The following is a 144179-nucleotide window of genomic DNA, read 5'->3' on the forward strand; positions in this document are numbered from 1 at the left end:
ATGAACATTGGGGTGCATAGGTTCTTTGAAATTGAAGTTTTAGGATTTTTAGGATATAATCCTAGCAGTGGAATTGCTGGGTCAAAAGGCAGGTCAATTTTTATTTTTCTGAGAAAATTCCATACTGTTTTCCATAATGTTTGGAAAACAACCATTGCAGACTACAATACCAGTCTGCAATCCCACCAACAGTGAACTAAGGACCCCTTTTCCCCACAACCTCTCCAACATTTGTTGTTCGTTGCTTTGTTTATGATAGCCATCCTGACTGGTGTAAAGTGGTATCTCATTGTGGTTTTAATTTGCATCTCTCTGATAGCTAATGATATTGAGCATCTCTTCATGTGTCTCTGGATGTTCTGTATGACATAGGTTGTTCTAACATAAAGATCTAACATAAATGGTTAGTGCCTTCTGTGCCCTGCTGAAAAACTTTGCCTACCTCATGGTCATGTAGATAATTTCCTTTTTCTCTCGCTCTAGATTTGTGAACAATTTATTGTCAAGACTACCTCCTCTCCTCCTGGAAAACTGCACTGGTGCCTTAGTTGTAAACTGGGTGTTCAAATATGTGCAGATCTGTTTCTAAACTCTCTCCGCAGTGTTTCAATGTTATATTTGCCTATCCGTTTATTGATATCTCACCACCTCACTATGGTATCAAAGCAAGTCTTCATGATAGTGTAAGTTCTCTAACTTCATTCTTTTTTTGACATTGCCCTAGCCTTTCTAGGATTTTTGCTGCTCCATTTAAACTACAGAATCTGACTGTCAATTTCCACAAACACCCTGCCAGGATTTGACTAGGATAACATGGAATACAGATTAAGTTGGGAGTAATTGACATCTCTTCCATTTAACACAATAATAATGATGCTTTCAGTCCACTAACATAGTATATGTCTCCATTTAATGTGAATTTCTCTATTTCTCTTAGCAGTGTTTTCTAGTTTTGGTTTAGGCCTATACATCTTTCTTTGTGTTTATCCTAAGTATTTGATGATTTTTTTATGCTAACATAGCTAATGTATTTTAACTTTTATTTTCCAACTATTTGTCCCTGTTATATACAAGTACAATTTTTTTGTGTTTTATGGTACTGATTAACTTATTAATTTTTATAGTTTAATTATGTATGTTTAAAATTTAAAAATTACAGTAGAATGAACTGTATGGAGTTAGTCATTTGTAATGTTACAAGATTCAAAAATAGTTAATTTCTTTTCTTGCTGAGTAGTAAGTATATCCTGAGAGACATTTGGATTATGCCCAGTTTTTGTCTATTATGAATAAAGTGCTGTTCTTGGAAAAAAACATATATAGAATGATTAGAATTAAATATTCAGTGCAAGACCAGTCACTGAAAACTAGAAAGCACTATTAAGAGAAATTAAAGAATACATGTAAGTGGAGAGACACATGACAGGCATGTGTTGAAAAACTGTATGTTTGTAGCAATTTTAAGTGTGAAATTTCCTCCAAATTATTTACAGATTCAACAAAATACCAGTAAAAATTCCAGCAGGAATATCTGTAGTAATTGATAATAGCATTTGAAAATTTATATGGAAATTCCGAGGACACTACCTCATTTTAAGATTTATGAAGCTGCAATAATTATGACATCATAGCATTGGTGTCAAGGACGGTCAATAAATCAGTAGGTCAGTGAAACAGAATGGAGAGTCCAGAAATAAGTTATGCATATACGGACGACTGATGTTTGATACAATTGCAATTCAGTGGAGAAGAGACTTTCTTTGCAACAATGGTGCTGGCACACTGATTTTTGATATATATGCATTTTTTGACATAGACGTAATTCAGTGGAGAAATAACCTTCTTCCCAATAACAGTGCTAGGACATTTGAATATATACATATGTAAAGATGTACCTGATTCAAACCTTATACTATATACAAAAAACAACTAAAAGAGGATCCTAAATCTAAATTTAAAACTCAGCACTGTGAAAGTTATTTTTAAGAGGAAGAAAATTTTTGTGACCTTGGGATAGGCAAAGATTTCTTAGATACCAAATCAATAGCACAGTCCCATGACACACACAAAATTATTAATTGGAATTCATCAAAAGTAAAAACTTCTGCTATTTGAAGAACACTATTAAAATGAGAAGAGTAGTTACAAACTGGAAGAAATATTTCCAAATTATATATCAGATAAAGAAATTACATCCAGAATGTAAAAAAAGCTCTCGAAAATAAAAGTAAAAAGAAAACAAATGCCCCATTACAAAGATTCAGACACTGCACCAAAAAGATATAGAAATGTCAAATAAGCATAATATCTTTAGACCATAGTAAGCGATAGTGAGGTGAGAAAATGGAACTACACTGATAGTGAAAATATAAAATATCACTACTGCTTTGGAAAACAGTTTGGCAGTTTTTAAAAAGCTAAAAATAACCTATCACATCACCCAGCCATCCTGCACCTTGGTATTTACCCAGGATACATTAAAGCTATGTTCATACAAGGAGTTGTATGTGAATGATCACAGCAGCTTTGTTTATTGCAGCTAAAACTGAAAAACCAAATCTCTATATTCTTAAGCGAATGGAAAGACTAACTGTAGTATAGCAACAATTAGTGGCTATACAATGCAATTCCCCTCCGCAATAAGAAGGAATGAACTATTTTTTAAAGATTTTATTTATTTATCTTTTGAGGGGAAGGGAAGGAGATAGGGAGAGAAATAGCAATGTATGGTTGCCTCTTGTGTGTCCCCTGCTGGGAGCTGGCCTGCAACCCATGCATGTGCCCTGACTGGGAATGGAACCATGGTCGTGTGGTTCACAGGCCTGCGCTCAATCCACTGAGCTACACCAGCTAGGGTGGAACTATTGATTCATGTACCTACTTGAGTAAATATAAAAGTTATTATATCAAATGAATAAAGTCAGGTAGAAAAGAATACATGTTATATGATTTCCTCTACATCACATTTTAGAAAGTACAAATTGATCTATAGTGACAGAAAGGTGATCAGCTGCCAGAGGCCAGGGTGAAAAGACTGGGGGAGCAGAGAGAGAGATTAAAGGTACTTAAGGAAACTTTATGGAATCTGATTATCTTGATTGGATTAATGGTCTCACTCATGACAGCATGTGAGAACATATCAAATTGTATAATTTAAATATGTGCAGTTTATTGTTTGTGAAGGATTCCTCAATAAGATGTTAGAACTTTGCAGTAATGTAGTTGTGTTACTTTCATTTATAATTTTTTAACAAATTAATATAAAAATTATTTTTTAAAGATTTTATTTATTTATTTTTAGGGAGAGGGGAAAGGAAGGAGAGAGGGAAACATTAATGTGTGATTGCCTCTCACGCGCCCCCTAATGGGGACTTGGTCTGCAACCCAGTCATGTGTCCTGACTGGGAATCAAACTAGCAACCCTTTGGTTCACAGGTGGCGCTCAATCCACTGAGCCACATCAGCCAGGGATAAAGATTATTTGTGTAGTCATTTATAGCATTTGTTAAATATCTTATAGCCAGACACTATATTTATCTTTTTTTAATTCAGCAATTCATTCAGCAGACATTCAAAGTGCTAGACATTAGGGTGCTGAACAAACACAGGTGAAGCTTTCCGATTAGTGTGGTGGTGAAGTAGCATTTCTTGAGTACTGAAGGAGTTCTCCCCCCAATTTTGTATTGATTATTTTGAGCTGAAGGAACTTGAACACCAGCAGATGCAAGAAGGACTCTTTTACCTCCCCCTTTCTGTATAACACAGGCCACAGGAAAGGTGCTGTCCTTATACCAGGAAGAGAGCATCCTCCTCACCAGAGACGGGAAATTGATGCTGAAATGGATCTGTGCAAACTTACTGAAATAACCCTCATCTTCTACTGGTTTTGCCACACCCCCACCCGTGCCATATATCTTCTAGTTACTTTCCCATAATTTGTTACCCATAGCCCAAGCCCTATTGTCTTGTCAATTCTTCATAAATTATTGTGTCTTTGTCTAAGGGGTATAAGAACTTTCTGCTCTGGTTACTTCCTCAGGTCTTCATTCTCTTATGAAGGGGTCCCACATACCAGTAAAAATTTAAACTTGTATGCTTTTTCCTGTTAACTTGTCTTATGCCACTTTAGTTCTTAGACCCTCACTGGAGACCTAAAGTAGGTAGAGAATTTTTTGCTTTCTTAGAGTATCTATTATATAGCAGCTAATGTTATTGCATCCATCACTTTACTTACTTTTCACAAAATAAAAGCCATATCTTCTAATATTCATTTTACAGATGAAAAATTTGAGCCCATAGAAGTTACCATAAAAAAAGTGGCAGAACAGTACTGAAATCCAGGTTCGTGTGACTCCAAAGTCATGGTACTTTCCATCAAACCTCAATACGAAATTTACAAGCACATCTAAAGAAGTCTGGGGGCACATAATGAAATTCCTAAAACTTTTTGAGGAATACAGTGAAAGCTTTGCTACTAAACCCTTAATGCTTGAGATGCAGTCAAGGCTCTCAAGTACTCAGAATTTTAAGGGAGCATATTTTTGATGACTCAGAGGAAAATTATATAGTATCTTCAGGCAGAATTATATATTACTTTGGGCAGAAGTGATGTTTTCTTCTTTATTGCTCCTGTGGTTGTTTGTGTGGCCAACATTTAACTCTTCTACTTCATACTTCAGTAAGTTATACTGATGTTTGTAATTGACAGCAGCAGAGAGAAAGAAGGAGCTACTACCATTTGCAACAAATGATGGAACTGAAAGCATTATAAAATAGGCCAGTAAAAAATACCAATATCTCACCTAAAGAAGAAACAACAAAACAAACAAGAAGAGAAAAAAAAAAAAAAAGAAAAAGAGAAAAGGGGAAGACCAAGGGAGAAGAAGGGAAGGAAAGGGGAAGGAAAAAAAAAGGGGGTGGAAATGGAGGGAGGTCAGCAAGGGCGGGGGAGGCTGAAAAAATAAAAAAAAACTTACTTGAAAAATAACTAAATAAAATTTAAAAAAAGAAAACAAAAAACAAAACAAAATAAAAAAACAAATGGCTGGAAGGGCCATTTGTATTTTAATAACATCTGAAATTTTAAAGAACCTATGCGAAATCAACTTATGTAAATTTATTATTCACAACTTTATGAGTTTTACACTATTACTATCTCTATTTTACTAATAAATAGTCTGTAACATAAAAATTATCTACAAGTGTAAAATAAAATACTTAAGCCATATAAAATTAACAACTTTTGGGGGTAAAATTTTGTCTTTGAGCTATATTAAACAACAATAATAGTTCAGAACAAATTTTTGGTAGCAAGACACATTTGAGTAAATGTATAAATTACACTTCAAGCCACTTATGAATTGAATTTATATTTTTCTTTCTATTATGGATAATAATAAGCTGATTAAGTTTTCCTTTCATTTCTAGAATTTGAGAACTTATATTTTATGTAAAGTATTACAATTTCAGAAACACCGCTAAAACTGAAGGGTAGTTTGTTCAGTAAGATAATGAGATTGTTTTTTACATAGCTTGATTTACTTTGTGTTCAAAGAAATGAGGACATTTAACAGCAGGTTATAGATTAATTCGTCAACAACATTCATCATTTCCTTAAGTCACCTTACCTGTGCTATGTCTAAAAAGCTATATTTAATAGATTCTCTTGTTACACAGGATTCTATGTTAAATGAATGCTCAGTGAATCCTTTTTTTATGATGCAGGTAATCCTTTGGACAGCAAAGGCAGTTTACTAGAGGTATTAATGAAGGACTCATTTACATGAAACCATGAATCACATAAAAGCCTGGTGACTTATTGTAGTCAGAGTCTCAATTTAACCACATTTACGCACTTAAAAAGTGTATTTTTTTTCTTGTCTAAAGTTTGGACCAATTCGTTAAAAAATATACACAAGTTTGTTAGTAATTATTATATGGGCCTAAAGAGGCCTCAAAGGTGAAAATTGTAAAAGGAGGCTGGCTTTTATTCCGCACAGTCAGCATTTTCACTAGATTACCAGAAACCAAATGTGGAAAACGTGGAACGCGGGTGTATAGGTATGGGACAATGGCTTGTAACAGTTGGTGCAAATAAACAGATTGTGAGCAGTGGAAACCCGCCTCTTCAGTATCCCATCAGTCAACCTGCATGTAGGCGGGGCCACGCCAAATCTAAATCCCAATCCCGAGTGCGCATGCGTTCCCGGGCCCGCGGACGACCTTTGCGCTGTGCGCAGACTAGACGTCGGGCGTGCGCAGGCGCTCAGCGCTGAGGCTTGCCGGAAGCTAAAATGGCGTTTAGGTGTTCTCCAGGCTGCTGTTGGCGCGTTATCAGTTTCTGAGCTGGTGTTTCGTAAGGGGCTGTGGCGACCGCCCTCATCGCCGCCATGGCCCGACATCGGAATGTTCGAGGCTATAACTACGATGAAGGTAGGTGGCAGGCTTATGCCGGATGTCATTTTCTCCGTTCCAGCCGGGATCCCAGCTTATTGGCATTCTCTTCTCTCTGTGAGTGCCTGATCAGTTGTGTGTGCCTGGAAGTCAGAGCAAGTGAGACTTCAGTTGGAGAAAATAATAGGACATCTGCATGCCAGAGAATGACATTGTTTTTTGTCGGGATTTCTGCTTTATGGGATTGATCTTACTTAGGATGGGGGAGGTCCTGTACGGCGTCATATGGGAAGGACTTGGAGAGGTTGGGACCCGGTGGTATTTATTCACGTAAGCATTGACACCTCTTCCTCCCATTGTTTTCTCCCAGATCCAGAATACACTACCTACTTTTAGCTCCTTTCTTCGACCCCCTAATTGCCTTTCAAAAATGCCCATGAAACGTTGCTTGTTTTAAAACACAGATTGATTTAATGGTTACATATTCAGCTGTTTGCTGCTACTGTGTTAGATTTACATTGTAAATCTTTTTTGTTTTCATACATATTAAGTATCGAATCTGGCTCGAACCGAAACTGGTTTATTTTCTATGAATTTCAAGTTAAATTGGAAATTTAGGAGACGGTGGAAAAGATACATATTAAAAAGGCCCAAAGAATAAGTCTATTAGATGATATTATGTGTATACGTAATTCTTGGTTGATTATTCTGAATATAAACGTATTTTGGAATGGGAAAAAAAAGCAATAATAGAAGAAAGAAGGTTTTAAAGGACTAATTTAAAAAAATAAAGTAAAAGCAGATACATATTAACATTTTCTACGAGTTTAAAAGAAGTTAGAATTAGTTTAGAACAAGCACAACATCTCCTTGCAGTGAATGATTATGGGCCACGCTAAGTGTCATACAAACAAATGATGACATACGATCGAGGCATATACAGAAGAGGCATAAATACCTATTGCTTTGTAAAGTGCAAAGCATGTAATGTGCTTAATATGTTGGTGGTTATTACTGGCTCTCCCAGCAGGTTACTGTAGAACATCTGTTATGCTCTTAACCATAGTGGAGGATAGCTAACATGCTGAGCTACATTTGGAGGCTAACTCAGTCAGCCTGACATATATGTTAGTTAGGTTCCTGCTGTTCATTTCACAATGGAGGCTGTTTTAAGAATTACAGTGGGTGGTAGTATTGGATGTGGACCACTGTTAGCTGCAAATGACTTTAGCCTGGCATATATTTTTGCAGATAAGCTATAAAGACATGAAGAGGCCAAATTACTTTAATAAAGTAATTTATTTCTTTATTAAATACCATTTCCTTAACCAACATTAATTGAGTGCTTAGTCGTCATTAATTGAATGCTTAGAGTACTGTTCTAAGCTTTGGGGACCGATGATAAGAGTTTGAGGGAGTCTAACGCTAACGGCGGGGGCGGGGGGAGATACACAAGTAACAGATGATTAGAGTATGAGATGGTTCAAAAAGTACTCAGAAAGTTCCGTGGAAGCTAGGCAAGTGTGGGCACCTTGTTCACAGTGGGTTAGAGGAGTTTGAGTAGGAGTTCTCTGTGAGGAGGGCTTCCCGGAGAAGTGCTTGGCCTGAAGGAGTGTTAAGTATCCTCTTACCTTGGCAACCCCAGGCTAGGTTGTTAGGTTTCTTGGGAACAGTTGGTGACATCATACCCAAGCCATTCCTTAGCATAGGAGGGTCATCCCCTTTTCCTGCTTACAAAATTTCTGCTCATTTTATGAATTCAGTTTATTTCTCTTCTTCCAAGTTAAGCTTTCCCTTTTACTCTCTGAATAATATAAAATTTGCAAAACTAGTATAACTTCATTGGAGAGAGTTTGTGCTCCAAAACCTATTGGTTCCTCTGTTTAGCTCTCATTTTGTTCTCTGTAATTTGGATGGCACTTTACATGACTGCCTTAGCTACTAATTTAAAAGTGCAAGGAAGGCAAAGTTCATACTTGATATTTACTCTAGTAGCCTCCACTCTAATGGCATGAAGCAAATACTCCCAATTTTTTTTTGATAAAAAGAACTACTTTACAAAAATTCCAGGAAAGAATTCTCTATCTTTCTATTTTGTGTTACTTTTAGGCTCAATTTCAGTATTGAAAAACTGAGCTAGTAAAAAAGATTCTTGTTTTTTTATATCTCAAAATATTTTTGAGTGGCTCTTCATTTATTTACCAGTGAGTTATTATTAACTCAGGATTGTGATCTAATTTATTGAATTATACATTTTAATACCATAGTAGCATGTATCTAATTTTTCTTTGCCGTGGACATATGGTCTCAGTCTTTTAACATGTATTCTTGCGCCATGAATACTTCAGAAACTAGCTAACTATCCTTTGGAATTGGTTTAAATATCCCTGGGATCTTTCCCTAGCTACCCTACTTCCAATTCTATTTTTGTTGTTCATATGTGTGTTTCCCAATAGCTCTGTATTTTTCATGTCAAACACTTGACATATGGTTTTGTAATTGCCCATTTTCTTGACTGCTCCCTGTTAGATTTCATGTTTGTAGAGATCTGGGAATGTGCCTGTCACTCACTGTTTTACCCCAAATGTCTGTAATAGTCCCTGACACAGTGTCAGTGTGCTGTATACTTATTGAATAAATAAATACGTTATGCAAACATATTTGTTCTTTGTGAATTTTTAGTTTTAAATGGTTTGATTCATTAATTTATAATAAAACAAGTATTATTTTAGTGCCAAACATGTGCCAGGTAGTTGGCTAGACAGAGTCTTTCACTGAAGAAGCTTATGGTCTCATGGGGTGCAACAGGTGTAGAGGTTGGAAGACTTCCAGTTGGAGGAGTGCACTAGAGAGCGAAAATGGCAGGGGGCCTCTTGCTTTCTACCCAGACTGGTCAGGGAAGACATCTGCAGATAGTGGGAACCTTAACCAAGAAGAGGAAACAGCCTTAGGGATATTTGGTTAAAAACTTATTCTAGTCAGTAGGAAGAAAGGCCAATTAGTCAAAGCAGAATGACCTCAAGGGAGTGTGGAATAAATTGGTTTTTATAGAGATTATTTTGTTTTACATGAAGAAAAACTTCTTTCATGGTCCGATTATATACCCTGTACTAGTTATTTGTATGAAAAATAAAGGCTTTGGTTGTACAGCGCATTTGGTGAAAAAAATGGGTGGATTTTATGTTGGATGTTTGTCAACACTGCAGAGACAATTCTAAGTATGCAGTCTGTGGGATTATGTATTACTTTTTGATCACATGAGGTGAAAAATTGGAATAACTCAGTAAAACCCAATAAGCTTAGAAACTGAAGAACCACATATGTCTCTATAAATGTGTAAATATATGAAGTCAATAAATACCTATTGTGTAACTAAAATTTTTAGAATTATGTGGAAAAGTGTACATTCCAAGTTCCTTTAATTTTTTTGAAGATTTTATTTATTTAATTTTAAGAGAGAGGTGAAGATAGAGAGGAAGAGAGGGAAAGAAACATCAATCAATTGCCTGTTGTACATGCCCCAGCCAGGGACTGAACCAGCAACCCAGTCATGAGTCCTGACTGGGAATTGAACTGGCAACTTTTCACTTTGCAGAATGAAGCCCAACCAACTGAGCCTCAATGATCAGAGCCCAATTTCCTTTAATTTTGATGATCAATTTAATTTCTTTTGGAAAAAAATTCAGATGCTTTCTTGTTAATAACTAAGAATATAAAAAGAATTGTAAATGAATTTATGTCTTGTGGTTTTATTTTAGATTTTGAAGATGATGATCTTTATGGCCAGTCCGTAGAGGAGGATTATTGTATTTCACCATCAACAGGTAAGGAATAACTTGATTTTCATTACTGGGCTGTTTAAAAATGTTCAGTAAGTATTATTGTCATTCTAGTACTAGGGAATTCCATAAGACTGTAATACTATACAACATTTAAAAAGGTAATTGTATGTTTGCTTTTAAAGGTATATAAAATAATTTCTTGTTGGTAGAATTTAAAGTTTTGATTCCATCATTTAGCTTTAAACAATTTGAAGAAAACTCAGAAAACTGGTTTTTCCAGTATTCTTTGCAATATGCAATTAATCTAAATTGTACTTAAATGGTAATTTTATCTAAAACTAAAACTTCTGAAAGCAGACAGCAGTTAATTATATATTTTTCAGTAATCTCCTGAACATTAGAAACATTGAGGTATTGTGCACAGAATTTCTTTTGCATAATACTTTAGTCTATCTCTTGTTAAACAGTTGAGGATAAACCAGATACATGTAGTTCAGACTTCTTATGGAGCCAGAGTGATATAGAGTTCAAATTCCTTTTAGGATTCCACATCAGAGCTGCCACTTCTGTTGTTGAGTCTTCCAAAAGTTTTCTTCATTGCCACTGTATAAAGAAAACATTCATATATTCTTTCCAGCAAAGACTGAATCTTTGATTCAGACTTTTCTGTCACTAATATCTCTAACGATACATCTATCTTCAAATTTCAGTCTACTCTATAAACAGTTAAAACGCCTTATTAAATTTTACTATGTCATAAAAAGTGGATACAGTGAAATATAGATACAGCATAAATATAATTCATAAAACTAATTTTCCTCAATTTTAAAGGTTTAATGTAATTAACATTTTATTTTTCAGAGTCTTTTTTTAAAGATTTTTATTTATTAATTTTTTTAGAGAAGAAGGGAGGGAGAAAGAAAGAGAGGGAGAGAAACATTGACATGTGAGAGAAACAGCAGTTGCTTGCCTCTCACACACCCCAACTGGGGACCCGGCCTGCAACCCAGGGAACTGTGCCCTCACTGGGAATTGAACCAGCCACCTTTTGATTCATAGGCTGGTGCTCAATCCATTGAGCCACACCAGCCAGGGCTGTCGTTTCTTTAACATACTGTGGTCTGCTGAGTTGTCCTATAAACCTGTATCACTTTTAGACCAAATATGTCTCTTTGACTTTTTAGAATTCCCATTTTCTTTATAAAGCCACAGGTCCTCTAGAAGTTGTCTTAGTACATCTGCTCTTTCTGTCATTTTTTCTTATTACTGTGACATATGTACAGACCTTTGTAAATATTTTCCTCTTACAAGTCTAAGTAATCAGGGCCTTTTTTCTTTTCCTTCATTATTACACTTTTACCAGTCAGTATCCTGTTAGACAGGAATTGCATCAGTTATTTTGCCAGAGAGAATTTAATATAAAAAATTGTTAACTAGGTAGATATTAGAGAACAAAAAGTACAAAAAGGACAACCAAAGTACCAAGGAGGTAGTAACTTCAGGAAGCATTTATTGTCCTAGTTCCTAGTGGAACAAATGGATGAGGTTGAAACCAACCTCTTAGAAGCATGTGGGGGGGGGGCTCCTCAGAGCTGAGACTTTGACCTACATTGTGAGGGATCTGCTTTGTTGCTTTACCTTTGAAGTTCAGAAGAAGGGCTGTAGGGCTGGGACTCAGACCTCTCTGGGAAGGACTTGGCTGGTACTGGTGTCTCCGAGCTGGGATTCAGCCTTTAAAGAGGCAGTTCTAGACAACTGGCTGATTATCCTGTCTGAGGATTGGGTGGGGGGTGGGGCATGTTGAAGCTGGTTCTAGGAGTTCTGGAAAACTACACACTGATATTAATTACTATTACTAGAACCAACTCCTATAAGGTGAAGTGTTGCTAGGTTGACAGTCTCTGGATAAGAAGCGAAAAGGAGAGAAGCATTGTTCCCTCCTCTAGCCATCCAGTCTTCCTTCAGCATCAGCCTGATGGCCGGTCCTAAAAGGGAGCCAGCCCAAGAAGAAACTTGCTTTGCATACACTTCAGCCCTAGTGTCACAGAACAGTAAAGAAGGCTGGTTTGAAGCAGAGAGGTGGCTTAATCAGCATTTGTTTAAGCTCATTCAGGAGTTCAAAAGACCTCATTTTGTAGAGCTTGAGGATAACCCTTTTGGGTTCCTACAATTCATTATCACAGTTAATGTCTGATGGTACTGGTAAGTGACAATGATGTCTGATAGTACTGATATCACTTCATTGTAGGCTGTAGAGAGCATGGCATGTTCAGGGACTGAGGTGGTGTTGTAGCTGTGATAATTATGAGATTAAAAAAAAACTACATAGTAGAGTCTGGATTGAAGGTGATACGTGAGTAGAGGTATGTGGATTAGTTAGGAGATTTTTACACTGATTCGGAAAAGGTGAAGATGTTTTAGACAGTGTTCCTAAAATGTAGTCCATGTACCATTAGTATCACTTGATAATTTGTTAGAAAAGTAATTTTTGGCCCCACTTCAGAGTCAAAAACTCTGAGGGTGGGATATAGCTACTGTTTTAACATGCCCTCTGGGGTATTCTGAGACTTGCTTTGCGAACCATTTGTTTGGGACAACATTGATAGAGTTGGATTTGGGAATATGAGGTCTGTGCGGAAAAAATTCAGCCACTGTTAATATAACAAGAACAGTTTGCGTGACATTCATGTAACCTGGCAGCCAAGGAGAGGGGACCGGAATGTGCATGCGTGAACAGTGGTGACTTCACTGTCCTAGTCAGTGGTAGAGTGAGCATGTGTACTCTGTGACTGTCACATTCAAAATGATTGAATGAGTAGAGCAACAAATCTGCATCAGATTTTGCGTTAGGTTTGAACATTTGTCCGTGGAATGTTGATGATTCAGAAGGCTGCAACTATGGGCAACTGGTCGTTGACAACTTCATCATGACAATGCATCCGCTCATTCATCACATTTCTTGCAGAGTTTTTTGGTGAAACATCATGTCACCCAGGTGGCTCAGTCCCCCTAACAGCCCAGATTTGGCACTCTGCGACTCCGGCTTTTACCAAAACTAAAATCACCATAGAAAGGGAAGAGATTTCAGGCTGTCAGTGAAATTCAGGAAAGGACAGCAGGATAGCTGAAGGCAATTGGGAGAACTATGTGAGGTCCCAAGGTACCTACTTTGAAGGGAACTGAGGTGTCATTTTCCTGTGTACAGTGTTTCTTCTATCTTGTATTTTCTTCAGTAAATGTCTCTCTTTTTCATATTACATGTCTGGATACTTCAGGACAGCCCTTGTAGGTTCTAAGAGATAATTAAAGGCATTAAGGTCTACAGGACTTGGAAGTTGGTTGAGTATGGCTCTCACAAGGGTGAAAACCTGCACAGTGAGAGGGACTACTGAAAAACATCTTACTGTTTCAGCTTAACACATTTATCTAGTGTTATCTGGATAAATCATGCTTAATCTTGAGTATTGAGCTATGAGTATACAAGGTTAGGCATTCTGAGAGTAGTTTTCTGAGATTAGCATTTATGGCCTAGTTTTCTTGAGGTCAGAGTTTACCCTCGTCCCTGACAGCTCTTGATGTGTCTTGTGTGTGACTCATGTCCAGGACAGACTGTCTCTTGGAGAGTTACTTTTGTACACAGCAAGATGTCAACCAATTTTATCAAAGCAGGAAATAAATGGTTTTGAATTTCTTCTGTGACAAACTGGTATTTTTAACTAAAGCATGTGGTTTTGGTTTTTAATTTTTCAAAACACGTACAGTCGTGTACCACATAACAACATTTCAGTCAGTGACAGACCACATATATGGAGTTGGCATACTATGAAGCTTAGGTGTGTAGTTGGGTAGCCATACGCTCTGAGTTTGTGTAAGTACACTCGAGTGTTTGCATAAGGAAGGAATCTCCTAATGCTGCATTTCTCAGAGTGTATCCCTGTTGTAAAGCAATGCCTGAATATAAAATAGCAATATCAGAAATATCTCCTTTTTAGTGGCATATTTTTCAAGTGATTTTTAATGGAAAATGAATAGTTTTGGAAGGATACTTTCATACAGAAGCAGCTAATGTCATTGAAGAGATATTCTTGGTCTAATGAATTTTGATAATTGAGTGATTTTAGTTGGAATTTCTGTAATTCATCAGCAAATGTATTTTTTAAAACTCTACTAAGCACAATTTTCTTCATGAAAGGGTGATTTCTAAATGTTAAACTTTTTTCTCTTTTAGGGTGATTGAGTTTGATACTGGCTATTGAACATTACATCAAGGAGTTGGATATTGCTAAAAGAGCCTATATATAAAACTTTATTTGAGCAGTTCTGAATTGTTTCAACTAATACAGTTAAAAGTGTTAAAGATAAGCTGAGACATATTAAATTTTTCTTAAGAGTTTGAGCAGACAACAGTTTGAATCAGGCAGCTCCAAACTGCAAGTGGTCAGTAGTGCTCCACTATAGGAGGTAGAGGTCAAGGTCTTTATAGAGAAGACACACAGTAAAGCAAGGAAGTTAGTTTGCTTGTCTAGAGCTTAAGTGGTTGTATTATTTGGGAAAGCCTAGTTGGCTTTTTGTGGTTGGTCGTTTTTAATCCAGAGGCATTTATAGGAAGTAACTGTGGCTTAGTTTTCCACTTGCTAGCAAAGCCTTAGAGCCACCTCTGTGTAATGGCCTAGTTCTGTGGTTATTTTAACAGTCGTGATCCTTATTCAGTCCATTTAAACTCAAAACCAATTTTGAGCCTATTAACATGTAAGAAAAAGCCTGTTGTAAGAAATTTATAAATTAGTGTGGTATAAGGCAGCCAGTTAAAAATCCCATTCAAACAACATACATGCACAGCATACACAACAGTGTGGTGGGTAAAGAAATAGTCCTGCCTCAAGGAGTCTGGGGAGGCTTCTGGAGGGAGGCGGGGTTGGGACTGGAAACAGGGCTGTGAGAATGGCGTCCTAGATGGAGGAAGCAGCGCTTGAGCAGTGGCCGCTGAGTGAGGTGTGTTTGGGAAGACTCCGGCAGTAAGGGCACCTGCAGTAGGGAAGAGAACAGGAGCCACGTTGTGGGAGGCAAGTCCCGATTTTAGGCATGGAATGTCAGCTTATTAAAGGTTTTTGAGGAAGGGGGTAGTATTTTAGGAAAGTAACTGATGATGTGACAAAGTGGACTGTCTCCAGGTGAGACAGAGGAAAGGGGAGCCTTGTAGGTTAGTGCTTTCTAACGTTCCCTAAAGATACCAATGAGCCAGGAGTGATTTTGCATATACAGGGTCCCTGTGCTACTCCAGCGCCACTGAGTCCAACTGTCTCCAGGGAAAGAGACCTAGAAAACCACATATTTAGTGAGTGGTTTACATGATTTTTATTTTCAGGTGTTTAAGAAACAGCTTTAGCGCTGGCTGGTGCTAGCTCAGTGGTTTGAGCGTGGGCCTGCGAACCTAAGGATCGCAGTTTGATTCCCAGTCAGGGCACATGCCTGGGTTGCAGACTAGTACCTGGCAGGGGACCCACAAGAGGCCACCACACATTGGCGTTTCTCTCCCACTCTCCTTCCCTTCCCCTCTGAAGATGAATAAGTAAGTAATTTTTTTTAAAAAAAAAGATAAATAGTTTTAGGCAATTGCAGGAGTCAGGTTTCGAATTCTTTGAATTTTTTTGTTTGTCAAATTGCCTTAAATTTAAAGGTTACAATGAGGGTGTCCAGTTTTTTAGAAAGCATTTAAATTTTTAGAAGGGAATAGCATTTTCTATTTACTTTATTTATTTATTTTTTTTGCGATAGCTTTTCTCTTTTTAGTGTATTTGTTACCTTTTGGTCTGTCATTTCAACTTCATATACTTGGACATTTTTCCCCCCTCTGTCTGTCCACTCGCTGTTCCCACTCCCCTGGAAATTCATCTGTTACTACTTCTACAACAGTGGCCTCAGTGCAGGTTTCTGAGTTGATTTGTGTGTGGGTTTGGGGTAGAACATCCCCTCAGAAAGAACCAGCTCCTACGTTCAGCTTCAATAGTTCCTAAGTGACAGTTGTTGAGGGAAGTATCTAATTTCTTGCCTCACTTAATTTTTGTCTTAGGTTAAACGTAAGAAATCAGAACTATGAGAGGAAATTGGGGAAAGTATAATCATATTTGTTATTTTTAGGCTAAACTGAAGCATTTATTTTATATAGGAAAGTAATTTATAAGTTACCAACCACAAAATCACCCGGTTTACATTTGTTAGTACCACCACATTTTATTAAATTTAAGATGCCATGGATCATAAGACATACCATTATTTTATGGTACCACTACTTAAAAAAATCAGCCATCAGTCTTAACTATTTATTACATAATGCTCAAATGCCATGAGATTGCAACATTCCTTCCTTCTGATACTTTAATGTGAAAAAAGTGGTGATCTTAAACAGTATCTCTGAAGTAGGATGTTTCTTTTGCTGTTTAGCCAGTCTGACTGCATAATAGCAGCATTATATTCTCCTTGCACAAGTGGGGAAAATAGAAATATTTATATATATACCCCACATAATATACACATTCTTGAAAAGTGATCACCTTCTGGTCTTCAAAACTGTGTGCTAGAAAATAACAGAACTTCTGGGAAAACATAGGGTCATGACAGACCATTCAACCTATGAAGTACTAACAAAAACAGTAATCATCTTAATAGAAATTCTTGCTTATTTGAAAAGATACATTAACTTCCTAATAACTCTTCCAGTAAACATAGGACATGACAGTTGAAAAGTGAAATATGAGGTCTGTGTGAAAGATAGCCAGCCATTGTTAATATAGCGAGAATGATTTCTACAACATCAATGTCACCTGGCAACGAAGGAGAGTGGACTGGAAAGTGCATGTGTGAACAGTGATGACTTCACTGTACTAGTCAGTGGGGGCGGTAGATCCCGTTGAGTGAGCATGCGTACTGTGTGACTGTCACATTCCAAATGATTAGGCAAGTAGAACAACAAATCTGCATCAAATATTGCGTTAAACTAGAACATTTCTCCAAGGAAACTATTCTGATGATTCAGAAGGCCAAAGCTTCATCACAACAATATGCCCACTCAGGCATCACATCTCCTAGTATTCTGGTGGAATCAAGTCACCCAGGTGCCTCAGCCCCTCTGGTGCTCTGTGACTTCTGGCTTTTACCAAAACTGAAATCACCTTGGAAAGGGGCGAGATCTTAGGCTGTCAGTGAGATTCAAGAAAATACAATGTGTCAGCTGATGGCAATTGGGAGAACTATGAGGTCCCAAGGTACCTACTTCGAAGGGGACTGAGGTGTCATTGTCCTGTGTACAGTGTTTCTTGTATCTTCTTCAATAAATGTCTCTCTTTTTCACATTACATGTCTCGATACCTTCTGGACAGACCTTGTATGGTATAAGAAAGAGTTAAAATTCTTTCTAATATTAATGAGTAATGTTGCAAAGGCAAAAGGCTTACAGATCTTAGAGAGCCAGACAGTAAGCACACACATATACAAAACACATGGACAAACTGACCCAAAGAAAGAATATGGGGCTATTTGGTATTACAGTATAATTACAGTTATAGTATAATAGTCTGTGGTTGGTGTTATTAGACTTTGTGCCTGCTGCTGTTATGCAGTGATGCAAAACATTGAAGTATGGCTGGGGGAATCTTATAAACCAAAACATCTTAAATATTATACCTTTATTATTCCCTTGTTGGTCATTTGGCATGAGCTCATCTGATTAAGGAAATGTGCATTATAGTGGAATAGATTGAATTCTCTTACCTGATCTTTAGTTCTCTTATTTTGTTGTCTGAGATGTCTTCCATCTCTTCAGTTTTTCTGATAATCTTACTTCCTTGTTATAACTACTCCACTCTTCAACAATTACTTCGTCCTTTGTGCTCTTGTAGCACTTGTTATCTGTATAATTTATTTGGCTTTTAAAATAGGTCATTACTTTTTTTTGTGCCTTCCTGATAATCTGTAAGACCATCACTAATTTATATTACGAATGGATAGCAATTATGCCGTGGTGTTCAGAGTATAGGTTCTACACATAAGTTATAGTATTGAGTTGAGTGGGTGTTGAGTTGAGTGGGCATCGAGTTGAGGCAGAAGAGTTGATGCTTTGGGTATACCTGGTGATCTTCTTCTTTGCTCACTTGTGTTTGTATATGATACTTAGGCATACATTAATACTTTGATATTTTGTCTTTCCTCCTTTCAATGAACTATATAATACCCAAGTACATATTGAGTGATAGCACTGTACCAGTATGAGTGACTACACTGGTCCAGTAGTACAGAGTAGCAGAGTGATGTCTGAAAGTCAGAGTTAGGTATATGAGATTAGTATACAGTATCAGTGTATGATTGAAAGTATGAGATGTTCAAAAGTTAAGACCTATGATTTTGGTCAACTCTTGGGTTCAGGCAAATGAGCAATTTTTCGAAATTGGAAGCGTAGTCTGTTTTTAGTATTTTCTTTTTTGTTAATTACCCCAATAAGCAAGTTTGATATGAGATTTGGAATGTTTGTACCAAAGAAGAGAACATTTTAAGGAAAATAGAGTAGTAGACAAATAAGATATTAGGAAAGGTAGTTTTGAAACCTGTAGAAAAAGTAAGCTCAGAGGAATGGTTTTGGAAATAGGAGGAAAGAAGAAAGATGATTATAAGAGGCTAATAAATAGTTAGGACATTTGACTCCGATCGGAGTGTACAACCTTTTGGTGTCTCTGAACCAAACTGGAAGAAGAGTTATTTTGAGCTGCTCATTAAATACACAAACACTAACAAAAACTGATGAAGAAAAGGTTTTAAGTAAATTTACGATTTTGTGTAGAGCCGCTCTCACAGCCGTGCTGGGCCATGGAGTTGGACAGCCCCTAGGGTATGATGTGTTTTGTCTTTGTTTTGATCCATTGTTTTATAATGTAGATAAATGGCTGTAGGTGGTAGATCAGAATACCTAATTTTTTGTTAACTTGTTAAAAAGTTATTGAGAAATAGCTGTACAAAAGCATTCCTTGATCATTTTATATTTTATTTCATATTCTAGCTGCTCAGTTTATGTACTCACGTTAATTTACTTATATTTACTCATGTTTATTTACTTATTTACTCACCTTTATTTACTTATTTAGTCAGTTTATTTACTCATGTTTATTTACTTATATTCTAGCTGCTCAGTTTATTTACTCACGACGTGACAAACCTGTTGTTGAGCCTGTAGATGAATGTGATTATGAAGATCTGAAGGAATCCTCCAATTATCTTTTAAACCATCAGCTAAGTGGATTTGATCAAGGTAAGGTGAAAATAGTCTGTATTTCTTGTATAATGATTAATAATCAGTATACCAGAATTTACCAGTTTCATTGTGATTGTTCATGATAGTGATCGTGGTTAGTAAAGGCACAAATGCCTCTTATATTTTCAAAGAATATTTACATTTTATTAAGTACATTGCGTGCAGAATATATGATTAACTGTATATTTGAAAATTGGCCAGACTTCTGGCAAAGCTGGAGAGGTAGGTAGATTTTGCACAACTAAAAGCAGGACAACAACCAATTTAAAAACAAAAACAACTAAACTGCCAGAAAATCAAACTGTATGGAAGTCTGACCAACCAAGGAGTTAAAGAAGAAACATTCATCCAGACTGGTAGGAGAGGCAGAGATGGGCATCTGGGGTGGAAAGAATGTGTGGCAAAGCAGTGGCTGACAGACTGGGTGGTCCCACATTTTTATGTGGACAAACAGGGAGGAACAACTGGGGAGCAAGAAAGACTGTGCAACCTAGGGTTTTAGTACAGGAAAATAAAGCCTCAAAACCTCTGGCTATAAAAATCTGTGGGGATTGCTGTGGTGGGAGAAACTCCCAGTCTCACAGGAGAGTCCAGTGGAGGGACCCACAGGGTCTTAGAATGTATACAAACCCACGTGCCCAGGAATCAGTATCAGAAGGGCCCAGTTCACTTCAGGGTAACAGGGGAAGTGACTGAAATTGGGACATGAGCTGAGCAAGGAGGATTGTTCCCTTTCGGGCCCCTCCGCCACATATAACACCACAGCACAGTGAGGTAGGTTGCCCTGTCTTGGTAAATATGTAAGGTTCCTCCCCTTACAATATAACAGGCCCACTGAGACAAAGAAATATGGATCAAATGAAAGAACAGATCAAAGCTCCAGAAAAAATAGAACTAAGGAATGAAGAGATAGCCAACCTATCAGATGCAGAGTTCAAAACACTGGTAATCAGGATGCTTACAGAAATGGCTGAGTATGGTCGCAAAATAGAGGAAGAAGTGAAGGCTATGCAAAGTGAAATAAAGGAAAATATACAGAGAACCAACAGTGAAGGGAAGGAAACCAGGACTCAAATAAATGATTTGGAACAAAAGGAAGAAATAAACATTCAACCAGAAGAGAATGAAGAATGAGGAGAGGCTTAGGAACCTCCAGGACAACTTTAAATGTTCCAACATCTGAATCATAGGGATGCCAGAAGAAGAGGAAGAACAAGAAATGGGAAACTGATTTGAAAAAACAAGGAAGGAGAACTTTCCTAGTCTGGCAAAGAAATAGACTTCTAAGAGGTCCAGGAAGCTCAGAGAGTTCAAAGAAATTGGACCCAAGAAAGCACACACCTAAGTACATCATAATTACATTGCCCAAGATTAAAGATAAGGAGAAAATCTTAAAAGCAGCAAGAGAAAAGGAGACAGTTACCTACAAAGGAATTCCCATAAGGCTATCAGCTGATTTCTCAAAAGAAACCTTACAGGCAAGAAGAGGCTGGCAAGAAGTATTCAAAGTCATGGAAAGCAAGGACCCACATCCAAGATCACTCTTTCAGCAAAACTATCATTTAGAATGGAAGGGCAGATAAAGTGCTTTCCAGATAGGGTCAAGTTAAAGGAATTCATCTTCACCAAGCCCTTATTATGGGAAATGTTAAGGGGACTTACCCTTCTTAAGAAAAAAGATGAAAAATATGAAGTGTAAAATGACAACAAACTCACAACTATCAACAACCAAACCTAAAAAAAACAAAAACAAATGAACTAAGTGAACAATGAGAACAGAAACAGATTAATAGGAATGGAGATTTTAAGGAGGGGTTATCTGGGGGGGGTGGAGAATGGGGGAAAAGGTACAGGGAATAAAAAGCATAAATGGTAGGTACAAAATAGACAGGGGGAGGTTAAGAATAGTATGGGAAATGGAGAAACCAAAGAACTTACGTGTAGGATCCATGGACATGAACTAAGGGCAGGGGATGCTGGTGGGAGGAGGGGCTTACAGGGTGGAGGAGGGTAAAGGGGAGGCAAAAAATGGGTCAACTATAATAGCATAAGCAGTAAAATATACTTAAGAAAATTGATTGTATGGCTATTTAGTAGATGGAATTTTTTAATTGAAATCATCTGATCTTAGGAGACAAACTTTTGTTGTTTTTTAATCATATTTGTTTCGTACGCTCTATGTAGAGCTTATGGTTAGATTAGAGGAATTCATTTTCTTATAAAACATTAGATTCCAGAAGGCTGTTTTTTATTTTTTTTTCTCTTTTAAAATATTTTAGGTTCAAAGTAACACTATACAAGTACCCCGATGGGTCATATCCATATAAATTAAGTTTCAAGATAGAACTTGTGAATGGTAACAATACTGGTTTTGAGTTTGATCTTTTCAATTCTCCTAAACATTTTAACAGAGATACTTGTGTTTTGGCTTTGGTCTTTTACAAGTAAATTTCAAACATGACAGAGTTTCAAACATGCCACTCAGGCCTAGATAGACAGTGGAGCAGAGCCGAAATGGCCAGGCATCATACTGAGACCATCTCTTGGTAGTGAACAGGGTTGAGCTGATTTACCTTCTCTAGAGTATGACTTTGTTCTAAAATGTTGATAAATTGGAAATTGGTAACAATTATTTGGAAAATAAAAAGGAAATTTAAGGATCTGAGAGGTGATCATTGAATATATCAGTGAAATATGTATCAGTTGCTAACCAAACCAAGAAAAATGCAGAGAAAGCACAAATATATGAAATTAGAAAGGGAAGCATTATGATGGTGATGTCACAGTGATAGAATTAAAATTTTTTTATCAATCACAAATACATTTAACAATCTGGATACAAGTTTGTAGAGAAGCTGCTATATATACTCTTAGTAGTATTTGGTTGTATATTTGAAGAAAATGTTATAGTTGTAATTTTGGAGTGATAAGGTGGGAATAGACTAGAAGTCTTATACTTCTGCTATGCCTCAGAATGCTTGAGAAGGTATGAAACAAAATTATGTTTGAGAATGAAAGTTAATAATTCCCACCTGACATAATTAATTGCATGATAACAATAATAATGATGGTAGCTAGCTTTTACTAAATGCTTTCCTGGTACACTTTTAAGTGTTGTTCTGGTATTAATATGTTTAATCTTCACAGCAGCCTTATGAGGTAGTCCAGTTAATTGTCCCCATATTAGAGGTGAGGAAGATGAGACACATTGTACCAGCTAGTAAGTGGGAGTAGGTATGAATCAAGACAGTCTGAGTTCATATTTCTACTCCTTGTGTATATGTAGGAAGCAGTTGCTATGAAGAAGAGACCCTGATGCTAGCTGTACTAAGTATTCTGTTCCAGTTTCAATAATTAATGTATTTATGAAATAGATATGGTATAATTTTTTGAGTATATAAGTCTAAAATTAATGTTGGACTCAAGCAAAGGAAAATTACTCAAATATTTGAGGAATTTATTTTTAATACAGTTGTACCCCACTAAATAACAGGTTACGTTCTGAGAAACATGTCAGGTGATTTCATTGGTGTGTGAACATCATCGAGTACACTTACACAAACCTAGATAGTACAGCCTGCTATACCCTAGTCTGTATGTATGCCTGTTGCTCTTAGCCTACGAGCCTTTTAGCATGCTACTGTGTAAAACACGAGATGCAATGAAGACTTGGTAAATGAGGTACATGAGGCTGCTGCCTGTGTGACATGGCATACTGTTTTATAGCAAACTTTTCTTATAAGTAGGAGTATACTCTACAGCAGCAATTTCCAACCTTTTTTTATCTCATGGCACACATAAACTAATTACTAAAATTCTGTGACACAACAAAAATATGGATTTTGCCAATGGTTACTGTTGTGTTGTTTGTTGTCCTTTCTTTTATTTGACAGTCTAAGTGAAAAAAGTGCAGTGCCCTGATGAAATCATCAGGTGTTGCATGTTTGGCACAATGGTTGAAAATTTCTACTCTAAAGTAGTGATAAAACATATTAAATATGTAAGCCAGTAACAATCATTTATTATCACTACCAGTATCATGTACTACACTTCATGATTTGTGCTGTACTGTTATATGACTGGTAGCTCAGTAGGTTTTTTTACACCAGCATTACCACAAACAGGTGAGTTTGCGTTGCTCTCAGGGGTCCAACCTTTTGGCGTCTCTGGGCCACACTGGAAGAAGAAGAGTTGTCTTGGGCCATACATTAAATACATAATGATACAGAATCACACAAAAAGTCTCATAATGTTTTAAGTAAATTTACGATTTTGTGTTGTGCCACATTCACAGCCATCCTGGGCCACAGGTTGGACACCCTTGTGTAGGACATTAAAATGGCGATGTCACTAAATGATAGAAATTTTTCTGCTCCATTATATTCTCATGGGACCACCATGGTGTAATGATGGTTCGTTATTGACCAAAATGTCATCATGCGGTGCATACCTAATTAAAAAGAAAACAATGGAAAAAGTGTCAAGGACTCTTTATTTTTAACAAAGGTAGGGTATTTTCAGTAGATTCCTGTTCAACATATAAGCAAATAAAATGCAGTATAAGTTGCACTTCGTGAAATGGTTTTATGGAGTAGGGAGTCTGCACACCTCAGTTCTGTTTAGAACTTCTCAGTAGTGTTTGATTGAATTTTTAAAGAAAGTGGTTATTGTCATTGTAGGGTGTAATTCCATGATATTCAGTCATATTATGAATTATTAATTTGCCCGATATATCTAGGTTATATAGTTATTTTGAGGGCTGTAAAATGTATAAACTGTTTTGAAAACTGTCAAATGCTATACAAATGAAGTTAATATATTCGCCCATTTTTATTCAGTAGTGACCTCTACCAGGTCTTGTTTTAGGATCCAGGGATATAATTCTCATGGAGTTTACATCATTAATAAATATTATTAACAATTTTTAAAAGTAATGTGGTCATCAGAAAGTAAAATTTTTTAAAGATTAGACTTTCAGATTTAAAATATTTATTTTAAAAATGAATGTCCATTCTCTTAACCTATTGGACTTATTTATTTTTATGACAGTTTAATATTAGGTTATCTTGCCCATTTTTAAAGAGTTATTCAGGGTGATTTTAGTTGGCTGGGGAAAGCCTAAAGGAAAATTTAATAATAATTTAATAAATTTTAAGAAATATACTTAGTGATTAACTGAGTTCTATAACATCTAGAAATACTGTAACACCTACCCTTCTCTTTGTACACATGTACAAAGTCAGTACAGACATCATCATCATTGAAAATAGATACTAATATATGAGAGGGATACCCCCCAAAACCGGAATTATTTGTGGAGGGCGGGACCCTTGTAGTAAGCTATAAGGGCTTTCCCCTCTAGGTGAGTGTTCTGGGAACCTACCTGTATCAGCTGGTGTTTTTGCAGGAAGCTACATTCAGCTTCAGTGAATTTTTTTTGAAAGCTCAGCACATTTGCCCATTTCATGATGTGTAATTTACAAGCGCATCTGCCCGCAGTGCTCTGAGTGTTCAGCAGCAGTCTTTTGACCAAGGCTAGTTGGTCAACTACCCTCGCTTGCCACCCCGCCAGTTCACCTGGTCTTGCCCTGAGTGACTTTTGGATGAAAAAAGCCGTTAAAGGGAAAGGTTTTGCTGATGTGGAAGAGGTGAAACAAAAAATGGCAGAAGCACTAAAAGGCATCAAAACTGTGAAGTTCAAAAACTGTTCTGAGCAGTGGGAAAAAAGGTCTTAGTAGGTGTATTGCATCAAATGGAGAGCACTTTGAAGGTGACTGAAGTTTAAACATGTTAGAATAAATACACAACTTTTAATAAATAAATTCCATTTTTGGGGGGGGTTCCCCCTTGTATACAGTTTACAGTTTTTCCAAGCATTAGTGTTATTTAGGAGACATTTATTATAGTTATTTCTTGATTAATGAAATTACTCCTTTGGTAAAGGAAGATAGGTATGTTATGGATAAAAATATAAATAAGTTGGGGAGGAAAAAGGAGAGTTGAACATCCTATTATAGTTTCAAGTTTTTCTTTCAGTTTTGAAGATTCAGGTTTTTTTCATGACACCATTTGGTCTAGCTTTTCATTACTGTCTGTTCTAGCTCGTCTTTATTCATGCCTTGATCACATGAGAGAGGTATTTGGAGATGCTGTGCCAGATGACATACTGATTGAAGCAGTTCTGAAGAATGAGTTTGATGTGGAGAAGGCTTTGTCAATGGTTCTGGAACAAGATAAAATGCAGAAGTTGAAGGTCAACAGTGAGGGAACAGTACCTACAGGAAAGATAGCGAAAGGTATGCTTTTACTTGTTTTTTTAGTTGTTTTACAATAATGCTTTATAAGAGACTTTGATTTGCTTGAGCTGTTAAGGAAATGGGCAGAAAATTTTGCATGTTACAATAACTCTAGATTATCATCAATTGATTTTCTAGTTTGCAAAGTTTTAAGCTGAGTGCCATGTCCCCTCTCTCAAAGCCTGTTCCCCTTACACCCCCCCACCCTGACTTGTTTTTGTAACTAACAGGATATAGGGGAAATAAAATCCTATTAAAAACAAGACACGACACTTTTGCTTTTTGTTAGTAGCTTAGAGAGCTACTAAATTACTGTTGTTTTTTAACTCTGATGGGTCAGGTGATGGAAATTAATCCAACAATGTCAGAAAATCCCTTTATGCTTATAGTACTTATACATGTAATTTAGTTTTATTTACATATTATAAATATCATAATTGTATTACTCTTGCATTTTATAGCCAGATGTTTAATTTTAAGTTTGTAGAACTTGGGGTTAAAATTAGGATTTAGTTGACATTGGTATGAGATCTGTTAGTAGGAGCCTGAGGACTTGTTAGCTGGGTTGATACTTCCTGTAAGCTGAAGACTAGATTTTTGCCAAAAGTTTCATGCAGTCTGCTACCATGAAGTAAGGGTGGTTTTTATTTTCTATTATAATTTTCAAAAGTTTGAGGGGGTATACTTTTAACTGACCAATGTGAGAATGGGTTTGTAATATGTCATCTATATCAATAGTTTATCCCAGATCATTGTAGAAATCAAATTATAGGGTGGTGTTTGCTTGTTTTTAATACATTAAAAGTACAGGAATTAAACTTAGTTTTTTAGACATTTTGATTTTGAGACAGTCCTGACTATAAGTATGTTAAAACCTTACATTAAAAATTTTGTGGAAATTAGAACATTGATTAACTTGGTACTTACATTTGTATCAATGAACAAAGTAGCAAGGTCACTTCAGATGGTTAAAGGAAGGTAAAATTCTGTTATTATTGATTTTTACAGTATTCATTTCTTTAATGAAATAATGACTAAGTATCACTTTATTCATGTCATAATCAAAAGAAACATTTAGTAATTAAATGCCTCATTTCATGTTTCCTTTTGGTTGCTGTGACTGTCTTCTGCATGTGTATACCTATTCATCTGAAAATTAACGGCTCTTGTAAGGTAAGGAGTCTTATTATCTTACTCTGAAGTTTCAGCTGATAATGTTCAAAGCTCTTGTCCTCAGCCTGCAAACCATCTGGATTGCAGTAGCAAAGCATTTGATTTTTCTGGTCCAGTAGCAAAATATGGATTATATCATAATTCATCAATATTACCAAGTAACCTTTTACTTCATAAAAAAAAGAAACTTGATAGGCTCAAAAGTGAAAAGAAACTAGAATCATGTAAGTTAACAAAAGAGCTGTCACTAGCTGAACTAATTGATGATATGCCAAGAGATTCTTGTAAAAGTCAGCCATCGGTCAGATTATCATGCACAGATAATCTGGAATGTCCAGTTTCAAAGAGTCTAGATGCTGATTTGTTAAGTCCTCATGCATCTGAATGTGTTTCTAAAGATGACTCTGTGCTCAAAGGAGTACCAGATTTAAAATCCTTAATGATAAAAAACACAACACCAAATTACTCCTTATTTATTCAAAATGATTCACTACCTGATTTGCAAAACATTTCAGTACAAAGCAGTTTAGAAAGTTTAAATAATCCTTTGCTCTTAACCAGCTCACTGGAAAATATGGCTCTTGATAATTTAAATGATCACAAAATGACTGAAATTGGAAATGTTTCTTCAGTTGAACAAAGTGCGAAGAATGACATTTTAAAAAATGACAATTTTCAGTTTTCTCAGTGTGGAAGTCCATCTCTAGCTGAACTGTGTCAGGACCACAAAGAAAACAATTCAAATCAATGCTGTTCTTTATCTGATCTTTGTAACCAGCCATCTGCCAGTTTCTCTGATCTAAGTTTGGGATCCTTTCCCCTATCACAACTAGCAAATCGGTGTCAGTCTTCAACTGGAGTGTCAGAATTAACAGGATCTCTGTCTTCTTTGGCTTTTCACAAAACTTCTCCTACAAGAGACTTTGAGAATTTGTCACTTTCTGACTTGATTGCAGAAACGATTGATATAGACAACTCTCAGATTAAGAAAGACTCCTTTAAGCTCAGTTTATCTGAAATGAGGTCACCTGAAATAGATTCAAATATTGATCTTAGCATTCTTGTAAAAACCCCAGATTTTGTTCTAAAACCTGTAGTAGACCAATCAGTTGCTCCAACTCCAGGAACTCAAGTTCTGAGTTCGAAGCTAGGGAAAAATTCTATGTCTGTTAAGGATAATAAGAAAATCAATAAAGGCTCTCTGGCTAGGAAATCACCTTTTTCTTTGTCTTGGACCAAGGCCCTTGCTGCTAGACCCTCAGCTTTTGCTTCAACACTGTGTCTTCGTTACCCATTGAAAGGCTGCAAGCGACGGACCCTTGACCTTTATAAGACTTTCCTTTATAGTAGACAAGTCAAAGACATAAAAGACAAAGAAATAAGTCCTCTTATGGCAATAACACCATTTGACTTCAAATCAGCCTCTCCTGATGACATTGTAAAAGCTAATCAGAAGAAAGTTTTTACTAGAGAATAGTAACAAAAGGAAAACTTGATAACTGTTATAGAGCTTTTATTTTAAAGTGATTTAAAGTCTTTATAGGATGACTTTATATCATGGATTTAAGTTGTGATTTTTATATTAAAACCGTCTTAAATCAGTTAATAACTTTAGTTGATACGTATTTTTGCACTGAAATTTCGTTTTTACTCTATCTTTTTTAGTGATAACTGGCTTTATTTAAGTTGATATCCTGTAATGGGTGTATGTTTACAAAGTGCATATGAAAACTTGATATCGTGGAATCAAACTTCAGATACAGTATTTTTGTTTCAAGCATTGAAGTTTTTTACAATGAGACATTATTTTTTGTGCTTTATTTTTAAATGAAATGCTACCACTTAGATTATTATAGTTTAGTGATGAAGATTTTTTTAATCACTAAACATTAAGCATAGCTGAGACATAATTACATTTTAAAATATTGATAGCATCCCTAGTTTCATTAATTTTCTATAGGTGATTCCTAAAATTTTTGTATTGGAAAGATCTTTAAATTCCTGACTTTAAAGAATACTGTGGAGGTTGTTCAAATACATTTTTGATTAAAATAAAATTAAAATCCTTTAAGGGACCATGTAAATATTGAGATTGGAATAATACGGAAATTATTTTTATACATTTTCAAAAGCATTTTTCCTAAATGCGTACTTTAAAATAAATTTATAGAAAGTGTGTTCAAGTCTGGTTGCATGTTCTTTGGGTAGATAATTTTATCATACCTCTTTTTTACTGTAAGTGATGAAATGTGGAGTCTCCTCTTTGCTCCTGACAGCTGTGTGCACTAGTCAGTGTCAGCAGTGGCAGACTGAGTAAGAACTCTTCTGGTCTGTAGAACCAGTAGTCGCCCTGGGGATTTTTTGGATTCTGTGGCTTCCTCTGGGATGTGGTCACCCAGTCTTTGAGGGTGGCATTTGGGAATGTGTGTTTTCACAGTAGTCCCAATGGGATTTGGATGTGTTACTTCTACTGGAGAACTACTGCTTTAGAGAAAGAATTCCATAGAATGGAAGAAATTGCTAGATCTTATAATATTTAACCAACTTGAATTTATAATTCATATTTTCTAGTAATCAGGAAAACCAAAAAAGTTACTAAATAGAAATTATGGTCTTTATATAAGAGGAAGTTGATATTATAGTGTTTCTTGGAGGAAAAAAATAGTATCTAAAATATTATTTCTTAATGAAAAGAGAAATAGCAGGCCTTTTACCAGTAAAAAAATATATTTCTCTGGCAGCTACTTCACTGTACTTTCGAGAAACTTTTTTTGTATATCTATTTTGTGTTTATTTGCAGAATAACATTCCAGTCTTTTATGTTATATTCACTGTTTTGAGGGGAAAGCCTGAGCCAGCATTGTCTTTATTGTTCTAGACCAGATACTTTCTTTATGATATCTTCAGGATTTATTTCTAATTGAATATTTCATTGCACATCATACTGATGCCTAGGTCATATAGGTCACATATTTTATGATTGAGTTTAAAGTTTGAATTACTTCAGTTGTTGATTTTGTTTTTCCAGATGAAACATCTTAGTTATTTTGAACTTTTAGTATATGACCCGTACCAAGATTTATGCATAGGTAGTCTCCAACTTAGAAGGGAATTATGTTCTAAGAATTTGTTTGCAACTGACAATAATTTCTGATAGAGTAAGTGCTGCATGTGTGGTCCACTCTGCACGTGAACCCACAACTGCTCACCTAACTCGTACTGCAGTTGAGCTGTGTCATACCTTCCTTTAGACAAACCCATTTTCAAGTGGAAGCACAATACTTTTTAAGTCACATAGTAGATCTTGCAGCATGAGCTAAATCTCCCTTTGTTGGCTGATTAGGATTATAACTATCATTTATGAAATTATTTTAGGGGGAAAAGTCCTATATTACAGGATGATAGGGAAGGCAACGATTATTAAATGTCTCCCTATTTTTTTCCTGTCATGGCTACTGGTCTGTCAGGCATGTGTATGATATGCACTTGCCCTGTTGACTAAGGAAGTGTCTTGCGATTCAGAGGGCAGAATTAAGAGGAACTCCTGCCCCTTCCACCCATGGCCATTAGTCCTTGGAAAAGAGACAAATGGCTGCTTGTTCATGGATATACTCCTAGTGCTAGCGCTTGCTCTCAGTGTATATTCTGTACCAACTGCTGCCCCCTCCGCTGTCTTGGCAGCTCTGATATGCTAAGTGTTTTTGGTTTATTTTCCAGTGCAAATATCAAATTTGAGGTACAAACTTATTTTTATTTGCATTATGATTAAGTGCATTAATATTTTATCTTAGGAATAGAAATATTGTAATTAAGTTCTAAATGATATAAAATAAAAATTTAAAATTACCATTTTACTCTTAATTTTTTGTTGTTATTTTTTAAAAGATTTGATGTTCATAGATATTTTATGTTTTTGCATTCTAAAGTCTTTGGGTGGATTTTTTGGTTATGATTCTTACCATTGATTTCTAAGAACTAGTGTTTTACTTCTGTACGGAACACTTTGCTTAACTTGTCCTTTTTCATTTTACCTTTTTCTTATTTCTTAGTTGCTAAAGTGGCATTGTAAACCTTCTTTCTTGAACTTTTCCTTCACACTTTTTCTTACCATATAAGTGGCAATAACTTCTCAGTGTCTAATATATTTAATTTTTAGTATTCATTGGGAGGTTATGCAACTAATCATCACACAAAAGATAAAGATAACACAGTGCTTTTCTTTGTATGAAAAGGAAGTACTATTAGGATAAACAAGGAGAAAAACAATGGATTCTCATATGATTACATACCTTTTAAAATGACCCTGAATCTCTATGTAGACCACTGCGAATCAACAAGTACACAATTACATATTCAGGAAGAACTATGTATCAAGTTTTCTGTTTTGTGTTCACACAAATAAATGTTTGGTTATAAAATCAGTTTTGTAGTGGTATACAAAATGTTTTGTTACATATATAAACAAAGATAATGTTGACTAGACAGAGGTTGATTGAATATCTTTATTACATTTTTTTATAGTTATATAAGCCTCAGTTTGTGTATTACAATTTTTAGGGTATGGAAAGACTTGTCACTTTTTGAGTGTATGTGTACATTTTTATAAAAGCTGCAGTGTAAGAAATGATAATTTTAAGGTTTTCTTAAATCAAGTGTGAAAACATATCACAATTTATCCATTAGGATTTTTTATATAAGCTTAGTATTTCAGAATATTTTAATAATTTTTGCTGAAGGTACTTCTTTATCTTCCTGAAAACAAATTAAAAAACAAACTCCTTAGTTATGCAGAATTCTTGTAAGACATTTGTCATTTAGACTCTTTCTTTCAAAACATAAAATTACATACATTTTTACTTTCCAGGACTCACATAGAAACACTGTTATAGGTTATAGTGAATGTGAGATCTGTACTTGCAGAGATGGCAGTGGAAGTTACTAGAATTGATAAAGTGCATATGTCTGGTGTTGACATTTCTGGTTTATATTATATAACTTAAAGGAAAGCATCATTTAGTTGCAGAAGGTATAGCCAAGATGAACAGAGATAGGATTCTTAACTCTCAAAGGGCAGGGATTTGAGCACTTAAACAGATAATTATGTTTATTACAGTGTTGCAGACATCACATTATACTCTTCCAAGCTGATGTCTTTGGTTGATCCAAGTGACCACCACCTTTCTGTTTCCCATCTTTGTTAGTAGGACCACCCTCTTGCAGTTGCTTAAGCCAAGTCAACATAATCTTTGATTTTTCTTTCATTTACTTCTCATAACTCATTACCAGTCCTTTTTGCCTTACAGATAAGTAAATACATGTGTATACATATACAGTTGTTTGTTACTTGTGGTAGTTATATTTTATAAAGTCATATACTAGCTAACACTGAATGAAATGTGTGAATACTGAATCATAGCTCCTACAAGAAATAGAAGGCTCCGTTCTTGTGTTATTTTTGGTCATGATATTTTGGTCAACCAATTTAATACATTACCTTATTTAATATATTATTTATATATTATTGATTCATTAACACTGAACTCATGGCCAGCAGCACCACACCCGTTGCCCAAAGCTTATCTAACGCACCTTTTATTTGTAAGGCACATCACAAATAAACACTAAATGGCGCTGCAGCATTACTCTTTGGAGGCCATCTTCAACAGCAAAATTTCAGACTAAAATCACAATGCAAAAATGTGGCACTAAGCAGGACGTGAAAAGGACACTTCTGTACAGCACGAGAGGTGAAACGAGATGGGGGCTGCCTCATTCAGCCTCAGCTGGGAATGTCAAATATTTTGCTCCTCTGCACTGTCCGTGAGTGACTGTGCAAGTGCCGCAGGTGACTTGGGATTATAAATTTTAGCAAGTGGGTGAATTAGCTAATTGGGAATCTGTGAATAATGAATATTTACTGTACATTTTTTGACTTACTCCTCTGACTTTATTACTATGACTTCTCATAAAGCACCTTACCTTTGGACAAAGCTATTGAAATATCTAACTGTTTTTTTCTCAGTTTATTTCCTCCAGAACTCTTTTTATACTTCCTAAAATATAGCGATAATTTTCTGTTTCCATGTAGAAACCTCTTAAATTATTTTATAAGACCTTTTATGAACTGGTTTCTCTTCGTGTGCTGCTCTACCCACACCCACCCAAGAACACCTACCTGAATTTTCTCTGCTTTGCTCCACACCCACCCAAGAACACCTACCTGAATTTTCTCTGCTTTGCTCCACACCCACCCAAGAACACCTACCTGAATTTTCTCTGCTTTGCTCCACACCCACCCAAGAACACCTACCTGAATTTTCTCTGCTTTGCTCCACACCCACCCAAGAACACCTACCTGAATTTTCTCTGCTTTGCTCCACACCCACCCAAGAACACCTACCTGAATTTTCTCTGCTTTGCTCCTCCCTCCTCGAGCATCATCTCTTTCCTTGGCCAATCGCTGTTTAGATTGTAGTTTATTTACCACTTTACTCCCATTCATGTCACAGGGAAGCCTTCATATGCCTTGTATTTCACCTTATTCCTCTTAATACCACTCTACATAAAAATCATACCTCCCCCATACAGGTAGTCTCTTTCCCATTGTTCCATTATGGCACTTACATCATCTGCCATGGTGTGTGTGTTACGAAGTTGTTTTGCTTGTCTCCTCACTGCTTCCCGTTCCTTTAAAGTGATTTCTATAAAGGCAAGGATTTTATGTGTTTACTGCTGTGTCCCCAGCTTAGAATATGCCCACATAAATGTAGGAAAAGATTTAAAGTAAAAAGTGAGTCACTCCTAATACAGTTGCACAGTCTTGTTCCACACAGGAAGTTATAAATAAATTTGTAAGCATATTGTTTCTTTATTTTTCTAGAAACTTGCATATTGTACATATATAAATGTACATATATATCTTTACACAAATGGGAGGATACTAGACACTTCTGTATCTGCATCACTTAGAATATTTTGCAAGTCTTTTTTCACCAGCATGTGGAGATCAATCTCATTGTTTTTAGAAGCTGTGTAGAATTCCATAATGTTTGTATATTAAAAAGACACTGTTGATAAAGATTTTAAGTGTTCTTAGTTGCTATTGCTAATGACCCCAAGATAAATATCCTGCATTTCTAGAAATTGAGTTTCTAGGCCAAAAAGTATATACTTTGAAATTTTTGATAGCTACTGCATTACATTAATTGTCCTTAACAGAGGTAATAGTGACTTCCTAACCTCTTTCCCATGAGTTTATGAGTGTTTCTCTTCACATTCTCACAGGTATGGTTATTTTTTGGTATTATGCCAACATGATAATTAGAAATATTTTTTTCATTTACTTATGTCTCTTTAATGAGTGAGGCTGGCTGCTTTATTATATACTTAAATTCTTTTGTTTCTTTTTCTTGGAACTGTTCTTAATCTTTGCCCACTTTTTGGCTGGTTATATTTCATAATGACTTTTAGAATGTGTGTGTGTATTTAATACATTTATATTTGATTTATGTATTTAAATACTAAGTAAATTAGTGTTTTGTGATACACTTTTTCTGATTGTCATTTTTTAAAGTCATCAGAAGACAGATTGTTAATTTTAGTATATTTGTATTTATCAATCTTTCATGGGTTTTTCTTTCAAAGATCTGCTCCACTAAAAGATCATTTTTGAAAAATTATTTCTTCTAATATGGATGACAGGTTCATTTTTTTTATTTTTAAAATATTTGAGTATTTGATCCAGCTGCTATTAGTGGGTAAGATAGGAACTCAGACTCCTTCTAGTAACACCTTTCCTCTTTCAATAACTGGGTTTTTCACAGCACCTTTTGTTGGCTTACACATTCTCTTTTTTAACCTGCCATCTTTGATAGACTGAATTCCTGTCTGTTCTTCTGTTTGTCTATTTGGGGACTCTATTTCTTCATTTGGTTCTATGCCAATACCACATTTTTAATTACTGTAGTTTTTTATTACTGTTAGATTTTAAAATATTTTGTAGGCTATCTTGCTTTCTCTTTTTTAAATCATTTTTGCAAGCTATCTCATGTAGTTCTTTTATGCACTTGAGCTTTCAAAAGAGCTTGTTACTGAAAAATTTCCAGTTGTAATTTTTATTGAGATGTTTAATGTTTTTAAATATATTTTACTGATTATGCGATTACTGTCATCAATTTGTATCTCTTCTTTATCCCCCTCTGCCCTGTACTGCCACCACCAGCATTCCTCCACCTTAATTCATGTCCATGGGTCATACATACAAGTTCTTTGGCTTTTCCATTTCCCATACTATTCTTAACCTCTCCTGTCTATTTCATACCCACCATTTATGCTTCCTATTCCCTGTACCTTTTCCACCACTCTCCCCCCTCCCCCTCCCCACTGATAACCCCTCCTTGGGATCTCCGTTTCTGTGAATCCGTTTCTGTTCTCGTTGTTCACTTAGTTCGTGTTTGTTTTTAATTTTTTAGGTTTGGGTGTTGGTAGTTGTGGGTTGTCATTTTACTCTTCATATTTTTCATCTTTTTCTTAGATAAGTCCCTTTAACATTTCGTATAAGGGCTTGGTGAGGATGAATTCCTTTAACTTGACCTTATCTGGGAAATACTTTAATCTGCCCTTCCATTCTAAATGATAGTTTTTCTGGAAGAGTAATCTTGGATGTGGGTCCTTGCCTTCCATGACTTTGAATACTTCTTCCCAGCCCCTTCTTGCCTGTAATGTTTCTTTTGAGAAATCAGCTGATAGCCTCATGGGAATTCCTTTGTAGGTAACTGTCTCCTTTTCTCTTGCTGCTTTTGAGATTTTCTCCTTATCTTTAATCTCGGGTAATGTAATTATTACGTACCTAGGTGTGTACTTTCTTGGGTCCAACCCCTCTTGGGTCTCATCTCCTTCTGGCGTCCCTATGATTCAGATGTTGGAATGTTAGAAGTTGTCCTGGAGGTTCCTAAGCACCTCCAGGTGCTTGTTTTGAATTCTTGTTTCTTCATTCTCTTCAGGTTGAATGTTTATTTCTTCCTTTTGTTCCAAATCATTGATTTGAGTCCTGGTTTCCTCCCCTTCACTGTTGGTTCCCTGTATATTTTCCTTTATTTTACTTGTCATAGCCTTCATTTTTTTCCTGTATTTTGCAACCATATTCAACCATTTCTCTGAGCATCCTGATTACCATTGTTCTGTATTGCATCTGATACGTTGGCTCTTTCTCCATCACTTAGTTCTATTTTTCTCTGGAGCTTGTTCTGTTCTTTCATTTCGACCATATTTTTTTTTGTTTTTTCATCCCTGTTATGTAATAAGGGGTGGAACCTTATATATTCACTAGGGCAGGGCAACCTACCTCACTGCATTGTGGTGCCTCATGTGGGGGAGGGGTCTGAGAGGGAACAATGCCACTTGCTTAGTTCTCTGCAGGCTTTCAGTTACTTCCTCTCTACCCACAAGCAAATTGGGCCCTTCTTATGCTGATTCCTGAGTAGATGAATTTGTATATGTTCCGGGGTCCTGTGGGTATCTTCAGTGAACTCTTCTGTGAGGCTGGGAGTTTCTCCCTCTGACACAACCCCCACAGGTTTTTACAGCCAGAGGTTTTGAGACTTTGTTTCCCAATGCTGGAACCCTCGGTTGCACAGTTTGTCTCGCTCCCTAGTTGTTCCTCCCAGTTTATCCACATGCAAATGTGAGACCACGCAGTCTGCCAGCCACTGCCTTGCTGCATGCCCTCTCCACTCGGACTGCCTGTCTCCGCCCCTCCTACCAGTCCGGATGAATATTTCTTCTTTAACTTCTTGTTTGTCAGACATACAGTTCGATTTTCTGGCAGTTCTGGTTATTTTTTGTTTTTAAATTGGTGGTTGTCCCTCTTTTGGTTGTGCTAGGAGGCACAATTTATCTATCTATGCCTCCATCTTGGCCAGAAGTCTGAGATATTTATTTCTCCAAAATCAAAAGATTTTTAGAGAAAGAAATATAGTCTTCATAGATGCAAAAGGCTTTTAGGCATTATACTACTAAACATTGTTATTATTTTAGTAGATTTTCTAGTATTGATCTGGTCTTGTAACATTGGAACAATTCTCAACGGTCAGGATGGATAAGTCTTTTAATTTGATAGATTTTATTTGCTGTAAAACGAACAAAAAAACTTTTTTTTAACTTTCATAGCTGAATGTCTTTTTTATAAAAGTTTTATTAGACCCTTGCTGTCAAATAAAGAAGACTTGTCTTGGGGCATGGACTCTACATCACCAGCAGCTTGTCGAGGTGGGGAAGACAGTGTGTCCATCATCCCAGGGTTTTATAATGCTTTCAAACATGCAGTAGCTGGGGGAACAATGTAAATCATTTGGAGAGGATTTCCATTAGCTATAGACAAGGGGAATGGGAGATGATAAAGAGGTGCTAATGCTGGGATATGCCCAGCAAAATCCTCAAGGAAGAAGTGCCAACTTTCTGGGTGCTGGAATTTTAATTTAAAACATCTCAGGTTTGGTTTTTTTTTTCTTGCCATTGCTGATACTTTATTTAATACTATTTTTATTTATTCATAAAATGAATTTATAGGTATGTATATTTTTTTCTGGCTTTTCTTTTGTGATGTTTTTATTGAACATTTAGTTTTTCTTTTTCCTTAAATATTCTGAAGGGCATTGAAATTATTTGTTTCATGATAGGATTTATCATTCTCAGTGTTCTGTGGTCAGTTTTGAAATTTTTAATTTTCTTAGAAAACCATACATTTTATATAGGTTGACAGATGGGGGCTAAAAAAATTACTTTTTCTCTCACCTTCTTAAGTTCTAGCTGGGCTAATAATTCAAAGACATGCAGCAGATTAAAATTAAAAGGACAAAAATCAAACTTTAATATGTGTGCATGGGGAATTCACATAGCATGAAAATTTCCAAAGACAGTGAGGTAAAATTAGGTGTAGATGTTATCTTGGACAGAAGGCCTGAGCAGGGTTCTGAGATTCGGAGGAAATAGGCAATTTACAGGTTGCTGAAGAAGAGCAGAACACACACGGCAGGCACATTGCTACTTCAGTGTGACACACAGAGGGTCATCTCACTCACTGCCGAGGTCCTGTATGGAGCCCTCTCTCCATTCACACTCGGTTAGGCTAGTGTTAGGCTATGGTTAGCATCCTAAAGTGACCTTTTTGGGAATAGGCCGCATCATGGACTCTCTTAGGTAGGAAATTAGGGTGATCGGTTCTTTCTGAGTCTGGTTTCCTAGTAACCAGCTTAAAATCAGTATCCCAAAAGGCATAGTTTTGGAACAGAACAGCCTTATTATTCTTTTAAGATTTTTCTATATTGTGGTTAAATCTCCATTCTTATTTTAAATATTGTCTTTTTTCTACTTTTTTCCCCTTTTGCCAACCTTTTTTTTTTTTACCCCTCTTGATTTCTTACCTTGTAATTTATTTGTCCCCTCAAACATTGATTGGCTCCTAGACAGATAATTATTAGTTCTTCTGGTTTTAAATCATTAGTTAGGGAGTTCACCTATTATATATAACACCTAATCTGTTTTCTGTGTGGACTATTTAATTGAACTTAAATGTATTTTACATTATTCATTTTAAAGGTAATTTATGAAATTTTAAATAATATAACATATTTTATTCATTGACATTTTCTTTTGTTGTTCTTCCCTGCCCCCATCCCCCCACACACATTCTTTCTGTGTTTTGTTAGTAGAAAAATAGGATAGAAACATCTTTACTTTGTTTCTTTAATTGGATATTTTTTCCCTAATAGACTTCATGAGATTAAACCCCCTTTTCTCTGGTGACAGTAGATTGATTTGAGAGGCTTGTAGTTTTTACCTGTGCATGTGATATGGCAGACCTGGTCCCAGAGGGTTAGATGCTCAGGGATAATGATTCCACGACCCACAGCATGACATTTTACTGAACAATCTAGAAGGAAAATTTCTTTATTTATTCATTTAGAAAAGTTTTCAGTATTATTATAATTTTAGATTTTGAAATGAGAACTTAAATACTTACATAGAAATTAGCCTTTTGTCATGGTTATAAATTAGAACTGTAATTTCTAAAATAACATATTGTGTTAGTATGTCTCTTGAACTTAGATAAACATTTTGGTTCATTTTGTGAATAATATCAAAAGTTACCAATAGCAAATACAAGTAAACTTAGAATGGGTTATCATATAACTTTCTGATACATTTATATAAATGGACGCCTAAACAAATGAGTATTTAGGGAGTAAAACTGCAGGACAATCTTTCAGTTTTCTGATGGTATTTTCCTTTCCTTCTTAAAACATCCAAGAGGGAAAACACTCCCAAAACTATAAAACTGAGTAACATAGAGTGTTATTTGTTATTCCACAAAAACTGCAGAGCTTGAAAAACATATACAGTATTATTGTTTGAAAGGGACATCCATTGTAAAAAATTAAAAAGAAAAATATACTGTTTATGGTGTAAAATTTTGTAATTAGTCAACATAAGTTGAAAGAGAAGTAGTTTTGACAAAATGAATATTATTGTGAGAAGTGAGGTTTTATTTTTGATTGCTGTTGAGCCTTTTTGTAACCTTGGGTTTATTTTGATTTTTTTGAAAAGCAGTTGATTTAAAAAAAGTAAGCATTAAGAAAAAATGGTCTACAGATAAGTCAAAGGAATTGTGTAATTTAAATTTAACATTGTTTAAGGTTCTTAAAATTGGTATTTTCATTGCTCACAAAGTAGCCAATAAATGTTTATATTAATCAAATTATTAAGAGAATTGGTTGTTTATTTTAATGTTGAAGGCTTTGGAGAAATATATTTTAATACTGGACTGTACAATTGATCTGTTTTTGAAAAGATTTGTTGTAGTAATACTGGTTTGCTTTGTAATGTTTAGAAACCTATTGTGCATCATTTTCCTTTCCTTTTGAATTTCATCTGGTTTTCTCCTCAAGTAAAGTTTTATTCAGAAAATAAAGCCTAATCTTACAAAATGAAGATATAGCTATTTGTTAACATTGTTTTTCTGGTTTTGTAGTATCAATAGTCTACTAAACAAACTTCATGTAGTATATTTGTGTACTACTATTTGAATATATATGTAATATATTTGTACTTAGGTGTTGATTTTGAGTTTGGATGGCAGGTTGTTCTATAGAGAAGGTTCAAGAAACTAAAGATACAGCAGAACTGTAAACACTTCCAACAATATCATTTTTTTCTACTTAATTGTTCTCTTTCCTTGACATTATCTATTAACTGAATGGAAGAGCGAGTCACATTATATTTTTAGGAGGAGATGTAACTTCTTTCTCCTTTCTCAGGTCAAATGTATTATAAGATTTTATCCTTATTTTGGAAGTAAGTCCTGTGATTAATTTGGAAAGTCTGTATTATAAAAATATTATTAATATGGTTATAAATGCTTCTAAATCTATATGAACTTTTCAGTGATGTACTTCTACATTTCATTGTAGTAAATCCTTTTTTATAGGCATATTTAACAACATTTTTTTATGTTTCCTTTTATATGTTTTTCTTAGATAAATTGGTGAAAAAAATTTCACTAATTTTGTTCAAGCATTTAAAATAATTTTATACTTGTACAGAAAACTTCAGAATCAATTTGCTTGTGCTTTAAAATTATGTGGGCTTTTGAAAGGAAGTGGTTTATTTAAGTGAAAAAAACTAGTTCAGAATGTTCTCATATGTGTCTTAAGATTCTCTTTGTATATACACCTACACTGGAAAAATTGAAACACAAATTGCTTCATTTAAAAATAATTTGCTACAGACTCAAAACACCTTGTCTTCATGAATAGCCAGAACCATATAAGAAGTGCGTGAATGTTAACTGTAGAGTTTTCTTTTAATGTGTTTATCATACAAATTATAATCAGGTTAAACACTTTTCTATGTACTTTCTTATTTCATCCCAAGGCAATTATAAATAATTTTAATATTTTTTTGTGTTTGGTAAGTATTCTAGCAAGGGATAGAAAGGAGGGGTGGGACAAAATTCAGTTTAGCCAGCATTTATTGCATTTTCACTTTTTATCAGAAAAATGTGTTTGACACTGGGGACATAGATTTAAGTCCTAGACTTTCCCCTGGAGCCTTATAGTAGTAGTCCTTCAGGGGCGAAGTCTGATTTGAGAGCAGTGCCAAATATAGATAGATGGGTGTTTTCTCTCTGAACGTGTTACCTGTTTGTTTTTATTAGCTGTGTTTAAAGTATTCTGTTCTGGGAGCTGCTACCTTTCAAAGGAAAAAAGGGAAGTGTATTAATATGTTCAGTGGAAACTATGTTTTAGGCTTTGTAGATATCTCGTTTGGTCAATATGAGATGATTCTCACATTGAGGTGGATTAAAGAAACCGAAGCTCATAAATAATTTGTCTTATTCCATGTGACTACTGAGAGGCAAATTGTAACTCATACTGAGTTCTTTTGAACTTCAACCATATTACTTGATATTACTTGATATGTTTCATTGCATATTACTTATATTGTAAATAATTTTTCCTTGTTTGGTTTTTGTTGATAAGTATTTGTTAGGGAAACCAGCTTTATGATTAGTGAGGTATTTAAAACTTACTTTCAAGTGTATTTTTTCTATTAGTATTACTTAGGAGACTTTGTACATTCATATATAGAGAATGGGTATCAATTTCTAAATATTTGCAAATTAACAGTTCGAGGAAATGAAGTCCTTTTGTAGGTTATATTTAGTTTTAAATCAATTTTTGGTCTTTGATTTTTTTACTTCAGTAACAGTTCTGTTTGGTTTAAAATCCCAAGTAATGTATTTTTTAAAAGGTGGCTGTTGCGGTGCTATTTTTAGGCACAAGCTTCAGTAAGTAATGTTTTAATATTTTTGAGTTTATGTGTATTGAGTAGAAAACTCAAGTGAGCTAGCAGTAGAAAAAATATTGTACTAAACTTTTATATCTTATCTCATTTAATAGTAACAATAACCATTTAGAGTAAGGATTATTTTTATCCTAGTTTTAAAGCTGGGGGCTCCTAAGCTCAGAAATGGGTAAACATCTTGTCAAAGGCTTCAGAATAGTAAATGGAACCAACATTTAAAATAAGATGCTTCTAATATCAGAGCCCTGCTCTCTTTAATACTTTACATATGTTTTTCTACATATAGGGAATATAAGTTCTTCTTTAAAAATATGAGGGCACACTTTACTTTTTAAATCTCTTTGAACTTAATTACATGTTATAGGAGTACTTACAAATCTTTTTTAAGAACTTGGTTAAATTATATTTTTAATTGTAAAATACATAAAACATATTTTTTGCCATGTTAGCCATTTTTTAAGCATATAGTTTGGCAGTCTTTTATCATAGTTTGGAATATACATTTGGCAATGTATATTCACATTGTTGTGTAACCAGTCTCCAGAACCTTTTCATCTTGTCAAACTGAAACTGTAGTCATTCAACAATCTCCATTTACCCCTTCTCCGGTCCCTAGCAACCACCCATAGAGCTTTTCTTTTGTGTACGGATGACTGTAGCTTTCTCAGTACTTTATTCTGTTATTCCATTTAACCTCTTATTACAGGAATATAAGTTTTCAATTTATTATTATAAAATGTGCTTCAGCAGATATTTTTGTACATTTGTGCATTTTTTCAAAGTAGCAGTAATGTATACTTCAAAGTTTTTTATTTTTACTTCCAAGTTTATGGTGATTTTTCATTTAACCTATCATCTACCTTATAGTAGTCTCTTAAAACCATGTTAGTTTCCCTTTCCTTCATTTTACTAATTGCTTTGAAATTCATTGAATTTGTTATTATGGAGTTATTTCTGTAAATAAAATAATACTGGATATTACCAAGTTTTAAACTGTTCAGGAATGGCTCTTGGTCCCATATATATGAATTCGACATAATGTGTAGAGATAGTTTGTGACTTATTGTCTACCTTTTTGAAGCTTAAGTATGTTTAGGATCAGTCAAACACAGTAGCCTCTCCCTATATTTAAGGCCATGTTCTTGAAAGTCCCAAGGGCAGAATTTAGGAAGGAGGTTCATATCTAGGTTGGGATAAGGACTAGACTGAATCTGGGAGGCCTTTGTATGCGCGTGTGTGTATTTTATAGTCACTAAAATAACAGTGTAAATGACACCTAATTAAGGAGATAATGAAATGTAATACCTTTTAGATTTGATTAATACAGTTTAATTTTTATTGTTTGTTGGTAGTTGAACCCCTGTCTTAAATTTTTCAATGTTCTTGTAAACTTTTTTCTTCTTTTAGCTGATTTGCACACTATGAGACTTTTATTTCCCCTGTCCTTTTTCCTCTGTCGCAAGTATTCAGTGTTTTTCAGACTTTATGACTAGAAGTTACTGATTCTCACTGCTAGTTCCCACAGTGATTTAGAAGAGCAGTCATGCTTGTGTAGATTTCTGGGATTTATATTCCAGTTGAACCACTTAGCAAATTACTTAACACCTTGTGTCCCTGTTTCCTCATTTGTAAAATTAGGATAATAATAGTTCTTACTTTTGGGGGTAGTTGTGATGTTAAATGAAATATGCATTAAGCTAATTCCGCATTTCTTGACACATAGTAGGGGCTCATTGAATTTAGATTATTTTGTATTGTTGAGTAAGTTATTTCTCAAATACACATTCTTAGCTTTGCCCATAATCACATGCCTAAATTGAAGACATGAAGGGTTAACATGGTTTGTTAGGGAGATGCTTCATGGAAGATAATTCCAGGAATAGAGAGAATGGATATAGATGAGATCTCTCAGGGAGAATTTGTAGTGAGTGGAACAGAAGGTCAAAGGAAGCCTGCTAGGAACACTGATGTATTTGTGTAATATTTTTGAAGGGTATTGATTTATATAGTTTCATTTTGTAAAATAAAAAGGCTTTGTTTTGTAGGCTATCCTCTTTCTGGTCTAACAACATTTTTATCTCAGAATTAAATATTTACAAATAAGATGTAAAAAGATGTAAATGGTTTTTCTTTTTTTAAGAAAAATGATTAGTAACAATATTGCCTTTATTCTTTAACTCTTCAGGTAGCAAGAATTTCTGTTGACTTAGAATGGTCCTAATATCATAAATTCATTGTGTGTATTAGATTATAAATTGTGTATATGCTACCTGAGGTATATAATGCAATCTAATATACAGGTTGAAATCTTTTCATCCAAAGTTTATTAAAAAATTTGCTAGCTCAGTTATAGAAATTTGGGCCCTGATCCCCATGAATTATTTGGGGTAAAAAGTATTTTTCTTCTATGTGTGAGGAGATTAATGCTGCATGATGGATTTGATGAGGCAAGTTATACAATAAAGAATGTTTGAAAGTGAAAAAATAATTCATACTCAATTATAAATCACAGTGCGTCTGTATAATTGAAGGAAGTGGTTTATTCTCTGTAGCCTGTGGTGTACTTTCTGAATGTACACCTGATAACTAGAATTTAAATGTGTAGTCAGATTCAGTGAAAAGACTTCATATTTGAAGTAATTTTTCACTGAAAATTTAACAGTGATTTCTTTGAATCTTATTTTTCTATGCATGTACCAATATGTACTAGCATATTGAAACATTTATAGGAACAATATGGTTGATAAGTGAACTTAACTGTAAAACTTGTTTTTGTCTTTTTCTAAATAACTTAAAATGTTTTTTAAGCTCAAGGTGTTTTGATCTGAATGACTTTAAATTGTGAGTTTGTTTTACATTAAGAATTTATTGTGAATTTATGTTGAAAATTTCTCTTAACCATATACATATAAAAAATTACTTCCATCTTTGAAATCTTTCAAATCAGCTATTATCTTACTGTTTTCCTCAAAGTCAAGGTAATGCATTCTTAATGTAGAAAAAGGGGAAACGGTTGCTCACGATTTTCTTACCCAAAGACAACAGTCTTGTGTTTTGCCATATTTTCTTTCCTTTTTTTCTATGCATTTTTATTCTTTGTTGTTAAGGTTTTTACATGCAGTTATTATGCAGACAAATGTATATCCCATATATATATTTTTTATTTGTATCTGTGTATATTCCTCTGCCACTCTGCACACATTTTCAAATGTGGATTCATTTTTTTAGATCCCATTTTGATTCAGAGAATGCTTTTAAAACTTTGATTAAGAAATTACAGAAGGCATTTTTTATATATATTTTACTGATTATGCCATTACAGTTGTTCTATTCCCCCCTTCTTTCCCCTCCACCCTGCATTTTTAATTTAAAATTAAAACTATTTTTCTGAACTAGTATTTTCACATCTTTATTGGTATTGTTCAAATTTGAAGTTACTTAATGCTGTCAGATAAAAAAGCTTACCTTTAAAAATTGTCCTTAGTAATATCTCTTATGTTTATTTATAGGTTTTATATGAAAAAGCCCAAGCCTTGGTTGTTTTTTATTGGGTTTATGAATATTATTTCCTCAGCAACATTTTCATTAATTAATAACCTATTTGATATGGCTAATACTATTAAATTTTCAAAAAATTTTCAGTTGATGTCATTTGGTGATTAATGATGCATGCGTGTGTGTAGGGGGAAGAGATTCTCACTGAATAGGTTAAATAGTTATTTTTTAAAAATAAAATTATGAGAACAGGAACCTTAAAAGGTCATCCGAACTAATTTCCTGGTTTGTGGCAGATCTTTAAATGTCTTTTTAGTTATGAAGTTAACACCAGTCATCCAGTGCTAGGTAGTTGCAGTTTGTGAAGAATGTTCAGCTGGTTTGACAAGTTGTATAACTTACACAAACCTCACCTCTTCATCTGTAATACTAGTTTTATACCAACTAAGTCATTCACAATAGTTTTTTTCTCTCCCAGGACACTTGAGAGATATAACACCTTCTTGTTAACATTAGTATTTGCCAGTGACAATGGTTTTCAAAGGGACAGAGGCAAGGGTGTCTTTGTTTTATTTTTTGATCTCCCAAGCTGAGAATCACTGGCTTAGAGAATATATTACTTTTTTCATATATAAAATCATGTAATTTTTTACATAATTTTACAATATGTTATCAAATGTTTGAGTGACTAATATGTGTCTGGCACTGGATTATATATTGTGGAAAAGAAGAAAAGTGCCCTTCTGGTTTCATAGGTTAGTTGGAGAGGTAAGGCACATTCTTTATGTTGATGTTTTATAATACAGACAAAACACGCTACATGAGGATATGCAATAAAGGTTTTTGGTTTCAAGTTATACCATTTTTGGACTGGAGTTACCATTTTCAAGAATTGGAGATAATGTGTGACCAGAAATTGACAGAATTCATGGCAGGTGCTTTCCCCACCTAAAGTCGGCCTAAGGGACGGGATGAAGGCGGCATGCGGGCGCTGCTTAGGGACAGCAGTGTGGCTTCCTGGTTTCCTGTCAGAAGCCTCAATTAGAAATCTTATTAAGCAGAGAATGGTTTGACTGCTAGGCTGTAACTACGTATATTCTTAGGAGATTCTGAAATGAAAATATTAAACCAAATCAGAACTATTGATTTTATTATTCACTATTATCAGAAGTGTCTGAACTGATCATTATGAACCTCACCAAAATCACAAAATCATAATCAAGACAAAGCATTTTGTAGAGGAACTTGATCAAGTATTTTTTATATACATTTAATTTCAAAATAAACCTGGTTCAGTTGTCTTGGGAAAAATCAGTTCCATGAGGAGATAATACCAGAAACAAGTGGAAAGGGGGAGGTGGGTGCCTGGGAAACAGCCCGGAGAAAGCAAGAGCAGAACTTCCTAATTAGGCTTGTGATCTTTAGGAGTTTACTTAAATTTTCATCTGCAAGTAATGGGTTGAATGAAATGACCTCTTAAAAAATATAGTCCACAAAACTGTGTGATTGTATAAATCTAAATTCATGTAAGGACTTTACGAGGAATGTGACTACGTATCTTCTGCCTGCCTCTTAGAATCCTTCACTGGCCGGCTTCTCACCTTTCATTGTCTGTAGGCTTTCTCATCCATCCCCGGTTCTTCTGTTGCTTTATGTGTTTAATAGTACTCTCCCTTCAGTTCTGTACACTTGATTATCCAGGTTTCTGTCCTGCTTCTTTGTCTTCAAAGAATCTCAAATTCATTGTGTTTTATATTCATATCTAATTTAGAGTCCTAGGAATTTAGATCTCTTTTTTTTTTTGCTTTCCTAACGTTTATTACCACTATTAATGCCTGTCCCCCTTTCCTCCTTTCCTCATTTTCTGTGCCCTTGTCCTTGCTCAGCTGCAGTCATAGCACTGGTGGTCTCCTGCAAAATTCTCTTACTTCCCTGTCTGTTTCTTTCTGTCTTGTCTATCTACATGTCCACCACATCTAGAACGAAAGCTACCTGAAAAAAAATAGACGATTACTCATCATTGTGTTCTTAGTGCCAAGAACATGTTATAATTTAACTTGAAAATTTAAAGATCCAATATAGTATATCTAGGAAGCGTTTAAAAAAGTAAGTCTTTGGTGGCGATGTCCATTTATTTAGGGGAAAGCCTTTTCTCTGTGCTGTGCTGTAATTTTGCACTTAATGAGAGGACCATCCAAGAGGAGTTAGCTCCTGACAACAGACTTCTCTTAGTTCTCTTCATCCTCTGGAATTTGTATTCTCCATTTGGTGATTACATAACCACCTTCTTTGCTGGAAAACTCAGAACTGTCCTTTCTGGCACCTCCCTTCATATGTCACGGTGTCAAGTGTTCCGAATTTTACCTTATAATGTCTTTTAGCTACCCCTTTCTCCATTGTTCTTCGATCAGTCCATAGTGTTTTTATACATATTAGCACAACTTACTAACTGCCCGCCCTTCAGTCTTGCATCCACAATCCATTTTTCATGCTATGGTCAGAATAAGTTTTAAAATCACAGTATGATATTCCAATGATTAAATTATTTTAGTGGCTCTTACATTTCAAAATCAAGTGCCTAAAGGTTGTTAATGGCTCTGAGTGAGTTGCCTGATTTTCTGTCCATGATTTTGTCTCACCAGTTAATCTCTTTCCCTGTGCCTCAGCCACGCTGATGGTGGTGTGTTCCCTGATCCCCTTTTCCTAATTTTTTTTTGTTCCAAGATTCATTAGGAACCTTTTGAAGGAAACCTTGCCTAGTTTTTTCACTGTGAGTGGGTTAGTGCTTTTTATATGCGCTCTCACCGTGCCTGCATCTGGCAGTCCACATTGTAATACTATGCTTGTGTCGTAGCCCTGTTAGACTTAGTTTCTTCAGGGTAGGAATCACATCTGACTCTGTGATCTGTTTATCCCAGTACCTAGCATCATGGCACATAGTTGGCCTTTCCTTCTTTTCTATCATGAATTAATATGTGCCTGTAGATTCCCTGGTGTCAAATGAGGAAAAGAAAGTTGATATTTTGGTGATATCAGAGACCCACAGATTGTTTATGTCGAGGTATGAAGTGTTGAGTACTTAATATATATACTAGGTATTGCTCTAAGCACATTACATATAGTGACTTATTTAGTTTCTCTACATCACTATTAGGCAGGTTCTATAATTGTCATTTCATAGATGAGGAAGCTCAGTACAGAGGGAAGTTAACCGATTTGAATTCACGAGACTTGTAAGTGGCAGAGCCTGGATTCAGCCCAGGCTCTCTGGCAGTGGAGTGCGTGTCTTACCCACTTTCCCAAACACTAAGTAATGGACGGATTGGAAGGTTTTGACATGTAGTGGTTACGGGCGCTCTTCTGTGGGAGCATAAAAGTATGCAAGCAAATTTACATGTGCTTTATCAGTAGTTTTACCTCATCGGTTTGGTAAAACTTTGTGGAATGAATCCAAGAGTCTTTGTTCATACAGTGGTGGGGTTGACCTCTGTGATTCATGCATTATCAAGAAGCCTTGACTTCCCTTGTATTACTAATTTTCATGAAAGTAATGGCACTTGCATGAACATGGGAATAGCATGGACCAAGGCCACAGATGTGAGATAACAAAGTGATAAACACTTTGTTATCCATAATCCAGGATTCCCTGGAACAGTCAGATCCAGGGAATCCTGGTCTACTTATGGAAGTAGTAAGGAAGAGATGAGTCTCAAAAGGTAACTTGGGGTCATATTTCAAAGAACTATATGAGTAGATTTTTTGTTGTTTGTTGTGCAGGGCCACTGAGTATATTTTACCCGATGAGTGAGATGATGCGAACCCTAGTGACGGTGGTAGGATGGGGTTTCGTAAGTAAGGCAGGAAGCAGACAGAGCCCGTATCTAACCTGCAGGCCTGGACCCCGAGGGCCTGGCCCAGGGAGGTGATTTGGCCCCACAAAGGGACATTTGGCTGTGTCCAGAGACATATTTGGGGTGCTGCTAAACATCTTACAATGCAGAGGACAACTCCCTAAAATATAAAAATACCCTGCTCAGGATGTCGGTAGTTTCAAGGTTGAGAAGTTCTACTGAGAATCCCAGAAGGACAGAATGGATTTTACCATGATTTATTTTTACCCTAGTAAAAATGCATGTTCAAAGAAATCACACTTATAATTACCTTTTAGTTTTTACCTTCAGTTCTTCAGGAATTTATCCGAGCATTGGAAGACGTATCAGGAAATGGTTTTGTACGATATACCAAATACTCGGGTGCTGGAAATAGAGAAATCCAGAAGATGCAGTCCTGCTGTCCTGGAACCCCGGAGTCGGAACAGGGGGTTGGTTACTACTGACACAGAGGACGAAATTGTTCAGAGCACTACTTTCAACCTTACTAGAAGTCAGAATATAAAATTGTCATTGAATGATTGATCGGATGAACTTTGTAATGTTGTTTCAAAACATGAACATTCCAGTGGACGTTTCAGTATTATGTTGTGATCAGGGTCACTGAAGGAAAGTGTTTGGGTTTGGGTTGTGGTACACTGATTCTAAGTGTTACTGCTAAATAGGTTTTAACTTAGTCTAAGAAAAATCAAGACAGAACACATTTCCAGAAGTACACTGTACACAGTAATAAGTTTTGATTTTCTCCCATGTCTTCCTGCCAGAAGTGTACCGGATGGTACTCTAGCCAACAGTGTCAGCGCTCTTCCCCCACTTCCTTTGGCAACACTGGGTGCTAATAAAAACGTAAAAATACCTTTACTTGCTCCTCCCCACTTCTCTGTCCCTCCGTACCCCTCTTCCACTGCCTCCTCTTTTCAGTTGTCCCCCCTCCCCCTGCCCCTCCTGGTCCCCTCTCCTTTTTTTTCTGTCTTCTCTTTTTTCTGCCACACTTCTTTGAGTTGTGTATTTTGATCTGGTCCATTTATTGCTCACTTTTTCTGAGTATTTTTTAGTAGGTTTGTAGGAGATCTTTTATTATATGTATTAACCCCTTGTGTATATTTCCCTGTATACTTTATGTTAATTTGTAACCATAATCAGGGAGAAATTTAAAATTTTTTATATAAGATTCATCAGTCTTATCTGAATATTATAAAATATTTTCCATGTTAATATCATTAATAAACAAGAAATTTATATGATAACACCATGGACATGATAGAGCCCTTTATTCAAATGAATGGCCAGTATTCCCAACAAAGTATTGGTAACACATCTTTTTCCACTGATTTGAAACCTCTCTGCAAATATTGAATTCTGTTTATGAGTGTCTATAAGATATATTTTCTACATATTTTCCCATATACTGAAGTATTATTATTGTTGCATATTAACAAATACAAATATATTCCTATTCATTGGTCCATTTGTAGATACTCTATTCTAATTCATCAAGCTACTCTTGTGCCTTTACCACATACTAATTTACTTCAGCTTCATAGGAAGTCTTGATATCTGGTAGTTCTGCTCTCCTGTCATTCTTAATTTAAGATTTTATTGTACATCCTCTCACATTTACTCTTCCAGACGAACTTCAGCATTGGCTCAGTTTGTGTTCTTAGATAGTCCCATTGATTACATTTTGTACTAACAGGTCATTCATGGGTTTTTTTTCATGACATTTAAGTAAATTAAAAAATATTAATACTAAATTCACGCCAAGGTATGGCATACTTTTTGTGTTCCTGTCCATGACTAGGTGCATCTAGCATTTGTTCACCCTGTAATCATGTAAAGTCACTTGAAAAAGGGAGATTAATGGGTGCAGCAGTATTCAAACGAAAAAGAATTGCAGGAAACGTACTGACCACAAACTTCAGCAACTACTTTTGATTTAGTTTTCTGGCAAGGATTCTACATGAATAATGGTGAGATAATTCCATAGAAGGAAGGTTTTGTTTGAAAATATTTTAAAAAAATTAATAGTTGAGTGCTTTCACATATATAATATTTGTTACAGCATCTTTGTGAGATAGACGATGTAGGTGGTGATACTCTTATTTTGCAGTGGGATAAACTCACTCTCTGGAATATGTGATGACTAGATCAAGGCTTAAGTTCTGGAATTTTCTAGCCATACTAGACTAGCCATACTAGATTTCTAGCCATAGTAGACTAATTAGAATTGATTATTTCCGGGTAGACACTATCTGTTCAATTTAAATAGTACCCTAAGACTGAACCTTGGGGTGTCTCAGTGGCTTGAGAAAAGTAAAGTTATTGTAGAATGATGAGACATAGTAACTGAATTTATGAAGACATCACATATAAGTTTTTATGGGTTTTCTTTTACCTAATTTGAGTGTGGCCTTCCTCATTCATAAACAGTCTCAGTAGTTATCTTTCCTAATTTAGAATGTTTAATACTACTTCTCTTTTATACTTTTTTACTTATTAGATGAGAAAAACAGAATACTTAAAAACAAGTCTATAAAAGATATTTTTTCTTTAAAAAAAAGCCTTTCGCCTTGGATGGTATAGCTCAGTGGATTGAGCGTGGGCCTGTGGACCAAACAACCGCGGTTCGATTCCCAGTCAGGGCACATGCCTGGGTTGCAGGCCAGTTCCCAGCAGGGTACGCACGAGAAGTAACCACACATTGATATTTCTCTCCTTCTCCTTCTCTTCTCCTCTTTCTAGAAGTGAGTAAATAAAATCTTAAAAAAAAGAAGTATTGAAAAAAAGGCCTTTCATGCAAAGTCTCAATTATATAGTCTTACTATAAGTTTATTAATCATTGCTCTGTCTTTTTCAAAACTTTGCCCCATTTATTAAAATAAGTGCCTTTTCTCATGTTACTTGTGTCTCTTTATTTTTTAGAGTCAGGTTAAATCTCATTTCATTAAGTTCTTCCATAATCACTCAGGTACATACTTTGACTTATCTTGCTTACTGTCCCTATAACTCATCTCCACAACTTTTATACTAACTTTTACAACTTTTATCTCTCAGTAGTGTATGAGCTCGTTGGTAATAGCCATCATGTGATTCATACCTTTTAAAGAATCTGGCTAGGTCACAGTTTGGGTGGCCTTCGGCAACTCTAAAGTAGGAGTAAAAACCGTCCCTTATGGGGGTTCTGAAGGTGGAGAGCATGTGAAAAGCACCTGGTGGAAGAGCGCATGAAAGTGCCTGTGGCAGGCGCCAAGTTGGCTTTCTGGATTCCAGATCTCTAAACGTTAGGAGGCAGCTGGTATTAAGTGCAAGAAGTAGGCAGAGCTGGTAAACTGAGGAGGTTACTGTCCCAAGAAGAGATCTAAGATAACTTGCAAAAACAATAGAGATCAACTCATGGTTTCAAAATTTAAACCATTAGGGTTTAATCATTAAACTCCGTTTATTGAATGTTTGTCATCAGAGCACTGTCTCACGGTCTGTGGACTAGGGGGAACGTACCTGTGAGGCAGTTTCTACCCCCCAAAAGCTAGTAGTCAAATACTGAATGTGTTTAAAGACCAAAGGAGGGAGTCTGAAGAGGCTGAACTATGTCAGTGTGCAAGCAGAAGGTTTCACTGAAATTCACAATAGTCTGAAATAGAAGGTTTAAAACTCTTTAGTGGGTGGTATTCAGATCCATAATAGCAGACTTTTTCCCTCTAAAAAAATACTTGCACTTATGTAACCAAAAGTTTGAAATAACTACATCTTGAATTTGATGTCCTATAAATAATAATCACCAGGAATGGAAAATATATTTATTATATCCCTGGAAATATATAATCATATTATGATTTCTGTCTATGCTGAGAGACTTTTTATGTTAGGATCCACCTATTTTTTAAAGTCAGAATTACAATATTTCAATGTACATAAGTGGGTCAAGAAATTTTCCTCATGCAAAATGGTTGGAAGGTATTAAAATGAATCAAAGGGAAGTGGGAGTTGTATAGCCTGGATTGAGACATTTTTGTGCTTTATGGTTCTTCTCCCCTATTCTTTTAACAGAAGCCAAAACTCACCTTGCCTCTTTTTCTTGTCTTAATCACGGTATTCCGCCTCCACCCTCACCCTTGGAACACTCATACACAAACGTCAGGATAATGCTTTCTGCGTCCTCCTGCTTAACCCTCACTCATCTTTCACTTCGCTCTGCGTTTGCTATAACTCCAGGAACGACTTTTTTCATGAAAAGCAAATCATCTATTATTTTCAGTGTTTTCCTGGTATTTTTTTCCCACTTCCTTTCCTTCATTTATGTCCTCTGAAACCTCAGTACCTGGAAGGTGAACTTTGTTCTCTTTATTGACTTTTCCGACATTGCTATTGCTCCATCCTTTTAATTTTCTTTAAATCTCTGCTCCCTTAAAGTTCCTGCCTTTTTGCCTGAAGCAGCCTTAGGGTAGTCCTCACTGCTGTCATCTCCTGAACAACCTCATGGCCACTTTTTCATGTTGACTGGAGACTTCGCAAGCTGGCTTACAGTTTTCTTCTCCATCCTAAGGTATCATGACCATAGATTACTTGTGCATCGGTGGTGGGTAAACACCAGGTGAGACACCTTGGGCTTTCAGTTCCTCAACCACCTCATTTCTAGTGATCTTCACCTCTTATCAGCAATTTGCTAATGCCCCCTTATTCAAAGTTGTAAATTTACACACTTCATCCTGACCACAATCACCTGGTTGTGCTTCTCTTGCCGTGTGACCTTTTCTTGACCTATGGAGCTCTCTGCTTTCCCCCAGTGTATCAGTACTCATATTTTATTTTTTAAATCTAGTTTAGGGTTTATGGTTTGTAATTTCAAGTTTCTCCCTTTGTTACTACCATCAACCACCTTGTCTTTCTGCTTGCTTTTTGTCCATTTGGGTAAATGCCTGGATGAGGCGTTTAGTGTCTTCTCTGTGCCTCTTCCTGAATTGCTGAGCACTGCTAGAGAAAGTCACATAGAAGTGCAGGTTGATTTCATTATAAGCTCATTGTTACAGATCTTACCTTAAGTGGGCTCTCAATATTATCCAACGGTTCTCCTAACTTTTTTATGTTCAAATCATTTTCTTTTGTGCAGATTACTGACAACTTTTATTTGCTTCACCAGCTTTTTACTTTCCTCATTTATCCTTCGTCTCAGCAGGTAACTAGCTGCTTGCTATGTTACGGAGTGAATAGAAGCTAACCATTAGGAATTTTCATCTTCTAGCTCCTCAACATACCAATCTGCCTTCTGCCTTAGTTCAGTTTCTCCCTGTGCTTTGAATCCCATCTTTTTCTCCCTTTTCAGAAATTCCAAAATATCTAAAATGATCTTTTCTCTCCCTAGTACTTTTCTACGTCCCCTTTTATTGCCTTTTCCGTCAGCTGCTCCCACGTCCCCCTTTGGCTGCCATTTGACCACATTCCTCTCTTCCCAGCCACACTTTAAGAGTAGTTTATGCACATCTGTACTCTCTTGTGTAAAGCTTTTGAGACCTGGATTGATTCAGAATTCAGCATTTTCTGGATTTAGAAAAGCATTAATATGTACATCCCATCTCTGGTATGAGCCCTGTGGTCATCACATTGTTATCCTGCACTAAAATTGATAGGTTTTCACTATAAATGGGATAAATAAGGGCTATGAATAGCTTCATGTCATTCCAGGTCAGGTTTTGCTTCCAAAGAGTTATTAAATAAGACAAAACCCTTAATTTTTCAGAGATTTTGCCTTTCAAAATAATGGATAGGAGATCATGGGCATATATTGCAACCTCTGTTTTCTTCCTCATATTTTTTTAACCCATCCTGGCTTTTACTTTCATCACTTCCCTCAAATGATTCTTGCTAAAACTGTACAAATGACCTTTGTCTAAAAGGATCATGTCACACTAGGCGTTTGTATGTTTTACGCCCTCATTTCTCTTGAGTAAGGATACCAGCTCCATCAAGCACTCTCTGTTCTTAGCCTCCTTGGCACTGTCCTCCCCTGGCTCTCTGCTGGCACCTTTTTACAGGCTCATTGCCCTCTATTCTCGTTCATTTACAGGCCAGGTTATTCCGGAGCCTTGTTCTAAGACCACTCCTCCTCGTACTCTACATTCTGTCCCTTGGTGATCTCACTCATGTCTGTGCCTTCAGTTACTAATTGTGTGCATATAAGTCATAAACACATGCTTTAGCCCAGACCGCTCCCTTGAGCCTGACCCTTTATCCTGTCTTTCCTCCCATACTCATTTGTGACCATCATTCTGGTGACTTTCAGTTCTTTTTGAACAAACATTGGGATCTTTGGTATGGCCTTAAGGTCCTGCATTGCCTGGCCACCGCCTTTCCTGCCATTTAACTGTGCTCCCTCTGCCCTTCTCCTTTTCCTCCCTCTGAAGTGACATCAAGCTGCCTCCTACACCAGGGCCAGTATGCAAGCCATCCCCTCTACTTGGAATGCTCTTCTTCCTCTGCAGTTAATTCTTACTCACATTTTGCATCTTTGTTCAACTCTCATTTTTCTACAGAAGTGCTTTAATTCAGGTGCTCTGTCGCAAAATCTTATAATACCCTATGCAGATTGGAACACTAATAATAGTTTTGATTCTACTTTTATTTTTTTAGATAACTTAATACCTTTTCCCACTAGACTGTAAACTTTCTTAGCACAAGGATTATGTCTGCTTTTGTTCACTATTGTATTTCCAGCATAGTGCTTGGCATATAGTAGTTGAATAACAAACATTTTGAATGAACGCTGTACATTTATCTCTTCTAATTTTAAAGTTTTCTCTGTGTGTGTGTACATACACACGCACACACATACATATGTTTACCAGTGTAGCATATGCAGTTTCTGTAGTTTTATGTGGACCCAACCCTGATGGCATTCTTCTTGAAAATTATAATGACACATGCTAAAGAACTTCATGAATTACATGATTATTATATATTTAAAGGATCCAGTGCATTAAGTCTTACTTTGATCTAGCTCTTAATTTATTCTGTGTTCTTAATTCACTTTTTCTACGTTCCCTCTCCCCCCACATTTGTTATAGATAGCATCTAGCTTACTAATCTAGTGTTGTGTGCAAATAAAATACACTCAGTGTTCAGCACAATTCAGCAGACTCAACTTTCTCATCAGTTAATAGGTATCACAGGATTAAAAATAGTGTAGCCATCTGTTAACTGACCGAACAGTTTTAGTATTGTGGAAGGGTGTGGCGGGGGAGGGAGACGGAGGGTCTGTGTGTGCTGTCAGAACAAGGCTTAGTGCAGAAACCGGCCTGTGACCTCTTAATAATGAAACTTAAGAGTCAGTTCAAAATTAGGAAGGGATTTGGTGGGGGTTAAGCATAATTAAGATCTGATAGAGGGGGTTTTCCAGACTAGAGTGACTGAAGAATTTTTTCAGCTTTTTAATATTTCACTACAATTGTTTAGAGAAAAGATATGTTTATAAAGACATGAATTCTGTGAAATGTAATTATCATAATATTTATGTGACATATAATATGTAATGTATGTTTCTAGAAGTGAACTTTAATTGGACTTTTATATTTTCCTCTTTCATTAGGAAAATCAGTGCATATCCAGTCATCTCGAAGCGAATCTGAAATTGTGCCAAAAGTTGCTAAAATGACTGTATCTGGAAGGAAACAAACCATGGGATTTGAAGTGCCTGGGTAAGGTGTATAATCCCCACCGTTTTTTGAAATTAGTTTGTCTCCTATTAGACTGTAAGAAAATTCTATTATTAACATGGAACTATCATATAGTCTTCGATAGATCATGATACAAAGAAAAGGGGATGAGAAATTAGACTTAATTCCAGACTTACCTAATCTGTGTTACTTATTCTATCTTACTGCCCATTTCCTTATATAAATTAAATTATAGCTACTTTAACAAAACTATGATTTTGTGAAATCTAATGCCGTGAGATAGAGACTACGTGTGCCACTAGATGGCGTATATAAGCAGCATTTGGGAATTACATGTACTGTGCAAGTTGGTCAGTCAAGTAATCATTAGTTTTTTTTGGTAATTATTTTAACACTTTTAAATTTTCACATTAAAATGTATCAGTGTAACAAATTTATAGAATATAAAATGGAACATGCCTCGAATTTCAGATATCTAGTGAAAAATGGTAATAAGTCATGCCTTGGTAACACTAATTATTCGTTCCTTTTCCCCTGAGTTTTTATAGACACGGGAAGTGGATCGCTTGAGGCTTAACAGCGCAGCTCGAAAACACTAACTTTTAGCCTCTTTAAAATGCTTTAGATTTTTAAATTATTCTCTAAATTTTTACTTACTTACATTTTCTTTGCAACTTAGATGGATGAGAAGCACTAGTGTCAAATATAAACAGTAGAGGATTTTTTTTTAACTTCCAAGAAATATAAACTCTGAACTTTTTTTCTTCCTTACAACATTCTTGTAAGTCAGTGATGTAGCATGCCTCTTGGTTAGGAAGAATCAGTGATCACCCAGTTCACTTATTTGATTTTTAAAAGCAAGACTTTATAAGATTTCAGATTTAGTGAGGGAGAGAACTCACTATATCTAGGACATAGTAGGTGTTCGGTATGTGTGGGTTGAATTATTAGATGAATGAAAAAGTTAACTTTTACTTTGAATAATTTTAGACCGTGAAAAGAATTTTAAATCCTGATACAGTCACAGAAAGCTTTTACTGTATGTCTTTTCTCTCTGAATTGGGATTGGGCTGTCAGAATCATAAATGCCTTTTTTACCTTTATGTCTGCAGTACCATTTAATTCTATTATGGGGTTATTTACATTGAGAGATAAATCAGTCACACAATTTCTTGTTCTAAGGATTTTATAATCATCATGCAAAAGGTTTCAGAAGTCTTAGAAAGCAGTATGCAAATAAGCTTTCCAGCATCATTTAAACAAGAAGAAAGATTAAGCTTCTAGGCTCATATTTCCACTTTTGAAAAGATGGTGTAGAAACAAAACAAACATCATTTTATAATAATAATTAAAATTACAAAATTATATCAGAAAGCACCCAAATAAATAATCATTCAACCAAGTTACTCTTTTTTTCATATCAGTCAGTAATTAGAGCCTAAAATCCAGAATGGTCATTTTAAACTTATGTTAGAGATTTTTCAAGGTTGAAAAATATTAACTTTTATTTCATAATATGCAGAACATTTTTATTGAGTACACACCCAGAATGCTTTCCTAATTACTTTAGTCACTTCCCTCTAACTGTATATAATTTAGTGAATTAATTTTTAGTTTACCTTAGGTCTGCTTAAAAAAGAATATTATCATGAAAGTGAGAAAAAAGCAAACTTCATGTTACTGAATTGTAAGTGAAAATAATCAAGTCAGACCCATGTTTTGTGAAGTCCTCCCTATCCCGAGCAGCCCCTGCCTGGGTTGGCGGGTGAGCCGAGCCTCGGGCCTCCGCCTGCTCTGTCCACCGTAGCCGTTCCTCCCCCATCTGTTTTCCATGTGGGAGTCAGCGTGTGTGGGAGGTTTCTGTAACTAAAACCAGGAGGCTGGGCGGCCGGAGATTGTCATTTCCCCCAGTTCTGAGTAGATTCAAAGCCTTTGTATGACCAAGCATATCTCTCTGTATCATGTATGTAGTCATTCCAGTTGAGCTTTTTTTAACTCCTACATACAGAGTTGTCATGTTTTGGTATTAAAACTAGCTCTGGACATTCAGACAAATGTTATACTTCAGATAAAAGTATAATCTGAGTTTTATTTTACTTATTTTGGCCTGTTGGAATTGTTTAAAAGAATGGGAGTATTTTTTACATTAGTAAATTTTTTTCTCTGTAGTTCAAGATAAAGCTAGTCTGTTCAAGCATTTTTTTTAAAAAAATGAATACCAAAATTGGCTAGTGCAGATTTGCAAAGCTAAATAAAATAGAAATGGACATGAATTTTGTAACAAAGTTACAAGTGTAACTGATCTCTCTCTCCCTTTCCTGAGGCACAGGATTAAGGGTCAGTGCCCTGAGAGGGGAAACTGAATCTCTTTTTCGGTACAGCCGGTAAGAAGAAAGTATAAATTTACTATTCTTACACATTTCCATTATGCTTCAATCTTAAGTGATTTTTATAAACTACTTTTTATATGTAGTTCTTTGCCACCTCTACATTAAATTGGATAGAATTGGCTTTATTCTTAATAACTGCAGTTTAACCTGTTCTTTGTCCTAATTCTACTTATCTGTAGTCAGTGAGGGGAAGGGAAACCCTATCACAGTCTGGTGGGTCAGAGCTCGGTCTGCAGCTGTGCACAGGGCTCACGGCTGCAGCGCTGCAGCTCCTGTGCAGAGCGGTCAGAGCGCTGATGGAGAACCAGGACCAGTGTTTACTTCGGGAGGCGCCTGCGTTGTCAGGGCGCTGGCCAGGTGGTCCTGTTTCGGCTTTATGTATCTCGGCCCCTTCCTAGAGTGCAAGCTTTTGGGAGTAGTAGATAACTTTCTCATTTTTATATCATTGTTTCTTCTCAACATCAGTGTTTAGTATATGTTGTATGTTTTAGTAAATTAAATATTTTTTAAATTAATGAACTGAAACCCCTTTGCCAAAAGTATTAAGGATATGTGGACATTTAGTGACAGCTCCCTTAAAGATAGTGTTGGAGCAAATGAGATTGTAAAGCTCTCTTCTGGTAAAAGAATGTGTTAGGTATAAAACTATTTTTTAATACTAAATTTATCTCCAGGAACACATTCAGTGTCAATTTGTAAAAAATGTCTCCTTTCTGCTATCTGTTTTGATAGGATTATATGGCTAAGTCTATAGGCTTAGATTTTGAATTTCAGTTCTTTTACAGGATATTTTCTTCTTATCGTTGTTTTGGTGGAATGTTTTTCTCCTGGGATCTTGCAAGTCTGTATTTGTGTGGTTTGGGTCAAGCTACTCATCATTTCTACCTTAACAGACTCCTACTACTTAGCAGAGGTTGTGCAAGTATAAGGAATATGATGAGAGAACTTCTCTGCACTTTGACGTTATAGGACATCAATGGAGTTGGTTTAAACACTCTTTTCCTATCTCTGCTTTCTTTAGAGTAACTGCTGAAGAAAATGGTCATAGTTTCCACACACCTCAAAAAGGACACCCTAGTGAAGATACCAGCATGGCTGCTTCAGAAGTTCTTGAGACCATTTCTAAATCAGCTCTTCCATCCCATACCATTCAAGCATCAGAGGAGCAGAGTTCAACACAAATGCCAGTGAAAAAGTCTAGCAAGCTGAGGCAACAAATAGATATCAAAGCAGAGCTGGAGAAGCGGCAAGGAGGGAAGCAGCTCCTCAACTTAGTGGTCATTGGTAATGTCCTTTGTTCCTCTGGGCTCTCAGCTCTGCTACAGCCTGACAAGTTTCTGGCTGCAGCGTGGAGACTCTTGTTTCACTCTGAGTTCCTCTGTGGGTGTAATGGACAGAAAGCAAGGGGGCATTGCATCGTGCTGCTTTCTAGTCACCCTGGGTGAGATAATGCTAACTTGGTCATTAGGCTTTGTTGTGATATTTTCATTTCATGAACATTTTAAAAATGGCATGTCTTGTTGACAATTTTAATTTCCAAAAATCAGGGACATTCCCCTCCTCTCTAATAAGATACGCTCTTTTCCCTCCACTTAGATGTTTTAAATATCATTTAATTAAAAATTGGTATTTATTACTCTAAACACTGATGTGAACTACTGAATTATATATTCATGCAATGCCTCGATGTAAGCGACTTCTGGAAAATGTACCTAGTATTAATACTGAATCAATTTTCCTTAGGTCATGTTGATGCTGGGAAAAGTACTCTGATGGGCCATATGCTTTATCTCCTGGGTAATGTAAACAAAAGAACTATGCATAAGTATGAACAAGAGGCCAAAAAGGCTGGCAAAGCTTCGTTTGCATATGCATGGGTCTTGGATGAGACTGGAGAAGAAAGGGAAAGGTAGTCACTATATTTCAAAATTTTCAGTCTGAAATGATATGTAGTCTCTTAATTAAGTATGTAAAATGTGTTGAATATGTGTGAAACATACCATGAACTATTTTAGACTATTTTTAGAAAAGCACTTTCAACTATTTGGGAAGTATTTTTATTGTAGTTTTCATTACTACATACATAATGAATCTACATTTTTTTACTATTCCAACTTCTATGAAAATAAGGGAACATTTACTAAAAATTGTTTTTAAAAAAGCATTGAAAACACTTAGCTAATTATTCAGTGGGGGAAGTTTCTGTTGTTACTTCCCTAACTGTATGTCAAAGTGACTTGATTTTGAATTAAAATTATGAGTAAGACTCTTTAATTTTACATCAGGTTATAAAGGAAAGGTAACTTGTTGTAGTAAACTGTCTTCTGTCTGAAATCAAAATGACCAGTAAATGCAAATGACCAAACTTAATTCATTTTATAATTTTTGTACTATGTTTTTATGAGACAAAAGTCAACAAGTAATTACACCTGTTTCTTGCCATATAAATTTAATCCACACAGTCACTTCTGTATCTGATACTGTGTTCGGTGCTAATATCAGAGAGATTCTCGTGGGAGAGTGCAGCTCTGGCAAAAAAAATAGTACTTCTTTTGAGGTCTTTTTAGGGTGGTGGTATACCAGGCCTGTCTGGAAAAAGTCCCGCCATTGTTACTGTAATGAGAACTGTTTGTGCAACATCAGTGTAACCTGGCAGCCAAGGATTGTGGACTGGAGTGCCTGTGTGTGAACAATGGCAACCTCACTATAATAGTTAGTGGGGGCAGAAGATGCCATTGAGTGAGCATGTGCACTGTGTGACTGTCACATTCAAAATAACTGAGTGAGTAGAGCAACGAATCTGCATCAAATTTTGCCTTAGACTTGAACATTCCTCCACAGAAACTATTGTGATGATTCAGAAGGCTGCAGCTATGGGCAACTCGTGATGGGCAGCTTCATCACATTTCACTCATAGTATTTTGTGAAACATCAAATTGCACATGTGATTCCCTACTACAGCCCAGATTTGGCACCCTGAGACTTCTGTTTTTTCCCAAACTAAAATCACCTTTGAAAGGGAAGAGATTTCAGACTATTGATGGGATTCAGGAAAATATGATGGGCAGTCAATGGTGATTGAAAGAACTATGTGAGGTCTCCAGGTGCCTACTTTGAAGGGGATGGAGGTACCTGTGTACAGTGTTTCTTGTGTCTTGTATTTTCTTCAATAAATGTCTCTGTTTTTCATATTACATGGCTGGATACCTTCTAGACAGACCTCCTATATCACCTTAGAACTGTTAGGAATGGGGTAGGCAATAGCACCTATGTGAGGGAAGAAAGAGGACACCTTAATGAAGCGAAAAGGCAGATGTTTTAACTGTATCAAAATAATTAAAGACTGAAAGTCCTAACTCAGTCCTAACCTCAGAAGAGGTTATTCTCTGTTCCCTGATGTCTTAATTCTGAATGTGATTAGAGAATGTATTTGGATTTTCATGCTTTTTATAAGTATGTATTTTTACTGGAGTATTGGATAGTCTTATATAAGGTAATTCTTAATCAAGGAGATGACATTATTCCTTAGCTCTTCTGGTAAATAAGAATTTTCTTAAGTTGTCATCTTCAGTTTGTATATAGTATCACAAGCTTGTTTCCAACCTTGTAAGAAAAATTAGTAGGATAGTTGCAAATTTTTAGAAAACTTATAGGGAAAAATAGTAGAAGACCAAGTAATTTTCATCTGTCAGTTTACCACGCAGATTAAAATACGTAACTTTTCTTTGTGTCATCTGTTAAGTAGGTAAACAAATTGAGAACACTCTAAGTTAGAATGACTTGCTTGAATTTACTTAATATGTGAGTTGAGCTGGAAGGTAAGATAATAATCTTATTCCTAGAATAATCAATAATTTTAGTGTTTTTTCGAAATAATATACTTGCTGGTTATCTGCCATATTTTTGTTGCTGCTAGTTCTCCATTGTTCAGCATGGTGGAGTTTTTAGAATATTCCTTTATTCTGTGGAGGGGAGAAGGTTCCAGATACATAATGGGAGTTTTAACTTACTACTATATGTTCCTTAGTAACATTTCAAAGATATGTGTTGCTTATCCCAGCATGGTAAATATTTATAAATCCTCTGTTCTGCTTAAATGTTGAACAGAAATTAGTAAAATGAGTGACATATTCACATCCTTAGTCTTACAAATCCAGGCCAGAGCTGGGCCAAAGGAGTATGTTGTAGTTAAAGAAGTCTTGGGAGAAGCTTGGAATAAGTCTGGGATCATCACTAATCTAAAAGCAGTTATTGGGGGGAGGGTATTAAAGAGAATAAAGCATCATTTTCAGAAGCTCAAATAGCCCGTGGTTTCAGACTAAGCTGGAATGACTGGAGTAAAGAGACCCACAGTGAGCTTACTGCTAGGATGAACATGAAATGTATCCTTGTAATTGTTGGGATATTAGGTGGTTAAAGGAAGAGCTCATTCATTACTCCAGATTATTCTGGGCAAACCAGATGAATGATCACCTAGTCCATTGCCCACATGATTCTCATCCAAATTCCTGAAGTCTAGAATGACTTAGGACCTTCGTAGACCCTCCTTGGGCTTTCTTATCATTTGAATCTATTGTACATTTTGTGACTATGGTCTCCAAGAAGCATGAGATGGGATATGAAACAAATTACTGTTCATCTTTATTAATTTTTTTAAAAAGTGGGCATCTCTTTTGATATTTTTTGTTTTCTAAATGTGTAACATACTGAGCAGTCTTACAAATGAAAGTTTTATAAGTTTATTTCTGTAATTAGTGAAGCATAAACATAAGAACAGGAGGAAAAAACTACCTCCTGATAGTGGTCATTCCTCATTTTACTGTTTGTCATGTGCAGTGTTCACTGTTCCCTTTTTTGAAGATGCCCCCATATATCTTTTTTTTTGTTTGCAATCTACATTGCTTGCTCCCCTGCACAAAAAGGAAACGAGAAGTATCTATTAAGTTCTTGCTGTAGCCACAACTTTGTTTTAAAGCTGTATGGCTTTAGTACTGTTGCAGCAGAAATTCCACCCAAAAATGGTAGCTTATTTTCTCAAAGTGATAGACTATTTAATGAAATAAAATTTCTATTATTACTTAAGAATTTAGACTGTCAACTTATATTATGAAATAATTTAATCCATAACACTGACTATTTATATAGTACATTCTAACCACTTAATTTTTTTCTTTAAGGGGAGTAACAATGGATGTTGGTATGACAAAGTTTGAGACCACAACCAAAGTTATTACATTAATGGATGCTCCAGGCCATAAGGACTTCATTCCAAATATGATTACAGGAGCTGCCCAGGTACCAGATGTTCCCTTAACTATCGTGCAGTAATTGTACCTAAAATTTCCTGATGCTGAGGATAAATCCTAGAGTTCTAACTTCTAAAATATTAAAAAATTTTAACTTTAAATAAACTTTTAAAAATAGAGAAATATTTTTATAATTTCTTTATTAGTACTTTATAACACCTTTTCTAATTTATTATAAAGAAGAAATATGTAAAACTATGAATTTCTTTATAGTAAAAATAGTGGTAAAATGCTTACTGAGGTCTTTGTAGCCTTATATTTTATTTATTGGTGTAATTCATTTTGACATCTATCTTTTTACTGTATTTATATTGAAGTCCTAGATATTTATTAAGAGTTAATTTATATAGAAGTAATGAAGCTTGGGAGTTTCCCCTTGCAGTTTATTTTCTTTATAGTGTTAAAAAACAGTCACAGTTTGTAAACTGACATGATCCTTAATAAAAATACTGAAAAAAAAATCAAAGTAATGGGAACAATAAAAATAACGCTGTACTTATAGGACATTGGTTTCTTTTATGGTAAATGATTCCTGAAGAACAGGGAGGGTTCAGCAATTGACCTGTGTCACCTGGCAAAAGTGGGACATCAGCAATTGACCGTTTTCTTCTGCTCATTAAAAGGGAATGTTAATATGAGCATTTGTTAATCTAAAAAGGATGTTATTTGAATAAATTAAAATACATTTGAAGACAGATGAGAAAGTATTTTAGAAAGTTGATATATAATTCCAGGGTATTAAATTTAAAGTTCATGGACTGATGAGATTAATAAAGACTGGAAAATAAAAATCACTCTTGAGTTTAGTACCTAATATGGGCAAGCACTATACTACATTTTTGGTATGTATTAGTTTAATCTAATTCTTATAACAACTCTATGAAGTACAGATTATCCCCATTTTAAATCAGTATTTTTCTCATTGCATTTACCAAAAGATACAGTATATTTTTTTCTTTTTCTATATGTATGTATCTCTGTATGTGTATATATACATATGTAAGTATGTATGTGTATATTTTTTTCTTTGTTGAATAAATATTTATTGAATACCCACTGTATTCCAAACACTATGGTAGGAAGTATGGGGTAAGATAGACTACAAGGCACATTTTGATAGATTAATGGGAGTGGCAAACACCAGAACAAGTATTTCCAGTAAAATAGTTTTGAATTCTGGAACCAGAGCAATCTTAAAGGTCATTTATTCTACATTCCATGGAATTAGGGTAGGAAGGATTCTGGAGATTATCTTATTGAATGTCATCATGTGACAAGTGGAGAAGTAGACCTGAAGCTGTTGAGTCGTTTACCCAGTCTGCAGGGTACTGTGGTGGGCTTTGGGGAGACGAAGAACCGTGCGGGGCATGCCGCCTCCCCTCCAGGAAGTCCCCGTGTAGGAAGGTAAGCCGTGGAAGGACACAGAGTGACAGCACTGCACCGCAGGCAGGACGGATGCGGTGTCACTGATGAGGAGAGAGCTTTATACTGAGTAAAGAGGCTGTCCTAAAAGTGTGGAGCCAGTTGAGCTTTCAAAGATAAACGGTTGCACAGAAAGAATGGAGAGATTGACCAGTAATTTTTTGGAGAAGGTAATAGGAAAGACGGTTAAGAAGAATACTGTGACCTTAGTATTCTTAGTAGGTATCTTAGTAGGTATCTTAATACTAAGTCAATGAATTTCAGATTTAACCTCAGATAGTAAATGTAATTTGACAGTTGTCAGCAAAACCTGATGAGAGAGATTTACAATTTGGATATGGATTTGGAAGTCAGGGCTGGGTGTGTTATGTAAACTCTACTAACACTCTCCTCAGTATTTCTGTGAAGTGAGTAAATGATACCCAGAGAAATTACACAATTTGCTTGACGTGTGATACCTGCTAATGACATCAGTGAAAGGGCCAGCTTCCAAATTGGTTGCTCCATTTTGTGCTCTTAACTAATAGTCCCTGACCAAAGAACTGGGTCTCATTCAAGAAATTAGAGTCCACCATTGTAAGTTATGAAGAGTGGAAATGAACATTGCACTTTGGAAGTAAAACAGAAGGAATATTTAGGTAAGAATAAAAGGAAACAGAAATTGAAATAATAGTGTAAATTGCCCTACCAAAATATGTGCGTGATACTCTAAATGACTAAGTTGTGTTCACAGCAGTGTCTGATAAAGTCTTTACTTTAAAGATGACCATCTTATTTCCCACTGTGGTGAGGATTATATGATGATGTATGTGAAGTACTTTAAAAACTGGATAGCACAAACATAAGTGTCATTGAGGAAACAACAAAGACCAAAGCTATTGTGGACTCCATTCTGACCAAAAGGCCAGGCAACTTGTATGGATGGAATGTCAGATTGAGGTAGGGCAATGATCACGTACCATTCTGAGATAGTCAAAGAGGGAATGCCAGATTTAGTCACTGTATCCTGGATTACGGAAAAACAGAGAACAGGTATGCATGCAAGGCAAAAACTATGAAAAGGAAAAATGAAAGAGTTCTTTTAAAAGTGTCCTGACAGTGCATTGAGAAATAGTTGGTGGGAATGAACATGGAGAACATCTATGGTTGCGCAGACTTTGCTGCACATTTTCAGAGGCTGCATCCACTTGATGCAGGTGGGATCAGGTAAGGAAGCATCATCACACAGGAGAGCGGTGGGAAACCGTAAAACTAGTGTCTGTAAGGCTAGTGCAGAAAATGAGCTACAGCTAAGGTTTGCTTTTTTTCTTCTTTTGTGTAATCGTGTATGAGAAGAGAAGTCTCTTTCATTTGATTCTTCCAACGGTCCACAAAGGTTATTTGTTATTCAAGGTTCTTTTTCAGTGGCGGTGGAGGGTGAATGTGCTATTTTTTGATATTTATGTATTCAGTTTTTCATTAGTATAAGCAATGCTGTGACGTTATCTTTGTAGATCCATAACTACTTATTAGGGTAAGTTCCCTGTGGTTGAGCTGATGGGAGACAAAATATATATATATTTTAAGGCTCTTGGCACATCCTGTGACAATGCCCTCCAGAAGGTTGTACCCTCAGAGTCCCACAGGCACGGTTCTCTCTCCACCCTTATGGTGAAAATTTACTCTTTTCAGTCTTTGCCAGTGTGATCTGTAAAAGTGGAAAGAGGGAGGAATATGTTGTATTTTTAATGCCTTTTTTTGTTTCTTAATGAATTTGAATTTTTTCATGTTTTTGGTCATTTTGTTTCTTTAGCAAATTGTGTTCTTTAGCTCGTTTTTTACAGCTATGTCTTTTTTTCCTTTCTTTTGGTAAAGACTTATTTGATCGTAACCTTTACCTTATATATTACAGTTATTTGTCCCTGTTTACTTATGTTTTAATTTTGTTTATATTTTTTCTCCACCTAGATATTTTTATTGTTATTTAATCAAATACGGAATTTTTTTATTCATCTTTTTTTCTTCTGAATGCTAGTACTTTTATTTAATGTAAAAATTTTAATCCATCAGTGTAATTCTTTGATTTGCTTTGTGGTTTGGTGTCCGGTTAGAGTCTGTATTTCAAATCTGACCAACACAATTAATTAATTGAATAATCTGTCCTTTGAATTAAAATTCTGTAGCCCTGGCTGGTGTAGCTCAGTGGATTGAGCACGGGCCTGCGAACCAGACAATCGCAGTTCAATTCCCAGTCAGGGCACATGCCTGGGTTGCAGACCAGTTCCCTGCAGGCCACTTCCCAGCAGGGGACCCATGAAAGGCAACCATACATTAATGTTTCTCTCCCTCTCTCCTTCCCTTCCCCTCTAACCATAAATAAATAAAATCTTTAAAAAAAAAAATTCTGTGACATTATTTGCAGTTTTGATTGTTTTTTCTCCTTAGGCAGATGTAGCTGTTCTAGTTGTAGATGCCAGCAGAGGAGAGTTTGAAGCAGGCTTCGAGACGGGGGGACAGACTCGAGAGCACGGGCTGTTGGTCCGTTCTCTGGGAGTGACACAGCTGGCGGTTGCAGTCAACAAGATGGACCAGGTATTTAGAGGCTTTATGAGAATTCATTCTAGGTGCTAATTAAGATGCTATTCTGCCATATTTTGATGACTTAGAGGTGACTAGTGTATTTTATTAGTTCAGCTGCCATATTTTAAAAATTAAATTCACGATTCTGACATTAAATAAAGAAGATATGAGTAACTTTTAAGCAAAAAAAGTCTTATATTTAAAATGAATTAAATTATCTTAAAAGTATTTTCATTTTTAAAGTAGTGCACATTTATTTTAGTGTAAAGAGAACTTAAAATAACATATTTCTTTTAAAAAATTATATTTTATTGATTATACTATTACAGTTGTCCTGATTTTTCCCCCTTTGGCTCCTTTCAACCCAGCATCCCCCCTCCCTCAGGCAATCCCTCCACCATTGTTCGTGTCCATGGGTCATGTGTACAATTCTTCAGCTACTCCATTTCCTACACTGTACTTCACATCCCCATGGCTATTCTGTAACTACTCATTTGTACTTCTTAATCTCCTCATGTACTTCTTAATCTCCTCACCTCTTCACCCACTGTCCCCCCCTCCTCCCATCTGACAGCCTTCTGGTAACTAACTTCTTTTTTCTTGCTTTTAAGAGTCTCTCATTACCTTTAACTTTTGACCTTATAATAATGATGTGTCTTGGAGTGTGACTCTTTTTAGCTGTCATAATTGGGACTCTCTGCACTTCTTGGACTTGTTTGTCTATTTCTTTCACCAAATTAGGGAAGTTTTCTTTCATAATTTTTTCAGATTTCCAATTTCTTACTCTTTCTCCTCTCCTTCTGGTACCCCTGTGAGGCGAATGTTGGACCTCTTAAAGTTGTCCCAGAGGCTGTTTATAATATCTCCATTTGGGGGGATTCTTTTCTCGTCTTCTTGTTCTGCATGGTGGTTTTTTGCTTCTTCATGTTCCAAATCATTGATTTGACTCTTTGCTTCATCCACTCTACTGTTGTTTCCTTGTAAATTGTTTTTATTTCAATTAGTGTATCCTGCCCTGGCTGGTGTAGCTCAGTGGATTGAGCATGGGTTGCAAACCAAAGGGTCGCTGGTTCAATTCCCAGTCAGGGCACATGCCTGGGTTGTAGGCGAGGTCCCCAGTAGAGGCCAAATGGGAGGCAACCACGCATTGATGTTTCTCTCCCTCTTTTTCTCCCTCCCTTCCCCTCTTTCTAAAAAAGAAAAAAAAATTAGTGTATCCTTCATTTCTGACTGCTAGTACTTTTTTATAATGTTGAGGTCCTCACTGATTGTCTTGAATATCCTTATAAACAGTGTTTGGAACTCTGCATCTGATAGATTGCTTAACTCCATTTCATTTGGCTCTTTTTCTGGAATTTTTATTCATTCTTTCATTTGGGCCATGTTTGTCTGCTCATTCTGGCAGCCTCTCTTTGTTTCTATGTATTAGGTAGAGCTGCTGTGTGTCCCTGTCTTCATAGTGTGGCCTAATGTCAGTGTCCTTTAGGGTCCAGTGACACAGCCACCCCTATCACCCACGCTGGGTACTTGAGGTGTATCCTTCATGTGGGCTGTATATACCCTCCTCTTGTGGTTGAGCCTTGATTGTAGTTGACAGGTAAATAGGAGGGATTTATTCAGGCCAGTCAGCTGCCAGGATTGGCTGTGACCAGTGACCACCACCCTCCGCCATCTGTGGATGATCAGCTGTGCAGGGTCAGGATGGTAGTGCTCCGATGTAGTCTATAGTTATCCGCTGGGTACACTGGCCCTGGAGTTTCCTGTGTGTTGCAGGTCAAGGTCAGGCCCCACCTGTGTTTCACTCAGGACACTCTGCCTGAGCTACAAAGCAATCTGAGATGGCTGCTACTTTTGCTGGGCTTGGAGATTCCCAGGGGAAGCCAAGCTGACACTCTAATCTGGCTGCTGCTAGGGCTCACTGAAGTCAGCTGTTGCTTGTTTGATAGCATTTAGTAGCCAAGATGAACTATTCTTCTGCAAAAGCAGCTTGGGTGGTCCCTAAGTTGGGTGGGGTAGAGCCTCTGTGGATCTCCAAGGCAGATCAAACAGTGTTAGCCAGGTTGATGGAATCTCAGATATGGCACCAGCCTACTGGCTCTGTTGGGGTGGGTTCAGCAGAGGGACGGTGGCCTCTTCTTATCCCAATGCCTGCGAACCGCTGATACCCTTCGAACAGGGAGTGAGTCTAAATAGGTGAGTCTGTGTGTGGGTTCCCCAAGAGGAACTGCCTAGGGCTCCGGCAGCCTCCTCCACCAACTCAATCCCCAAAGGTTTTTGCAGCCAGAAGTTATCTTCCTGGCACTGGGACCCAGGGCTAGGGGACCTAGTGTGGGTTTGGGAGGCTTCAATTCCAAGATATCCCTCCTGAATATTTATCTGTGTGGGTGTGAGGCCAGCCTGTTCCCCATCTGTGCCCCTCCTATCAGTATGCATGGGTATAGCTTCTTCAGTTCCATAATTGTCAGACTTCCATTCAACTCAGTTTCATAGTTGTCAGACTTCCATTCAATTTGATTTCTGATGTTCCTGAGTAATGGTTGTTCTATATTTTAGTTGTAATTTTGATGTGGTTGTGCGAAGAGGCAAGCCATGACTGCCTATGTTGCCATCTTGAATGGAACTAAATAACCTATATTTCTAATGATCTTTTCCCCCTAAAAACTTTATGCTTTTCATTTTATATATCCATGTAGTTTATTTTTATAGGTTAGAATCTTTTTTATTATGACATTGGGATAGAAACTGTTTTATTATCTGCTTTTTCAAAACCATGACAATATTCTTGTGCATGTTTTCAAGTAATAATGTTTATATTGATACAAAGAGGTTTTTATAGCTTTATTCTAGTCTATATTAAAGATATAATTTATTCAGATAATACCCTACTTACAAATATTTCCAGTTTAGTGAGTATTTAGAAATAGTTTATTCTGTGGAAACTTCTGGGCCCAATGGCATATATATATATATATTTTTAGATTTTATATATTTATCTTTAGAAGGGAAGGGAAGGAGAGAGGGAGAGAAATGTCAATGTATGGTTGCCTCTCATGCGTCCCCTGCTGGGAACTGGCCTGCAACCCAGGCATGTGCCCTGACTGGGAATCGAACCACTGTACTCTGGTTTGCAGGCCCGTGCTCAATCCACTGAGCTACACCAGCCAGGTGGCATATATATTTTTTAAGGCTTGCTCTAAACTCCTTCCAGAAAAGTTGTAAATATTTCCTCTTGGCATATATGGTAGAGTTGCTTCCCCAAACTGTTGTCAACCCTGCTGTTACTAAAGGGTTGTTTTTTTAGTTTGATATATAAAACACGATATATATTTTTTAAATTTACTTTTTAATATTTACAATAATATGTAACTATACTTTGCATATTTATTGGCCATTTGTATTTTTCTTTTAGAATTATTTATAAAGTTGCTAATATTTGAAACTTTTTTTACGAGTTTACAAGCATTATTTATTGAAATCATTAATTTTTTACCTTGTCTTAGATATTTTTTACTAATTTATTATTTTAATTTTCATTTTATTTGTGGTATAGTTTTGACATATATTCAAATTTATAAAAATATACAGGGTCCAGCAGAAGTAATGCCTACTTGAGTGTGGTTGGTAGGGTAATAATATGGGTATAATAATTTATGGTTTTAATTTCAACATTTCACCTAAAATATCATGTGTGCTTGAGTGTGATATTGTTGTTACATAAAATTTAATATTAAAAAAAGAATTATATGCTTATGATTTTGTAATAAAAGATTTTGTAGTAAAAGAGGGACATTATTTATGCTCAGCCCTATATATTTTATACTTTTTTATGCTTAGGTATTTTCTTACCCTGGAATCAGATACATGTTGTCTTACATTTTTTACATAGCTCTTCTGTAATATTATTTTATGTGCAGACTCACCCCTTTTGTCTTTTCCCAGTATTGTAGTATGAAAATTTTCAAATATAAAAACTACTTAAGATTCTGCTACTTGCTTGATCGCAGTTTTGTCTGTCTCCCTCTGTATCTATCCATAATCCATTTAATTTGGATTTGAATTTTCAAGTAAGTCACAGACATTGCTCTACTTATAACAGCATGCATAATGTTACCTAGAGTTCATATTACATAAACGTTTTTACTCTATTTGGCCTCATTTTATTTCAGCAGTTGGCCCAAGCACAATTAATAAATTATTTATTTCTTTCCCAATTTCGAAAACAATTTTGGCATGTGTAAAAATTTCTGTATGTATTGGAGTTTGTTTCTAGGCTTTCTGTTGTAGAAGTTACTTTTAGGTCATATTGATAGTTAGGTCTTATATTCTGCATTTTAACTTAACAGGATTTTATATTTAATAGATTTTATTTCATATTTTATGGTCTTGATCATTTACATTTTATTGCATAAATTTAAATTTTATATATAGCATGGTCTGAAGCATAGTTTTAACAAATTGGACTTTTACCAGGTTAATTGGCAACAAGAAAGGTTTCAAGAGATTACTGGAAAACTCGGACACTTTCTTAAGCAAGCAGGTTTTAAGGTAAGATAATTTTAAATTTATTTGGTTACTTTTCTTAAGTCTCATTTTGTTGTTATGAGAGAAAAAACCAGTACTTTGGTGTTCTTGTTAAGTATCTTTAATTCTTTTTGTTTTTATTTCCCCAGTCTTATGTGTCTATTCTCTTAATTATTTGGATTACTTCACCTTAAATTGCATATATTTTGTTAATTGGCTTTGATTTAATATAAGTAAAAACCTTTTTTTCCCATCTATTAAACTTGGTATTTAGGCTTAGGGAGATCACAGAGAAAAGTGGAAACTAGTAGAGAGGAATTTCTCCAGCAAAAATGTGAAATATGCTTATGTTTTGGAACATACTTGTAAATTTCCCCCCAAATCAAAAAAGGAGATAACTTCAGGACTGTAATTTTTTGATTTCTATTAATTTCTTAAAAGTACGTTGTTGTTGCTTTGTCTTAGTGCATTTATGCTAATGATGAAACTTTTAACTTAAAAAATGTTGAAACTTTTAAATAAAAAATGTTGTATTTAGTTTCTTATATTTAATCTCTTTTAATAGGAAAGTGATGTTGCTTTTATCCCTACAAGTGGTCTCAGTGGTGAAAATCTAATTACAAGATCTCAGTTGAGCGAACTTACAAAATGGTATAAAGGACTCTGTTTATTAGAACAAATTGGTAAGAATACGGCCTCATTAATTTTTTTAAATATTGTATTTATTTTTTTTAGAGAGAGGGGGAGGGAGGGAGAAAGAGGGGCAGAGAAACATCGATGTGCAAGAAAAACCTCAGTTGGTTGCCTCTCATGCAGCTGGGGACCTGGTCCGTGAGCTTTTGGTTGGCAGGGTGATGCTCAACCCACTGAGCCGCACCAGTCAGGGCTGCCTCTAACTTCAGTGTATTATACACTCGATATTTAATGAGTTCTTTGTGCTGGACAGAGATATGTATTTAAAAGCACAGGATTTATAGTCAGACGAGCTAAGTTTCCAGTTTTGAAAACACGCATAATATTTAAATAGTTAATTCTCCTTATTTAATTAATGAGGCTCTTACTTACCCTACCCACTTAACACACTGTTACTGACATTAAATGACTGAACATGTGTAAAAATACTTTATAAACCACAAAGTATTGTATGAACGATAGAAAATTTGCTATTAATTTGTATATTTATAAAAAATATTTTCTAAGAGATATAGAGATTCAATGAGATCTTTGGGTATGAGTCAAAAGGTAACTTTTAATTTAAGCCTTGCTTTTTTTGCCCTTTTTTCCAGATTCCTTCAAGCCTCCTCAAAGATCTGTCGATAAGCCTTTTAGGTTATGTGTATCTGATGTTTTCAAAGGTAAGTGCTACCTCTACAGTACTTTTTCAGTGTGACCCCTGCCTTTTCATTCTCTCCTGACCTCTTTTCATGGACAGACTTAATATATAGCCCTTCAGACTCTCCCTTCTTTGTGTCAGTGTGAGGGCGGGCATAGTTTTAGTTAATTAACCCCCCTTCCCAGAAACATCTTCAGTTTACTCACCATTTCCCCATCTCCTACTTATCTTCCAGGTATGAAAATATCTTATCCTTTATCTTTGTTCCTCATAGGTTTTTTTCTCCCCCAAGGTCACCTTAGTTTCCCTGTGCTTCAACCAAACCGGATCATTCACTATTTCGTAACCACATAGAAGGGTCTTTGTTGCCACTGTGTCTACCCGTGATTTGCTCTTCTCTCTCTCTCTATTCGTTTCCTACCATCTGTAGGAGTCCGGGTTCAATCGGGATACAGATACCACACATGGGTAAAATGGGAAGTTTAATGTAAAGAATTATCAGTATGATAAGAGAGGGACTATAAGATACAGGGGAGCTGTGGTGCTCTGGGGCTGAGGAACGGTGCAGACCTAACTGGAGGCAGTGCCCTGTTAAACACCTAAGACTAAACCTCACCTACTGAGTGCAGGACACCACACAGAAAGCTGCAAAGTGGAGATGGAACAAAAGATCTCAGTAAGTAGAAGGATGTAGCACAGATACGTGTTAGAATAATTAGTGCAGTCAAGATGTCAGTTGTCCCCCAAATGCCCTTTATTCACAGAGCAGCTAGTAAACAGTGGACTTGGAACTGAGAAGCAATACGTTGATTACAGGCGAGTTTGCCAAACTCATACTTGAAGGTGTTCCTCTGTTCTGTGTATCCTGTCATTGCATTTTCTTGCCAAATTATAACTGTTCTAGTGCTTTCTGCTTCACAAAGATTGTAAACGCCCTTGAGAGCAAGTACCGTCTTTTCTGGATCTGCGGGACCTAGCTCAGTGCCCGGCACCCAGTGCGTGCTTAATAAATGTTTAATAAATGTAAGATTGAAGATGCCTCACAGAAATCACTTAAAAAAACTGAAAGTCATCGTTACTATTACTAGCTTCTAGCATTCTAGTAGTAGAGGAGATATGAAAATGTTTTCCAAATTACTGTTATCTATTTAAAATACAAAGCCCTGGCGGCTGTAGCTCAGTGGATTGAGCACGGGCCTGCGAACTAGAGGATCGCAGTTCAGTTCCCAGTCAGGGCACATGCCTGGGTTGCAGGCCAGTTCCCAGCAGGGGACACACAAGAGGCAACCGTACATTGATAATTCTCCCCTTCCCCTCTAAAGATAAATAAATAAATCAAATATTTTTAAAAAATAAAATACAAGAGGTGCTTAATTTTCTTTTGATTAGCTGTGTTTGCTAACTCTCCTCCGTCACCTTCCATTCCGTCTTTAGGCCACTTCCTGGGTTCTGCCTGTGCTGCCCCCCGCAGCGTGTGCCCGCGGAGGTTACCAGATGTCCTGTTGGTTGTCCACTGTTGAGTTCTATCTTACTTCCATCTTACTTGAATTTCATGTTACTTCTGAGGCCGGTAGTCTCATCTGCCTTAAAACTTTTCTCCCTTGGTTTCTGGACCCACTTTTCTCCTGCTCACCAGTCTGTGTCTTTGACCTCTCTCTGTCTTCCCTCTGGGCTCCTCTGTCTTTGTCTCTTAACTGGTGTTCTACTGCTTGGTCCTCTTATCTACTTGCTCCTTTTGTTCTCCCTCCTGTGTGGTGATGCTTCCCACAGCTGCATCTCCAGCCCAGGCCTTTCACGTTCTCCGGGTACCTGTGCTGACTGCCGCATCCCCACAGACAGTGCGCTCCCAGAGTCCCATTCTCCCGTGGTTTGGCCCGTTTGGTGCGATCGGTGTCCCTGGAATACCTCTTCCCCACCTGTAGGCCATGTCAACACTTCAGATTCACCAAGGCTGAAATGAGCCTTGTTTTTTCATTTTCTCTCTCACAGTTAATGCATTATATCAGTTCAGATTTCTCCGTTTTTGCCATGATCCCCCACTTACTCGATCACCCTTACACTGTTATACCTTCTTCCCAAATTCTTGACTTTACTCCCTTTCTGCAGTCAGCGTGTGCAGTGTAATCAAACTTTCTCCTTCTCTGATTTGAAAATGCCATCGTGTCCCTTCTCTGTTCACCATTTTTAACAGGCTCCCGTTACTCAGCTGAGGATGAAATTCAAGCCCTAAGCGTGGTTTACGAGCCCCTTTCTCATTAGTCCCTTGTTGAACTCTGTTTCCTCATGTCTTGGTTGCCCTCATCATCTCACGGAGTCCCATGTATATTCCTTATAAATGACATACGGGCCCAGCACATCCCGTGTGCGGTTGTAACCCTGTGACTTTGCACACGCAGTGTCCTGAGTCAGCAGTGTTCTTCTCCCTGCCCACACACGAGGCACCTGCTAGTCACCTGATCCTTCCCCTTCTAAGGGCCCAGCTAAAGTGTAATCATTCCCCCTCAACAGAGTCTTCTGTGCACCTTTTCTGTTTCTAGTGAACATCATAAATAACATTTGTCTCTAGACAGTGTAATTGTCTTCATCTTCTCTTCGCTAATATAAACTCCTTATGGGTAGGTGCTTATATTTTCATCTCTTTATCCCTAGAGTGCCTGTTAGTAAACAGTCAATAAATATTTGAAAAAGAAATGAATTCCCACTTTTTATAATATAAATATTTTATTTGCTAGAAAGTCGAGTAGACTGTGATATGCCATATTTAGTAGGATGTTAAAAATTCTAAGATGATCATTAATGTTCATTGAACTACAGTTGCACATAACTACTAGAGCACCAAATAGAGCTAATGGTATTAATCATCAGATAACATTGCTGCATGAGTCATTGTAAGATTTGGGCGTGTTTTTCAGATCAAGGATCTGGATTTTGTGTAACTGGTAAAATTGAAGCTGGTTATATCCAGACTGGTGACCGACTACTAGCAATGCCTCCCAATGAAACTTGTACTGCAAAAGGTAATCCTCTGCATTACTCTTGTGCTAAGCGACCCTCACACTGAGACAGCAGATTTTCAAAAGTAGTGTAGTTATTAAACTCCAGAGTAAATAATCTCTTAACTGAAATTGTAACTGACTGTCAAACTGATACTAACTGTTGAAGATAAAAATGCGAAAACATTAAACGATTTTCTCCTGTTGTGACTGTGTGTGTGTATGTGTACTTATAGCATTCTAACTGCGGTAGCACTTTTTTTTTTTTGACACGATTGAGAAGTCTGGTTAGGATTTCACCAGATGTATAGACATCTGACAGGTACATTGAAAACAGTATTCAGTAGCAGAAATTAAATCCAACCCCAGCAGGCACTGAATGGGCAGTGGCAAAGCAGACTGCTACAGTCTGTTGTTTTGAAATGTGTACTTCAGAATTACTATATGATAACAATTTTGATCATGTTTATGCTAAAAAGAAATGTATATATGTTACAGGAAGACCTAAGAAAATAAGATGTAAATGAAGAGAATCCTAATGTTGAAAAGAGAAATTGTGAGCTAGTTTAAAGTGCCACAATTATTGGTTTTACACATAATTTAATACATGACTTTTTATAATGGCTGATAACTATTTTCATCTCCTAATCATTTGATTTTACATATGTACATGTTTTTCTTTTCTGAATTCTGCCTGAAAGTTTATAATCTCATACTTGAAGATTAAGTTTTCCAACTAAGCCTCTGACTTCAACATAAAACTAAAGATCTGTTTTATACTGTAAAATAATATTTGTAATGCTTTTAAGCTTAAGTATAATCTACTAGGGATGTTAAAATTTTTTAAATTTCAGTACTTCTTTTTCTGTTACTCTTATTTATAATATATATCCAGAGTTGTACTGACTAGTTTATAAATTTGAATGTACACTTAAAAAATTCATTTGTTTTACTTTGAAAGCTGATTTCTTAAAGATTATAAGAAGTTAAGGAATATCTGTTGAGGTAACAGTTTAACTTAAATTTTGAGATGAATAAAGGGATGAAAGCCAAAATTATTTCCATTTTACCTTTTTCTTTCTGCATGCTTAGGAATCATGAAAATTCTGTTTAAATGAAAAGTAATACACACTTTTTAAAGAATCATTTTATATAGATGTATTACTTTCAAGTGCAGATCTGTTTTTGTTTTATAAAGTGATCAAGAACTGCAGTACTTTTGAAATACTAATTTATGCTAGCAAGCATTTTTGAGAATAGCTTTTGTAGTAATCAGGAGACATTAATTAAAACCATGGTTTTAAAATTCTCCATGGACCTTCCAGATTGACTCTTTTGTGACAGTTTGGTCACATCTGAAAGTCCCACGTCCTTCCCTCCCTCCTTTCTGTCACTTCACTTCCAGAAAAACCCTGTCCATTTATCTTGAGTCCCCTGACTCTGACCGGAGGCTGCAGCAGGAGCACCTGGAGAGCAGCCCCCTGCTCCTTGACAGCTCTGCCTGGAATCCAGCTCGGAGGCTCTCAGTTCTCAGTTTCTAACCCCGCTGCGTTGCTTCCTTTCCTTGGTTGTTAAATGCACACTGCTATCTAATCACTTAAGGAGCTACTGCAGCTCACTCACCAGTAGTGTCCTAAAAGGGAAGTGACTAAATCTGCGACCAGCAAATGGAAATTCTTAATTACGATTTTACTTTAACATATCATATTCATGGACTGTGGAAAAAGAAGTTTTTATGCATAAAGTCTGTCCACTGAGAAAGGTCCTTAAGAAGATAGATATCATGTAGGACAGTGTAACGTGTGGGGGGAGAAAATTGGATTACATTTTATTTTTAGATTTTTTATATAGTTATTTGAAGTTCTAGTATGAATGCTCTTCAACCCTAAATTAAGGCACTCTCAGTTAAATGTTAAGTAGCTAGCTCCTGTCTTTAATTTCATATTCCATAGCAAAATCAGATATGGTCATTTAAAATCTACATTCAAAAACTAAATTTCAGTAGTTGTAAATTTAACAGACATTCTTTAGTATCATACTTGTTAACAGTTTTGGAGTCAAGAGCCTCTTTTATACTTTGGGAAAAGTTAGGGCCCCTCTGCTTAGAGTGAGTAAGTCGGATATGCACATAAATTAAAATTTGAATATAACTGTAAATTGTCTCAGAGCCCTTAAAGCTCTCCTTCAGCTTTCAGAGAGTCTTATAGAAACTCACTTAAGTATATGCTCCATGGGAAAAATAAGTATTTTCAGAAATATGAGGGTAAATTATAATTTACTAGAAACATGTCATTCAAGGACTGTTCCACAGATGTTGGCCTACATACCATCTTCATAACAAGGCTAAAGTTCCAGTGGAAAGGAACTTACCCCGTAAACTTACCCTGTACAGTCATAACATATGAAATTCCTTTAAAGTCTTTGAATAAGGTAGCTGAATATTACTTTTGCAATTGTTCTCCAAGATTATCCCTATGTAATAAAAGTATATGTGTATAGCAAGCAGCACCTGGGATCATTTTTAAATTGAAAATATTTTACACTATTAATCTCTTTTTTTTCATATGACCAGTCATCTCGGTGCATTTCTCTCTCTCTCTCTCTCTCTCTCTCTCTCTCTCTCTCTCTCTGGGAAGCAGTCCTTTTGAGACAGGAATTCGTGGAAGGGCCTGCCAAGGGCGTATCTGACTGAACAGCGATGCCCTGTGGGTTGCTCAGGGAGCATAGTGATCTTTTAGGGGGTTGTCTATTTAAAAGTAAAACTGAAGACTAGACACCTTGCCTCATTCTATTTTTTATGTTATTAAAAATAGTTTGAACTGTATTGCTATACCTGCATCCGTTAATATAAGAGAGATACTTGAATGGGACCTGTTTAATGAATATACTCAGTCGTGTGAATGAGTTTAAAATTCTTGATTTAAAAAGCAGAAATCAACCTTTTATGGACAAAATACAAGTCACTTGATGCTCAGGGTGGTTTTCCAGAGGAGTCAAGTCTAGAGGAAGTGCGTTTTCCTCTTGTGTTCAGTTACCCTTCTCACTCTCAATCCATTCATATTGAAAATGATGAGTAGTGACTGATGAGGCACAACTCAGCCCAACTCTTGGTTGTTATGGTTCGATATTGAGGTGTTTTACTGTATTCTTTTTGGTTCTTACTCATTTCCAGGAATCACTCTGCATGATGAACCTGTTGACTGGGCAGCAGCAGGCGATCATGTTAGTCTTACGTTGGTTGGGATGGATATCATCAAAATCAAGTGAGTGAGAAAATGATTCGAAGCAACCATTGTTTTGGATATAGGACCTCAAAACATTTAACTTTGCAATTGACCAGTTCAAATGAAAGAATGAGTATTAATTCCAAACTCACTTGGCCAAAAATTGTCACTGATAGCAAAATCTACTTAAAATTGAAATTCGTACATGTCAGTGCACATACTTGTTCTCTGAGTGAAAGCTGTTACGTGTGAAAATGATGTAAGGTTAATGCTGATGTAAAGCCAAGCTTTAACCCAGAAGGAAATATTTAGAAAAAGTCCCTAATTTGCTTGATTGTTTTACTTTGTAAATGGTTTTAGAGGTATTCCTATTGGATGTGTATTTATTTGACCTGCAACTACTTTCTCTCCTCTTTCCTGTTACAGCGTTGGCTGCATATTTTGTGGCCCCAAAGAGCCCATTAAAGCTTGCACTCGTTTCAGAGCCCGAATCCTCATCTTTAATATTGAAATTCCAATCACTAAAGGATTTCCTGTAAGTTTTTAAATGTTTAATTATTACTGTTTTTATAAACAGTTTTCAAAGTCCTGTATGCTAAAAAGTAATATTTTTTAAATCAGTGAGGGTGTTATGGTTCTGTTCAGCTAACAGCTTACTACTCTAATTGAGGAAAACTTGAAATTAGGATTTAAAAATTATTTTTATTTTGACCCTTGAGTCTGAATATTTTTTTAATGAGGCATTGGGCAGAGATTTCGTAATCACAAACTGATGATAATAATAAAATTTATCATGGGAAATTGGTAGATAACTTTAGTTTTCTGATTAAAAAAGTGATATATAGTTATAGAAAATTTTGGAAAAAACAAGAAAATACAGTTGGTAAAAATGTTCTATAATAACGTAATCCATAAATGTATACTCTTTGCATTTGTGTATTTTTTCTGTGTCCATGTTGTCCACTCGTTGGTATTTATGGATATATTCTGGGGGTGTTTGCTGAAGGGTAAACTTAATTGTACTAAAGCAGCTGCTTCAGACCCTGCATGCCGTGAGGCTGGTTTGCAGGTTACCACTGGCCAGCATTTGAACATACACATTTAGGAGAAGAGGGCGATTTTATGTTGTAACATTTCTTATCCAGAAAAGATACTGCTACTTGTGCATAGCATAAATTTTTTTTTAGGTATAATTTTTTACAGGTATTTGGGGCCATACTCTGATCATAGGTTGGTACCTTGCTTTTGCCACTTCGCAAGTGAGTGTTTTTCCATTAACCTTTTTTTCCCCCCTCAGTTAGCTTATATAATAGTGCAGATTCTGCACAACAGAAAAAAATGTTTCTCTGTGGAATTCAGTGGCTTGCCTTTGAAAACACAAATGGGTCATTTCACCATTTGATGCATCTTTGCAATAAAAGTAAGACAGTATTAGTAACTGACCTTTAAACTTTATTTAAGTTAGTGATAGTGGAAATACATTGATTTTAGCTCATTTGAATTCATTTTATACTTACATGCTTTTATTTGGGGTAACCACGTGCTTTCCTTATTATTCTTTGTTACTCTGTGTAGATTTGATCATATAAAATTATGTTTATAAGATACTGTTTATGTATTTTAGTTTTATAATTGTATTCTTTCCGAAAAAACTGTTACAGTTGAAAACATTTCATTTTTAAGTATTCAGAATCCTTGTGTTGTTAGGCAAGAAGCTGCAGCAGAGCCGCTGTGGAGAAAGGGCGCTGGTTCTTAGACAGCAGTGTGTCCAGTGGAGAGAAGCTGGAGGGGCTGGTTGCGCCGTGTTTCACTCATGAAGCGTAGTTTTTGTCAATGGAGAGGCAGAGAGGTCAAGAGGTCACTAGTACTTTGAACAGTAATACTGTTTTCCTGTCTACTGTAATTTCTTAAAAATAGGTATGAATTGAAAGTATTTCAGGGCTGCTCTATGGGACCCCACTCGCCTATACTGACTCATGAACGCGGGAGGGGGTTTGTCTCAGAACACGTGGTCATGCTTCCTCACTGTCCAGTTCCGATGGGAGGAAACCTTCAAAAACACTTTTTTTCCCCATGGAAAGGCTTCCTAATAATTGAAGTTTCCTAAGTAATGAAAGATTTACGGTTTAGGAACTAATTCCTTAATGCTTCATAAATACAGGATGGGGTGAAAGTAGGTGTACAGTCGCAAGTATACAAAACAGTTTATTCTTGTGTTATCATTTATTAATTATTGTCTTATTTTCCATTCGAACAACTTAAACTTACTTTTTCTTCACCCAGAATATTTGTTTTCTTTGATTTATATAGTAAACTCTGTATATTTAAGAAGAAGAAGTAGAAGAACTTAATTAAATTCATGTTTGATTTTTTATTGGGGTAAAATACAACATAAAATTTACCGTTTTAACCATTTTTAAATGTACAGTTTAGTGGCATAAAGTACTGTATTTTACCATGTATAATGTACTCCAATGTATAATTGTATGCCCATGTTTTTGGCATGAAATTTCAGGAAAAAATCTCTCATTTTAATTTTTAATTCAATTATTTATTTATTTATTTATATTTAAACACTTGTTTTTTGTATTATAAAGGAATTTTAACATTTATTTTTGAACATATTATGGTACAAGAAACTTTATGTAACAAATCATTACAAAGCACAAAACAGATACAGGGTATTTTGGGTACTGCCCATGTATAATGCATATCCTTATTTTGCCCTCAAAAATTTGGGCAAAAAGGGTGGATTATACAGAGCAGAATATGGGTACATTCACATTTTTATGCGTTCATCAGCACCATCCATTTCCAGGACCTTTTCCTTGTCCCACCCTGAAACTCTGTACCCATTAAACAGTAGCTCTCCCCACCCCGTCTCCATCCCCTGGTAACCTGGAACTCTTCCACTTCCTGTCTTTGAACTTGACTGCTCTGGGTACCTCATATACGTAGAATCAAGTACTCTTTGCCCTTTTATGCCTCGCTTATTTTACTTAGCACCATATGTTTAAGATTCATTCATGTTGGAGCATGTAACAGAATTTCAATCATTTTTTAAGGCTGAGTAATATTCCATTGTATAGAAAAGCCACATGTTGATACTCCCCTGAACTCTTTAACTCCTTCTTTGAGAAATAGTCCTTTAATTTTCCTTTAAGAAACTATCTCTTCTCATTGACTTATTTTGCCACTGAACAGATTATGTAGCCCATTATAGTTTATAAGACACTAGATAATTCGATTCTTAGAACCCCCAGGAAGTACAGATTCCCAACCCTTATCTAAAACTCCTTAGGCTAGAGTGCTTCAGAATTCAGAAATGTTCAGATTTTAGAAAGGTGATATGATTACATACATGTTACATAAAACTCCTAACAAAGAATTGGCCGGCACCCTGTAATCGAACATTTTTGTACCCCAACATATTAATATTAATGCTAAGTGAAATAGATAAGGACTATACATTATATCACTTCAGTACAAATTCCGTTTTACTACTTAACAGGACAATCAGCCTTTCACTGTTTTGGGATTTTGAAATTGCAGGATTGTGGACTCGTACTAGTATTGTACCAGTTTACAGATGAAGAATTGGAGACTCGTGAGAGAGTGTGACTATCTGAATAATAGGTGATTGAACCATGACTCATGAGCTATACTTTTCACTTTGAAATTCACTACTTTTTCAATTTCTTTTACATTATGCTGTGGATTACTTTAAATTACAGATGACTTTGATTATATGTAATATGAAGTAAAGTGTTAAGATTGTACAGTCACACCTTGGTACTCATCGGCTTCAGAACTTGTCAAACCCTTTGTACTTTTCACATTTTGATTAGAAAAAATGTTTCAGTGCTTGGGGCTTGCTTGCCACTCGGTACCCCTCTCGCAATGAAACAACCTCATGGTCACTAGGGAACAGTTTGGTGCTCGTTGGTTTTGGCGTCGTTGGTTTTGATGCTCATCATGAGTTCTGGAATGAATGAACAACGAGTGCCAAGGTACCACTGTATATAATTACTTCCCATTTATTTACATGTAGATTTTTTCACTTGTGTTCAACAAGTATTTTGTTTGTGCTATTATCTGTAAGTCACTGTGGGGATAGACAAATGTAACCCCCTACTGCCAAAACCCACTCTTCCTCCACCCTCATTTTATCCTGTAACTCAGCAGTCCCCACCTTTTTGGCACCCGGGACTGATTTCATGGAAGACAGTGTCTCCATAGACTGGGGAGGCGGGGGGCGGGCTAGCTTTGTAGCCTGTCACCAGATGCAGCTTAATCATCACTTGCCCCACTCACTGATAGGGTTTTGATATGAGTCTGCAAGCAATTGATTTATTATGGTCTCTGTGCAGTCAAACCTCTCTGCTAATGATAATCTCTGTTTGCAGCCACTCCCCAGAGCTGGCATCACTGCCTCAGTGCCACCTCAGGTCATCGGACTTTAGATTCTCACAAGGAACAGGCACCCTAGATCTATTGCATGTGCAGTTCACAGTAGGGTTTGTGCTCCTGTGAGAATCTAAAGCCTCCACTGATCTGACAGGAGATGGAGCTCAGGCAGTAACAGAAGCCATGGGGAACAGCTGTAAATACAGATGAAGCTTTACCTCCTGCTGTGCATCCTGTTCCTAACAGGCCACCGAAGATTGTATCAGTCCTCGTGGCCACGGGGTTGGGTAACTCACATGTAGTTAACAAAGATTAGAAGGAATTGAAGTTTGTGTGCCTGTTTTTTCAAATTTGGCAAACCATGAAGACTAAGATGTACCAATTCTTAGTTACATCTGAGTGCAGGGAAGGAGAAAATCTTGCTTAATTTACCTGATTGTTACCAAAGAAATGCATGTTAGTTACGTTGACCAGCGTTTGGGTTACGTGGGTACTGTTTGATACCTGACTTGATAGAAGGTACAAACATGGCTCTCACCATGTTACTTAGCGTGCATTGTGGGAGTTTTTTTCCCCTTAAGAGTCAGTTGTTAATTGGGGGGGGGGATTTTTTCCAATTTATAGTGGTCAAATACCATTGGGAAAAAAAAAGCTATGCCTTTGTAGAATTACAGAGGTTCAGTTGTGCCTTTAAAAAAACAAACCAAAACCCACGTGATGGATTTTCTCTACGTGATTTAGGTGTTCTTTGTTCCTTCATTCTTACATTCATTGCATAAATATTTACTGAAGTCAATTAAATGTCTAGCTCCGGTGTGTGCACTTACTTTCTCACAGAGTTCATACTTGCATGGGAGGACAGGCATTCAAACTAGCAGTTGCAGTCAAGGTGAGATGTTGTTCCATAGTGTCGTACTGTATACAAGATTATAGGACCTAGAGGAAGGTTATCTAGCTCAGACTGTGCTTCGGGCTTCTTGCAGGAAGTGATGCACTGTTGGTGCCAGGATGAGTGGGAGTTTACTGAATGAAGCTGCAGGGATGGGGGACTGTGGCTTAACTGTTAGAAAGGGCTTGGTGCATGAAGGCCATGAAAGCTCTGTATCTCTGGAGCATAGACCCGAAGAGAGGATGGAGAAGGATGAGTCTGGTGAGGTTAGCAAGGGTCAGATTGAGAAGGGCCTTGATGCCCCGTAGTAGAATTAAAGTTTCCATGGCTTTAAATAGCAAGGACATATCATTACATTTGTATTTAAATGATCAGTCTCCTAAACATACGAAGAATGGGGTAAACAAGGACAGGAGTGATGGCAGAGAGACCAGCAAGGAGCCTGCTGTAATTCAGGTGAGAGATGCTTGTCCTGGACTGCTTTGTAACTGATGCAAGAGAGAGGCAGACAGAGCTAGTCAACAAAGGGCTGAGTGAGTGACTCAGCTTTTAGAAAGTTCCTAAATCCAAGAATGTGCATGCACAAGTTCCTTTCATACTTACTTCTGCTTTCTGAATGTGAAAACGATTTTAGCCAGGACGTTTCAGAGCAGAAATGTCAGTGTTTCTTGGGGAAAACAGCATAAAAGGCTATTTACAAACCAGTTATGTTGTTAGCCTTGCCACTTCCTGGGTATTTGACCTGCCCACTAACCCAAACTGCAGATGTAAGTGCACGCTGGATCCTTACTGTTTGAATGGAGGACAGCGGGCCTTACTCTGACTCCAGCTGGCCCCAGCAAAAATTTGTGACATGTTTCACCACAACCACATCACTACTTTGCTTTTTTGATATTAAATTTTCTTAAATACAAAACATAAACACTAATAGCTAATATATAAGGCCATCCATTAACTGAATGTTACCATTTTAAAGTTGCTAGGCACCACTTTAAAATGACACCCGATTTTCCTCATTTTAATAATGAGTATCCTGAGGCTGGGGCCACGGGTGGTAAAGGGTTGTTAAAAGGCTTGCCCCCAAACTGTAGAGCTGGAAAGTGTAGAGTCGGGATTTGAACTCAGGTCTGTCTGACTTCAAAGCCTGTCTAAACTCCCATGTGATACTTTATTCTCATTATCCAACAATGAATACACTAATTCCTGCTGAATATCATGATTTCCCTTCCCTCCTTTTTACGATGAAACAGTGCATATTTGTTGAACATCTTCTGTATCAGGCACTGTCTCTGACTCCAGTTAATTCCCATCCCCACCCCATGAGGAAGGTTACGCAGTCCACTAAAGTGTACACAGTACGTCAGGGAGGAGATACTTGAACTGCCCCCAGGACCTCTTCCCCGCCGGGTTGAGGAACAGCAACCCTGTTGCAGTGGCGAGCCGAGTGGTGGGACGCAGAGGAGGCAGTGGGGGCCCTGGAGAGTCCCGGCCGCAGTGCTGGGTCGTGGCAGTGAAGCGTGAGCATGCGTGTGGCAGGCCTGCGCAGCGGCGTCCCGCTCAGCCCCGCTCAGCCCGGCGGTTTTTGTTTCAGGTGCTGTTACACTACCAAACTGTCAGCGAGCCCGCTGTCATTAAACGATTGGTGAGCGTTTTAAACAAAAACACCGGCGAAGTCACCAAGAAGAAACCCAAGTAAGTGTTTTAGTGCATAAAGAACAAACACAAGTAATTGACACAAATTTCTTGCAGTTTAATGTATTTGTGTAATAATTTGGGGGGTAGTAGTAAGTGAAGTCTATTTCCACTTGCTCCAGAAACCATTTTTTAAGGGCTAGATTAGAACAGACACAAAACTAAAGATTCAAGGTCCTATATAGGTATGAATGCTAGATTCAATTTCTGTTCCATATGGTGGTGGTGCTGGGTGTGACTTGTAAATAAAATGGAAGTATAAATTTGTATGTACATATCAAGTGGTGTAAAAATAAAGGCACTTAAAAATCAGCTCTGTGTTTTAAAAGGTGAATTTAATTGTGCCCAGCACTGGTTCCAAATTCCAGCTGAGCGCTCCTGCCAACATTCTTGTCATCTCCTTAGTGAGAGCCATTCCCCATGCCCGGAACGGCCCAGGGAGAAAGCGAACTCCACACTCAGCAGCTCCTAGTTTCTCTACCTGCAAGGCGTCTCCCTTCTTCTCAGTGACTGCCAGGAACCTTAGAGCTAATCGCCACCATGTTGGTCCCCTCTGCTTACCATGAATATCTGGGCCTAGGTTTGGGCCATTCCCCTTTGGCTGGGACAAGGTGAGAATTTTTCAAAGGAAGTGCTTCCTGAGAAACTCGAGTTTCTTACCCTAGTTCAAGTAAAGGCTAACCACAGTTTGGCTTGGCTGCTTCAGCTTTGGGGTTTTCCTCACTTCAGCTCTGTGGGGAATCCCACCCAAAATCCCCTTTTTTCAGTCCTTGAGCGTTCATCCTCAGATGCACCTGTGTAAGAGGCCAAGGTGGTTAGTGGGTTAGTGGGTTGGCTGCAAGTGGAAGAGAGAATCTTCACAGCGCTCTAAATGCATGGCTGTTTCTTGGTTAATTATGAAGAAAGGGCTACTTAATCTCTTAAAGATAGTTACTTATTTTTAACCTCAGCCTTTAGCTTGTAGCATGAGTGTCTGCCATAGTGTTCTCAGATGTGATATCACTAATGGCTAACGGTGCTTGAGAACCACTGTATTCTAGGCTCTGTCATGAATGCTTCACCTGGTTTATGTTCTCAGGAACCATATGAAGCAGGGACTGTATAGGCTCAGAGAAGTTGTATGACATATTCATGGGCTCAGAGCTAGCAAGTAGCAGAGCCAGGGTTCTAGCAGAGTCAGTTGGTTCACAGAAACTATATGTTTTTTTGACCGGAGTCAGTTTGTTTGACCCAGGCAAGTGATTTGGAGAATTCTCAATATGAAATTGACATCAAATCAAATCCCGAGTTTTCTTCTTCCTGCTGTGAAGTCCTAGCTCAGTGATATTAGGTCTTAATATATTCTCGTGCTAGTTTTTCATGATATCTTACTTATAACACAGTCCTTTCCTCTTGTTTGGTAGCAGTGCCGTTTGGCCTTTTCTTTTCATGTCCACTAAAGGCATTTTATAGACTCAGTTGCTTTATATGGAGTAGAATCGACCTTTCCAGAAACTAAGTGCAAATCATAAATATATTAGATCCTTTCTTTCCTAGGGAATAAGGTTTCAGGCTGAAAATGTCGAAAACCAGTATTTGGAAATTTTGCAATGCTTTTTTCAGAAATTTGCTTGGCTTATTCTATCAGTCTGTCCTTGAACTAGTTTTTCAGTAGGTGAGTTTATGATTGCTGTGCTCTGACCTTCTAGAGCATGTCAAGACTAAATTAGAAAACAATTTCAAAATGTCCCCTTTAGCGTTCTGCTTCTTTCAGTAAGTACGGGCGTTGTGTCCATGCACAAGGGTGGGTGGTTGTTTGCTTCTCTCTCTAACCCGTTCACAGTCAGACCCATGCCCCACCGCCCTTCATGTCCTACACACACCATGTTGTGAGAAAATCTGATGTGATTTTGTGCTGAAGCTCTGTTAAAGCACCACTGTTTCTGTGTGAGAAAAGAGAAGAGGGAGGGAGGGAGATAGAGTCGTCTGCTCGCACTAGGAAATTATCCTCTTTATAGATAACTTCTGAACACACAACCCACCAGTCAGAATTTTACTGGGGAAGGCGGAGGGCATTGCATTCCTCCCTGAAAGGGAAAGCGCCTCTCCTCCAGTATGAGGTAATTGCACCTCTCAGTCTCATCGAGGGAAAGACGGGGGAGGCTCGGGTGGAAGGGCCTTGAGCATAGTTTAGGTTTACAGCATCCTTTCCGAGGAGAGAATTACATTGGACAGATTTCATCTTGGTTTAATGATTTTAGTGCATTGTATGTGTGTGTGATATATATTACATGTATATGTACATATGTGTATATGTGTGTATGTAATATATGTGTATATAGAGAGAAGAACTAGCTGATATTCCTTAAAATATGTATCTAAGTGAACTAGCTAGTATTTCTTAAATCTAGAATTTGATTTTTTTTTAACTAGCCCAGACAAATTCTAAGGACACGTTTTCATTTTAAGATGTATTTTTTCTTTTTAAATTTTTGAAAGACTGAGTTGCTTTGATCATTGTGCAATGTTTCTTTTTTGGATCATTACTACGTTTCTTCACCGCTGTTGGATACTCATTGGCTCCTTTCTGTTTTCTGGACAGATTGCTGACTAAAGGCCAGAACGCACTGGTAGAGCTGCAGACGCAGAGACCGGTCGCGCTCGAGCTGTACAAAGACTTCAAGGAGCTGGGGCGGTTCATGCTGCGCTACGGCGGCTGCACGGTAGCGGCGGGCGTGGTCACGGAGGTATTTCAGAGCGGCCGCTGGGCGGTCCTTGGCTGTGGCGTCTTTGTCCACTTTGTACAGTGGTTATTGGGATTTCATGGCCTAAGGGAAACACAGTTATGGTATTAGAACAACAAATTTTAAAATTTATATTTAAAACGTTGAAGAGAAAGATGGGAAGAAAACGTCTAGTCTTAGAACTTCTCACAGTGAGACTTGCAGACTGTTCCCTCTGCCAGTGGCTGCAAATGAAAGGGAATCCACTGAGCAGGCCGAGTGTGCAGTGCAGATTGTGAGGGTTCAGACTCTCACGGTCCACTGAATTGGGGGCAGTAGTTTCATTTAATAGAGGAGCACTTGTTAAAGGTTTTTCTTGAATTACTGGTTTTCAGGGCATCTGAAATGACTTGTTCAAAAAGTTCAGTTAACATATTAGTAATATTTCTCAAACAAACCTATTATGTGAGGTACAGCTAGCTTTTGGAGAAAATAATCAGAAATGGACCAGAAAATTTCAGAATTTAAATTTTTTCTGCATTATCATGATAACATAAACCTAATGAATATTATATTTTAAGGGTTTTTTTTCATTTATGTAATTATTTTTTGCATAAAACTTGTTGAAGCCATTTAACCGGATGTACACTTTGAATACAGGCCTTTAGTTTGTATCAAAATCCAGCCGTATGTGTGTGCATGGAAGGGGCTCCGGGGGCAGCCTGCCCCAGCGCCTCCCCTGGGGCACAAAAGCATCTCCCCTCCGATTTGCTCTTCTCTGAACGGGAGCAGTGGACTCTGCCTCCCAGGTTGTGAGTGTGAAGCACAGCGGTCAGCGTCAAGACTTGGCAGACCGATCGGCACACGTAAAGCGTAAACAGTGCTGTGTGGTATCGCTGTCACCACCATCACATGTAGTCTGCCAGAGCATTTTCTGTAAAAGGGCATTCTAAAAATAGGATACAGTTTCTTATGGAAGATAATGGAGCGATCATCACGAATCTCAGAAATAGTATGACTAAGGAAGGAAGAAGTGGCGAGAAAAATGTTCCATCTTGATATAATGATTTTACTGCCATTTGCCTTTTGTAGGTTGTTCTTTTAATGTGAAGCATTAAATTTTAGCAAATACATTTTTCTCCTTTACAGATAAAAGAATGATGGGTCAGAATTTCTACCGTGTTTCCAAGTGCAAGGAAATAACTCACCTCCGTTTTCAAAGAATCCAGTTATTCAATTAAGGAAAAAGGTGCAGTAATTTTTTTAAATGAGAGAAAATTAAAGCTATAATCAGCTGCAAAGAAGTATTAGTCATCACTACTGCAAGGATTTCTAGTTGCCAAAGTGGATTTAGAACCCAGCTTTCTTTTCGAATTGTTAGTAAATGGACTGACTTTGCTGAGATTGATGGAAACTATCGAGAATATGTATTAGAAGACGTTGGCTCATCATGAAATGAACTCTACTTCCAGCCAAACCACAGAATGTTTACAGTTTTCTCTTGGTTTCAACTCTACTGTATACATTTTAAGGAAAAATACTAAATCAGGTGGTTGAGGTAGATAATATTTGACCGGCGCAATTTTTTTTTTTGGTTAACCCTAAGATTTGCTGAAGATTATAATAAAGGTATTTTGTGTTGAGTATAAAAATGTTCTTCCTTCAACAAGGAAACTTTTGAAAGATTAGGTTGGAATTAGTGGAAACTCTTTGTTATTCAAGGTATTATTTAAGGTGTAAAACCAACTAATAAAACGTCTTTGTTTGAGCATAACAGCAGACTGTGTCCTGTTTCATAACCGTGTAGGAGATTCTCTGCACCATCACTACATGGGACTTCGGAGTTTTGTGGGATCTCCTTCACCTAAGAGTTTCCCAAGCGATTTCTAGCTTTTTGTCTTGATAGTGGATCAAATTCAGTCTCATTCATTTCCGATCATAACTTCACTTTGCCCATTCTCACTTTGAGAACGGCTTGCACGAGGATGCTGTCTCCACCTGGCGCACCTGTGAGGAGGAGTCGCATTTTTCTTAAAGCTCTAACGACCAGCTCCAAGACGTGTTTAGGCGGCGGACACCGTGAGGCCGCCCTGGGTGCCGGCCGCGGCTTCGGAGCAGGCGTTGCCCTCAGCGGAGCCCGGACTTCTGATCCGATGGACCGAAGGCCACATTTTTGCAGCTGGGAAGCGGTGCAACTTATGTGTTGATGGCTGCCATAGGCAGCAGCATTTTTTTTCTTCTTAATTGAAGAGTTATCTTCCATGGTAAAGTGCGCAGAGCGTAACCGTGCTGCTCGGTGAGCGATCACAAAGGGAACATACCCATATAATACATTTGCTAAGAAGTCCTTATGCAATTGTCACTTTAGAGTGAACTTGCTAAGGTAAAGTGTTTTCTTCCTGTTTTGTATTCATTGGGAATTTAATAGGAACCTAATTTGAAGTAACTTAAGCAACAAAGAAAGAGTAGCGGTGGTCTTGGCTTTGGGTCAAGTCTGGGCGGAGCCGCTCGTGGTGTCAGCCAGGCCTCCCTGGCGCTGTGCTGGCCTCCGTGTTGCCCCCGGGCTCCACACAGACCCTCCACAGACCCTTCTACATTGAGATCCTCAGACCCTCCTCCAGGGCCAGGACAGGCGAAAAGAGCATGTCTTTTCCCAAAAGCCTTAGAAACGTGTTATCATTGGCTACAATGGAGTTTAATTTACTTCCTTGGGGCGTTCCTGGGGTTCGATGTGAAGTGAGCACACAGCTGGCGATGGTGGGAGACCCGGGCAGGTCACAGCACAGCGAGGAGGGGAAGCGGGTCGTGGGGGTGGGGCAGAAACGGGAAACATCTACTCTACAAGGCCATGGTGTAATTAAGGTTATAAATACTGGTTTAGCATAAAGCGCATAGTAATAGCAGTCATAGAGATGACTTAGTTTATTCCTCAAATCGTGGTAAAGTATAGTCCTTTTTAAAAAAGATTTATTTTTTAGAGACAAGGGGAGGGAGGAGAGGGAGTGAAACATTGATGTGAGGGAGAAACATCCATTGGCTGCCTCTTGTATGGGCCCCAGATGGGAACCAAATCCACAGCCCAGGCATGTGCCCTGATCGGGAATCAAACCCGGGACCCATCAGTTTGCAGGACAGTGCCCTACCAACTGAGCCACACTGTTTAGGGCTAAAGTGCAGTCTTTTTATGCACATTATGTTTACAATTGATTGTTGTTGAAGTCAAGGGTGACTTTAGAAAATGTGGAAAATACAGAAAAGTAGAGGGAAGTGTAAACTCACCCATAGTTCCATTGTCTAAATATTACTGCTGCTAACATTTTGGTGTATTTCCTTTCTGCATCTTCAGTGCATACTTGTTTATTTTTTTACACAGTTGTGATCATTAGTTAATATCTTTTCATTTTAAGGTAGTCTGTATTTTTCAATGGAAATATTAGTAGCTTTTTAAAATTATGTAAATAAAATAGAAAATTACAAACCTTAATGAATAGGAGTTAGTCAAGATCATGAATAAATTTAAAAAATACTAGAAAAGAAGGCCCAATAAAAAACTGTTGGTCATCATCCTCCAGTTTCCCTCTACAATAGCCATGGAAATACATGAATAGAAAAACATTCCTTTCTCCCTAAACGTGAGCCGCCATATTCCAGGCACAGGGGAGAGCCCTGGGGCTGGGTCTTCCTGGGGCCGACAGTGCAGCCAGGGGGTGGTTTCAGTTCCACAAGTTACAAGTGAGAATTAATAGCACAAAACATGCAGGGGAATGTATTCTAAGGACAACACAGAAGGGACTAGGTGGGGAGTGGGGTGCATTAATCCTGAAGTAAAATTTTACTTATAGAGAAGATTCGTTTGAGTCCAAAGAGCTCAACCTATAATCACAACCTCTCTCCTGCCAATTGGTAAATTAGTCCCTAGTGCATCTGATTGTTGAATGAATGAAAGAATTAGTGCTGGATGGTTTGAGTTCTGTCTCTTTCTGAAGGGTACAAGTTATTGCATTACAGTGCTGCGTGTGAAGGGGCTGTTTCTATAGTGAAGGAAAACAAACAAACAAACAAACAAACAAACAAACTTGTTAACGCAAACCTGAGAACTGCTTCTGGCTGTCCTCTTGTTGGTGAGCCAGAGCCCCAGAGTGGCATCTCTCCTGACCTGGGGTGAGGCTCTTGAGCCTGAAGAGTCAAGTGTGCTTGTAGTTCAGGAAGGGAAGCTGCAGTCAACTGGCTGCTAGGGATCCGACTGGCCCTCAAGGGGACTCTGAGGTGGTTGAAGATAATTGCTACATTCTTACTTTCCAACACTGGCTTGGATATATTTTACTTTAAGGTTGATTTTAAAATACAGTAACAGACCTGTGGAAACATCTGCAGTGCATGAGTAGTTTTTTCAACATGTGGAGGCAAAAACCTTTCATGTGTATGGCAGGAAACAAAGTTTTCTTCAACTGCTGCGCAGTGTCTAAGTGTTAAATGGGGTTTCAGAGTTGAGAGAAGAATCAATCAGTTTACGTTAGAAATGGGTACATAAGAACCTAACTCATAAGAGGAAAATTCAGATATTCATTGAACACTGTAAAAATAATTAATAATCACAGCACTTGTAATTGATGACATAGAGTTGTCCTTGGGAGCCACCCCTAGAATTCAGAGAGCTGAAAATGAACTGGGAGGCCCTAGGATTGCACAGGAGGAGAGGGCACTGTATTTGATGTAAAGCATCACAAGGGGATTATAGCCACTTTTTCTGTTAAAATGTTTAAAGTTTTAAGACCAACAAAAAGCTTGGAAACAAAACAAACCCCCAAAAGTTATCTTCAAGGAAACAAGACATTAGCCTCTGTCTTTCCTGCAGCACAGAATTCCTTCCAGAAGACAAAAGGGTAAAGGAGGGAAATAATGTAGAACTTCAAGTTAGAAGGGTAGTAACCTACAAGTCCGTTACTCAGCTGTGGCATTGTGCGTAGGTGAAGGTAAGAAGGTCTCAGAAGTGGTGCTGGCTGAGAGAAGGGAGTAGGGAAGCAGAATTTAAAATGTTCATCATGAACAGTTCAAAGCTTTAAGATTGGGTGGGAAGGGCCGTGGTAAAAATCCTGCAGCAAGCACATCATTTGTTGATGCCACTAGTCGAAGACCACCAAGGCACAGCGATAGTCAAGACTATTTTTACTGGGGCTTATTGCCGCCACAGAGACCACACCCCTTGGTGCCTCTCAGTACAAAGGTGTAAGGAGCGATTTGTTGAAGAATTTGAGCGCGTGTAGGTAATTTTTAGGAAGGCACAAGTGAGCGAGGCTCACTTCTGGATTGGATGCTGTCAGAAGGTGGGAGTGATTCCACAACTGGGTTTCAGTTTTTATCTAGGAGGTAGAATAGAAATGGGACAAGGTAAAGCAAGCCGCAGCAGTTGCTGGTGCTAGCCACAAGAGGGGGCTACCTAGTCATTTTTTGGTTTGTACGTTGACTTTTGGTCTATCTTCATCAGGATCACAGAGCAGAGATCGGGGAATGTTAATGTTTAATAGGCGAGTGCTGCGGCCGAGCTGCAAGTGCCAGGCCAGCTTTTAGTCCCCAGAAGGCCCCTTTTTGCTCTCACATTGAACCCACTTAAATGTGCAGAAGTAAGTTAATAGTATAAAACAAAATAATGAAACAGGTCAATTAAATTACACCTCAAACAACATGAAAAAGACAAACTCAAATAGGACAGACAGGGAATGATGTGCTATTTACAAAAGATATGCCTAAAATAAAACCTTTTTCAGGAAAAAAGGCACAGATGTGTCATGGAAGTGAAAATACCATGGGTTGGGTGTCTGCCGCGGGCCCGGCAGTTTTCACACAGTAGTTTATTTAATACGACACTTTTATCATTATAGGAGGCAGGCATTCTTCACTTCAGCCTATAGATAAGAAAACAAGTTCAGAGAGGGTTAATAAAAACAACAAGTGAATCACAGATCCATGATTTAAATTTGTATTTAAGTCTGACTGGGAGGCATGTTCACTATGCTACACTGCTTCTCCAGAAACCAAGAATGACCGTTAGGGCTGCACTAGGAATTTAAAGCCAGCAAACCAAACGGCCTTGACTGTGACCATGAGAACCATTTTGTACTGATAAGAGGTACAATCAATCATGAGTGCAAAAATAAAATTTAGTACCAAATAATGTTAAAATTCATAATGAAAATTTACTAGGAATTTTAAAAAATACATAAATACAGTTACTAAGGGAGTCTCAACAGCACTGCCTTACAGACCATGGGAACAGAGAAGGCATAGAGGACTTGAGTAACATAACCAAGCAGAAAGGAGGAACATACATGCAAAGAGAATACAGGTGTAAGTCACGTTTCCCTCAAGAATTTGATAACGAGGTAAATGGTACTGCTCCTGGGGGTTTACACTGTGAAGGCGACTCAGTGGATCAGACCACAGAACGGAGTTATCTTCCAGCTTTAGAACGTCTCGAACAGATGAAGTTTCCCTTCCTGTCCTGCAGATGCTGGAGGCGTTGGTTATGGAATATAAAATGGCTGGAGGAAATATTTAAGTCTTTAATATCTAAATAAGCAAAAGGTAGAAATATGAATAAGCAAGAATAGACTATAAAAATAGTAAGTCTAAAATCAACCAAATATGTCTTAAACATGAAAAATATAAAAGTGAAACTAAAAACTGATATTTCAGTGAAACATTTGTTACAACTAAAAAAATTAGTGACACAACTATATAGTATATATATGTGCAAATATGTAATGTAATATATAATACACATATAATATAAAGTAGAACCAGTATAACCTCAAATATTTTTATTATCAACATATATTAAAATAAATGATCTAAACATTTAACTAAAAAGCCTAGAAAAGATACAGCTGTCTGCCTGGGGGTCCGAGCTTACTCTTTTCTGTTGGGCTGTTCACTTCTCTTACCAATTTGTAGAACTTCTTGCATGCTTGATGGATGTGAATCTTGCGTGTCTTTTATCTCACACATATTTTCAGTTTGTATCTTCATCTGCATGGTATGTTCAGGAAGGTGGGGCTGCCTCAGCAGCCCTGTGTTCAGGATGGAGAGGTCCTTTGGAGAGAAGTCAGCAAGGCAGAGAAGCCGGTGGGCTGTGGGAAACAGGGTCTGTGCCCAGTCACCTCTGCAGGGTGCGGGGCAGAGACACATTGAAGAAAAAGCACATGGTTTAGAGACAAAGGGATCGAAGTTCATCCTTGACTGATTACGATGCAATCACGGACAAGTTAACCTCTCTGAGGCTCAGTTTTTTCTACAAAATTGGGCAGGTTAATCACACTTGCTTTATAGAAGAGTATCGTGTGGAATAAATGAGTAAATACATGGGAAGGACTTGCTTCAGGGCCTGGCGTTTAATCACCATTTGAGTCATGTACTTTACAGTGTGAGCCCAATCACATGAAACACACACAAGTCTTCTAAGAATTTATTTTTATTTATTTATTTTTAAAGATTTTATTTATTTACTTTTAGAGAGAGGGGAAGGGAGGGAGAAGGAGAGGGAGAGGAACAGGAGAAATACATAGATCAGCTGCCTTTCGCATGCCCACAGCTGGGGACCTGGCCTACAGTTGAAAAGGTGACCCTTCCATTCACAGGCCAGCACTCAGTCCACGGAGCCACACCAGCCAGAGTGCCTTCTAAGAATTCCGAAGGACCATGAACACGTAAGCTGATACCAGTTTAACACATTGGCCATTTCTCATAATGTACTCGAAGTCTGTGAAATACTTGAGAACTCCATTCAGAGTTTGGAGACCAGAATACTTGAGTGTCAGGCCACCTCCCGGTTCACTGACTGGTGCGGGGGCTGGCCCCGAGGAGGAGGTAACTCCGGAGAAGCGCAAGAGTGGGGATAACCTAAGTGACCAGCCGTCAAGGAGAACGTCAGGAGTTTGTCAGGAGTTTGCTTACTATGGCTGGAACGAAGACACTTTTGATGTTGGAAAACTTCATAGGTGGAAAATGTTTACCCTGTAGCTCATATATCGACTCTTATGACCCGTGTACAGGGGAGGTGGGCTGCAGAGTGCCAGACAGTGGGAAAGAAGAGGTGAGTATTCTTCATGTACGGAAGGTCCAAATGGTCTTTAGATGTAAGTGAATTGTTGCCACTTAATTTTCTAGAAGCAGAGTGGGGCTGGGAATAGTGTAGACTTGTTACATATTAGCAGCAGGCAGATTTTAGTTTTAGGAAAGTTTACTTTGTAACTGGACAGATAGATACCATGAACAAATCTCAGGTTATTATTTGTAGAAGCAAGTCATTAGGCAACCTAAGACACAGACACAATTCTCAGACATTTCTTAACTGGTGTCTAGTAAAATGTACTATTTATTAAGAATTATGAGTGCTCCCTCTTCTCCACCAAGTGTTGCCTAAACTTGCCATTATATCCATGGAGTTCTAAAAGAACATGTTACTTCATTACAACATAAAATCAGAAACCTCAGGCATTTATTCTATGTTACCCTCTCATAATTCCTCACTTTTTCAAAATACCTACTGCAATAAAAATGATCATTCAATGGTGAAATTCAAATCAAATTTTCACATATTTTTAGAGTTAAGTTTAGCAGCATCCTTTTTCTTACTCAATGAGTGCTTAATGTCGCAGACATTTAAAAATTCTTAGTGACGTAGAATTAATTTTATTTGAAGAATTTTGTAATTTACTTTATTAGTTATCATTTACTACACCAAGAGTGAAAGTACATCTGGGCTGATAAATGTGACTGACACATGTAAAGTCATCTAATGCCTAATGGATTTTAAGTAATTTTTTTAAAGTACAAGGAGCTAGATTATGTAAGATAATTGCAGCCTTAATATATAATGAAGTACCATATGCAAGTTTTGCAGGGGAGAACTAGCTGTTATTTTTCTGTGTTAATATTTTAAATCTATTTTGCATTAAAAAGAACCTCGACTTGGGAATTAAAGGTTTCAAATATTTGCTAGCGTTGGTTAAACTGTATCCACAGTTTAACAGATACAGCCACAGATGTACCCACATCTGAACAAACACTTTTGTTTCTTTTAGATGATGTTGGATAGTTGTGAGAAATCCATCTCTGTGTTTTCCAGCCCTCCTTATCTCAGAGTGTTTCCCAAAGTGAAGTTAAAAATGAAAAATATGCCAAATTCAGTTGAAATATTTTTTTTGCAGTGAATGGCACATGCATTTTTGAGTTATGGATGTACCTGCTAGAAGAGGATTAAATGTTTTGAATTTCCTAACTATGTAACTTGCAAATATTCTATTTCATCCCATAAATCCTATTTTTTCCCCTGGCTTGAGAAATATGGTGACTGTACAAACTACTTGCCCAATTTCCCTAAAATTCACTCACAAAAAGTGCCACTGGTACTGTTCACAGTGGATCCTATTTATTCAGTTTTTGTTACTTGCTTCGCATACACTAAGCTCCTTAATATAAATTGTCCCAAATATGAGTGACCTATGAGTTTAACCTACCAATTAAACTCTGCCATCATCCTTATTTTACAGAGGACGGTGTGCTGACTCTGATTTCCCAGGCTTTGATCAGCGGTCCCCCTCTCTCTCACACACGCGCACAAACACACACATGTGGTGTGATAGCACTTGTATTAAAGCTTTGCAGTCACAAGCACAGACTAGAGTACAACAGCCTGGCTTAAAAGACCACCTGTACCACTTAGTTATCTGTGGTCTTGACCTAGAGCCGACCTTCCTGGTGCCTCAGTCTCCTTAGCTGGGGAATGGGGATAATCATATCTCCTTCCTAGCATTGTTCTGAGAATTAACTAGACTGGTCGACGTAAAACCCTTAGTGGCTGTCGTATAGAAAGTGTTCTAAGTATTATTATTTTTTTTGCTGATACTGTATATATTTGTATGTAATATTATAATATTGTTTAGTAGGTTAATCTGTATTCTATATTAAATGGACATAAGACATATGACAAAACAATTTAGAAAATATGTCTGGAACTGAGTTTTCTGCTTATCAAAAGGACTAGACTTTACATGACTAGGAAGATTGTATTCGTACGCTGACAGCTGTAAGATTAGGCTTTTCTTCTGACTGCTGTAGCAAGAATGCTTCTCCTATTGCCTGGCAGCAGGGTGTCCGCCCTTGGTGGTGGAGATCACTCAGGCTCACTCGTCTTTTCCTGTCCTCTCTGCAGGTCCATATTAGGGATTCAGTTTTTGAGATGAAACTATCACCTTTCCAGAAATTTCTAATTAAGACGAGTATCATTTAATACCTTATTTCAGCTCTCTGGGAGTGACTTCGTTCACATGAAAAGAACAGGAGAGAAGTGTAGATCAGAGTTTGGAGCAGAGGGTTAGCTATAAGCTCCGGCTGCTGAGTCGTCGGGTCACGTGATGCAGGAAATGCGCCGTGGCTGCCTGGACAGCCCGTGGGAAAGGATTCTGGGGCCGAGCCTGGGGGCCCGGCGGTGGAAAAAGGCTGCGATCATAAACGTTTGCCGTGCAGGTGAGAGAGGAGAGCGTGGAACACAGTCTGTGGATTCGCTACCTCTAGGAAAGGCATTGCTTGGCATTGCCCAAGAGAGAAGGGCGGCAGATGACCTGCAAGTTTATTCTGCCTGCGTTAATTGGCCTTGCACACACCTTCCCATATATTATTTCCTTTTGGAAAAAGCTCTCAAACCGGGTCCCCAGGCTAACTGTTCAGCCTTAGAGACCCTTCTCTCCAGCAGAGGGCTCTTTCATTGGGCGGAGATAGGCAGGGAGCAGGGAGCAGGGACTATGGCTGCACCAGAGCAGGCCAGCTGGTGGTCTTGGCAGCCACGGAGATCTGAGTTTGAATCTTGCTTCTTCCCATTATTGGCTGCGTGACCTCTGGCGAGTTGCTCGAGCTCTCTGTGCTTCGTTGTTTTTTTTTTTTTTCATCTGTAAATGTGCAAAGCAATACTCATGTTACAGAATTTTAAAAGGATTTAAATGAAATAATTTGTCTAAAGCATTTAGCATATTTTCTTATATATAAAAGTTAGCTGGTAAATTACCAATATGACTGGTCATTCCAAGTTGGATGACACCGATTCCAAACAAAATTTGAGATTTTACCTGACATGTCGGAGCTGAAATAAGTTTAGAGATTCTACTCATCTCATTTCCTCTCTCATATATTTTTAAAGATCTGTATTTTGAAATGATTGAAAATGTACATCTGTTACCATTCAAATAGCTGCTTTCTAATTATCTGACTGCACATTCTGGATGCATCTGTCCAAATGGAGCATTTTCTGTCCAAATGCCCCCTGCTTTGCTGGTCACGTGAACACCACCTTGTGGGTAAGTCAGCACTGGGAAGTGTTAGATATTTGAAATTAGGCAGGAAAACAATTGGCGTGTATGGATTCTGCGTTCATGCAACCCCTCAGGAGCAACAATTTTAAAGTGACCCTCCCCCATTTGCTGCTCCCCAAAGGTAGAGGCTGCGGTGGAGGCCGCCGGAGCCGCATTCCCCGCCTGGGCATCGCGCAGCCTGGAGGAGCGCTCGCAGGTGCTGCACCGGCTGGCAGACTTGCTGGAACAGTCCCTGGAGGAGCTGGCTCAGGCGGAATCGAAGGACCAAGGTGAAGAGCCCCTGCGTCTGCAAGGCTGTCTCTGCCCCGCCCCTTGTCCCCTTGGCTAGCAGCGCCGGGTGGCTACGTGCAGCCGACTCTTACTGAGCGCTTTATGGAAAGTGCAATCCATCATGCAGATGCTGGGATTCATCCCCTCCTTCCAGTTCGTCGGATGATCTCTTGCCTCTTAATCGTAATGCATGGAACTGGGCACTTTCTTCACATTACCCCTGCTGCAACCATCAGGAAGCAGGCGTGCTTCTCAGGTAGAAGGAGACATGGACGCCAAGCTACGCAAGGCCTCTGCAGGTTGAGTGGCCAAAGCCAGTGACCGCCCAAACCAAGTTCAAGGGCCAGGGAAATAAGTACACTCTGTTCGGGGGGAAGGAACTGCAAAGATATGTGTCTAAGGGCATGGATCTGTGGAGGGAGGAGGAACTAGGGTTGATCATGTGCCTTCCACCAACTCTAAGTCGAGAATTTCAAGGAAGAGCTCATCTGAAGAGCAGTTGCACAGCCAACATCACTCAGATGTCTGAGATACCACCGCTCTACTGCCGACACCATTTCCCAGTTTTTTAAAACTCCTTCCCAGAAGTGAGGGTAAGGGAGTAAGTGTCTGTAAATCCTTGCAATAATATCTGTTAGGAAAAGCCCAGATTGTCTAAAATTGTATGCCTGATGTAAACCAACGTAGAGTTAGGCTACGGCCTGGTCGCCGGGGCCCTGCCCCAGCACTGGCCCGAGCCCTTAAGAAGGAAACATTTACTGCCGGGCTGCTGACACTGCAGCGTCCCTGCCTCACTCAGGGTTACTAAGTAACGAGCCGGGTCAGCTTAGGGCTTCTTTTCTGTTCAATCCAGGGCCTAGATGTGTGTGGGCTGCGCGATGGGTGACCAAGTGCCACACAGCATCCCACACCAGGGGTCCTCACTGTTGTTCTGCCCCGTGTCCGTCCCAACGACTCCACTGTGTTGGAGGGACATTTAATACACATGATGTGTTTATCAAAGTGGTTTTCTGTGATGTGCAAAGACAGCTGTCTTTACACCCATGGTTCCAACCCCTCTGTAGCGTGTACAAAGCTTGCAGCTCTGAAATGACAGAGCTGGTGTGGGTGAAGTGGTACCGTCTGGCAAGTTCATGAGAATGGCTCTGAATTGCTCAGTCCATAAAGCAAACATCATTGGAGCCAACTTTAACCGCCTCCCACCTTGTCTTATAACCTTATATCTAATTATTGCATGGTTTTATCTATGCTCTGTCTATTCAGTGAATGTTCGTCCCAGGCTGGCCTTCCAGAGGCGACTTCTGCATGACAGCGTCTCCACTGTCCATGGGGGAATCCACTCAGCGTGCTTTTTGTTGTTGACTTCTTACAGGGAAAACCATAGCACTGGCGAGAGCCATGGACATCCCCCGGTCTGTGCAGAACCTCCGGTTCTTGGCGTCCTCCATCCTCCACCACACGTCAGTGCACCCAGATGGACCACCTGGGCTGTCCGCACTATACCGTGCGGACCCCCCTGGGGATCGGTAAGTGCCGCTCCGTGCAAGGCTGGACCACAGCTGCACCTAGAGATGCTCAGTCAGTTCCACTGAATTGATCTCAAGGAACAGTTTAAGGAGAAGGAAGGAGCTGATTTCTTATACTTTGACTGACGCATCATTGGACTTTTTAAAAATCTATTTCTAGTGTGTTTTCTTTGTGTGAAATTCCCTGCTTATTCCTGGAAGACTGTCCTTAGGAAATCACAGGGAAAAGAACGGTGCTGCGAGTAAATTCACAAGCCAGTATTTTCCCTTCACAACTTAGAAAGCAAAGTCTGCTTCTGGAGAGGGTTGTGGTGAAGATTGTGGCTCCTGGGTATGTGGGGGCAAGTGACACGGCCTTTGAGCTTCAGTATTCTCATCTGGAAAACGGGGACCAGAGTCTAATTCTGTCTTTTTATTTTTTATACAAATTAAACAAGTCAATAAGTGTAGAATACTTATAACAGGGCCAGGAAAGTGGTAAATAAGCCTTGACTGAATTATCTACCTACTTTCCTCATTCGGTTCTTTGCTTCCTGCCCTTTGAAGACCCATAAATATCTGCAATGACTTCAAATATCCACTAGATGCCACTGTTTCCACAGAAAAAACCCTCAACTATACATATTTTACTAATTACATTTTGTGGTGGGATGGACGATTATAAGTTAAAAGGAAAGAAAATGGGATTAGAACCCTTCAGGAATGGTATTTTCAAGGCATATAAAAAACTCAGACATCCTCCTATAATGTGCTGATATATTATAATGGTGCAAAAATATTGTTAGCCCCTAAAGAAAAGAGTTTTCAATGGGAAACTTAATAATATAAAATATATTTACCTTTTATAGGAGAGAATTGAAGGCAGATCATAAAATAAGGTGAATCCATTTACTTATTTATAAGGCAGCTTTTATTTTTACCAGAGTTTTCTGGTTGGGAGGCTGGACGCTTTTGAACTGTTACAGGGAGGCGCAGGCTACTTGCCACCTCTGTTACTCGTCCAGAAAGCCTGTCTGATCAGGATGCAATCAGGATTGTAGGCAAAAATCCTGACCAGGATTTCTATGCAAAAATACTCTGGCTAGCTAAAATGGATTTCACCATCTCAGAATGTATTTGCTCTTATTTTACAAATAATTCTTAAAAGCTTGAGGTTTTATGTCTCGATCCGTAACAGATGGGAAACAGAGATGAAGCAGCTTTGGAGAAATGGTGGCTGCACAGTTTAAAGGAGGAGGGAGAGGCCTGCCCCCACATGAAGATCGGTCCATAGATGGCCAAACTCGCCACTTCATGGAAATGTTCAGGGATAGGTGACAGCCACCGAGCCCTGAAACTTACTGTTGTTCATAAATATCATTGTCAGTCATCCTAAAGGACACGGTTGTCTGTGAAACATTTTAGTGATTTCCCGGAAGTTGGCTACAAATAAGCCAAGTTTGGGGTTTTAGGAGCTAAAGTTCCATTCAGCAGGAAGGTCCCAGTTAGTGACCCCCGTCAGGCCGGTCCGCTCGGAGGGCCGAGTGACCGTTGGCACTGCCTCTGCTCCCAGCCAGCTGGGCTGATCAGCCCCTGGAACTTGCCACTCTACTTGCTGACCTGGAAGATCGCTCCGGCGATCGCTGCGGGCAACACGGTGATAGCCAAGCCCAGCGAGCTGACTTCAGTGACCGCGTGGATGATGTGCAAACTCCTGGAGAAAGCAGGAAATGGGGTGTTCGAGTCTGATTGAGGATCAGCCTCAAGGCTCTATATTTCATAAGCTTTAACTACCTCCCCCTCCCCGCCCCCTCCCGCCCCGAGGGTCACTGACATACACAAAGTTATTTCGGAAAAGAATCTGCTCAGCAGCAAAACAGATCCCTCTGACATCTCTGGTTTTTGTCTCGCGGTTCCTTTTCTGAGAAATCCCCTTCATCCATGGGGTTTGCTCCCAGGGCCACCTCGGTTCAACTGCGGGACGTGCTGCTGCGTCCTGCCCGCAGGGGTCGCCGGCGCCACCAGCACAGGACGGGAACACAACTCAGGTGCAAGGAGCCCAACAAACCAGAGCAGCCTGCTCCAGAGGGCGTCTATGACAGTCAATTTAAATCTTATGTTGGAACCACGAGTTCATCTTGCTGAAAATAAGGATATTACTAGGCACTCTTTGTGTGGCTGTAGAATACCTGATAGAAATAGCCCGTTTCCAAGGGATCTGAAATACATTCCTCAGTTTTCCCTGCATTTGGAATCACTACTCAGGCGCTGATATAATCCGGCTTCTTGTCCTCTTTCTGATACGATTGCGATTGCAAGGGCTACGTTCAGCGTGCGTTCCCGGATTAGTTCAGGGGTGTTCAACCTGATGCTGCCATGTCCAACCCTGTCCAACCAAGGTTGGAAGGAAGCAGGAGGTCTGTCCTCTACCCCATGAGAAAGGCCTACTGTTAGGGCCCTCAGCTCTTGTCGCACAGCTGGGGTAGAAAGGATGAGGGTGGGGGGTGGGGAAGCGGCTGTCAGGCAGGCCCTCTGGGTCCCTGCTGTGCCTGCCTCCTTCGAGCCCACAGGGAAGACTCTGCTGCCCCCTGCCGGTGTCCACTGAGTGGGCATTTGGGAAGAGCCCATCTTTCTGTCTCTACTGGATACCTTTTCTCTCTGAGCAAAAATAGACACAGAGGATTCCAGAAAAGGTGAGCCAGTTCGTTAAGATTTCGATGGCAGGTTAAACTGTGCCTGTTTAAGGAAGGGCCTCGTGGCCCTGGTTTGGCTTCCCATTGCCCTGTGTCCTCCAGGGGGAGGGGGCCCCCGGTCCTCTGGGGGGCTCCGTCTGTGGGTGCCCCGGCCTTTTCCGGGTGTACGACAGGAACGTGCCTCCCTCTGTTCTGTTCCAGACTGTGTCATCCCTTCCTCGCACAGGGATCGTGCTTTAATCCCAGGTTTTACAAAATTGAGTCTGGAGTGTCCGCCAAGGTCCGAGCTGTTTCCTCCCTGCCTTTTGACCGTGGGCGGATTCCCTCCATGAGACAGGCGGGGAGCCCACACTCCGCTTCGATCCACACGGGGGAGGGCGCTGTGCAGGCGGGAAGGTGCCGTTCCAGACACGCTGTTTTCTGAACTCAGCCACCTCCTCGCTGAGGACGACTTCTCCCCCCTCACTGCTCTCCCCAGCCACAGAGTCCAGAGTCGGGCCTGGGCGAGAACTTCATGTTCCCACCTGTTTGCACAGCATTCCTCTTGTTTTTTTACAAGTGACTAAACTTATGATACCAAGACGGTCCCTCCCACCCTCCATCCCCAGGCTGGCTTTGCTCTGCTTCCTTCCTGCATCAGACATGAAGAAGGGGATGCCCAGCTTGTGCCCCTGTGATCCTTTGGTTTCTCCCCTGGGGTCGGAGGAGGCGTGAATCACGCTACACGACCCTGCTTCAGAGCACTGTGAGAGAAACGTTGAATGTGCAGGGAGGAGAAAGCTGAGGTCACCTCCTGGTACATTCAGGGTGTTTCCAGAGCTAGCTCCCCCAGCCCCAGATGTCCAAACAGACATTCCTTTGAAATAATTTTAAAAGTGTGCAGTGAAAACCTCTTTGGGAGTCCTAGAGTGCTCATTTTCTTTCTTGGGGGCGCCCATGTTTGCCCTCATTTCTGGAGTGCCCACTGATGAGATTTTTGGGGTTCTTCCCATATTGGTTTTTGTCCTGATCTATCTGAGCTTCAGCTTCTTCTTGCCACCTGGCCACATCCCAGCTTTGCAGGGGCTTTGTTCTGTTAGCTCCCGTCCCGAGTTTTACCAGTTGTTATTTGCCCATTAAATTGCCTCCCTTCTCTTCCCAATGGAATCTCTGAAGAGTAGAGCTCAGCTGTCCCTTTAAAAAATGTCATTACAGTGCCGGGAAACAGCGGCCGATAGGTGGTGTTCACGCTGGGGCTCGAGAACGCGTGATCAAGATGGCAGTGCCGGCCGAGGCCAGCTCATTACCCTGTGGTGATAAACAGGAGGTGTCTCCAACTTTCCTCTCTCCCTTGGTTGAAATGCTACTGTAAACTTTACAAGTGATTCAACCCATCTTTTGACTTCAGGGTTTAGAACACCAAAGAGTCCACCTTCTTGTGCCCACCGTGCCCCCCTCCCACCGCCTCCAAACATCTGACGAACATCCACATGCCTGTCATTTCATGGAGATGCAGGGCCTGCCTTGCCAATGGAGGGAAACTTGTTCTTGTTTTCTTCCCATCGGCCAGGGGGAGGACCTCTCGCCCAGCATCTTCTTTGCCCCACCTGGGACCCAGCTGCTTTCCCCTGGTGCCTGACTCTGAGCCTGCCCTCAGCTGGCAGTGCCGAATGGTCCAGAAGTTCGACCTGAGCTAGATATCAACTGGGGCGCGCACTGGGTGTAGAGGTGGTTCACCTGAACGGGCCTCGGCCGAACCCTCAAGGCGATCAGGCCAAGGCTGTGGCTCTGTGGGCAGGTGTGCTGGATGATAACGGGTCACCAATGTAAAATTATTATTTATACTTTAAAAGCATATTTTTGGGGAGAACGTTTTGCTCCCAGAGCGAGAGTGCCTGACCTGGAGCAAGGGAGAAATACTAGGTAGGAATGGGAAGCAGTGTAAAGCCCCCCTGTGTGGGGTGGGGGTGTGGGCTGGGTGGGGATGGTTTCTGCCACTCAAGCCGGAGGACACCGAGGGCATAAACTTGACCACCTGCAGGCCAACCCCAAGAACATTCAGGACACAACACAAATTGCTCATAGTTTTTTTTTCTGGACACTTGAAGTTTTCCAAAGTCAAAAACCATTTCTAATGTGCATAAAGTACACTAAGCGTCCATTCATCTACTTACTTAACAATTCTGACTTGACCTCCTACACCCAGTGTTGCCTCTCATTGCTTGTTATTTAACTTCACTGTGCCTCGGTTTTCTCATGGATGGAGTGAGGACGTTCTTACTACCTGCCTGATGAAGGTGCTGGCAGCTCTGGAGGGGCGGACCACTCACAGCAGGGACTGGCCCGCATCAGTGAGCACCCGTGAGTGAGAATCGGCGCTCGCTGGCATTAGTTCTGCGGGCAAACTAGGCCGCGTGCAGGGACGCATGCCGGGGGAGAGTGGACCCCCCCCTGCCCCGACAGATGCTGTTTCTGCTCTCACCTTCTAGTGGTGGACAGGTAATAAACAGATCACCCCCCAAAATGTGTAAGTACGTAAATACCTGAGATGCGGCGAGTAGGGCCTGATGATAGAAAAGACTAAGACATTTATTTGTGTGTGTTCTTGGCACTTTAAGTCAGTCCTAGGGTGTAGTGTTGCATCTCTATCGTGGGGCACAGGCCCTTCAACTCAAAACTCACCTTCCTAGGCCGGACCCCTCCTTCACTCCCCTGGGCCAAGATAGTCAATGTCTTCTCTGGATCTTGCAGCATTTTCATTCCCCTCTGCTAACATTTTTACACTGAATGGTGACTCCTGATGCCTACTCGAAGCAGGGCTCTCTTCCCTCACAGGGCTTGACCTACCTGGGGATATCTCTGCATCCGCAGCCCCTGAGGCCTTGTTGGTTTTATGGAATGAATGGTGCAGAATGTTGTACTATGCCCTGCACTTTTGTAGGGCAAAGCACCCAGAGAAATTCCGCCCAGGTGTCTGCCAGGTGGAGGTGATGCTGCTGGTCTTCCTTTACTTAGTAAACCAGGGAGAGCTGCAAGAGTTCACTTCGACCTATTGGACTTTCAAAGAGAATCTCCATATAACCTGAAGTCCTCGATGTACGGAGAAGTCTTTCTGTAACGGATACTGTGTCCCATCCAGGTGTGCCACAGGTGTGGTGAATACTGTGTTTGGAACAAGGCCCGGGGTAGGCGAGGCCCTGGTGTCTCGCCCGGAGGTGCCCCTCATCTCCTTCACCGGGAGTCAGCCCACCAGTGAGCGGATCATTCAGCTGAGTGCTCCCCACTGCAAGAAGCTCTCCCTGGAGCTGGGGGGCAAGAACCCCGCCATCATCTTTGAGGATGCCAACCTGGGCGACTGTGTTCCCACCACCGTCAGGTCCAGCTTTGCCAACCAGGTATGTCCTCTGGGTTGTTGTTTGTTTGTTGTTTCTTTTAACTCTGTTGCCCCATCAAGCAGGATCTGTGTCAGCACAGTGCAAAGCCAGGAGTGAGTGAGAAAACCCCGTGCTATTTCAGCGGAACCCCTTCTGTTCCACTGAAGTCATTAACTTCGAGTTATTCCATCTGTTCAACCTCAGTGTCTATCCGTGGCCTTGTTGGGTCACAGCTTCTGTTCAGTGAGCTCCTTTTTTGAGTTACATGAGTTTTCTCAGGGGGCTGCCATGGGCAAAGTGATTGATTTTTGCTACTCCAGCCTTGTATTCATAGAGTTGCCCCTAGGCTCTTCCTGCTGTCTAGATGTCCTACTTCCAGGAAACCTCATTCTCTTCCCAAAAGCAACCCAAATGCACTCCCAAACATACAAGTAAGTACTGCAACTGGTCTAGAGCTGGTTTCTTACCTTAGAGTCATGGGTGAACTTCAGGGCAACTTTCCATCCCCTGAAACTAGCAGGTGTTTCCTGGGGTCCATAGTTCTCATCAGTCTTCAAGACCATAGCATCCCAAAGGGTGAAGGAGACAGGATTGGATGGCCCAGCCTGCAGGTGTCCTGTGCAGCCCATTAGCCTCAGCACCCAGGGCAGTGCCGAGGATGGCGCAGGTGTGTGTGGACCCAAATGCCCTTCTCCAATGGGTGTGTGTTTTTAAATTTGTATCAAAAAACAAAGACTTAAGCCAAAGAGTTAGAACTTCCATAGAAGGAAAGATGGGTGGAATGAGATGTGTCTTTATTTAACCTAACTCGAATAATTTGCACAGCCTTTCGAAACTTCCTTTTTTTGCCAGTAAATGATGGAAATAGCACTAATAATGCCTTCCAATAGAGTTTTGTGAGTCTAGAATAAAAAACATCTCTTACAATAATTATGATGGCTTAAGCCATTGATGGCTTTTTCGTAGTCATTATGATTGTAACTGTTTCTCTCTGAGAAGTTCTACAGCAAGTGGCTTAGGAATTTATATACCTATGCGCATCGGTGCTCAGAGTGCAGTGTGACCTACCCACAGAGGAGTGTGTCCTCCTGCTCTGTCCTTGTCCTCCTGTGTCCTCCTTGGCAGGGTGAAATCTGCTTCTGTATCAGCAGGATCTTCGTCCAGAAGAGGATCTACAGTGAATTTTTAAAGAGGTTCGTAGCAGCTACTAGAATGTGGAAAGTTGGCGCCCCCTCCGACCCGTCGGCCAACATGGCCCCCTGATAAGTAGAAGCCATCTGGAGAGGTAAGCAAGTCCCTGTCACGTTCGTTATGGAAAGAGTCTGTGCTTGGAGAGAAGCTCAGTGCAAGCATAGCACCTGTCTGTGCCTTGAAATGATGTCAGCTACTGCCTTGTTTTTCAACAACTATGACCTGCAGAGAATTGTCTCTGGATACAGAGTCTAAACATGTTGACTGTGAATCATTCAGATTTAAAACAGCTCCAAGTTGAAATGAATGCTCTTGAGAAGTCAGCACGAACATACCACCGCTGCTGCATGCTGGCCTCCCTAGTCTTCCTTAAAAATATCAGCCCACTCCTTCCTTTTGGCCTTTGCTCTTGCTGCCCACACCCCCTAGAATGTTCTTCCTTCAGAGGTTTGCTTGGTTCTCTCCTTAGATCAAATGTTACTGTCCGTATGAGCACTTGCCTGCTCACCCTACATAAAATCACACCCCCTAGAACTTCCTCTGCCTCTTTGCTGATTTATTTTTCTCCATGACTCTTACTATCACCTGAGATACACTATATAGTATTTATTCCTTTATTGTCCATATTTCCTTGGCTGGAATGCTAGCTTCATGGTCAGTCTTATTCACTACTAAATCCTTAGATCCTAAAAAAGTACCCTGAACATAAAGTGCACATAATGTTTGTTTGACAGATGATTAAATTAACACTCCATCCTATGTTCTAGTTACACTATAATCCCCAAACATGAGGATTCCATTTTCTCTTTCCTCTTGAACACAAGTAGGGAGCATCCGGTTTCACTGACCATTAATGTATAATAACAAAAGAAAGTCCATGTAAATACATACAAGTCTTTGAAGTTTTGCTTGAGACTCTCCTTTAATGCTTCAACTTTCCATTGGTTATTTCAGCTTACTTCACAGGCAGCTTTAGAATTGAATTCCAGTTTCATAAAAATCTTTTGGAAAATATTTTGTGTTCAATACCTCAATATCATAAAAATCTAACTTCTTAAATGCCAACTAAGAATTTCAAAAAATAGAGACTTTCATTCAAGATGGCGGCATAGCTACACATGACTTGCCTCCTCACACAACCACATCAAAATTACAACTAAACTACAAAATAACCATTGTTCAGAACTGCCAGAAATAGAGCTGCATGGAAGTCCTACAACTACAGAATTAGAAGAAACCACATCGAGACTAGAATAAACACTTTTAATTCTGTGCAAAAAAAGAATTTCAAAAATATGATCAGCTTCTTTTCTAAATTCATTAGAGATGAATTTTTACAGCATTACTACAAAAAGTCAAGTGGAACATTACCTGTAAGTCCACATTTCTAGCCACTCCAATGTTCTTGTTTTCTAAAAAAACAACTTATAAAAATGTTACAAAATATTTCAGTTATGACACATTGTAGTTGAAAAGTACATATTTCTCCATATTACCAAACCATATTACCATATTACCTTTTGTTTTGTTTTGGTGATTTCCAGTAGTTTTAATTACCTCTAATATGGACACAGAGGATTTAAAGTTGCAGGATCAAAATATTTTAGCATAAAATTTCCAAATTTCTTTTCCACAGTAAAATATATACCTTAAACTTAGTGTTTTTGAGTGACTCTACCGTGAAGACCCAAATTTCCTTCTTTTTAGTAAGTTGGTGGCTGGAGTCTAATGACAGCGATCCCCAGGCATACACGCGGTGTCCTGGTGGATCCTGAAGATTACCTGCTGTAGACTGAGAATATATCCAGGGCAGGAGGAAGCCGAGGCCTCCCATTAGCACATGTGTGTCCCCTTAGCACCTGTGCACAGACGGGAGGATGCACCACCTGAAGGCTCTGGGTAGCCCCCACCCCAGGCCCATTGCCTCTGCCTCAACACAGCTCCCCATGTGGGTTTTGCCAAGCCAGCTACTTCTCATCTGAATCCAGGCTAAGGTATGTAGGGAGAGCCTGGTTTCCCCCGCATCCCCTCACCTTGGCCTTTTCAGATCGTGGCTCTTTTCGGTTCAGTCTCCCAAAGCATCTGGGATCAAGGAGGCAGGGGATATCTTTCCCTGTCTTTCACAGGAGAGCTTTGGGGGCTGTGTGCCGAGGAAGGTCCCATCTGCCATCACTGTATTCCTTGTCTCCTCTTCCACAGTGCGTCTGTTTTCTCCAAATCACACTGGTCCTGCGGAGTCTGGGGTCTTTGTGTCCATTCTACTCTATGTGATTGTCATGATAGCTGGTGGTACAGTGACCGAGGAATCCCAGTAGAATACATAAATGTTGTTTTGTAATGGCAAAGGGCTCAGGAATTCACAGAGATACAGCATGCTCCTAAGTGGGCATGGCACTTCCCAGCTTCCTTGGATCACAGGAGGTACCCCAAAAATTGCAGGTGACTCTGTCCTCAAGGAATGAAGGAAAGCCTCCCTAGCCTGTTTCAGAGAGTTGCTTTTTGTTTTTCTTTTTACTCTCCCGAGTCCTTCCCCACTTGGCTGTCTAGAGAATCTGGCTATATGCTTGCCTTCCCACAGATGCAAGTGAGATAGTGAGATAGAATTCTTGAGTGTTTACAGTGAGGCTGGAGGAAGTTCACAGGTGCTTCCCCCAGCAGGGCCAGGCTTTAAGGTCCACTCTTGCAGTTTCTTATCTCCTTTGTCAGATTAAACAAATTTTCACAGAGTGGAGGACACCTCTGAAGTCTCTCAGCTCCTAAGTATCAGATCATACATTATGTTATCATCTTCATCTACAGCAACAGCATTCAAAAGGCTTGCTGTGTATCAGGTATTATGCTAAATGTTTTACATACTTTATTTAATCCCATGAATAGGTAGCAGTGTTAACCCTACTTTTCAGATGATGAAACTGAGGCATGTATCATTTAACATTTCTTAGCTAGTGAGTAATTTGAACACAGTTGTGCTACTAAGTACTAACTATTCTCTGCTCCAAAAAAGTTTTATAATAGTAATTCATTACCTTGTATAGCATATTACCAGTTATGAGGGTTTTTTTCAGATTTTACTGAAAATCTCAGTTCCTAAGCTGCTGCTAGTATAGATTTCATTCCATCTTTCAGTGATAACTTCTCTGAAAAATGAATTCAGTTCAGTAAGAGTCACCTTACACACCAAAATTTTGATAAATTTACCATTTGAAACTGACACTTCTGTTCATATGTGATGATCCCAAGAGTGTCTAAGAGATAATCATGTGATAATGTAAAACTGAAACACTCCTGGCAGTGTTGGAATTGTGACCAATGTCCTGACGGAGTCTCACCTGGACTTCCTTTGTCCAGGATGCTGCTTTAGGCATTTTTTAATTAATGCGGGTGGGTTGCTTCAGAAGGAGGGAGAGAGCGAGGCAAAAGAGAAGTCCAAATCTGTTTGAATCCCTGCCCGCACACCAGCCTGGGGCTTTCCTGGGAAGCTTTGAGACCATTAGGAGTGTTAGGGGCGGGGGTGGAGCAGAGGGGCGCACAGAGCTGGACCAAATGTTCTGTTTTTAGCAAGTCTGACTTCCTGGCTTATTAAGTGATCTACAAATTGAAGCAAGTTTAATAATAAATAATATTACCATTTTTACATTTAAATGGCAAGCATATAGCCTGTGTTGAATATAGTTCTACAATGGAAAACTAATTTAATATTGGGACAAAATCCTCAGACAATAAATGATAAGTAGGAATCCAAACTGTATTTCAAAATTTACCTTGCCTGGGGTATACCACTTAACTCTTGTTCTATACTTTTAATTTTGGGGCTTTTTTATTTCTCCTATGCTTATGTCACCCCTCAGAGGTAGCATCATCTATCACTGTGACTTAAACAACATTTTTATATATAAATGTATATATCAGTATTATAATGAGCGTTTCCATAGCCACTTTTAATAAGTATCTGTCATTGTCTCTGAGTCACTGGGTTAACTTATTGCCTAATTTATTTCCCATTATAGTTAGCTATGGTATATTACCTATCAGTAATGAGACTAGAAATGAAAAATTACTTGTTCTGGAAGCTCAGCTATATCAAGGGCATCCTGACCTTTAATTAAATCCTATACACCATTCAACTTCACACTTTCCACAAAGGACACAGCTTCTCAAAGAGTGAGAAATTATTCTTTTGCCTATTTAACTACTGAATATGCCTGAGTGTGAATTCTAGTTTTCCTGTTTATAAGTTTTCTGAAATGTTCACCCTCTTTGAGGCTCGATGATATCATCGGCAAGTAGGGGGATAATAGTACCTAGTTAATAGGCTTTTGAGAGAATTCAGGGAGACTATCTAAAAAGTGCTTATCTGAGTGACTGGCACCTAGACATTAAGTAAACTGCTCACGCCTTTTCCATACGAGGGCTGAATGCCCAAGTGATACTTAGCGCTCTTCTGCCCCTCAGCCTTAGCAGCCGAGTGGTAAAATAACCTTAGATTTCTCGGCAATGACCTCACATGTCTTTCCTGGATGATTTGCAAATACTGAATTTTTTGTTGCTTTGTGTGAGGGCAAATGGTAAGATGTTGCTAACTGCGGTTTTTACCTGCCCAGGTCAGAAGTTACATCGAGAGAGCTCCTGCCGAAGGGGCCCGTGTTCTGTGCAGTGAGGGAGTGGATACACTGAGTCTCCCCCCTGGGGAATCGGGGAGGCTATTTTATGCTTCCCACCGTGATAACAGACATTAAGGATGAGTCATGCTGCATGAAGGAAGAGATATTTGGTCCAGTGACGTGTGTTGTCCCCTTCGAGAGCGAAGAGGAAGTGATTGGTGTAGCCAACAGTTAAATATGGGCTGGCGGCAACAGTGTGGTCAAGCAATGTGGGGCGTGTCCATCGGGCGGCTAAGAAGTTGCAGTCAGGCTTGGTCTGGACCAACTGCTGGCTCATCAGAGAGCTGAACCTTCCCTTCAGGGGGATGAAGAGTTCTGGAATAGGTAGAGAGGGAGCCAAGGACTCTTACAACTTCTTCACTGAAATCAAAACGGTCACCATTAAACACTGACCTTGGCCAGTGGAGAATTGTTATGGTCAGTGCCTGGCTACAGACAATCAGTGGTCCGATGTGGCCAGTGGACATACTGGCATCAATTCCAGCCAGGTCTCACCCCAGCAGGAGCTTCTCTCTACCTTATCCTCAGTAGTTAGTATTTTTACCTGCCGGTGAAGAGATGTCTACTTTCAAGAGGAAGGCAAAGAAGAGAGCACTTCTGCAGGGGAAAACACGAAAAGGAAGCCAAACAATTGTCAGGTTCCTCTTGTGTTGTGTCTTCACAGGGATTTAAAAAATCATTCTGATCAGATTCTTGGAAATTCACAGATAATAAGACTTTTCTTTTGCATTTGCACATGGATGGTTAAAAAAAATCTACAAAGCCAAAGAGAAACAAATCACCATAATTTCCTACCTCTGGGAAGATTGCCAAGGGTCTCTGTCCATCAGCCAGCAGCAAGGCTAACTGTGAATTGACTGTACTTCATTATGCAATCAGACTGTGAATGTCAATGATAAATGCAGCATGGAATTTGTTAGAGGAGGCATGGGTGGTAGCTCCCAATTAATATGCCTATAGAAGCACAAGGGAAAATACCGTAACTATTACTTTGGGAAGAAACTTAGAACAGGAAGAATCTGACCCACACCTCCTGTGGAGTCTGATCAGTTCCAGTTCTTAGTGTGTACCTAACGAGACCTACAACTTACTAATCAATCCTATAGAGAGTGGTAAATGTGAAGCAGTTTTAGTAACCAGTACGGCATACCCTCTTTTTGAATTGCCCTTTCTTCTTCCTCCTTTCCCTCATCCTGTTAGAAGTATGGACTTATACTAAGTAATAAAGAAATTTCTAGTGCTTTTTTTTCTAGATGCCCTGGCGATCAGAGGAGACAGAGGTTTATAGAGATTAACTAGCATCTTTGAGATGACACAGAAGGGTGTGAGGCAGAGGGAGGTCTGAACCCAGGGCTCTGTCTCCAAGGCCGTGATCTCTGGTCACGTCACACTTGCCTTGGACTGTGCTCCAGAGCAGCCAGGTGGGCGTGCGGAACACCTGATGTTGGGGCTCCTCCCACTGTGCCTGTTCCCTCCTCTCTCCTGCTCTGCTCTGCTCTGCTCTGCTTGTCCACGCAACCCAGGGATGCCTCCAGCACAGCCCTTTCCACACTGCCTGAAGTGGTCTGTTTGCACGTCTGACCCCCGAAAGGACCGGAGTCACCGATACCCAAGGCAGGTGTTCATCCACCCTGGAGTCTCAGTTCATAACACAGTGCCTGACGCATAAAAGATGCTCAAAACAAGTTTCAGAAATGGAAGCAGGTTTTCCTGGAACTCTGGTGTATTTTTTGCATAATTTATGGGGGAGGTCAGTAGGGGTGACACATTGATCTTTATAATTTTGCATAAGGTTTTGGATATGCTGGCTTGTTCGCAAATGCTGAAAAATACAAGCCCACTTGAAGTCAAGTGATTGTGTTGGATTATATCTGTTTCCTAGCTTCCATTTTCCTTTTCCTCTCTTTTCCTCGCCTCCCCTCTTCCCCAGCTGAAGCCCCTTGACCTTGATTAATTAAGCCTAAGACCAATTTTGAGTACCAGCAGGAGGAATTTCAGCAGCTCCAGTCTCTAAGAATCTTCATCTTCATTCTTGTAATTGGTCTGTCTCAAGTTCATCCTTGCTTCTCAGACCTAAAAGCCATATCTTGATTCCGAACTCTGTCAGCTGAACCTCTTCACGCCCTGTGCCCAGACACCATCTCCCACCACACGTTTCCTGCGCAGGAGATTCCCCTCAGGACCTGGCGCCAGCCCTGCTCTCGTCACTTCCTGCCCGGGCTCTGGATCCTGCCTCGGGAAGGGCTTGCTTCCTGATGGCGGACATTCTGGGTGCCTTTTCCCAACTCCTTGTCTCTTTGGACCTGCAGAAGCCCCTGCTGGGCTCCCAGGGCAGTCTGAGTAACGCACACGTGGCCAAATGCCACTCTCCCCGTGCCGACACTCTCTCAGTCTTCGGCAGCGAGACCAGTGGCTCTTATGCCCTAGCAGCCCAGGCGGACCTCTCCTCGATTTTTCTAGCCCACACGAGTGGGGGAATGTAGTTCCAAGGCCTTACCTGTTCCAGCCATCCCGGACGTCTCAGGTCCTGGACATCAGCTAAAGGTGCTGGTGAGGTCCGTGCTGGACCAGGGCACAGCCCCTCGGGGGCACCCCCCACAGCTGTGGGGCTGCAGGGGCCTCTGCCTTGTTGTGCTCAGAGCTGAAAGGAAGGCAATCCGGGGAGGGCCACGGGATTTTCAGCTATATTTACAAAGTTTTATTTCTAAGCAGGATGATGGGCATATGGGTGTTTATTATACTATTTCATAAATAGGAAATATACAGTTTTTTTGGTCAAAAAACATGAGGGATCAGTCAAGGATCAGCCAATTTTTGGTAAAAGAGAAATGCCAAAATGTGTGAAAGAGCTACTAACCATGGGAGATGAGATAAAAGAAAGAAAGAAGGAATTAGTCTCCTAGGAGAGACTTGAGAGGATAGGTGTTCATACAGAAGAACAGACCACTATGAAAAAGGACTGGGAAAGAGGCCCTGAAACACTGAACACTGGTTCCCAAAGGCATTTTAAAAATTAATAGAATTGAGTCACTGATATGGCTGAAAACTAAATTGGTAAGATGGAAATAAAGTTGAGAAAATAGTTCAGAATGTAGAGGATGACAGAAAGGAAAACTACCAGGAAGAAGCTGAACTGGAGGATAGATCTGGGAAGCTACTAATATGTAATCCAAGATGACAGAACAAAGATGAATAATGAAATAAGTAATAAAAGATAATTTTCCTGAACTATAAAAAAGATTTTCAGATGGAAAATTTTTGCCATGTGCCAAGAACTATTCAGTTGAAAGTAAAAAATTCCTATTGTAGCCCTGACTGGTGTGGCTCAGCATGTAGGGCATTGTCTTGCAAAGCAAAAACTTGTTGGTTCAATTCCCAGTCAGGGCACATGCCTGGTTTGCAGGCCAGGTCTCCAGTACAGGCCATAGAGAGGCAACCAATCAAGGTTTTTTCACAAATCAACGTTTCTGTCCTTCTCTTTCTTCTTCCCTTCCTCTCTCTGTAAAAGTAAATAAAATGTTTAAAAAAACTTTGAAAATGCCAAGTGTAAAACTTGCAGAAAGAATTAACAGGATACCTGCAAAAACTAAAAATAAAAAGCATAAAATTGTCATCACACTTTGCATTAATAATGTTGAGGCTAGCCCTGGCTGGTGTAGCTCAGTGGATTGAGCAAGGGCCTGAGAACCAAACAACCGCAGTTCAATTCCCAGCCAGGGCGCGTGCCTGGGTTGCAGGCCAGTTCCCAACAGGGGACACACGAGAGGCAACCATACATTGATATTTCTCTCCCTCTCTCCTTCCCTTCCCCTCTAAAGATAAATAAATAAAATCTTTTTTTTAAATATCTTTTTTTTTAAGATTTTTTATTTATTTATCTTTAGAGGGGAAAGGAAGGAGAGAGGGAGAGAACTGGCCTGCAACCCAGGCATGTGCCCTGACTGGGAATCGAACCATGGTTGCTTGGTTCCCAGGCCCGCGCTCAATCCACTGAGCTACACCAGCCAGGGCAATAAAATCTTTAAAAAATAATATTGAGGCTAGAAGACAGTGAAGCAAGTCTTTAAAATTCTCAGAAAAAAAAATTTTGAACCTAAATTTTATTGCCAGCCACCTGTTGCTCAAGAATTAATGCAAAATAATTCATCTAGCGACTCAGAAATTTCTCCCATTTCCTCTTCCGGGTGTGACTTGGGATGTGACACAGGAAAAGTAATCCAGCAAATAGAAAAATGGGAAAAAATGAAAAGAAGTTTCAAGTGGTTAGCTGCCAAACAGGCCAACAAAGCAATTGGCCTGAATTAAAACAGGGAAGACAGGAGGTAGTGATTAAAGGACACTGATTTTTAAAAAATATGTTCAGTTATCTGAAAGATCTTAGATATGTAAAAGGGAACATACACATCTATTCTAACCATTAGAATAAAGGTGAGTTAAAAGTGTTCAGAAGTCATGACAAGGTGAAGCAAAGTGAAATGTGACCTGACTTAGAAAAATAGAAGGAGTGGAAGTTAAGGGAATCCATTTTTCAATAATTTTTCGGATGCCTATTTTTGGTAACATCAAATTCCATTTCCAGCTCTATGAGCCTTACTTGATTCTGCAGTTACTATCTATATAATCTCAATAATATAAATGTGTCTTATTGGTTTTTAATCTTCTAAGTCACACCATAGACACAGTTCAGAAAACCAGCTTAAAATTACAGAACAGAGTTTGGAGGTTATAAGGCCGACGGTGGTATCTGTTAGCTGACAAGTTGGGAGGAGGAAAGGAAGGGGGACCAGGTTATGGGCAGTGGAGTACTTTCCTCATGAATTGGGAGCAGGTCAATCATGTTAGAAACTGAAAAATCAAGAAACTGCGGTTTATACATATTAAAGTTACACATGTAGCCATTAAACGCCTTAAAATGAGAGATCATAAAATGCCCATGTGACCCCTGAGAATAGGAAGGGGGGAGCTGCGGAGAGCTGAGACGTCGGGAGCAGAGTAAACCCACACTCCCGAGGGTGATGAAGCCAGAAACACAGGCACACACGAGTGGGTCAGTTCCATCGTGTCGAACACCTACGGCCAGGGCTATTTAAAACTCGGTTAATTCTGGGAAGCAGAACTAAGGCTGAGAGGGGGTGTTTAACATAACATAAAGACACATTTGAATCACTTGGTATGCTTTGAGTTTATCTTTTGAACACGTTGCGAAAGGCCTTTTATAAATAATGAGGTTTGTATTTAAACCTCTTCTGGTGAAGTTCTCCACACAGGTGGGAGTTGGGAAAGACATGCTGTCCCAGGGCACTCCGGGTCTTCATCACTCGGACCCTGGCTGCCTTAAGAGATCTGAGATCACCTGAGATCTTGGGACACCCAGCTGGACTGGAGAGAACCTGGGAAACCTGCCCCGGGTTGGTCAAAGGAGGAAGGTGGCCTCCTGTGCCCCCAGGGCTGCCAGTCTGCTCAGCAGGAGGTCACCACAGGCAACCCAAGGGGCCCCTAACTCCCGTCCCACCTACTATCTCCTGGACAGGCCTCTCTCTGGTGAGAGTCTGGTCCAGGAAAATTCTCATCAGATTGAACGTTCCCCTAAACCTGAGCTCTGACTTTTAAAAGAAAACTCCAAAGATGAGGTCCTTCTTTGCTTTGGACTGGCTTATCTCCTGGGAATGTCTGGTGTCCTATTCTTGGAGGTGCCTGCAGCTGCCCTGTGACCCCAGCTCATCTCAGAGCCCAGCCCTTCACTTCCGGCTCGGCAGAGGAGCATTCCAGGGTTAGTTTGGTGAAGACGTCTTGTTCCCAGCTGTCTATAGCAAGCCTTCTGGAATGTGTCCGGGTGTCCATCAGCCTAACAGTGCTGAGCATTCACCTTGTCAGTCTCTGTTACCACACTCGTCAGCGCCCCACACCCCGTGCTGACTCACCCAGGACTCGTGCAAACCATTGACATCACTACTCTGAGGCTTCCACCAAACAGGTGGTCGGCAGCTCTTCAGGCAAGAGTCATGTTTCCATGGCTGCTAACCATTCATCCTGTGTCAGAAATTTGCCTCATCTTGTCAGTTGGCCGAGGACATACCATCTCAGCACTGATTACACTTTCCCACTCCACCCGCACCTCATTCCTCATCCACATTCCTCAGTCCAATCTTGTTCCATATCAGGAGATATGAGTATATTCCACCCTCATCTTAAAATTGCCATCTCAGTGTGACTCAGCTGATCCTGACAAAGCACTGAGAACTACTCCTCGGAGCCACAGAATCCTAACCAGTGAGGGTTGCTGAGGATCCTGAGATCACCGTCATCAGCTCTCTCCTCGCTCCCAGAGGCACAACTACGGCACAGAGAAGTCAACTGACTTGTCGAAGATTTTACAGAAAATATTGCCTCTAGGTGGTACAAAGACATGTAGATTAGCATCCAAGAGGTAGAGGGATTATGAGTTCAATGAGCACTAATTGCACATTTTGGAGTTTCCTCCTACAGAAAGCAAGCAGCTGTCCTGTATCTGCACTGAAGAGAAGATATCGGCAGGAAGGACAGGTTCTTTTTTTTTAGTATTTATTTTTTTAAGAGAGGGGAATGGTAGGAGAGAAACAATGATGTGTGAGAGAAGAGAAGCATCAATTGGCTGTTTTCTGTGCGCACCCAGACCAGGGACCAAACTTGCAACCCAGGTCTGGCTGGGTATCAAACCCACAACCTTCTGGTTTGTGGGACAAAGTCCAACCAACTGAGCCATACTGCCCAGGGTGAAACGGGTTTTATATGAAAACCTAGATATACAATACTTACTTCTTATTGCCGTACCAGTATTTCTAGTGTAAGTGACCCTCCTCCTAGAAACCTTTAACGTTTCAAGCTTAGAGAGAGTGAATGGTGGAAGAAGGTAATGACCTTTTTTCTGGTGGACTCTGAGCAGGATGGTGCCCCTGCTGCGTGTGGTTGGGCTGCTGGGTGGTGGGGGCCAGGCTCCTGTTGTGAGTGATTTCTGTGCCAGCACGTGCGGTGGGGCCCCTCTGCACTGGGTGCCCATTGCCTGTACGGGGACAGATTTCTGTGCCTGAATCAAATGCTCTGGCTGCAGCATCTCACCAAGCTGTCCATCAGGTCTGCCCCTGAGAAATAAGCAGCAGGGTCTTGCGGAGTCCTAAATCAGAGAAATCTGATTTTCATGCAAGCTCCTTGAGAAATCCAAGCATGAATGAGATGGGTTAAAACTTGAAGATCAGCATATTTATCTCTTCTGAGATATTTCAACCATTTTTCTGATGTTTCAAGTTCAGCAAAAGACACGCCTCCAGAGTCCTTTTTTCACTCACTTTAGGTATCTCTCAGGAAACGCACGCTTCCACTTGGTAGTAATGTCACTAGAAGGCAGTTCTGGGGGCTATTTATAGCTCTCCGGGATCCATGACCACTGGCTGGGACTTGGGCTGCCGCACCGGTCTGCACTCAGACTGAGTTCTACTATCCGGATGGCTACGGCCCTGTGCTGGTGAAGCATCTGCTCTGAGCTGAGCTGACTGAAGGCTCCACCCCACTCCGGCCCCCTCCTCTGATATCCCAAAGAAAGGGAGAGAGTTCACGTCTCCTGGATGGTGTTGGCAGAAACTGTGCTGTGCCCTTTCCTCAGGATGTATTTAGTGCATCCTAATCTTGAGAAAGGCTAACTCCCTGAACTTTAAGGTTAGAAATGATAAGACAAGAAAATTCTTTTCTTGATTTCTTGTAACTGTCAAAAATGATAAGTAGCAGAAACATTGCTTCAGATCAGACTCCTCATCCTCCTCACACTTGGAAGCTGTGCACCGCAGGGTTCGTGGAGAGACTGCACTATCCCGGGGCGGGGGAGGCGAGCATTGCCTTCTGCCTTTCCCACTGCTTGGCTCTCACAAGCAGAGGGCCAGGCAACTGCAGAAACCTAACTAACTGCGATTCCTCGGGACTGTTCAACACATTCTCCCTCTCATTCACCTCCCCTTCACTGCAGAAAACACCTCCTTTGGTCCTGGCAAACCCATTTGGAAGAATGACTCAAATGTTGGCAGCAACAGATAGCTTTTTATGTTCTATTTTGCTTGCCTTAGAGGTCAACCATACCGAGAGTGACATTTAATTTTCAAGCTCTAATGGACCTTTAGGTGGCCCAGTCCTGTTTTTCTTTTTTGGTGACTTATATATTTTCAAACACATAAGAGTCATCTCTGTGCTTCAGAGGCAGTGCTCGGAAAATTTTCCAGCATGCGAGCTCCTTGAAGTCAGGGAATGGCTTTCATATTAGATGCCCGTCAGCATTTCTTTTATTCCTACAGAATGTCGACCAGTGCCTCTGACCGTGTTGAGACTGAACGAAAGTTTGCTGTGGTGAATTTAAGAAAAACACAGATCACTGTGTGCCTTCATAGGAACTGTTTTGTGTCCTGGAGAAATAACACGCTTGTTTGCCATGAGGCTGAAACCAAGTTGTAATAGTTATATTAGTCTTCACCGATTTCTGGGCAGGCCCATTTGTCCCTGAAAGGAGAATATAGAAGCCAGTGTCCTGGCTTGTCAGACGATGCAAAACCTGGTGCCGGTTGCTTGATTCTTGGTCAAGAGTTGTGGCCCAGGTGGTGGGGAATGAAGCCAGGGCCTCAGACCGCCACTCAAGCAGGTGCCACCCCGCCCAGCCTGTCATTCAAGAATACTGTGTTCAGAATTCAGGCGATGTGCCTCTGGGTCCCGGGGCTTCACTGAGCGACTAGAAGGCCGTGGCTGCCTCACTGCTGCCTTATAGCCCTTATAGCCCTTGAATGAACACTAGAGTTTCCATAATGCTCTCCAATGTGTGTGCCTGGGCTCTGAAGCAGGAATCCTTGAAGCTGAAAACTTAGAGAGAGAGTAAGTACCAATAAATCAACATAGTAAGAAAAAAGTCAGATTAAAAGCGTAAACTAACATTTTTGTAGGACTTTAAAATCAGGAAAGTACCAACTCCAGTATTTCATATTAAGCTCACTAAAGCAATAAATTTATGTGTTATAAGATGAAGCCTTCTAGAGGGATGGTCTGACACCTTAAAGAAGAGGTGACTTCATGGGCCAGAAAAGTCCCTGGAGCCAGAACATGGACATGACACCCACAATTTCTACTTTTGGCTCTTAAACCCAGAAGCCAGCGTTTCCTATTTTCTTTACTTTATTCCTGTGTTTTGTGATCATGGCAAATGTAAAGTTCTGAATCAGATCCATGCCTGAGGAACAAAAATTAGATGAACATATTTTTCATCTTGCTTCTGTAGGGGAGGGAGAACTTTTCCTCTACCTTCTAGGCTCTGGGCCTGGGACATGTACATTAAGCTGATAAAGAACAGATTAGGGAAAAGGCACAAGAGAAAAGGCACAACATTTTTATTTTTAATTTTATTTGCACATGAGCACCACAGAGAAGAAATGAATGTTCAAAGAAGCAATTGGACTTGGGGGACTTACATGCCATTTCAACAAAAGGCAATATATTCTGGAGAAGTGACTAGACTAAAGGATGGTAACTTGTGTTAAGTTAAGTATGCCGAAAGCTAATGGTAGGTAAGGCTTGCTTCGCAAAGTTTGTTTCTGCAGACTGACTTAAGTGCTGCCTTCTTTTTTGGTGATCAGGGTTCTCCTCTCCGCAGGTAGGACAGGGCCGGGGACCTCGTCACACGGGGAGTTTAGGTCCTACCTTTAGTGGGAAAGAAGAGAGCAGAGAGCTCTTTTTGTAGCTGCTTTTTCTCAGTTGTTTCCAGCTTGAAATAATCTTTATGCCCAAATGGTGTATTTTCAGGTACCATATTCTGATCCCCTTTGTTTCTTGTTTTCCACTTCATAGAGAAAAATAATCCAGTAGAGCGTCAGTGAAGAGATATTTGGGTGTTATGCCTGGGTGAGCATATTCTGGAAGCCAACACACCTGGATGGGGGGCGAGTGCCATGGGTGATTGGAGTTTCTAAACCCAGGAGGGTCCCCGAGACCCTCTGTACTCAGAGAGCATAAGCAGGGTAAAACGCAAGCGCCAGAACAAATTCTGCACTCCTGGATTCCAGACTTAGGCTAGGAATGGAAATGAAGACAGTGAGTTCCAGCGAATTGCATCATGTTAAGATCTATGGAAAAGGAGTCAAACTCACCCACAAGGACTCTACCAAGTCAAACTTTAAATAGTCGCCTGTGAGGAAGTAGACAGGAAGTTTGGTTCCTGAGTGTGGATTGGAGGTGGACAGTTTTCATATTTTCCCCAATATTTCTGTATACGAAAGAAATCTTTGCAGTAATAATTTTTAATGTGTCATACTTTCACCATTCATCAAGAATACGTACTTTGAATGCCCACTGTCTTTATAGGCTTGTATAATGGAGCACAAAGAAATAGCAGATTCTGAGCCTATCAATTCACAGAGTTCTCAGTGAGGGCTGATGAAGATGAGATGGCTGATGAATAGAAGCAGAATTAAATGATGACTCCTAAAAATAATAAAATATAAGGCAAGGGGGAGATTACCATAAAGTGACATTTTCTTCAGGGGAAAATGTCAGGAAGTTTTGAAAAAGCCCAGGGTTTATTTGACTGCTGGGGAAGAGGCAACTGACATTCTAGAGAAGGAAATGTATTCGTGAGCATGGAGACAACGCAGCGTTACTGTCACTACGTTATCCCTGACCGGAGGGGAGTGCTCGTCTTCAGGAATCACTGAATTCACTGGCACTTGTAAAAGAGGATTGTTTCTACACTGAGGTATCTTTTATCTCCTTGCCCAGCCCGAGGTGACTGTGTGTATTGTGTGGGACATTTCCTTAATGAGAGCCAAGCGCACCGAGGTAGGAGAACTGAGGAAATGCCTTCTGGTCCCCGGAGTCCTGTTTAATCCGGGGACACTCACTGTCTTCTGTGGAGCTGTTTGGCTCTTGTCGGAGTTGACAGCTTCATTTCTTCTCCTTTCCTCCAGGAATTTTTTGCTCTTTGTTAATCTTTACTTGGCCTGCTAGATATTTATTTTATAATGTGGAGTTCCCCAATTCAGGTCTTTGTTTTTGACCTGATTTTTCACTGAATGTAGCTTTCCTGGATTACATGATCACATTCCCAAAAGCATATGTTTTGTAAGGAAAATTCTCTTTCTTTTAACTTCTCAAGCCCTTTATAGCCATGTGTGCAAATGGTCACATTTCTCTAGCAGGGTTTCCCTTCTGAATGTCAGCACGGGGTTTGAGAATGTGAACATTTCCATACCTTCCACCCACTCTTTGAGCTATGCAATGCTGCACCTGTCTGGACTGGCCAGATGTAGGGACTGGCCTCATGCTTGTGAAATCCCATTTGACCTCATCTCATCACCGCAGACCCTCCTGGCTGTCAGCACTCTCTCTGCCTTGCAGTGGATGGAAAATACCAACACGACAGGCTGCCTGGGAGTGCCCTGGGTCATTGGCTCAGACGGTGTTCAGTTACCAACCTCTGGCAGCACTCAAGCGACTGGCAAGCAGCTTTAAGCTAATGGGGAAAAAGAATCTGGAGTTGGACCTGGTATCCCCAACTCCAGATCCTCCTCAGTGGGAATGGCATCAATGAGCTGCTTCTGGCCACTGTGCAGGCACAGGGACTGCAGCCGCCAGAGCGGAGGAGGTGAATGAAGGCTGAGCACTTAGAAAACACGGCGAGACCTTCTCTCTAGAACAGGACAGAGGACCTGCAGCACGAATTGCGGTGATGCGTGTGTTTTCTGTAGGGGCTGCGGAGGCCTCTTGTTTTCTCCCATTTTTCATTCCTTTCCCTCCTCCTCTTCCTCCTTTTCCATCTCCTCCTCTTCCTTTTTACTTTTTATATTTGGGAAGGTCTTACACAGTGTGCTCTTCTCTAGATCTAAAAAATTCTATATCTGCGTCATCAAACATTCCCCACCTACTCCATCTCCCCCACCCTTGGGTATTTCTCAGATACTGTCAGAACAGCCTGTACTCAAAGCTCCTATCAGCAGCTCTGGCCATCTGCACAGGCATCCCTGTCACTGGGGATCGCTAAGTAAGATGAAGTGTTAAGATTGCAGGGATTTGTGTTAGGTTACAGACTCTGAGACATCTGGTGAAGTGGCGTGACAGCTCCTGTCCCCGGCCTATTTTTCCGAGCTTGGCCTTTCTGCCCACTGTGCAGTTTTCAAGGAAATGGTTGAGTGGTTTTTGTTCTGGGCCGGTGGCAGGGGATGAGGACACAGGAGGAGACACTCATCTTATCTTGTCTTTGAATTGTGTCGAAGAGCGTGCACAGAGAAAAGGAAAAGTCCAGCCTGACTTGTTACCCTTAGCACTGACTCAGCAGACTTGCTAACACACACTGAAACAGCCTCCCAGTACGAGGATTGTAAGGTAGCCGGGAAATAGGGGCTCCTTCTGAGCTGGCTGTTTGCTTACACAGGGTGGCTCAGCATTGCGAAGAGCAGATCGATGCCTTGCATGCCCTGGGGAGGGACAGCCCTGGGGTGTGGCAGCTGCAGGGCCCTGAGAGCTGAGCAGAGAAACTGCAGCTGAAGTAGCTCTTCCCCACAGGAATCCAGGCCGACCTCAAAGGGGAAGTGCATGGGATCCGGTCAGATCTGTGTACCCACATCTAATCATTATGGATCCTGGCCGCTTGGTTTTGGCTCATGTTCTCTGTGAATTTGTTGACAGTATGATCTTCATTGATAGAAATTAATGTCATTACAGATGTTTCTTTAGTAGTCGAGGGAATAACTTAGGATGACAGTGTTACTTAAGTAATGAAAATAAACTCCTTGTCTAATCACCAATTATTTTTTATAGTTGAATCAGAGTACACAGATCCTTGTTAACAGCTAGTTTTATCTACTAGGTATCTGGCTTAAATGGAGTGTGATATGCCCTGGACTGGGAAGTCAGAAGAGATTGCTTGGCTGCATAGTCTGACAGGGGTATGGTCTGGCTAGTTGTAGAAAACTAGAAAGAGCCAGGATCCTGCACTGAATATCCCCAAAACAGTGGGGCAGGTGCTGAAGGGCACCTGCAGAGCTGAGCTAGGAAGCCAGAGAATGACTGGCAATGACCATTGTGGGGGCAGGGGCCACTGCGCACAGCTGGAAGCAGAAGGGCACCTGTCCTACCAGGACAAACATTGCAATGGGAAACACGGAGTAAGAGCAGGTCCCAAACTCTGGTAAGCACAGTGTGGCCTCAAGGACTGTGACTGTAGATAGAAGGGCTTTGCCGGAATTCAGGGCAGGGCTCTGGTTTCCTGAAGGAAGATAGGAAAAAGCAAGGCAGAACCCTAAGGCTAAACAGGGAGATAGGACCTCTGGGAAGGTCACCCAGAGAGGGAGGTGTCACTACATTTGTGGGTAAAATAGTTTTATTTTAGCAATGAGGTTATGAGAACTGAGACATAAGGTCAGGGTTAAACCAGCCACCACATTGACTTGAGCCCAGAACTCCTTTAATCCCTTCTTTCTCAGCCCACGAGATGTTCAGCCCAGCCAGGCTGACCTTGTCTATGAGGGTCAAGTGGATGCTGTGTGCATGGAAGCAGGAAGGAGGGGAAATGGGCTGCAGAAGCCTGGGCCCAGCCCAAACCTGATATACTTGGTCTAACGGAGCTATTGTGAGTTCCATGTGGGATAAGGTACATGAGAGCATTTTCCAAAAGAAAACCCATTTTATTAGGTAAAATAAGGATGAAATTCTAAAATTTTATGAGACAGAGATGCCAGGCCACCTCCAAACATCGCAGTTTGGCTCATGCTGTCTGTTCTTCTGCCAGCACCCTCCCCCCAGAACTCACTCTTCCACTTAGGAAACTCCTACATATTCCAATGACCTTTTAAAGCTCATTTCAGTCACCTTTTCTAGGGGAAGCCTTTTCTGCATCCCTGACCAGGGGACCTCCCACTTTGAAGTTGCTCAGAGCACTTAGCTGAGTGAGAATTTCAGAGTTTTGCCTGATTGATTGATTACCTTTGGTCCCTCCCACTGAAAGGTAAGCTCTATAAGGGCAAAGTGCGTGTCTCTGCTGTTCTTGGCTGAGTCCCCAGAGCCTAATCCAACAGCTGATGTATTTTAGGTGTTCAGTAATTATTTGTTGAATAATTCAACATTTTGAGAGAAATGGGGCTTAGTTTTGTTGGTGCAACCAAAGCGTGACTGTTGGGATTCGGTGATGTAGGACACTTGGAAACAGGTCACCCTGTGAGTACATTTCAATGACCCCCAAGGAATTTGGAGCAGCCAGATTGGAGAGAATGACATAGCCTCTTAATACTGACAATGAAGTCCTCATACATTGATTGGACTTAGGTTTGACATAAAATAATCCATAATGAAGATAACTAGGTTTTTAAAGGAAATTCAAGTTCATCCATAGGACAAACAGTTGGCAACAACTTCTATTCTTTTCCTTCTCCCTGCCCCCTACACTCTGTCCCCTATCCCCACAGATCCATGTAGGTACATAATGTAAAAATCAGCACTGAATCAGTTCTTTAAGGGGAAAAATCATGCCCACAGCGGAACGGAGGCTGTGGAAGTGGGTAGTCTTCGTTTGGTTTTAACGACCATTAGTTTCCCGATTTCCAGCCACAGAACCAATGCTGGCTGTAGTGTAAGACACATAATCAAAGGGAAAGCTTGAGAACTAATCAGAACTGGAACATCTCTATGTAGCCAAAACTACTGCTCCGTCTTGCCTAGCTATAGCTGTGTTTTTCTAAAACCTATTCCATTTTTATTCTATTTACCATGCTGCTTGGGTTTCAGATTCTAAGAGAGAACAGCTGCTTGGATTGTCCTCAGCCCCGAGCATCTTAATTAATACTTACAACAGGCTTTATTTATGGGAAGAGGTAATTTCTTTAAGGAAAATTGAAGTGCTATTTCTCAAAGAAGGAGATAAAAGTTCAGGGCACCAGTCAACAGAAGAATGAATAAACAAAATGTAGACTATTCATACAAAGCAATATTATTCAGCCTTAAACATGATTACCATTCCGATACATGCTATAATATAGATGAAACTTGAAAATATTATCCTCAGTAAAATAAGCCAGGCACAAAAGGGTAAATAGCATATGATCCCACCTGTATGAGGCATCTAGAGTCACCTTCACAGAGACAGAGGGTAGGATGGGGGTCGCCAGGGGCTTGGGGTGTAGGGGCAGGAGTCGTCATTCAATGGGCACAGAGTTTCGGTCTGGAGGGAGGGGTGGTGGAGGCTGCCAATGTGAGCGTATTCAATACGGCCGAACTCTACACTGGAAATGGTTAAAATGGTAAAATTTATGTTATGTATATTTTACTGCATTTGGGAAAAAAAGAGTGCAAGATAGCCAAAGTCAGTCCGTGTCAAGATGGGGAAAATGGCGGTGGGCGAGAGAGGCCACTTGTCACGAGGCGTAGTGGGACCAGAAACCTGGATCCCAGCCCAGCTCTTCTGTGGAACTTTGAACAAAACACCAAACCTCCTTGAACTTCTTCACATTAGTGGGTGGTAACTTCAGTTCTTTTACCCATCTTATAGGAACTGGGTTACCCTGGGAAACTATTTTGTAAACTTCTAAAATTCTAGACAAATGAAGGCCTTACGATCAGAGGAAATGAACAAACCCATTGTGAATCCATATTTCAGTGACCAGCATGGCAAGTGGAGACCTCCACTTCCTTAGGTCGGTGTTCTGGGGGCGGGTCCCCAGGTGGGGGACAGGGTTAGAACAGAAATAAGAGGCAGCTGTTCCCATACGTGCTACAAAAACGGGGCGGGCCCAAACTGCCCGCTGTGCAGCTGCTCCTCCACGAAGACTTTACAGCCCTCAGCAAAAGCTCAGATGACTCCACAGGGGGAAGCAGCCCGGTTTTCTAGCTGAGTGTCTCTTAATGGGCTGCCAACAATGGAGCTGTTGACTCACATCCACAGAAAGCAGTAAGAGGTGGCTGTTGGATGTACACAACTCTGCAGGTTTTGGCAAATAGAAGAAGGATTGATTCCATGCAAAATTCCAGAGACTCGGCTTTAGAAACCAATAGCCTTATTTCTCTGCGAAGTGCTCCTTTGTTAACATGAAATCCAACATTGAGAACAAAGCGGGCTTCCCCGCAGGATTCCTCCTGCCATCTGCTGAGATGAAAGCCTCCGAAAAGGACCCATCAGTGGAGTTATGGTTTCATCAGCATCAAAGATGATGGGAAGAAATGCCAGCAGCTTTACAACTTCTGGGTAGGATTTTCTGGTCACTCGTCAGGGGTGGCACTTGGCTTTTTCAATCCTGGTTTCACGCAGGGCATCTAGTTCCAACTGCCAGCTGAGTGGGGACTTGGAACTTCCACTCTGGAGTTTCCATTCCGAGGGAAATGCCTTCTCCTAACACATCTGAGGGCTTCAGTACCTGCTCCTGACTGTGTTCTTAAAGGTCTTATTCTCAAGACTTAATTTCTTTCTTTTGAATTTGGCTGTTATATAGGATACATACATATGTTTATTAGCATATATTTATGTTTTTATATTTTATCTAGTATTTCTACTCATTCTAGGTGTTGGGAATAGAGGGGTATTTCCTGTACATGTTCAATTTACCCTCTCCACTGAGAATGGAGCTAAGACTCACTATTAGAAAGCTCTGATGATCCTCATGCGTAGACATGAAGGAACCAAGGCAGTGCTTCCTCTACGGAGCTTGCTGTGTCCTTCTCGGGCTGGCGATTTCGTGGTGGCCAGCCCAGGACCACTGGGACCCATTGCAACATTTTTGGAGGAAAGGACAAACCTGTTCATTATGATAAGACTAGTATTTTTGAGGCAGTGAAATGATTGACTTGTACTGATTTAAAGTGACATTATTTCCATGCATCCACTAATAGACTGGGGTTGGGGTTGAGCATTAATGGTAAAGATATGATAGAGGGGAAAATATGAAAAAGACAGAAAGAGAAGAGGGGAAGAAATAGTAAGAACTAAGACAAAGAAAATGGGAAGGCAGGAAAAATGGGATGATCCAAGAGGGGAGAGGAAAGAAGGTGGGAGCAGGAAGCAGAGCCCACTGCCTCCCTTGCCCCAGCACTCCCTGGAGGAGGAAGCTGGCAGCTTCCGGCAGCTTCCGGCAGCGGGGCAGCCTCGGTCTGAGTGATCACATCTGGACCTGGCAGCTGGCAGGTGGCTGCAGCCACAGTCCTACCCACTCTAGTCCCCTCTCTTCACCTGTCAGGCGCACTCCCAAGTACAGCTTGGACCCTGGAGCCTGCTTGTGCTTAGTTTAAAGGAAGCTCATGTTCAGTGAACACGTCACCTGAAAAAGTGACAAGCTGCTATTTTTTCCAATGTCAAGGTACGGACTGTAGGGCCAGGATGCCAGCACTGTGTCTGCTTTCCCTTTGGAGTGGGGTGGGGCCACGTGGGGGGCGATTTTCAGCCAACCTGATTGCCGCGTAGCAGGGGACACCAGCGAAAATCCAGCTGCAGACGTTTGTAATTAAAAGGCTTCTTGTCAGTGTTCTTGAATGCTCTTGACGTTCTGAAGATGCAATCCGTCTGACTGGCCTCCTGCAAATGCTGTGCCCCAATGCACAAAATTAATGCTGGGCCCCTGAATTGTGAGATTGACGAATTCTAGTTAGTTCTTTAAATAGCAATGTTTGGTATTTGGCGCTATTTAGAAACTTCTAGCACCCATCTATTTATAAATCGCTTTTATAAGCATAGGATTTAAAGGCTGAAAAAGACATCAGAAATGCTGTAATGAAAACAGTACTTTCCAGTGCTAGTTCTGAAACTAATCGTTCATGACCTTGAATAAACCACTTCTCTGTCTGATTTCCCTTTCCTATAAAACAAAGTGCTCGAACTGACTGGGGTTACTTCAGTTCTCGGGTGCCTTTATGTGTTGTCCACTGCACCCCTGGCTAGGGGCAGGCCCGCTCCAGTCCCCACCACCCATTGTTCCTGCACCGTGGTCCACAGACTCCCGGATGCTCTACCGTCTGGGTCACACAGGAACCAAAGAGCCAGAGCAGACCTCCGTCAGCTCTAGAGTCAGCTCAGGATTGGGTGGGAAATGCACCGAGTTTCTAGAACTCACCATGTTGGTTCCGGGGGTACAGCCACGGAGAAGCTACTGTCTCTGCCCCAGAGTCGAGTCCCTCTCACTTGAGAGAGAATCAAGGTTTTGCAGTCTGAAGACAGACATTTCGTAAGTGACTTTAACATCTCTCAAGACAAATACACTCATACTTTCAGGCTATTGTTGATCTCAGATACTCCTTCTAAATGCAAAATGGAGACACCCAAATAGACGGACTGGGCTGTGGGCAGTGATTTACGATGTCAGGCACTGAGCTCATGACCCCAGCCATGCCCTCATGACCCCTGCCATGCCGAAGCACCTTTGACTGCTCGCTCTTCTTGATCACTCACACCACCCAGTCTCTGCATTAGCTTCCTACAGCTACTGTCAAGTCCCAGGAACTGCAGTGCTCAGGACAGAAGAAACGCATTTGCTTACATATCTGGAGGGTAGGTGCCCGAAACCCAATGTCGGCAGTGCCGTGCTCTCTCGGAAGGCTCTGGGGAGAGTCTGCCCTGTGCGTTCTCTTCGTTTCTGGTCATCTGGGGGTTTGTAGGCTTGTAGCTGCAATTTCCCAGTCTTTGTCTCTGACACCACAGGGCATTCCCCCTGTGTCTCTGTCTCTTCTTTCCTTATAAGGACACAAGTCATATTGGATCTGGGACTTACTCTGAGTGTGACCTTATCTTAACTTGATTCCATCCGCAAAGACCTTACAGCCACAATAAGTCACAGTCATGGGTACTGGGGGGTTGAAGCTTCAGCATGTCTTTCTGAGGGATGAAATTCAGTCCAAGGCAGCTTGTAGCCCCTGGAAGCTATTAACTATCCCTCAAGTCCATCTCCTCCTCTTCCTCACTGCCATTCCCTTAGTGTAAGTCTTTATCTGAGTCTATTTGCAGCCTCCCAACAGCTCTGTCTGTGTTTCTCAACAACCTGGGAAGATTATTATTATTTTTAATGACACAGTCCTGAAAGTAGAATTACTGGGTATAAAGGAAAATGTTTCTAAAATTTTGACAGATACTGCCAATTCTCATCTTAAAAAGATATTCACATCTGTGCTCCTATACCTGATGTCTGAGACTGTTCTTTTCCACACAATCTTGCCAACACAAGATTTTACGTGTCTTAAATTGTTACCCACTCATCAACACCGGTGCTTCAATATTTACATTTACATTTTCCTAATCACCTGGGTCTCGGGTCACACTAACCCCTGCCCCTGCTCTGCGGGCACAGGCAGCCTCAGTGCCTTCTGAAGGTGCAGGTGAAAAGCAGGTTCCAGTCTCCATGTGCTCAGGGACACACAGCAAGTTCCCTTAGGGAGTCCCGAGGCAGGTTGATACCCGGCTTCTCTGGGACCGATGCTCTTGGTGCCCGCCCTGTATGGACTGGGCGGCGGGTTTGGGCGGGGGTTGGAGGGGAGCATCCTTGCTCCTTCGTGCAAAAGCGCCTTTTCTCCAGGCTTGGACCTCATGGCCTGGATGACTCCTTTTGTCCTTCCATGAGCCTGACCTACATACATCTGGAGGATGGATGGGGTGGTGGGGTGAGGGCAGGAGGGCCAGTTTGGCCAGTCCTACGAGGCAGAAGAGGGTTGGGGCAGCTCTTCGGCATTGCATTTACAATGTGTGGCTTTACTGGCCTCCGCTTTGGAGCTTCAGCCAAGATTTCATGTCTAAAGGAGGAGACTCTTGGAGCATTTTGTTCCACACACATTACAAATGTGCATGTGCGTGGGAAAGTGTCTGCAAGGGCACCCTCACGCTTTCCTCTGTGACGGCTTTCCTCTTTGTTATTGTGCATGCACGGGGCCACTTTATACAGTTTATACGGATTCATTTTTAAAACATTTGCTGTTTTTGTGTACGTATAAAAATATAAGTATTAATAATCCACCTTTTGGAATGTCTTACTAATTGTAAAAAGTAAAGGTATCAAAACATTGAAAGATTTTTCTTTCAAAGGAAAGGGCTAATTAAAAAATTATTTTCAGAATAGATGTGAGATGCATACCTTTGGAACAGAGTCTATTATCTCACTTTCTTTTTTGAAATCCCACAATATCTCATACAGGTATTCCCAAATGGGGGTGTTATAAGCAGAAAGAAAGTCAAAGATAGAAAGAAGAGGGGGAGAAGGAAGGACGGTAGGGAGGAAGGGAAGAGGAAAATTGGCTAACGAACGACAATGCAATCCTGAGGACAACACAGAAACCAGCTGGTTGTCACATTCTGAAGACTCCCCTTTAACTTTACACACAAGAGTTCATTGTTATTTAAATTTATCTTGTAAAGATTCTATTGCAAGACCGATTCTGAGTTCACTGGGAAGGTACTTACTGATTACATTCTCCCAGACATCTGAGCTCTTCTGCCTCCTCTGAGGTGGCCAGAGAACTCTTTGAAGCTTTGCCATTAAATTATGTGGCCAAGTGCTATCTGTACCCAAGAAATCTGACTGTGCTTCAAGTTGGTCAAGTGCTCGAGTGGTGAAGAGTGATCCAGGGCTGCGTGGCTTCTCACTGGAAACACAACCTCGCTGGCACGTGGGGTCCAAACTTTTAAAAATAAATTCATCAGCTGATGCCACCTGCTGTGCTAGGTTGCGGTGAAATGGGCTCCAAACAAAGGCATTAGACCCTCTGCTCCCCCTGCCTGAAGCCCAGGTTCTCTAAGCAGTTACCGCTCACTCCAGCCCAAGACATGTTTTTTATTTGTTGATTGGCATAATTATTTACTTTTTATAATTGTTATTTATGTTTGTATATTTTCATGCCAAATCTCCACAGTGAAAGATCAGGAATGTGTCTTATACTTCTTACACTCTTTTCTATATATCTCAGTATATAAGATGTTCCATGTTTAATAACAATCAACAAATGCATGATTTTCTCCATGTGGCTGAATTCTGGAGCTGGAGGGAGATGGGGACATCTGAAGGGCTGACTCTTTGATTAATGGAGTCTGGACTAAAGGACACTTTAGGCCTTTGAGACTAGTTATGTACTCAAAATGACAGATTTCTGACTAAGTGGCTTTAATTGGTACATATTATGGGGCTGATTTATGAAGAAAGATGGAAAGCATGGATGAGCAGTTCGATGCAAAAATAAATATAAAACATGGCTAAAAATAGCCTGTGGAGAAATGTTTTCACAGTCTGGTGGTCATGTCAAAGTTTAAGGGCTCAGTTTCTGATTAAGACTAATGCTCCTGATTCCATATTCAGTGTAGCCAGAGACAGGGCTTTGTCATAATTTATATTTAACACTTGCAGCACCGCTATCTTCCAGCAGGTGGCGCTGCCTCACTACAGAAAATGTGCGATACCTCCTCAGCCTCCCTAATTTCGTTGGCATTGATCCTGCAAAGGCTGACCCAGAAAAGCATTTTGAACATTTTATCTTAGTACAAATAAGAATTGATTGCATTAATTATCTATTACTTAATAGATAAGAGTTTCAAAAAGCCAGGTTTTTAAATTTGTTTTAATTTTTTATTTTTAATGGTTTTATTTTCACATTCCTGACCTTGGGAGACCAGGTTCTACATTATTACCCCCCTCGGCCCTTCTTCCCGCAGCGAGAGGACCTTTCAGATCTTATAATCAGGTGAGACAGACAGAACTGAGTAGGCATCTAGGCCCGCCCTTCCTTTCTTCGGGTGAGGGTTTTATGCCCAGATCCCTGGACAAGGTCATTCATAAAATCAAAGGCAGAGCCAAGAACGCAACCAAATCTCCTGTCAATCGCCTTCACTGTCCCGTCCTGTCTCGCCTTGGCCTTTAGCATGCTACTTAACAGCAGGAACGCCCTGCCACTAACCAATGTGACAAAAGCTAACATCAAGGACTGGAGAAAAGAAGGGGAGGAAGGGAAGGAAAGAAAATACAAGGGGCGAGGGGGAGGGAGGCAGAAGCAGAGGGAGGGGGAGGAAGCCCAGTGACCTTGCAGCAGCTCTAAGTATCAGTGACACCGGGTAGATCCCGAGACGGTTCGGCCTGGTTTCAAGCACTCTTAGACATAGGACGCGGAACACTGTCTAGCCAACCGAATTGTTTTATTAGCTCTCGCGGCATCCTGTTTTGACTCAGGCAATAAATGAAAAGGTGAATTTGGTGGCTCATGTATCTTGATGAGGATGAAGTTGGCGGTGGTGGGCAGGCATCAAGCAACTTCCTCGTTCCCTCTGCTGACATCATGGAAATGGCCCATGCACGAGGGCAGATGGAACGTGAAGTTTTGGGAAACAAGTCCACATTCACAGTCAGAAAGATTCCAGCAAATTCGGACACATGGTTTTATTAGATTCACGTCTAGAATGAGAATTATTCCTCTACGTTGAAGCACAGCATAGAGGCTAAGGCCTGGGATGGCAGGTGCAGCCGCTCCTATTTCTGACTCAGACATGAACTACTGGTTTTCCTTTTTCATGCTATATCTGATTTCAGAGGGAAAGCCCAAATGTCCTGAGCTTTATTTCTGTCCCTTCATGGAGCAACGCCTGATGCCATGGATCTCATTTGACCTAATCAGCTACCCAAATTCACCTGTCCTATGTCCCACTTAGAATCTGGCTAACTGAGCACATAAACCGATCCGATGCACTAATTTTTACCTTGGAGGGCATATTTAATTTTTTTAGTACAGGCCTCCTAGGAACATAATGCTTTAGCTCAGGAGTTACTTCAACTTCGCCAGTGGGGGTTTCTGGCATTATATCCTGTTTGGGGGAGGTGGGTTTAAATCACTCTGTATTCCATTTGATTGCCTGCCAGTCATACCACCTGGGCAGCCATATGCTCTTGCAAATGCTCGAAGAGGTTGTATAAGAAAATCATTCATTTAGGAAACATGATTGAGGACCTGCTAGGTGCCAGGCACTATGTCGTCAGGGCCTAATGCAAAGAGATAATGTGAACGTAGATCTGTGCCTTTAGGGAAGAGCCAGGCAAAGATTTAGATGATCCTAACCTGCAAGTGCTGAGGGCTGGAGGCAGGGAGAGAAGGGGATGGCCTTCAGGGGTGGAGAGGAGGCAGGACTGCAGCAAACGGGAGTGGAACCATACAGAAGCTTCATTTCTTTTTCCTGGATTCAAGCTGGCTTTGTCCCATCTAATAGCCCCATGACTCGCCTGCCTCCTTTCAACCAGACCCCTCCGCCTTTGCACACACTGCGTGCCTACTCCCTTCCCTTAGGACATCAGGTCCTGGCCAACATCAAACTGTCTTAAGAATCAAGCTTCAGGTCTGTCGATCCTCGGAACACAGTTTTGCTCAATCTAAAGATAACATCTTGCCCTCAGCTGCGTTGCAGCCCCAGGCCTGAGAGCTGATTTTACCGACCATACTCTCACAAAAACCAGACAGAATGTCACCATGGCTGACCTAAGGTCATGATCCAATAATCAACTCCTCCCTCTTTTGGCCCCGACCAGCCAGCAGAGCCTGTGCCCCCAACTCCCTTAAGCCTCTGCGAGTAATGATTTTCCCTATCTAATCTATCCCCTGGGCCATCTCAGAGCCAGGTGTGAGGGCGCTCCCCACCTGTGTCTCTGGGCCTGGCACCGTTTCCTGAAATAGACCTTTACTCTGTGTTACAAACTCCTGTTTGTGTTTTTTCCCCATTTTGACGTGCACCGGCAAACAGACCACTTCGGTGCAGCAACAGTAGCTGTTCATGTCGTTGCTGAGGGAAAGGAAAGGACCCAGGATGATCTCCAGTTCTATCTTGTAAACCAGGCAGGTCGAGTGAAGAGTACTACGCAGGGAGTCTTGGGGAAACCATAGTCACACCAAAATGTGTGTGTGGTGTTTATGTGAGTATATGAGAAAATGGAAGTGTGTCGGGAGGTGGGAATGGTATATTTTCAATTTAGGGGGTGAGTGACTGTCAGCCTAAAGAAAAGCAATCCTCGGGAAGCCTCATGGTCACGCATCAGGAATACAGCACACACCTCGATCTTTATCCGAGGCATAACACTTCAGTTATTAGAAGACCGTGCGTGGTTTTCCCCTTACCCTATAGGAGTTCAGACAGACGCCGTTCTTACATTTTAAGCTCAAGCAACTACAGAAAACCATGCAGATAAGGACCATAGGACAACTGAGCCCACGCAGAGCTCAACAAGAAATGACAAACGTGAGAGGGGTGCTATGGGAGCCCCGCTCTGCCAATCACATCACCCAGCCCTGGGCCAGAGCTCAAACAGGCTGCTATGCTGCTCACAGGACACTCACGCACCTCAGTGGTTAGAGAATAACATCACTTGCCTTTTCATCTATAAACACAACTTTTCAGCAGACCCTGGGGCATTGCTAGCCAAACAGTTTCTCGGGGCTGATGGTCATTTGGGAGGTGAGAGAACTTTGCTTGGAGAGATACTAGAACTTGTTTCTAACCCCACTGGACCTTCTCTGTGCCCTGTACCTTGGAGCCACAAACTTAAAAAATTGTCTACGAGTATTATGCCTCAATCTAAAAAAACAAAACAGTGAGCTGGAAAACTGAGTCCTTGGTGAGCCTAAGTGGCTTTGTAGTTGGCTTTGGGCAGTGGGAATGCACAGGCAGAACTTCTGGTCATGTTCTCGATATGAAGCACATTGAGCAGGAGTCAGAGTGATAATAGTCTTATCACTTCATAGGTCTCTCTGGAAACTTGCTCTGGGACTTAATAATGATGGTAAAGAAGCCAATGTAAAATGCCAGGGTCCTGTCCTATTTTCAGAGAATCTATAGCTTTAGCGGGGAGAATTTAATATATTACTTAGAAGAAATTTATAATAATGATGAGCATTTGTAGTTGGATCAGATTTAGGACAAGCCCATGGGTTCCGTGATTTTCTAACTTTCGGGAACCCCCCCCCCCAGTATTTTCTCCTCCGTAGGGCGCATCTCTGACACTTGAAGGCTTCTGAGAATTTCTGCACTAGAAAGCTCCCCCAAGGACATCAGGATACACAACACCGAAAACACGCCCACCGGTGCGGATTTCAGTGACACGTTCTGAGAGTGCATATCCTAGTCCTTCTCTTCTATGTTCTCTACAAAACCTTTAGTAAAAGCACTAAAATACTGTGAGGTGAAGGGGGTGAGTTGATGCTTTGGGGCGAATGTGAAGAGTTACTAGGATATGTCAAAAGGAAAGACTGGCTTTGGGGACCAGCCACCTCATGGGTTCCACGCATCAGGCAGAGTGAAGAGTGGTCTAACAGTGAGATGTTTGCTCTCTCTGACTCCAGCTTAATTCTTTAATAGCTGCTGCTATAGATATGCTTATTATTGGAGGAATTCTGCTTAAGGCTTGAGTTTTTGGAAGAACAGCCCCTTGCTGAGGTTGTCTCTCCTGAAAGGGTGGAGAAATACTTACGCGTACAGTCATAAGGACTGCTTATCAAAGATTTGCAGGCGTCGACAGACCTGGAACAAGGATATTTAGAGATCTGTGCTCTGCCTCAGACTGCTGCAGGCGCCCAGATGTGGCGTCAGTCACCTCGTCTGGTCTTTGGGCTGGGGAAGATGGATGTGAGGGCCATCTACTGCCCTCATCTTCTCGACTGTGTGTCTTCTGGATCAGTAAATATTTCTTTACTCTGAACTTTGACCTCTCGAATATTGGCCTTTTGAAGCATCGGGCACACAAACTTTTGGATCAGTAACAGTGGGAGTTCAGGGGAGGGCCATGTAATGGAGGTGTGCATGGGTCAAAGAAGGCTTCCTAGGCTGAACGGTGAATGGGAGCTCTCCAAGCGCTCCAGTCACTGCTGTTAATGTAACAAGTTGCCTCAAAGCTCAGAGTCTGGAAACCATTTCACTTCGCTCACAGCTGGGAGGGCTAGGGAATTGGGAAGGCCCTGGTGGGCAGTTCACCTTTGGAGGGGCTCCAGTGTTTGCAGCCAGATGGTGAGTGGGCCGAGGTCATCTGAGGGCCAGTGTATTAGTGTTCTAGGGCTGCCGTGACCAAGCACTACGAATAGGGTGGCGGGAAGCTACGGAAGTGCATTTCTTACAGAGCTGGAGACTAGAAGTCCGCCATCAAGGTGTTGACAGGATGTTCACACACACAGACCCGGGGAAACGCCCTGAGACTGAAAACCTGCCAGTGTAAGTGGAAGGCGGGGAGAGACAGAAGGAAGAGGCAGTCCACCCCAGTCGGGCGATTAACAGACTGTAGGGAGACTGACCCTGGGGGCGAGGCTCGGGCGGCTACGAGACGGTGGATATCATCTGCGCCACTGGGACAGGCGCCTAGAAGAATTCGCCAGAATAGGGCAGGATTGATAGGAGAACTGGTATGTGACCAGGCAGGACTGATAGGGAAAATGCCTTACATGCTTGTCCATGTCGGAACGATGACCTGTTCCAGGAACCAGCATGATGTAGGTCACAGGGAGAGATAGTGGTTTATGCCAGAAGAAAAGCATTGATTATGATCAGACTGTCTCCGAAAGGGGTTTATGGGAAGCAGTCCCTGTTTGGGCCTGGTTCAGCTCACAGGTTCAGCAGTGGTCACATCACAGAACAGCAGCATGATCTTTGTGAAGAAATAGTGAGGGTCATCCCCTGCCTCTTCCTAGCTTCTGGTGGTTACTGACAGTCCTTGGCTTACAGATGGACCCCATCAATCTTTGCCTTTTTAGTTACATGGCATTCTCCCTATCTCCTTCTTCACAGGGTCATCTTCTCTTGGTATGTGTCACTGTGTCCAAATTTCCCACTTTTAAGGACACCGGTCTTTAGATTAGGGACCACACCAATCTAGTATGACTTCATCTTAACTTAGTTATCTCTGCAAAGACCCTACTTCCAAATAAGGTCATAATCACCAGTTCTGCAGGTTAGGACGTGAATATGTTTTTTGGGGGATCACAGTTCAATCCATAACAGCTACTTAGGGCTGAATGTCTCAGATGGTTCACTACCACGGTTGGCAGTTGAGGCTGGTTAGGAGCTCAGCTGGGCTGCTGATGGAATGCCTAAGGGTGGTGGTGTGAGAGACGTCGGACTTCTTATATGATGACGGACTAACTGCCCCCCACAGCAAACATCCTGAGAACTAGCAGTAAGCCTCGTGGCCTTTCCTGGCCTTGTTCTAGAAATCCTTCGCCATCGTTTCTGACATACTCTACTGGTGGCAGCTGTCACAAGCTTGCCCAGAAACAAGGTGAGGGACATGGGCCACACCTCCCAATGGAAGGAGTGTCAACAAATTGGCAGAAATGTTTGACAGTGGCCACACCAAGCAAAGGGGAATGAATGGTGCTGAAAGATACTGAAAGATAGGAACCAAGAAATGATGTGTTTTGAGTGGGTGAAGTAAAGTAGACCAGGGCAAAAATGTCCTTCCTGGAAGCTATGGCATTGGTGGTCAGTGGCTGGGGGTGGGGGCAAGCTGTTATTTGCTGAATTGTGTCCCCCTCCAAATTCATGTATTGAAGTCCTAACCTTCACTACCTTAAACTGTAACCGTATTTGGAGATAGTTTTTTTTTTAAATAGGTAATTAGTTTCAAATTAAGTCATTAGGGTGTGCTCTAATCAACTGCGACTGTTGCCCTTATAAGAGGTGATCAGAACACTGTTAGGACAGAGGAAAGGCCATATGACGGCACAGGGAAAGTGCAGCCACCTACAAGCCAAGGAGAGAGGCCTCAGAAGAAACCCACCCTGCTGACCCCTTCGTCTTGGACTTTTAGCCTCCAGACTGTGAGGAAAACGTCTCTGTGTTTAACCTGCCCACCGCATGGTGTTTGCTATGGCAGTTGTCGGAAACACACACACTAACCAAAAGCATGTGTGCACGTGTTGTGTATTATGGAGAGATTCTTTGGGCCAGCGTTGTAATTGTAATTTTACTGAGTATGGTTAGGGCTAGGACATTGGAACAACTTTTATGATCTTAAAATGCATTTTTTTTATCTCTGTGCTTATAGGAGCAAAGTGGAAGCTGACATCCCGTTTGCTACATGCTGTGGAGTGCCGGCCTACAGCAGGTATCCTTAACATATTTGAGCTCAGTGATTCAGACTCGTCTGGCTTCATTGCTCATTTGTTCGTCTCTGCAAAACTGTCGGAATGACATTGCTGTTCTGTGTCAAAAGAAGGTAGTGTCTTAGCTTCACTTTACCCGTTAAAGATGATTCCAGAATATATTTACACCATCCTTCTATTTTGTACTTTCATGTGGATTTTACTTAGGAAATCTATGTGGCTTTCCTAAGTGAAATATGAAGAATGCTTTGCAACTTGAATTCTGTTTGCAATTGCAGCCACAGAATGCTAACCTCCTCCAAATTCCTTCTTTTTCTCTACAGTCTCTCTTTCCATCAGAGTTAAAAATTTTTACAATTTTTTTTTATAAAACACGTGACTGCATAGCTAAGTATTCAATTCCCTGCTTGTTCTAGGGGCCACATGGAGGTAGAAGAAGGAATGCAGAATGGAGGGAAAGGAGAATCTAGGAGCCTGGATGGGTTATTCTCCTTCGCCTGCTTTGTTCCTCAGCTCTGTCCTCTGCTCCTGTGTGCCCTGCTCCGCGACAGGGAGCCAACCCCAAGGACTGTCACCTGAGCCCTTGCCCTCTGCTTTTTGGTCGGCCTGTCCAATGGGAGGCAGTAGTAAGGAGGGAGGAGGGCATGGAAAGAAGTCTGGGTATCTACGACCTCCTGCCCCTGGCCGCCTTGCCACAGTTCTGGCAGTTTCTCTGCCTGTGGCTAGAGCTCCTGTTAGTTGCTCTTCCCTTGGTCCTTTTAGGCTTTGGAGTAGTAATGACTTTCCT

General features: G+C 39.8%; 2 protein-coding genes across 4 annotated transcripts; both read left to right on the top strand.

The window, feature by feature from the left end:
- Window positions 1–6230: 6230 nt before the first annotated feature.
- Window positions 6231–92070, top strand: HBS1L (HBS1 like translational GTPase). Of its 3 annotated transcripts, XM_037163012.2 has the most exons (18): window positions 6247–6432; window positions 10152–10217; window positions 19345–19470; window positions 25575–25769; window positions 56769–56877; window positions 60268–60530; window positions 60990–61155; window positions 64424–64541; window positions 68399–68545; window positions 73004–73078; window positions 73620–73737; window positions 74341–74409; window positions 77300–77404; window positions 80553–80643; window positions 81031–81139; window positions 87492–87592; window positions 90174–90318; window positions 91444–92070. In XM_037163012.2, exons 1-18 carry the CDS (start codon window positions 6390–6392, stop codon window positions 91453–91455), a joined length of 2058 nt encoding a protein of 685 aa, XP_037018907.2. In that variant the 5' UTR covers window positions 6247–6389; the 3' UTR covers window positions 91456–92070. The 3 variants fall into 3 exon arrangements, with proteins under 3 accessions (XP_037018908.2, XP_037018907.2, XP_053520928.1); XM_053664953.1 differs by lacking the exons at window positions 6247–6432; window positions 10152–10217; window positions 19345–19470; window positions 25575–25769 and adding an exon at window positions 27147–27166; XM_037163013.2 differs by lacking the exons at window positions 56769–56877; window positions 60268–60530; window positions 60990–61155; ... (9 more) ...; window positions 90174–90318; window positions 91444–92070 and adding an exon at window positions 26948–31363 and having other exon boundaries at window positions 6231–6432.
- A 6032-nt stretch (window positions 92071–98102) lies between these two features.
- Window positions 98103–117048, top strand: ALDH8A1 (aldehyde dehydrogenase 8 family member A1). The gene is given in 9 exon segments (XM_053664949.1): window positions 98103–98383; window positions 101779–101926; window positions 103300–103390; window positions 103392–103453; window positions 105010–105169; window positions 109244–109499; window positions 115271–115348; window positions 115350–115498; window positions 115500–117048. Coding segments are annotated over 9 exon segments (1305 nt in total). The 5' UTR covers window positions 98103–98245; the 3' UTR covers window positions 115723–117048.
- The last annotated feature ends 27131 nt before the right edge of the window (window positions 117049–144179 follow it).

This window comes from Artibeus jamaicensis, unplaced genomic scaffold (assembly GCF_021234435.1).
Source record: "Artibeus jamaicensis isolate MK-2021 breed Jamaican fruit bat unplaced genomic scaffold, CSHL_Jam_final contig_387, whole genome shotgun sequence".
Taxonomy (NCBI): Eukaryota; Metazoa; Chordata; class Mammalia; order Chiroptera; family Phyllostomidae; genus Artibeus; species Artibeus jamaicensis.

What these genes read in the sequence shown, in the direction of transcription:
- HBS1L (XM_037163012.2), top strand. Translation starts at nt 6,390, where the DNA reads ATGGCCCGACATCGGAATGTTCGAGGCTATAACTACGATGAAG. An exon ending in TGATTACAGGAGCTGCCCAG is followed by an intron (nt 64,542 to 68,398) that starts GTACCAGATGTT and finishes TTTTCTCCTTAG; the next exon opens with GCAGATGTAGCTGTTCTAGT. An exon ending in TGTATCTGATGTTTTCAAAG is followed by an intron (nt 74,410 to 77,299) that starts GTAAGTGCTACC and finishes CGTGTTTTTCAG; the next exon opens with ATCAAGGATCTGGATTTTGT.